Source organism: Colias croceus, chromosome 7 (assembly GCF_905220415.1).
Source record: "Colias croceus chromosome 7, ilColCroc2.1".
NCBI lineage: Eukaryota > Metazoa > Arthropoda > Insecta > Lepidoptera > Pieridae > Colias > Colias croceus.
In genome coordinates this window covers 5,402,455-5,539,033 of record NC_059543.1, presented here as the reverse complement: position 1 = coordinate 5,539,033, position 136,579 = coordinate 5,402,455, and the positions used below count along the sequence as shown (strand labels likewise).

General features: G+C 33.2%; 6 protein-coding genes across 8 annotated transcripts; 2 read left to right on the top strand and 4 right to left on the bottom strand.

The window, feature by feature from the left end:
* Positions 1 to 29,587: 29,587 nt before the first annotated feature.
* On the top strand, positions 29,588 to 37,242 carry LOC123693317 (ATP-dependent RNA helicase DDX54). The gene is made up of 13 exons (XM_045638357.1): positions 29,588 to 29,866; positions 30,039 to 30,218; positions 30,470 to 30,653; positions 30,906 to 31,252; positions 31,393 to 31,603; positions 32,001 to 32,119; positions 32,608 to 32,721; positions 33,020 to 33,211; positions 33,578 to 33,691; positions 33,996 to 34,123; positions 34,761 to 34,896; positions 35,433 to 35,559; positions 37,032 to 37,242. Exons 1-13 carry the CDS (start codon positions 29,672 to 29,674, stop codon positions 37,214 to 37,216), a joined length of 2,232 nt encoding a protein of 743 aa, XP_045494313.1. The 5' UTR covers positions 29,588 to 29,671; the 3' UTR covers positions 37,217 to 37,242.
* Positions 37,243 to 42,218: 4,976 nt separating this feature from the next.
* LOC123692972 (phosphatidylinositol 4-kinase beta) lies at positions 42,219 to 96,885 on the bottom strand. 3 transcript variants are annotated; one of them, XM_045637829.1, is made up of 11 exons: positions 96,695 to 96,885; positions 59,278 to 60,181; positions 55,363 to 55,563; positions 52,617 to 52,889; positions 48,128 to 48,307; positions 47,528 to 47,761; positions 46,111 to 46,289; positions 45,177 to 45,288; positions 44,766 to 44,907; positions 44,091 to 44,299; positions 42,219 to 44,034 (listed from the first exon to the last, which is right to left on the bottom strand). In XM_045637829.1, the coding sequence occupies exons 1-10, from the start codon at positions 96,781 to 96,783 to the stop codon at positions 44,118 to 44,120; spliced, it is 2,496 nt and encodes an 831-aa protein (XP_045493785.1). In that variant the 5' UTR covers positions 96,784 to 96,885; the 3' UTR covers positions 42,219 to 44,034; positions 44,091 to 44,117. The 3 variants fall into 3 exon arrangements, with proteins under 3 accessions (XP_045493785.1, XP_045493784.1, XP_045493786.1); XM_045637828.1 differs by having other exon boundaries at positions 42,219 to 44,299; XM_045637830.1 differs by lacking the exon at positions 96,695 to 96,885 and adding an exon at positions 60,264 to 60,514 and having other exon boundaries at positions 42,219 to 44,299.
* A 1,780-nt stretch (positions 96,886 to 98,665) lies between these two features.
* LOC123693135 (dynactin subunit 6) lies at positions 98,666 to 100,247 on the bottom strand. The gene is made up of 4 exons (XM_045638098.1): positions 100,087 to 100,247; positions 99,826 to 99,996; positions 99,394 to 99,566; positions 98,666 to 99,077 (listed from the first exon to the last, which is right to left on the bottom strand). The coding sequence occupies exons 1-4, from the start codon at positions 100,095 to 100,097 to the stop codon at positions 98,860 to 98,862; spliced, it is 573 nt and encodes a 190-aa protein (XP_045494054.1). The 5' UTR covers positions 100,098 to 100,247; the 3' UTR covers positions 98,666 to 98,859.
* A 4,540-nt stretch (positions 100,248 to 104,787) lies between these two features.
* LOC123693355 (ATP-dependent DNA helicase DDX11) lies at positions 104,788 to 115,450 on the top strand. Its single transcript, XM_045638413.1, has 14 exons — positions 104,788 to 104,986; positions 105,069 to 105,189; positions 105,319 to 105,635; positions 105,850 to 106,016; positions 106,190 to 106,430; positions 106,814 to 107,081; positions 107,209 to 107,516; positions 107,796 to 107,981; positions 108,975 to 109,169; positions 109,343 to 109,531; positions 110,155 to 110,261; positions 110,485 to 110,645; positions 114,976 to 115,076; positions 115,360 to 115,450. Exons 1-14 carry the CDS (start codon positions 104,867 to 104,869, stop codon positions 115,444 to 115,446), a joined length of 2,568 nt encoding a protein of 855 aa, XP_045494369.1. The 5' UTR covers positions 104,788 to 104,866; the 3' UTR covers positions 115,447 to 115,450.
* Positions 115,451 to 115,988: 538 nt separating this feature from the next.
* On the bottom strand, positions 115,989 to 122,035 carry LOC123693047 (cytochrome P450 6k1-like). The gene is made up of 10 exons (XM_045637954.1): positions 121,961 to 122,035; positions 119,348 to 119,507; positions 118,827 to 119,027; positions 118,512 to 118,661; positions 118,141 to 118,325; positions 117,602 to 117,759; positions 117,368 to 117,486; positions 117,123 to 117,231; positions 116,731 to 116,979; positions 115,989 to 116,198 (listed from the first exon to the last, which is right to left on the bottom strand). Coding segments are annotated over exons 1-10 (1,506 nt in total). The 5' UTR covers positions 121,963 to 122,035; the 3' UTR covers positions 115,989 to 116,025.
* Positions 122,036 to 126,928: 4,893 nt separating this feature from the next.
* Positions 126,929 to 131,559, bottom strand: LOC123693048 (cytochrome P450 6k1-like). The gene is made up of 9 exons (XM_045637956.1): positions 131,401 to 131,559; positions 131,081 to 131,281; positions 130,625 to 130,774; positions 130,276 to 130,460; positions 129,882 to 130,039; positions 129,275 to 129,393; positions 128,644 to 128,749; positions 127,925 to 128,173; positions 126,929 to 127,608 (listed from the first exon to the last, which is right to left on the bottom strand). Exons 1-9 carry the CDS (start codon positions 131,557 to 131,559, stop codon positions 127,436 to 127,438), a joined length of 1,500 nt encoding a protein of 499 aa, XP_045493912.1. The 3' UTR covers positions 126,929 to 127,435.
* Between the last annotated feature and the right edge of the window lie 5,020 nt (positions 131,560 to 136,579).

Sequence of the window (136,579 nt, the reverse complement as noted above, 5' to 3'; positions counted from 1 at the left end):
ATATAAAGGTACGCGTTAGCTGTATGACGTCAAAGAAAGTTCAATGCACTGCAAACTTGTAAATTTTTGGAGATAATTCAGTTGGTCTCAATAAATTCAGTAGGTATGTAATTTTCCATACAAATAGGACCATTATTCATTTTGATAATAACTGTTCGTGAAAGTTAGCCTTAATAATTTAAAACAAACTTCGATGCTCTTTGTTATTTAAAATGTCTTCTAAGTAATATATTCTTAGTTTAGATAAACAATACTTTCTAGACGTGTAAACAAATATTTTTTCACAGCAGAGTTGACTTCTTTCTTGGCGTAGAATATAATATAAACTCACACGATTTGCTGGTCCCGTAGGGGAATGTTCATAAACATAAACCATGTTCTTATACAAAAGAACCATCAATATTCTATTCAGAAATATTTGATATTCCTTAGGTAATATCATTTGATATCAAGGAGATATGAGTAATTTAAAAAATTCTTCCGATATAAGAAATGCGAAATTTTGAATGGATCCTTTGCAATTGCGACAAAACGACTGAATAAACCTAGAAAAAGTTTGACGAATAAATATTTCATAGTATATGCTCTAGATCGAACTAAACACAATGAGGCTGCGGACCTGCACCCAAACCGGATCTTTCCATGCTAAAGATAACAAGACTTTGTTTGTAAATGTTTATCTTCTTTATGGTAAATAAAAGCAATAAGCATTCGATAAGGTATTGTCTAATGAAGTTTTAATCACTAAAATCTCTTAACAGTACGATTTGTTGACGTTATAATATCTAATGGATACAGCAATTTGCGTATGGAAAATTTTATACATTAAACTAAAATGTTAGTGACACGGTTTTTCGTCTATCTTATTAATTCCAATTAATGCTTCGTGGAAATTCACTCTCTTTAATCTGAACAGGATGAATTTACCCGTGGACTAATTAATTCGAACGAAAGAAGAGAACTTTTATTATTATGTACTTTTGATTAAAAGAAATTCCGTTATATTTATGTAATGTATGTATTATGTAATATTTTAAAATGTAATTAATTTTGTTCAAATTAGTGACATTAGGCAACACGTTTTTCTTAACGAGGTAATCGAAGTCACGTTGTTTAGAACAATTGAAAAGACGTCCTACAAAAAAGGAATGTTATTTTCCATTAGGTTAATAAAGGTGAAATTAGAAGATCTAGGTTCGATTTCCGATGGAAACTAATGAGGTTTCGATAAAAGTGCAGGAAATAATGAAATGATAAATGTGGAGGATTATAGTTAAAATGACCAGGAAAACAAGTAAAATATAATTGAAATGGCTGGACAGGACAGGGAACTGTACTTGCATGTGTTTGAATGTTTTAAAACAATATGCCCCAATACCTTTAAACTGCGTCACTGACCTCTAATATTTAACGAAAACGTTCAACTAAGAACTACTAGAACCTGAGGTAAGACTAACTCATGTCGCAGGTAACTAACTAACAGATGTATCTACAATACGTAAATTATTCGCCTATAAAATATCTATGAGTTAAATGTAAAATGCCCCGTACCGATAGAACTACCCTCGCAAACCCATTCAGGTGAAAAGGAAATAGTATGACATATACACTTCTGGGGGAAAATGAGAAAGGAAAACAGAAATATTTCTAACGTGACAGTATAATGGGTTCCTTTGAAACGAAACAGCAAACTTTTCAACTATCATCTCGTAAGTAACAAAAACATGGAATATTTAAAAATTTCAACTAAAGTTAGAGAAGACGTTTTTTTCTTGAAAATTGATTACGAAGGAAATTATTTCTTTGACAGACTGCTATTTTTATATAACAACCAAAATTTTAGGTTGATAAGACAATACTTACTATATTTTTTAAAACTTAATTACGAATGTTGACAGTCGTTCAAATAAAATAAAAGCTAATTTAAGAAAGCCAAAGATAAAGTAACGACGTTTTATTAATTCTGTAATTTGGAATAAAGAACATTCTTATAATAGAAATTGCTGTACAACCTCATTTTGTTTACTTAATCAACATTTAACGAGAGAATATTTATAGAATTACAATTTAGACTTGATAAATTGTATATAAATATATTAAGTATCTTTTTATTATAATTTTATTGTATTAATTCTTTTCTTATAAATATAAATTTTAATCTATTATTATTTAATATACCTACTCCAGTTACATAAGTAATTGGATAGAACCTAATACACCTCTTGAGTCCTATAAAATACAATATTACGTACTATCTATTTTCAGAAACAAGATGCTTTTATCATAGTCCTTTAAATAAAAGTAAATTAATAAAGCCAGCTCAATGCGTAATAAACTGATAGACGTCTGTAGTGATAACGTTATGAATATGTAGGTAATTCTATGAAGTAATAATATATTTTCAAATAAATTGTTTCCAAAAACAAGCCTTCGGGACTATTAGGGCTTGTCCACACAGCGGCACTTCAACGAACGGATTTTATTTTCGCAATTTTGAACACATTGAATCTAAAGGATGTATCCGCACTGGCGATATAAATTCTGTTATTTTATGCAAGTTGAACAGAAAACAGATTATTTTCGCGCGAATATTCCGCGCAGTCTAAAGCAACTAACAAAAATCGCGCGAAATTTTTATCGCTAGGCGCAGAAAACCGCGCGGGCGGCTCCTAACTAAGCTTTTTCTATGAATTCTTAATATAGCTATGTGATACCTCATTGAATCGCAAAGGAAAAGCATGACAAAACTTTGATATTGCGTTAGGTACCTTTAATATCTACAGAGCAAGAAGAAAAGTGCCATAAAGTGCCTTATATTTTTTAGACCTACTTGCATCCTATTCTACATGTAACACTGTAACCCATGTAATGACAGATTCAATATATTTCCGGTAACATACCTAAGCAACTTTATAATTCCTTAGTTGCGTGGTTCCCAGCATTACCTCGCAATGAATCAAACTGAACGAACTTTTTCAATTATTATTGTATTCAAACACTTGGCTTAGGCTTAAATAAATAAAAATTGACATAATATTTATTTATAATAATTTTATTAATATAATTTTGCAATGTACCTATTGAGATCTAGTGTTGTGTGATATTGTATAATGTAATTGATAATTTAAGATATTTGATTTTGTAATATTATTTTATGTAATTTATAATTTAAATAATTTGCACGCTCAACTACGAGCAGAATGTCTAAGCACCTATACAATTTGTACCTCAGCTATATGTAACTACATTCAGCAAATAAAGACAATTTGAATTTGAATTTGAAACAACTAAACCAGCATTTCTTTCAGTAACAATTTGCATTATTAGAAAAGATTCAATTTAATCATCTTTTGACTTTTACGACTTAACCAGTGTTATTTAAAACAATCAACAATGAATACCTACTTAATAATTGTTTTTCATCTCAATAGTAAATTATTATAGCTTTATAAGATGTTTTTGTTCTTTAAAAAACTTTTTTGGTTAAGGAGTTCTTTATTATGTAATATGTATAGAGTGCTTCTCCTATATATTAAATGTAATGAAATAAAATTTGTAATTGTTTTTACGTACTTTACGAAGCATTACAAAGTTAAACAAAACACTTATTCTATCATATTTAATTTTAAATAGGAGTATCACATAGGATTACAAAACATGTTTGGAGACGGGCGCCAGTTGTTTTCATCTTCAATTGATAATTAAAAGTTTACAGTGTGATAATGACACTCATAATATTGATAACAATGCTTATCAAATGATAAACTCCCTATGTTATAGGTTGTACTTAATATATCTACAGTCTACACTCTACAGCAGGGATGCACAGACTTATTAAGACTAGGGGCCACTCGGGCAAATTATGAACTGATGGCGGGCCGCCGGAAATATAGGTAATTAAAGACAATAAAGAATTGATAATAATGTATTAAAATTGAAAAAGAATTTATTAATTTGAAGCGTGGCACAGGCACTGCATAGTGCTTACAATCTTTTTTATATTTGGCTCAAATTTACTTGTAGCAACACGTAAAACTGCTTCCAAACTTTCGTTTGCAAGGCGGTTTCGATTTTTTGTTTTATTATTATTTAATATCGAAAAGGTTTGTTCACACATATAGGTAGAACCAAATAAGCTGGCACATTTCAGTGCGTTTATGCGCAACTTTTTATACATATTTTTATCAATGCAGCGGTAAAAGTTCAGCAAGTCTCCTTCGATGAATTTGTTGCGTAGATAAATCTTCGTCGTTTTGAATGTCAATAATTTCTAACTGCATTGACTGTGGTGCATTTTCAACTGAAATCGTGAAAGGATTGCTGAATATGTCAAACAGAGGTTTCACTTTTTTAAACTCCGAAAATCTGTCTTGAAAAGATTGAATCAAAATATCCAGCTTTTCTACGTAACTGTAATTAATCGCAGTTTTGTTGAATTTTTCAGCCATTTTCTTATAATTCTGAAAATGGTTGTAATTTCCAGAATTCAATTGCGATCTGAAAAGTGTCAGTTTGCATTGAAAGGATGATACATGAGCGTAGAGCTGGGATATCATTTGATTTTTGCCTTGAAGCCGTGTGTTCAAGACATTTAAATGATTTGGTTAGCGTGACATTTATGCCACCCGTATAGAGTCGAAAACTGTCTGGAGAAATCTCGACGCGTGCCGGCCGCGGCGCTTCCTCAAGAAAACGAATTTAACCGAGTTCGGCACGAACATAACCGACCGCTGTTACCGACACAAGCAAGGTGCACTTGAGAGCGCGCACGCGAGATTCAAATTACTTTTCGAACATATTTTTTTTGGTTTTATTCTGGAATAATTCGAGAGTATTATATTTTATGCTGTCGGCGGGCCACCAGAATTCGACCGGCGGGCCGCATGCGGCCCGCGGGCCGCGGTCTGTGCATCACTGCTCTACAGGCATCCTTCCTTTTTTTATATTATAAATGCGAAAGATTGTGAGGATGTGTATGTTGTTTGACTCTTTCACGCAAATACTACCGATTATAATGAAATTAAGCACACATATAGAGGGTAACTTGGATTAATACAAAAGATAGGTTTCATCCCGGAAATCCCACGGGAGCGGGAACTAAGTGGCTTTTTCTTTAAAAACGCGGGAGAAGCCGCTGGCGGAAAGCTAGTATATTATATAGAATACTAGAGAGAACTAAGAAAACTTAATTTATTTTGCAAGTAATTATCAACCCAGTCTACAAATTATGCGTAGCAAGGAAGCTATTTTTCTCTCTCGTGAACTTTCCGTGAATTTACACGATTCCGTAATATGTATAAAAATATAAATGTTAGTTGATTTAATTAAATTGAAGAGCAATTTCTGATACAATATCAGAATTCTAATTAATAGGATGAAATCCCGGGCAAAGCTATTACTATTTATAAAGTAACAATCAACAAGTATAGGCACTTTTAATAGCTCCCTAAATTTATTGATGCCTGGAATTATTAAGTATGTTTAATAAAAGTTAAAGTTTAAACAGATATTATATTAACTTCTAGTTTTCCGCCCACGGCTTCGCTCGCATTTTAAAAGAAAAACCCGCATAGTTCCCGTTCCCTTGCTATTTCCGGGATAAAACCTATCCTATGTGTGCTAAATTTCTGTAATATGTTCAGTAGTATTTGCGTGAAAGAGTAACAAACATACATACATAAACATACATATCCATGCTCACAATACTTTCGCAATTTACAATATTGAGTAGGATAGGATTGTAAGTTATTATATATACCTAACTATGGTATACTTAGTATAACGGTCTACAAACTGTTTTTTATTGACATCAAAAGGACCGCAAATCCATTAACATTGCTCAAAAATTAAATAAAGGTTCACCAAGGTTATCTGTTGTATTTCAAAGTTGTCAAAAGCCACGTATCGAAATTTATTTCATTTTGCCTATCGAAATATATCTTCAATATATCAATGATTCTGTATTATATATAATGAACTAATATGTATGTTATGTGTGTAATATAAATTATAAGTAATAAATTAATATGAATCGATAGGGTCATAAGGACTTTTTAGACTTCGATAATCGATTATGACAAACAATTGCTATATTTTCACTATAGCAATTTATCTAACCTTGACTGTTTATATTAACTGAATTATAGCTGCAAATAAATTTTTAAATTGTAAAAATGTACGTAAGAATATTATGAAGCTGATTATAAGCTTTTCCGTAAAGAAAATCAATCAGTGAAACAGATGTAGGTAAAGTCAAATATTTGGCATAAATCGGCAAAATAACCTTCATTATATTGCGAAATTTATCTTAATTTCCGTAATTTAAATGCTTTTTACATTATTTTCTCGGTAACGGTTTTAAATGTGCATAAGGCACGAGTATGTAATTGTGTTTATAATCAAAGTGGTAAATGGTTTGGTAATGTTTATGAGCGAACTAATGCGATTAAATAATGATATTAAAATGTATTTATGTAGAATCACTTTGCAATTGACAGATACATCTGATGACAGAGCTTACATTATTTCTACTTTTGACCACCATGAGCGCTGCGATATATTATGTTACCCCCACCTAATACTTCGCATCCAGCGAATAGATTATGCGTAAGTGCTGATTTACACAGGGTCAGTAACTGACTACAAATTCGAGGCAAATCAGTGCTGACCCGAAAAAAACCCTGTGTAAACAGATTTGAAGTCAGTACAGAGGCTTGAACTCAGCGCTGAGTTGAATATTCGGACACGAATATTTTAAAGTCAGTTGGCGCCCCCCGCCACCCGCGCATCCATGCGTCAGCCAAATAAACCCCGTGTAAACAGACAAGTCAGTGCGTGGTTAGTCACTGCCGCTGCGTTGTAGAGTGACCACGTTTTTTTCGCTTGCGATAAAAATGACCCGTAAGCGAAGACGAAACCTTAAAATTGGTGCAATTATATGGCAAAAACGAGTGCCTTTGGGATATTAAATCCCTAAATCCATTTTCTTACCCATTGTCGTTTATTTTTAGTTATCTCATTTTCTACAATTTCTATTAACTTAGAGCCAGCGCGCACGAGCAACTTTGTCTCCGCAACTATTTTGTCTCTCCCATCAATTGTATGGGGAGTTGCGTCGCTACATGCGCGCACTTTCATACTAGCCCATGGGTGGGAGAGACAAAATAGTTGCGGGGACAAAATAGTTGCGGAGACAAAGTTGCTCGTGCGCGCTGGCTCTTATTCAACAGCAAAATTGAAAAATTTTTAATTAAAAAAAAACAAATAATGAAATCGTCGTTTCAGTTGTTTTCGTGAATTCATTTTTCCCACTGACTTCACAAACGTGTGGTCACCGTGAGAAACGCACCACTACTACTTACTTCATGTAAACAGTTAAGGTCTGTCGCGGCGCCGAAATTGGCGCTGCGACTGACTTGTCTACTGACCCTGTGTAAATCAGCACTAACTGTTCGTGAGGGACGAAATATTTTGTTTATTTATTTATAGCCTTTATTGCCAATATTACAGGTTACATTTTTACTTAAAACTAAAATTAAATTTATTTGTGGGTGTTGGCGTGTCCTTGTAACACAAAGGCCTCTTCCAACTTCTTCCAGAGGGACGAAATATATTCAACAATAAATTATTGAGGTTATTTTGATAGGTCTTGAAAACTAACAAAGAGGTTTCTAGATATACTTCTTTTGAAAGACTATTGTGCACCAAGAAATGTTTAAAATGTTTTACAAGTAGTTATACAATCTATTTGCTTTTTAAAAGAAATTTTGGTCTGAATACTCTGGTGGTTGCCTAAATAAAAACCTTTAGAGCATGCATGCAATCATACAAACATGCTGTTTATTAATGCATGCACAGCATGTTTGTATGATTATTCTTTAACACTAAGAAGACGTTCGAACAGGCAATGGACGAATTAGATATGGCTAAAAGTATAATATGTTATTTGAAAATAATAATATGCGATCTATAAAATTAAATCTAAAAATATTATGTAAATTAAAAATTGAGCTATAAGTACCATACTTACTTGATTTTCGAATAATTCATATACTTACCTAAATAACTAATGTAGGTATTTGAAAGCCCACTTTTACATTAGTTTAGATTAGAAAATACCTAGATTAGAAAATTTGCTTTTCTTCTCCATAGTGCTTTCCGAATCGGTGATAAATGTTAAAAATATGTATTGACGTTTCGAAAGTGCTTCTCGAAGAAGACTAATCTTTACATAATAAAAGTATAATAAATCTGTAGTAGGTACTTAGAAGGGTCAATTCTGTACATTGAAAATATGAAAAAAATAAATAGCAGGGGGTGTTACTGGATCGATACCAAACCCGATTATGTGATTAAAAAAAATTTTTGTCTGTCTGTCTTTCAGTCTGTCTGTCAGTCTGTATATGCAGACATCACGTGAAAACTAACGGTTCTATTTTGATGAATATATTATATAATTATACCTTATTATCTTGGGCGTAAAATAGGATACTTTTTATCCTGAAAAAATACGTAGAAAAAAAAATCTTAATTTTTCTTAATTTTCCGCGCGGAAGGAGTCGCGGGCGGAAGCTAGTTGAATAAATAAATGTTTGAGTTTGAGTTTGCTTAGAAGAAATATTATTCTAAGATTTTTACTTTCCTTCAGCTACGCCAAATAAAATAATATTTTCCTTATTATCTTACCTGGAACTTTCAAAGATGTTCATATTGTTAGTTAAGTAGATTGTAGCTTCTACAGAATCTGTTTCGAAATTATAATATTTTTAAAGGCTAAAGAGTTAACAAAACAAACTCACAAAGTATGCAAATGAAGAATAAATCGTATTTCTATAGAAAAAGGTTTTAAAGATTATTTATAAATCACTTCAAAAATAAGAGATCTTGACACATCATAATGTTAGGCGATTGTTAATAAAGTATCTAATATTGGTCAACTTTTTCTATTTATCTAACATACCTATACCTATTTCTCTAAAATATGTTATAATATTATTATATTGTTATATGAATCTACATATCATTACCATAGCGGGCATACCCTAGAGGGCTCTTCTATTATCAATTTTCCACTAGCCAATATAACCTTGTCAAAATAAGAATAACATAAATCACTTTTAGTACGAATTGACCTAAGTAGGTCGAAGAGCAAAAAAACTAATTATCTCATTCATATACTTCTTTAACATTGTTTTAAAATTTATAAATTGTAAATGCCTTTTATTTCTCCTTGCTCTGTCCCTTGGCACACATACTTATTTTCCATATGAGTGCCTGGATTCTAATATTCTGAGATGTGTGATGTTATTAAAGTTTTATAATAAACGAATGTATTAATGAGCTAATCTTAAAAAAATGAATTGTCTTAAAATAAGCTAATAACCTAACCATTATCATTACAACAGCATAAAATGTTCCAAATGCAAATTGTATGTTTCATGTTTCACAATTTGGAGTGAAATATTTATTATATCTCTATTTAATATTTTAGACACTTTAAAAATTCACGCACATAAAAAACTCTACCAATTAAGTATCTAGTCAGTAAATCAAATTACATATATATCGATACGCCAGAGGAAAATTACGAAACTACAAGTCTTCCGTTTGCAAGTAATTACCCATGCTGGTCCACACTCCACAGTTCATATTTCACAAATCCGAGATTATGACACCGATACCTACCAAAGCCGCGTCCCTTACAAAACGTAGTTATTTTTAGAATATTGACCATGCCCAGTATAACGATCAGCTGTGTTATGTCACATTTTCATCATAATATAATCAAAAATCGTCCACTTGAACTTGACCTCAGTTGCTCAATAACTTTGAAAGGTACGAGTTGCAGCGTATGCGCATTCTCGCAAGGTACGCTCGAACGCGCACTCGTATCGCGCCACTATGTTTCCTAATCCGTTCGATAGAAAACATTCGACGATACGACAAGTTATCGATCGGTTATTGGATTCGAGATCTCGAAAGAATGGATTGTCTCGACAGGCCAGCAAGCGCAGCAACTCCTCGTCGCTGTCGAGTTCTTCGATGACAAGTAGAAAGATATTCGCTTTCTCGACGCGTTCGTGAATGGGACTCGTGTTATGTGCTATTTATTTACCACTGTTTGTGTAACGCTACTTCACAATTTGGTGAGTGTGTTTAGAGATTATATTATTATCAGAGTAAACTTTGGATTTTCACATAGGCTTAGTTTATCAAAGTATTCCTATTTACAAAAGAAATACTTTTGTAAACAGTTGTCAATGTCACAAACATATTATAATATTTATATATTTAGGAATCCTCGTATAAACAAATTTTACAAAATGTTATACTTACCGGAATTTCGTAGTTCAGGAAATAAACAGATTAATAACCTACAAAGGAAATAAAAACAGGTTGTAAATATTCGTCTTCCTATGGTTTTTTCCAATCGTTGCATCTTCTATAAATATAATAAAATTCATGTTTTAACACTTAATTTATTCGTTATGTATATTTTATGATACTTAATACATTTATATGGTTAAACGTGACAATTAAAAAAACTGAATTATGATTGCTGCAAAAACGTGATGGAATGAACGATAAAAGTTTAAACGTTAGTTGATAATAAATGATGTTAAAGAATTTTCTATTTGAAAGAAAACAATTTTAATGATATTACTAGAAACAAGGAATTGATGAAACGATAAAAATTCAATCCGTAAGAACTTACTAATTTAAAATATTTAACGATTGACTTTGAAAGAGGTTTGTTTTCATGAAGTTTCCATTTTTAATATGCATGCTAACGCAATAAAGATCAATCTAACAAAATCGTCCGAAGATAGCATAATGCACTTGTTATTGTTACGCGATCTTATATAGGTAACCAAATATATTATTATATAACTAGCTGCTCCGCGGTTTCACCCCCGTGGCTCCACTCCTGTTGGTCGTAGCGTGATGATATATACCCTATAGCCTTCCTCGATAAATGAGCTATCTAACACCGAAAGAATTTTTCAAATCGGACCAGTAGTTCCCGAGATAAGCGCGTTCAAACAAACAAACAAACAAACTCTTCAGCTTTATAATATTAGTATAGATATATACTATAAACAGGGCAAGCCGTAATACAGTCAAAGCACTACTAAGAATTAACTTATAAGCACCTAATTGCAATTTGCAAAATGCTTGGTCTATACCTTGTTCATGAGGAACTCGGTACATGCTAACATGACTGATGTTAGCATCCACAAATCCAGAATTACAATACTATGTTCCCACATCGTCTGAAGCTATTCGAGGACACTTCACTTAGCTTTAGAATATGTTCATGACTAAACTCCCATTTCAATTAATCTAATTGGCTCTACATATCTAAATAAGTATATGTTATCAAACGAGAGCAGATGCCACAAATAGCTTCACATAAGAGTCGCTAATAAGTAATATAGGTATTATATATTATGTGGTAATGAAGTTTTTTTGCTATTTTGCCTTCGAATTAAGGAGAAACAAGATGAAGAAGGTTAAAGCACTCTATATAGGTCATAATATGTTTTTAGTTGTAGAAACAGTTTGATAAAAAAGCCACCAGACAGTAATGAGCTTCGTCTGTCTTGAAATGAAAAGACTTAACATCTCAAATAGAAATCATGGTCCGAATAAATGTAAAAAGAAAGTAATCAAATATAGAATATAAAAAGAATGCTGAGGAAAATAAAACATCCTCTTATTATCAAAACCTACACTAATACCCAATATAAATGTCTATTTGTAGAAATTAATCTTTGTTACTAATCAAGTTCGATTATTTAGACCATGTATAATGGTATTTGATAAATAACATTTTATTGTGTAATAAAGATGGCACGGGTAGTATGTATTTACTAAAGACAATATCTTTTCTCTCTTTTAAGTTCTTCAAATAAAGATGGCAAAGAAATAAGCAAAATTAATCAGAAATTTCTATTTAAAAACTATTAAACGACTTCGTTGTATAAAAGTCTGCGAAGGAAAAAAGAAAAGTGTGTGCTACAAACTTTATCTTGGACTATTCACAGATATATTTCTTTACCAGCCTGTTATTTGTCGCTCGCTCTTTCGTTTTCTCGCTTATTTCTTGTCATCATAGTTATCTTGTCATCATAGTTAGAAATAGGGTTAGAAGTCCATATGCAAAGTTTTTTATAACGTGGATGAGATGCCAAACTTTATGTTGCAGTCTAACGCTTTCTAATAACCAGAGAAATTGCTTTACTTTGGTTAGCACATTTCGAACAACCTCTTCCATATCTCAATTCGACAATTAAAACAAAACGTAACCTCCTATCTTAGATTGTTACTCTTATCGATTACTATATCAGCATTATTGTACTTGATATCAGAAAAAGAATATGCGTTTGTCACAAGCTTAATATTTTGAAAACCTCAACAATATACGGTTTAGGAATATAAATGTAGACAAGTTTCAGTTTTATAATATAACACACAATTAATAAATACTCATGAACATCTGTGAAGTTATTAACGTTCACGATATTCCAGAGATTAAGTGCATCAATTTTGATTTCACATGGCCCTGATATGATTCCGGTATCTGCTCTATGAAGAGTATGAATTGCTTGTATGAATGGCACGTATTAGATGCAGTTGTGTGTGCACGAATGTGTTTGTGTGTGTGTTTGTATGAGAGATGTACAGAGAAACCGAGAGAGACAGGGTGAAATAAACATTTTTTTACTGTGACAATCACTCATCTACACTAATATTATAAAGTGAAGAGTTTGTTTGTTTGTTTAAACGAGCTAATCTCAGGGACTACTGGTCCGATTTGAAAATTTTTTTTCGTGTAAGATAGCCCATTTATCGAGGAAGGCTAAATGCTATATATCATCACGCTAAGACCAACAGGAGCGAAGCAATGCGAGTGAAACCGCGGGGAACAGCTAGTTCAATATAATTATAGTCAATCATTTAATATTATCTATATTTATATACTTGATTGTAACGATATTAGTTTTTTTATCAGGATTGCATTTTCAATTTTCATTGAAAGATTTCAATGTTTTCATTTTTCAATGCAGAATATTTACATTCCTAGGTAGGTACTTGTTCGCACCTGCAGCGTTCGTATAAATTTCGAACTTAAATAAACTTATGCGTTTTATATTTTATATTCAATTTAAAAGTTTTGTTGGCAAATAAATAATAAGTATACAACTTATTTTCTACCAGTTCTTTTAAACGAGAGTATATTTTTCATTGTATTTTAGATGTTGATTTATTTTCTAACAAACGCTTTTTATTGCTTCATTTGCTTCTTTTATATAGCCTTTATTATGTAGCTAAGAAATATAATCTAAAATATAGTATTCATACTGAACAAAAACTTTTAGATTCGTTACTAACATCGTTGATTTTGTATGTATTCATTCGTAATCACAATTTAAACGTTTCGAAGTGGATTTGTGCATGTACGATGTAAAATAGGGTTGGCAATCATAAGTCTATAAACTTTAATTCTGCCGTCGTATCAGAGAAGGGCACATCTAGCATTTTGGTGGAACTTAGATAATAGGGAATATGCATAAAATTTTAAATGGCCTAAAATATTTTTTTCTCGAATACTTATTATCGTAATATTATAATGAAAAGGATTTTTTTTTTATTTACTTATTATTTAAACCCCTAAAATAATATTCAAAAAATGCAAAATAAGGGAGCGAAATTCAAACTTCCAAAACGCGCCACCACAGCTCGAACGAAATGTGACGTCATCTGATACGACATTGTATTCATCACTCCATAGTAAACACTAAGGTAAACACCCACTGGACGTGTCATGTGACGTCACGCAAAGCGCGCGCACAATGGCGGCGTTTGAACTGCTTAAATTTTTTAAAAGTTTTGAATTTCATTTTTAAAAATATCTAGAGTATTTTGAAGCCCATTTATATTTTTTTCTACGTTATAAAATAGTAAACTATTAATTTAAGACAAAAAAGACAAGTGATAACTGCGTTAAAAACAACCGACTTCAAACTTGCACTTGCAAAATTTACAAATACCTACAGACAAAAATGCTCATAAAATAAAAACTACTGGGCCTATTCGAATAAAATTTTTATGGGACCAATTCGACACCATCCCGCATCGAACAAAAAAAGAATCACGTAAATCGGTTCAGAAACCTCGGAGTAATCGGTGTACATACATAAAAAAAAAAAAAAAAAAAAAAACATATACCGGCCGAATTGATAACCTCCTCCTTTTTTTTGAAGTCGGTTAAAAAACATGAATATTCCCCATTGGGTTTAAAGTTTTTACCATATTCTGCTTCATAGCGTAGAAACCGCGTTAATACCACTTACTACAAAGAAAAGGCATAATTGACTGTGGGCACAACTAGCACATTTCGACCGAACCCTGCTCTCCTTTCCTCACCCCTAATCGCAAATAGTTAGAAGAAAAGGCACAACTCGTTATTTGTGCCTTTTATACGTCAATAATTAATTGAAAAAATGGACAACAAGGATTTTTTATTAATTAAACAGGGCACATATGGCTATACATCTGGCATTTGAGCCTTTACTTTGTGTTATGTTGTAGACTGTGGTTGTAGATGTGCCTTTTGAAGTAGTTTTTAGTAAAAATCTGTATGAAGTAAAGTCACATCTACGTGACATCACATGGTAAGTAAATGTGCCTTTTAACAACATTTAATTACATAAAACTAAAATATTTGTGTCATTTATGCCTTTTTATCTCCGGATTCCTTGGAGATAAAATTCTACAAAAAACTGAGCAGATGCGCCTTTTTTCCTGATTCCAAATACCTATGTACCATAACTCAATTTTTCAAAAAATGTTAGTTGTGCCCTTTTTTCTTTCGACGGCAGAATTAATACATGGGTTTTCTTTATAAAAAAAACACACTTATATACAATACTCTTACAATAATAAATGAGTCCTTAACTATCTATCTCTCTATTTCTTACTTCAAAAAGCCATTAAACTTGACATTTTTTCGCGATTAAACTGTAATAATTGGAAGCATACAATTTCGGTTAATGTCAAATGTGATCTCAATAAAAATCTATCTTATATTTCTATTTATATTATATTATATTATTATCTATCTTTGCGATAGCCTTTATTTCAGTGCAGTAATAAAATATATGTAATGTATTTTTGGATTTTGTTACTTATTTCGTTTTATAAAAGCAGTTGAGAAACTTCCTTGTGATAACATAAGGAATGAAGGTCAGTTATGACTTTATGTTTTACAGTGCGAATACGCAGACATTTTTCATAACACTGTATAATTCTAAATCAAAGACTACTATGTATTTGAAATGACATTATTCCATCAAATGTGCGCCTTCGTGCTAATTAAATATTTAGTTGTAACATTTCACAATTCTTAATTATTCGTATATGATTATTAACTTGGTGTTGCAACTGTCGCAAACTAAATTGTATTTAGAAGTTTCTAGACAATTTTTAGTAAATGCGTACTAACAAAATGTTTATTTACAATGATTTATCATGTATTTTTCCCAGTTAATCCTGCATTGTTTATTTAAAGTAAAAAATTGTTATGATTGGTGGTCGTAAGTGCAGTAAAGTGTGACGATAACATCGCCTTAAACAACATGACTAATATGAATTAAACCTCGTGAAGAAGTACATAATTAAAATAAAAACCTAACGGCTAACTGCAAATGCAAAAATTACGCAGAAGCTATAAAAAATATACAACTTTAACAAAATAAATTCGAACGTTCTTGTGAGAAAATCTAGAAAATTAGGATTGAGTGGTGCTCTTTACATAACATTACATAATAAAATTATAATATTATTAAATAATATAACTAAACATAGGTATTTTATGTAATTTTTATCTATAAGTTCCCACACATTTTAACAGTTGCATTCAATTGTTATTTTCAAGGTTGTTTCAAAGCCACTCGTAACGTTGAACTCCTGAGATCCATTGCAATAGTAACATTAATTATCTATTAACTACTCAAAATTATACGGGAATTAAAAAATTATTAAATAATATATAAAATTATAATGCACACGTGTTGGCAACCCTATTTTTTGGACAATGTTTTCGCTACACGAGTCCGCTAAGGGAACATTGAACTGAATTCGTGCAATGTGCAATATATTGACTGTCGAATTCTTTGCGAATGTGAAATCATCTGTAATTGCTGCATAACGCGCAGCACGGACAATATCTGCCTTTTATTCACGCTAAAGAATTGAGATACAAATATAATAAAAATGTTAAAAGGGAAATGTGAAGTCTACAATTTAAGCTATGAGCAGATGGACATAATGAATGAAGCCAACCAATTAATATTCTTCAAGGACATTCTCATCACTTAAGTTAATAAAAATAAAAGGCAAATATCTTTGAAATCGGTCAAATGATTTTGTTTACAAACTCTTTGAAGAGAATTTAATAAACAATACACAATAATATAGTACGGAGCCTCAAAAATGCGTTTTGCTTGAAAAATTGTATCGACCACATAGTATCTAGACCACATACGAGTAGTGCACAAATACACAACAGTTCAGAAAGGAGCCTTAAAAATTCGTTTTGCTAGAAAAATCGACCAGAGTACATGCTACACACTACACACGTCGAGTAGTGCAACGCAAGCTGATCTAGTAAATTCGCTGCAATACCTCTAGTGTCGAAACGTGACTTTCACGCAACCCGCCCGGAAGATACGCCCTTGGCCGGTCGTTCGTTTTGACCAGTTCGACTTGTTTCACCTAAAACTGCTCGCAGTTTATCAATGTTTCGTTAATTTAACGAATATAACTTACGAAGAGAAAGTTTATTTGCAAATTGAGTTTTTTTGAAAAATAAAAAAATATTTTTCCAGCTCTTTCGTCTCGAATTGACCCAATTTATATACGGACAGATTTAATTCAAGTACAAGCGTATAACGATCGGTGACAATACAATAATGAGTTTTAAGCGAGTTGTTTTTCTATACTATATTTTATGTAGGTACCTAAAGTGTGTTTTGTTAGTTTTTCTAAACTAAATATATTCCTGAATGGTTCAAATGAGTACTTACTGCTTACTTATCCTATCATTAGGATTAGAAACACGTTTGCCAATTATTTTTATATCCAAAACCGCACTTGTTTACAAGCTAACAAGGTCAAAACGCAACTAGTTTTGCATTATTCCTATGTAGTAACAGATACGTTGTACTTCCGGACTTATATTAGATCCTATCAAAAGATATCGCGGATATAATTTGACTTCCATTTTTGACCCTGACATTTTGTTTACAATTTTCTACAAATAACTATTAATAGGTTTCAATACATGATATATAGAGATTTCATAATAACTTCAAAAAAACTTGATTTTTTTTATAAAATTGTTCAATTTAAGAATTCTTTAATCTTGTAATATAATAACCACTTCAAAATCATGCAAAGACGACTGTTGCAGTGTTAATGAGATTAAATGTCCACATATTTAATTACTTAGAAGACATCATAGTACAGCATATAATCTAGAGTTAAGCCTGTAATCTAGTATATTATCTTCCAGCTTCCTCTATGGTTAGTTATTATGTACCAGAGATAATATAACGTAATTAATTAATTATGATTACCATCACCTACTAACTGGATGACCCGGTTGTGCCTTTGCCCTTATCTAATATCTAAATAATGGTTACACTATTTTGTTTGAAATAATTCTAAAAATTTGTTTACATTTGTATAACTGAAAACGAATAATCCGCGTATTTAATTTATTTAATCGTAGTAGGTACGATTTAAATATGAAAGAATTTTTTTTAATTTTGAGAATTAAAATTCTTTATAAATGAAAAACTTAAGGTATATAAAAAAATTTAAATACACGAAAACAGAATTTATATCACATACCCACAGTTTTTTAAATACTTACGATATTTTCGTTTTTATTTGTTATTAAGTATATCTGTTTGTTTACTTTTCATGTGATCGTGCTTGAAGCAATCATGAAACTATAAAATGTAAAATCATTAGTCTATCGTTAAACTTATACAATATACATATAATTTAACTATAATATTACTATCAAACGTTTCAACTTTCAATATCTCCTATTTTCATTACAGGTATGCGTAAATTGTTCACAATGGAAAATGGCGGCAAGATGACAAGAGCAAGGGAGAAAAGAAACGGTGTGCAGCAAAAATATACCTTCAAATGATAAATAATAGAAACTCAAAAGAGTAAAAAGTCAAGAAAGATAGTCAGAAAAGTAACAAAAGGGCAAGCTAAATGTTAAAACTTGTTTTTGGGTAATTTGTAATACTTAATTTAGACACGCACGTAAGCGTAGGTATTGTTTAATTGTATAAGTACGTAGTTTTGTTTGAAAGCACTTAAATTTAATAAGGTAGAAAGAAAGAAAATTATTCAGTGTAGCCTTTACAAACATTAATCGGATCTGATACAAATATAATTCTATGTTAAACCACAGTTATAAGTACTTTACTTTATGGATTCAAAAATTATTAATCTCTACGAAAATCAATTTTAAAAATTATCATCAAACAAACGTTGTTTGTAGAAAACAGTATCATCACATTTTTTTTTTGTTTCTACCTTGCAATATATATTTCTACTTTGTAATTAATCCCTATATAAAATCGATGTAAAATTAACGTAAAGGAAAACCTGATTTATTCTAAAGATTAATAATATATTTGCAAGTAGTTACTATACCTACCTATATTTGCAAGCTATATGTCATGAAAATTAAGAACAAAATATTCATAAAGTTTTTTTATCTCCACCAACGAAAATTCAAAATATCATTATGAAAATTATACCATTGTTTAGTTTTTTGTTTAAAGTCAAACAAAACATTATTTAAGATATTCTTGTATGTAAAGATGTGTTATAGTTCATATTCATAAAGGGCATTTTAATTATTTACAATCGATAACAAAATTAATTTTTATTTTAAATCCTTTAATATTTATAATAAGATTTTTTTGATAACTCTCTTCCTGATGGAGCTAACAAATTATGAGATTGCTCCTCAGAGACCATGTCTTTAAAATATTGTGTTTAACAATTTTATTATTGATCGTAGGTATGTTAAAATTGCAAATAAGCCGAACTTACCCAGCTTTTGCCAGGATATAGTCCATATGAAATAAATATTTTCTGAGAACATGAAAATCGTTCACATACTCTCCACATTTCAAATTTTCCATTAGAAAAATATCTTAAAGAAAAGGCAATAACGGAAAAATGAATGAATTTCTGAATTGTGTAAATTACTTATTTGAACAAAAGTTGACATGAATGAAATGAAATAATACTGTTGATTTATAATACAATACTTTTTTACATTTACTTAACACGCTGATAATAAAACACGTTATCACTAAAGGATGGATGGATGTAGAAATATTGATGTGATAATCCTAGAATTTGTAAACCACCTGAGCTTGCAAAAACTCGAGGACGTATTCGTTGAGGCGTTCTAACATAATTTTATCTCATGAAATATGAGGGTACTGTCAATATATTGCGGAAAAATCTGTAAATCCGATCTTAAATAATATATTGCAGATTCTAGTATATGAGTAAGCGTTTTCTAAATTTACTTTTCTGACTGTCTTGAATGCTCTGTGCAATTACTATCTAGTAAATATTTATAGAATTAGAAATACACTTTTTACCTTTACGTGTACAAGAATAATATATATGTGTATGAATGTATTTAACAATCTATTCTTATTTGTATGAAATATAATCACGAGTAAATTGCTAGAATTACATTAAGAATTATATTTTCTGTAAATAGCCCTTTATCATACATTCAAGATAGGTTGTTATATCTAATAATTGTAAGATTATGCCATTGAAAGCTTTAATTCTTTATATTTTTATATAAGTTGCTATGATAAGATTATTGTTATATAATATTAGTAATATATTTCAGATAGATCTTACTATTTAATAAATATTGCAACGAATAGTTGTTGTTTTTATTTCAGTACAATTTTTAAAGTAAGCACCTATGTTTCTCATTTGTGAGGCGGTACATTTTTGACTATCCTAATATTTATTATTTAATGTTATTAAAAACCAAAAATCGCATGATTAAATCACGAGTACCTTGCTCTGTCTCTTTTACCTTCTTATGTCCACAAATAATAACAACTTAAACAGAATTAGTATCATAATCGGATTCTATTTACCTAGTGTTAAAAATTCAACTTCCAGGAATTACATTTAATAATAATAATGGTTCATAGTTTTCCTCATTTAAAAAATGCACATTATAATTTAAAAAATGCGCTTTTTATAAGTCAAGATAATAATTAAAATATAATATGTGGGTATTTATTTATCACAGGTCATAATAGAGCAATCAAGCTAGAATATTTTTCAAGGTACTCAACTCCAAACATCATTTTATTATGCCATATTGCTTAGAAATAGTAAAGGATAAAAGATCGTAATTAAAAATAATGATTTATATTGCCTTAGGTATAAATAAGTTATTTAAATACGGAAGTTATGTTGTTATTATCAATATTTTTTCAGGGAAATAATAAATTGATTTGTTAACTTCTTCAGATAATTGTTGGTATTTAAGTCAGTATAGTTCATTTATTAATTACAGTTAGCTACTAATTTTATCAATTTAAAACACAATCACAAAAAATTTACAACAATAATTAATAAAATGAATAAGATTAATTAGTATGCAGCGACGGCATAATATTATCATCATAATTCAGGAGTAGAGCAAAAGTGTCGGTTCGCTTTTAAAGCCACACCAAAACTATGTATCCAAACAAAAATGTATTAGAAGATCTATGACAAAACCGTTTAATTTATAACATTAGATTTAATTTAAATATAACAGTATTTTATTTGACTGAATTGAGAGAGCATTTTCAATACTTTTAATCAAAATCCCTTTTTTACGGGCCGATTAAGGAAAGCTGGCATCTTCACAGTACTCACACTTATGCAATCTTACTATACACTATACAGTATGTTAAAAAATAAATGCGACTCTAGTTTAATTGTAGACTTGAATTGTAAAATGGGTACATTGTAGATAAATATAATTATGAAAGCTTTCATAATGTATAATGTATATGTAAAATTAGTTACAATTTAAAAGTAACTGAATCGATGAACTTAATTATTTATTCTCATAATCAATTGTAATATATTATGTAGTATTGATAATCATTCAATTATCACATAATAATTAAATTTCATGTCATATTCAAAATAACGATAAAACAATACAAATAACACGTGGGCTCACTCCCAAGAAACAATACAAGCGAAACCCTAGCACGGAGATAATGCTACATTACAATAAAAGCTGTATTGTTCATGAAAATTTTTACTTACGGCGTGTACATTTTGTTTACAAAACTTATTATAATGATTACATAATTTAACCTAGGTAAAGTAAAAAAAATATTCTAATCCGCGTGCCGCGAAGTATCTCATCGAATATAGTTAGTAGTAGATATACCTAACGTCTTTGTTTAAATCACATCACCCTGTATCTATAAAAAATTGCAAAATAAAATCAAATATTGTCCCCTTCACCCTCATAAGCTAGTCTGCGCGCGAGAGAGACGGGCAGACTTTTCATGATGCGTATGTAGTATGACGTCACGCCAAGCGCATCTTCACATTCACTACACATGTGCAATGTGTTGACGTTCCAGCTCTTCTTAATCGGCCTGTACACAGCGTTTATAAGCGTACCTAAAAGGTACATAATATAATATATACTAGTCTTAATATAGGCGATTAGGCTAAACTATCAAGAAGAATAATTGACATCCATTTATTAGTTTAAAATCTATTTTAAGTTATGAACAGTTAGTAATAGGGTAGATTATAGGTTGGCGATAACTTTTTTATTTAGCTAAGGTAGTTATTTGTATTTAATTTTTTGTACTTATCTTGAATTAAAATCACAATTTTCAAACTATAGAGTAAATAAAGTCTTGCATACGTCATGTAACATTCAAACGTTTTGAGTTACCTATGAAATTTTCATGAAGTTGAAAATTTGATACCTATCACTTAAAATAAAATCTTAATCAGATATACCTAAATTCGGAGTAAATTATTATGAACCTATGTACAGAACAAACCACTCTATTTTCTTAAAATATCTTTTGGGAGAGGGATTAGGCGCGTAACACACTTAAGTCCTATAAAGATCCGTACCTCCATCGAATTTCTTAAGACATTTCAACATAATAATATACCTATATTTATAAAAACTATTGATAGGTACCTAGTTCGAGTAGCTATCTGAGTATGTATAAGTACTTTTGATATATAATTTAGTAGGTATGTTTGTCCAAGTAACAATCATATGCTTCGTTTCTTTACAATGAAAAGTGTGAGCCTATGCGTATAAGTATGTGTACATTTTAATGACCAGTCGTGTAATAGTGAGCAGGTTATAACAGGACCGTTGCGCATGCGTGAAGAAACAGCTAACTCGGTCGCGACTCGCGAGTCGAGCGGCCTTGGTATCGATGTTCACTTTAAATGCATGCGTTTTCGTCTTCAGTTCGTTGGACTTGGGGTATGATACAGAATATATATTGAATATAATTAAATGTTTATTAAAGGTATATTATAATATATTAAACTAGCAAACCGGGCGAACTCCGTTTCGCCACCAGAGACACCTTTTCTTTGCTATAAACCTCACGGAGCCCGAGACCTATCCAACGGATGCAAAACCGTGGAAATCGGTTCGTGCATTCTGGAGTTATAGCGTCAGGAAGGAAAACCCGACTTATTTTTATATATTAAGAAGACTACATAAAACACACAACCAACAGCCGACATGTGCTAGCTGTCAAAATTCGTGTTTTAGGTGCATAGATAAACAGGCAACGGCAACTAGTCCATCGAAAAGTTACATTTGGGGTTGCGTTTTTTAGAGGACGCAATTTTATTTTTTTTTTATGTGTAGTGTAGGTCAGTGAGAAGCTAAAACCAAGTTTGTGGGGTCGCCACCCTTGTCCCACGGCCGCCATCTTGAAAATAGCGGTTGATATTATGGTTTTTATGATATATCTCTTAAACTATTTATCTGATAAAAAAAATTGTTAACATTATTTGTTGCAAATTAAATTCTCTACAACTTTGGTCCAGTAACTTTTTGTCGTAGAACTATGAATAAAAAATGTAACATTTCAATGGACTAAACAGGCCCATGTACGTTCCTATTAAAATTAAATGCGCCCACTTCATTCGAGATAGAATTTGCATACTGCTTCATTTGAGAATTATTGATAGAGTTCGTACAAACGTCCGGTGAGGAGAGTCGTATAAACATCAAATAAAATTGTTTTTGATAAAATTCGATAACTTTGATGAACTTAAATAATTACAACTTACTTTTCAAGTTTACTCAGGTAGAAAATTTATATTTAATCTGCTCTATGGCCTTTATAAATTTAAAAGTCAGCTATTCTATAAAAATTAATGTTTACAAACATTTCATAATGAACAAAAAGTACAATACGAACTCGAATTTATCATCACAATTTGCAAATTACACGAAAGCGCAGTAAAATTATTAAGACAATTACATTGAGATAATATTAATATGGAGTCGATACCGCCTACATCACTTATGTTCCACTCAACATACGTCATGTGGCGTAACTGCACTCAGTCGCTTGCTCGCTCTTTGGCGCGAACGTCACGCTCATTTTTTATTTGTTTTAAAGTGAAACGCATCAAATATGCCTACGTGTGTGTTACGATATTGCACAAATAATACAAAGAATACGGAAAAGTGCAAAGGAATAACTTTTCATCAGTAAGTAACTAGATAATAATTTTTAAAACTTAGTTAGAGCAAAATTTTTGGCGGGCGACATTTTGTCATAGATTAAAAATTTAAGATATGACATTGGGCATGAAATAAGTGTTGTTAGTAATATTTGCTGGCGTATATTTTTATAGTATAAAATAATAATTTTACATATTTAGAAAAGCATAGACTGGTTGTTAATTGAAAAAAGGTGAAATCATGAAATATGAAAATCAATTACTCAATCACCAATTTTTTTTTGTTAATTGATTTTAATCAAGTTTTTAATTGATATTGTATAAGCTACTGACTTGAACGTATAATTGAATTATTATTTATTTATCTGCACTAATATTATAAATAGGAAAACTTTGTTTGTTTGTTTGCTTGTAATTGGCTCATAAACTACTGGACCGATTTTGATGAAAGGAGAATGCCCATTTTTGGTACTGGTTTTTCTCATGCATCAAGACAACAATACTATTAAAAAAAATCTCGGCAATTTAGAGGCCTTCTTACCATCGGAAAATATATTTTGAACAGGGAATGTTTTGTAAAATCTAATAAGACATGTAATTGTTTAGATCCGTTATTATAACATTTAGTGTCCATTACCGGTTACCACGGTAACCAAGCGGTAACTTATTACATTTACTATGGTAAATAGCTAAATGTATTAATATCGATTATTGTTTTCATTGAATTACAAAAAAAATCAATTAACATAAAATCACTCTATAGGGTATTGTTTATACACTATAGGTTTTTTTAACAAAGATAGTGAAGTAAAATAATATAAATATGTATATATATATAAAAAAAAAATATTATTATGACATAGCTTGGTAGGTAACCAGTTATTTCTTATTTGTTTCTTTCTTCGAATATGTAGTGAAAAAATGATTCAAACAACAACAACAACAACATGTAAACCGAATAAAAACTCAATTGGCATTTTTTAAGTATATATTTAGGTTTTCTTGAAATCCGTCCCGGAAGATTTCTGGTGCCTACCTACACTAGCCGATGAACAGATAGACTTTGTCTGAAAGCATAAGCTCTACGCATAGATTAAATATGTAAATCGAAAAATAACCTTTGGACGATAAAATGTTACCTAAATCACACATAAACCTAACTAAATAGGGGTTATTTAAGTTTTGAGGTTATTTCCCATTTTTCTCAATATCTTGAAAACCCCTGTTTTTATCACACAAAAATCAATTGGTAAAAATCTTTGGAATATCGAAGAACCCTCCAAAACCACTCTGGCATTGACGCAACACTGTACTGTGGTCCATACTTTCATGGGCATTCTCCTTTGGCACAGACAATCTTAAGACCCTGAGAAAGAACATAGGCTACTTTTTATTGCGAAATATTGTGCCATGGGCGAAGCCGGGGCGGACCGCTAGTTCAGAGATAAGTAATTAATATTTTTTCTATTCAAGGTTTCCATGTCTGGGCCGTGAAGAAAGGGAAAAATTATTTTTTTTTTTTCTAAAAAAGGCTCAATTTGTAAGGAATAAAACTTCCCATAGCCCTGACTGAACCTAAAACACGAAAAAATTAAATTATTCCATATGACGTCACTATTTACATCATCCTATATTATATGCCAGATATTGTTAGCCCCGCGTAGTAAAGTCAGTTTATACCTAAAATAAATATTAAGTAAGTACAAAGAAAATTTCAAGTCAACGTGCATGTAAGGAGTGGCACCCAATAAAATAGACAGAATGAAACAAAGTGTCGCCTCTATAGCGGTGAGTCAGTGACATCGCATAATCTATGACTGTCTAGCCGTCATTCGCGCGCGCCGCGCCGCCGCGCTTGGCGCACAGATTTTGTTCGTGGTGTCTGCTCCATATTAATATTATCTCAATGGACAATTAATTATGTTTACCGAGCCTAATCGCGGCCAGTTCGCAGCAAATGCATAATTAGAATAATCACCCAATCCTATTTATCTCATTGGCTGTGTATAAAATTACACAGTGCAATAACAAATTTTAATTATTTTAATGAATATCTATGATCTATATACCTAAACAATTTTCTTATGTTTTGACTTTGAGCGAGGTTAGGTTGAGGTATTTTTATTTGTTTTTACTCTGCTTGAAAATCAACAACAAAGGGATACGCCAAATGGCTATTTATTATACCTTATACACATTTCTTAGGTTCCATAAAACAGCTGTATAACATGAAAAATAATGCATTTCGGAATAAGGAATAATACGAGATATTATATGCCATAATAAATAATTATATAATATAATTTATATTACTAACAGCTATCGTGATTACTGCAGTGGGCACGTCTACTAAAATTTAACAATTTTATATATAAGATATGTATAAACTTTCTGAAATAATATACCTAAGTAATATAAAGTAGAAGTACTAACCGTCCTAAATACAAACGTTTTACGAGTAGGTATTGTAGCAAGATTGACTCTCCTTTCAGTAACCTCAAGTAGGTATTCTAGAATTTAATGATTTTCCAGATTACAATTTATTTCTTTGAGGAAAAAAGAAAATATATATCTAAGTTTCCACTATCTAATTGTAAAAAAATTCGAGCCAAATGGTAGTTAGTTACGCAGTATAATTTTGCATCTATAATCCAATTAATGTATTTTGAATAATGATAATTTTATTTTCAACACAAATGTCCAAATTAATTCCGATTTTAAATCAAACCAACTGGCACCTTGACCCTTCGAATGACTACCTACGCCATTGCATTACAATTCGAAATAAATCATCATTTATATCATAAACAATCTTAATCAGTGGACAAGAAATATTTTTAATTCCCCTTAGTATATTTATTGCTGTACTACAACATAATAAAATTCGGTCGGTAATGATCGGTCAATGCTGTCTTCATTTTTTTGTTCCTCCTTATAATATTACCTATTTTAATGCTACCGACCAGAAAAATTTAATTGAATACTTTTAAAGAAATTTCAAAACCTAAAATTGTAATTGAACATCCCAAGTTATAAAAATACCTATACAATTTCTATCTACAAATGGATCCAACCGGCAGTAATCGTCAAAATCCGTTCACCCAGGTTCAGTCAATTCGAACAAATCCAATAAGACATTCAGTCGTCTTGAGAATCCCTTTCTTTTGAAGTCGGTATTGTATACAATAGACATTATAACTGAGAAAATTATTAGCATATTAAAATGCCTAGTCAGGTTAAAGTAACCTTCAAAACATTACCGGAGTCCTGAAAAAATCGGGTCAGACTACAATGTACGGTCTACAATTAATATGCGACTTATTTATGTTAATTTCAATGTTACCGAAGCAATTATTTAGTAGGTACTGTGTCCGAGGAATTACTTATACAATAATGTATCGAAAATAACATGACGACTGATCAGGTCAACTGATGCACGCAAGGTCAATTCGTAACTTAAGTCATTCAACTTAAACTTTTTTAATCTTACATAAAAAGCTCTACCTATATTATTTTAATTTCCAGCTTCGCTCTTGTAATACTTATTATAAAAAATAGCCATAGACTTTATTATAATAAAGCAACAGTATCTATATTTTAAGTTAAATTAAAGTTTATGTAGCACTTATACCTAAATATACAAAAATAAAATATATCCCAAAGTGTGGTATCGATAACATGCCGAAAGCAGTCTAGATTTTAGTTTTATATGGAGATTTAAACATTCAGAAGTTTGACATAGTTATCAGAATATTGGGAAATGCAATTAGCTTTGGCCGTAAGGAAGATGTATGAACCAGTCCTACTAATATTATAAACTAGCTTACCGCCCGAGGCTTCGCCCGCTTTGTCTAAAACCTAATAAATTATATGCTAAAACCTTCCTCTTAAATCACTCTATCTATAAAAAACCGCATCAAAACCTGTTGCGTAGTTTTAAAGATTAGAGCATACAAAGAGACAGAGAAAGCGACTTTGTTTTATACTAGGTATGCACTTATGCAGTGATGATGCGAAAGTTTGTGAGGATATTGTGTGTGTTTGTTACTCTTTCCCACAAATACTACTAAACCGATTACAATGAAATTTAGCACACATATAGAGGATAACTTGGATTAACACAGGCTTGGTTTTATCCCGGAAATCCCACGGAAACGGGAACTATGCGGGTTTTCCTTTGAAAACGCGGGCGAAGCCGCGGGCGGTAATCTAGTAATTTATATATGAGAATAGTGTACCTATACCTCGTGAGATTGTGTGACAGTGTGTGTTTGAATAACCGAAGCCGTAATAATAAGTTTTTCTAATATTATTGTCGATGGATTATTGTGGTTGACGATATTTCAGCGAAACAACAAACAAAAAGTAAGTTTTACGACGATCTGATTTTGTGTGCCGATAAAGGGCTGTAAAACCCTTCAAGACATACCACTGACTAATATTGAATACCTATATATTTGATATTATGTGTATAAAGTCTTGGTACCTAGGTATAAAGTTTGGGTTCTCTTTGTTTGTTTCATAGACTTTGGTACATTGTTTATAGAGTCACGTGACGGAAGTTCAACATAATATTATTATTGTAGTTCGATCACATATTTCGATTACTACGGTCTACCTATATTATACCCGGCGCGGCCTAAGATGATCCCTATGACAGTTCGTCTTAGTGATTGCTCGTATGATGGATCTTGTCGATACTTTACTATTTTATAGGCAAAGGCGTGGTTTGCATTCAGCCACCTCGGTAAACATGTTTTTACAAATATTATAAAATGAATTTTTAACGTCTATTATGTAAACGAAACGGTAAGTAAAACGAAAGTTTTCAAAAACATAAAAATACACCTTATCATTTTCTCGTAATTTTTAACCCGTTTAACACAGTGTATATTAATTTATCATGAAAATGGAATCCCCCATTTAATTTTTCTAAAAAACTTATATTATCATAGGTAAGTAAATTAACGCGAACGGTAATTATTAATTAAGTATGCTGCGATCTTCTGTTCCATTCAATAGTGAATGAACTATAGCTTAAGCATGGAAAGAATGTGAACTCGTTTCCATTATCGAAATTTGTTTATCGATACTTTCCGCACTAGTCGATAAATGCCAACGATGTAAGTTTTGAAGGACGTAAACGTAAAGTCAGATTGATATAATTTCTCGTAAATGATAAGAATTGTTATAATTCCAACGGAATATCATTATAATAGGATAAAGCTACGTAAAAATTAATAAATGCCATTTTTAGACGCCTCCAATACGTTTCTAATTTAATGGTGACGCCATTACAAGTTTGTCTCTTGAGAATAACTGTCAGTGTCATAGGGATCATCTTAGGCCGCGCCGGGTATAATTGCTCAAGCCATTTGGAAGGTTTATTGTGAAGTAGAGTGAATTATTGACATTGTGATTAACAAATATATAAAGCGAGAGACCCCGTTAGTAATGAAAATGTTCACGTTCGTTGACTAGAATACATATTATTATAAAGATCAACTAAAAATACCTTATTATTTATTTCGGGGATGGTTTTTTTTTATATTGTTAGATCTTGGTTAGAATTTAGAATTCATCCCCGTATAGTGCCCGTATATATGTATTCACCTTAGGTATTCACATATTTAATAGAATCTGTGATTATGAAGGAAGTTGTTTAATCTGTCTTTGTCTGACAAATGACATCTGACAATGACATTTAAAACGTTTATTGAATATTGTCACTTGTCAGCTGTCACAACACAACCTAAGTATTTGCACGTGTTGAAAAGCAAAAGAAAATTTATTAAAAACTTAAGTAATGTGTAGTTAAATAATTAACATAATGTTGCCGCCAAAAGACGTTGGCAATGAATTGCCAGGTTTCGAAGCCCCTCATGAAGATATAACAAAAAAAGATGGACCAAGTAACAAAAAGAAGAAAAATTCAGGAGGCTTTCAATCTATGGGCTTTAGCTTTCCAGTTCTAAAAGGAATAACCAAGAGAGGCTATAAACAGCCCACACCAATTCAAAGAAAAGTATGTTGTGTATTGTTGATTTTATTTCAGAAGACATTTATATTTTGTAGATGAAGGTTTTCCTGCATGGTCAATTACTAGTTATATGATGTTGAATGTTATACTAATTGTATATAAAAATAAGTGATAAAAACACTGGACAAAACACTAAACTATATTAATATCTTTACAGACAATACCAATAGCACTTGAGAACAAAGATGTTGTGGCCATGGCTCGCACGGGGTCTGGAAAAACAGCCTGTTTCGTACTACCCATACTTGAGAAGCTCACCTCGCAAGCACATAAAGCCATGCCTGGCAAAAACATGAGAGCTCTTATTCTATCTCCAACTAGGGAATTGGCTTTACAGGTAATGAGTTTAAATACATACTTAGGAAATTAGTCACAATGTAGAACAGATAAGTTTAACATTTATATTAAAAGTAATAACACATATTATGTAGAAAGTAAATTAGTTCTTAAGATAAAAATTATCAATGTTATTTAATAATTTCTTAATTTAAAATATATTTCAATATTTAAATGTTACCTGTATATCAAACATGTATTTATGAAACAAACTCAGACAGCACATGAAAAGATTTATGTTTTTTTTTGTAGACTATTCGTTTTGTCCGAGAACTAGGCAAGTTTACTGGACTAACATCAGCAGCTATATTGGGAGGAGAATCAATTGACAGTCAGTTTGCCATAATGTCTGGCAATGTACCTGATATTGTAGTGGCTACTCCGGGACGTTTCCTGCACATATGTATTGAGATGAACCTCAAATTAGACAATATCAGTATGTATTCTTACTTCATGGCATTGAATGTTTCAATTTTGATGTTTAAAACTTTTCATAATTTGATTTTTTTTTTTTCATATTGTTGCATGATGCAGCTCTACTCGAGACATCAACAAAATAAGTAAAATAGATTTAACGTCCGAAATAATTAGAATAATTAATACTTATAAAGAATGATATGCCAGCACAATAAACTGTAAATAAATAAATGATAATAACAAATCACAGCCATACTTTTTTAACTTCCAGAGGTTGTAGTATTCGACGAAGCGGACAGGCTATTTGAGCTTGGTTTCGGAGAGCAACTACAAGAGATAGTCGCAAGATTGCCCACAAGTCGTCAAACATTGTTGTTTTCTGCGACGCTACCTAAAATGCTTGTTGAGTTCGCTAGAGCTGGTCTAACAGATCCAGTGTTAATACGATTGGACGTTGATTGGAAACTGCCTTCAACATTATGGCTGGGTTGGATTTATGTGAGGGCTGAGTTGAAAACGGCAGCGCTCTTGCTTTTACTAGACAGAGTGTTGACTCCCACCACTCCGCAGGCAGTTGTTTTTGCTGCTACTAAACATCATGTGGAATATTTACATTTAGTAAGTATTATGTCAGTCAGGGTAATACAGTCACGTTATGGAGCAAGACGACGATTATGATATCTTTGAATCTTGCAAAAGAAGTTTCACTTCTGACACGTGAGCTCGGCTTTATTAAATAAACCCAAACCTATTTCCAGATACTAAAACAAGCAGGCATAACCTCCACCTATGCTTACTCGGGTCTCGATCCATCTGCCAGGAAGATAGCTCTCGGCAAGTTCACAAATAAGAAATGTTCAGTTCTTATTGTTACTGATGTAGCGGCCAGAGGGTTGGACTTGCCGTCACTGGACACTGTCATCAATTATAACTTCCCCGCTAAGCCGAAACTGTTTGTGCATCGAGTTGGTAAGATTTTAAAATTACAAACATATTATTTTAGTACTTATAGTTGTTTGATAATCATGTCTAGTAAAAATGGCAAGCAAATTTTTCCAGCATTTTCGTATAGAAACATGAATAATTATATTTATAATAGATATTTAATTTTAAATACGTAGAATAACTATTACGTTATATGAATAGTTTGAAAATAATGCTATCTCGAATCTCTACTTAATATATAAAAATTTTGTGTTAGTTACAACACTTATATCTTAAGAATGACTAAATTGATGATTTTTATTTGTTTTAAAGGCGAGATGCAAGTTTTAAAGAAAATATAAAACTAAATTTTCATTAATAAATAGACGCATACATCAGGAACTACAAAATTTGTCTCATCTATAAACTTCGTAATGGTCAGGTCGTAGTGCTCGTGCCGGGCGGGCGGGACGTGCGTTGTCCTTAGTGGCTGCTGAAGAACTAGCACATCTATTGGACTTGCAACTTTTCCTTGGAACCGATTTGATACCGCCAAATCAGGTAGTTTATTTTTTTATTTGCCCTCGCTTTTTCATCTAGTTTAATTCATATGTTATACGCTCAGTCTGGCGTCAGTTCAGTCCATCAGTTTAATCCGGCTTAGACTGATGCCAGATCATGGATGAAAAACACGGTATATTTTGAATCATCAGTCCGTCAGTCAACCGGTTAGACGATAATTCTCTCGTCATTCTGAGCAGACTGATGGACTGAACTGACGCCAGACTGAGCGTGTAACCTATGTCTAAGTGGTATATTATGTGAATTTGTATTTGTTTGGAATGTAATCCAATGAATACGTGATTATTTTTAATGTATCATTTGTTGAAATGGTTCTTAAATGTTTTGTGAAACCTTTATTTTTTCATTTTTGTCAGACTACTGCCTTAAAAATTTCGTGACAATTACTGTCTAATTGCAATAGTATCTACAAATATGAATTAAATTGAATTTAGTTTTCGTTTTAAATATTGTATATACTTTAATAGATTGAAGAGACTGGCACAGACTGTCCCAGTGGAGTCTGGGGTTCGATGCCGATTAGTTTATTAGAGCTCAGACACCAGGATGTTATGGCGTGGGAGAAGAATTACTCGGAAATAGTGAGTATAACAAAATAAAATACTTGATATACTAATACGTTTTTGAAACTTGATATCCATTTACTTTTTTGAGTATATTAAACTATAATTAGAAGTCAGCAAAGTCATTTACAAGATATTTTTGGTCAAGTAGCATTAGTAAAAGTAGGTTAACCGTTAAATAATATAAGGATGGAGATTTTTGTGTTTACTGATCTTTTACATAAATGTTAATACATTTTTACTACAATAACAAGGACAAATTATAGAAAATAATGGCATTTGTAAAGCTGAAATTAATCATTATTTTCTCATATAGGAAGACGCCAGTCGAGTATGCGGCCGTGGTTGGCAACAATATATAAAATGGCGGGAACCAGCTTCAGCAGATGCAAACAAACGTGCGAAACAGTTGACCCCGCCCACCGCGCCACACCCCTTTGTGATTGACCAATCAGAGCGCGCTGCTGACGAGCTTGTGGAGCAGATAAAGAACTTTCGACCTAAAGGCGTAAGTGTTAAGAGCCAATTTCTTTTGTTAATCAGTATTAAGTCGAAATTTTAGACGAATGACTTGGCTATTTGAAATGTAATTAAATAAGTTAAAATCTTGGTAAAAAAACATGAATATTATTTACCTTACCTTATTAGTAACTAGCTTTCCACCCACGGCGTTTCCTGCTGTGTCTAAAGTCTACTTAATTAAAATTATATGAAACCTTTCTCTTGAATCATTCTATCTATTGAAAAGAACACATAACTATCAGTTGCGTAGTTTTAAAAATTTAAGCATAAATAGGGATATAGGGACAGAGACAGCGACTTCGTTTTATACAACGTAGTAATATGTTATTACATATTTTTTTATTCATTTCAGACGATATTAGAGCTAACAGGACGAAACGATTCTCCAATGTACCTAGCAATGAAAGCCAAGAGGCGTGTTCACGGCAAAACCGTACAAAAGACTAGAAGCAATAAGGATGGACAGGTACAAAATGCTTTACAAGTATTATACTTATTTTTTTTTTTCAAATATTACGTATAATAATTTAATTATCAGAAAATTAAAAACTTAGTAATTTTATATTCTTGTTAAAAATTATGATATCCAAAAAAATATATACCGGCCGAATTGATAACCTCCTCCTTTTTTTGAAGTCGGTTAAAAATTAAGCATATTAAGAAGAAAGCATAAGGATATATTTCTAATAGAATGAGTCGTAGAGTCATATTGTGATATTGAAATAATTTAGTCAGTGAAAATAAATCTAGCTGCTAATTATAAATTTCAGGGTGAACTAGAAATCTTGAATCAAAATGGATCAGAAAGTTCAGAAAAGAATAAAAAGAAGAGGAAAGCAGTGGTTCGCGATGAAAACTATATACCACACTTTGCAAGTGATCAACACACTGAATCTGGGTAAGTAAATTGATTTGAATCAATTTAATTTCTAATTTTACACTTATCGCTATAAATATAAATGATATAAGTAGATATGAAGGAACAAAAACTGTTACAAGTGCTATCTGGTATATAAATTTTTATGTTAAATTAATATTAAAAATATGCATTTTTCTATATCGAGAAAAAGAAATAATATTCAGATGCATTTCCAATTTCATATGGTACATTTCCAAGAATCAGTAAAATTCGTACCTACAACTACATATTTTGTCGTCAAAATTTTGTATATATATATATATATCTGTCCTAATTTCACATGCTATTCTTGCATTTAATATTTCTTTCGCATGTGTACAAGCATAATTCGTTGTTTAAATTATTATGTACTAGCTGCTCCGCGCGGTTTCATCCCCGTGGCTTTACTCCTGTTGGTCGTAGCGTGATGTTCTATAGCCTATAGCCTTCCTCGATAAATGAGCTTATCCAACACTGAAAGAATTTTTCAAATCGGACCAGTAGTTCCCGAGATTAGCGCGTTCAAACAATTAAACAAACAAACTCTTTATAATATTAGTATAGATGTGTTGATTGTTCATTTGTGATGAGAAAATAAATAAAGTTATTAAATAATTAATTAATTATCTATCTCCAGTATGTCAGTGAACTTCGCGAGTAACGCTGCGCAGGCGCAACTGGACGTGGTTGCGGACTGTGGGGACGGGGCGAGGGCCAACCGCGCGCAACTGCGCTGGGACAGGAAGAGGAAGAAGATGGTGCACGTTGATCCGGTACGTGGATCAAACTAAATAAAAACTCTAACATTTACTTATTCTATAAGACTTCTTCTAAAAGCACTTTTTAATCGTCAAAAATAATGATAGTTTTGATGCCATTTCTTACAAGTAGTTGACCGATTTTGATGGCCCGGATCGAGGTGCCTGATGTGGGGTCATTTTCTATCTTACTGGAATGTACAATGTAAGGTCCAGTCAGTTACAGTGTATAATCACACACACTATCCTCACACACACATACACAACAAGTGTCATCAATCATAAATGCATATTGATGACACTTGTTGTGTATTATCGGCAATAATTCGACTCAACCTTAATTTTTTTTATTCATTTCAACTTTTAGCAGTGTTTATGAATTGACCCACTTTAAACGATAGATTTAATTCCAACTTTGCATTATCAAGAATCAGTTATAATGCAATAATTTTTTGAGTTACCTAATGTTATTGATTTTTTTTTTTGACTGTTTTATTTTAAGTACTTGCCTGTTTCCATTATAAATGTATAACAATATTAATTCGCAACAGGACGGCGGTCGCAAAATGATCCGCACGGAGAGCGGCGGGCGCGTGCCCGCGTCCTACCGCAGCGGGAAGTACGACGAGTGGAAACGACGCAACCATGCGGACGGGGATGTGACGGGGCAGAAGCTGCGTGAGTACACTATATTGTCGCATTTATTCACAGTATCTGTTCACTAGACCGTTATACTCATGTCATAATGTAGCGAGGAAAAGTAAAGACGTAGTTACAAAAGCCGAGTAAGTTTATTATATCATTGTATTTACTCATGTTATATCTGGCTAAACTACCACCAATCTAATAATCAATATGTACTGTATTATCACTGATTTTGTCTAAAAATCTTATTTTAAGAAAGTGCAATTAGCTTTTTCCACCCTATCCTTATTTCTGTTGCGTTATAAGTAAAAACTATTTGATTGATAATAATTATTCTTGATGTACAAGTTTATGGTTTTTCTTGTAGTTATGTAAAAAAGTTGTTTATTCATTTTCTGTTGCATCAACTAATACAATGTTATAGTCGAGCCAATTTAATAGGCAACATTTGACGTCTATCAATTTTATCTACGAAGAGAGGTAACCTGCTTAAAAACATCGATTAAAGTGAATTAGTCGATACGGATTTGAAACATTTGTCAATCGAATTTATTAATTTATGATGATTTTTATTCACAAGTAATCAATGCATTCGATTCTAGATGTCAGATTTCGATTTTTAGAGTAACGTCTCTAGTATTTAAAAAGAAAAAAGGTTTATTGACACAAAATTGTAGCGACGTCAGTTCTTCAATTCAGAAATTGTTTATTATGTTTAGTATGGTTTATCAGTAAAATGAAATCTTAAAATTACTTGTATCGGTCATCATTATTATAAATATGTAATCGTAATTGAAAAAAGTTAAGCAAATGTGCAGTTCTAACAAAACGAAATATCATGTTATTCTATGTCGTCGTTACTAGGTTACGTTGTTGAATTTTGTTGAACTGTCAAATGTTGCCTATTAAAATGGCTCTACTATAATCTATAGAATCGTTAATTAATTTTCACTTACGCCCTTAGTACACCGACGCATTCGTGTGCGGCAGCGAAACAACGAAAAATCTTTCAGTAGTATGGCAGGTTTTCGCATATGATATGTCTCACTCTAGCACATAGATAGATGAAATAGTTGCGTCCTTGTCAGTATTGTTTCGCAAGGAACTGCGAAATGGCCAAACACAGACGCTTAAGTTTCGCTAGTGATGTTTCGCCTCGCAAAGCGTGATCGCGTTCTGTCGGTGAGGACAGATATTCGCGCCATGGATGCCGAAAATACTGAATTATTTTTGCATTCTATTCGAGATTATCCCGTATTATACGCAATTGGACACGCAGAGGTAGAATGGAGAAAACTTCAAACATGGAGAAAATTACAATGGCATATCATTGCGAAAAAGTTGCGAAAACATTGCTGTGTACTAAGTACTAACGTTCCGCAGATATTTCGTTACGCAGTAGTTTCGCAGAGATTCGCTGCCGCATACGAATGCGTAGGTGTACTAAAGGCGAAAACGTGTGTAAAAAATAATTTATAAACGTATAATTTGTTATTATTCCACAGCATCAGAGTTCCGTCCCCGCTGGGTGAAACACAACGAGCGTGTATCAAAGAAAATGCACGGAACTAACGAAATGAGAGATTCGCAGCAAATCGTCAAGGAGAGGATACGAAAGGACAAGATCAAACAGAAACTGAAACACAAGGGAAAGGGAAAAGGCAAAGGGAAAGGCAAAAAGAGAAAGTGATGTGTATAATAAATGTGAGATTTGAATTTGTGTTTTATTTACCACCAAAGACATATTTTTCTTTAGCTGTCTTCGATTCTTAGTTCTACTTATGTGCGTATGGAGCAATTAATTAGAACAGTCATTAAGCATAGCACTCATAGCACTAATATAAGATACCTTCTCCATAGATACTGCTTTCCGAATCGGTGGTAAATGTTAAAAACACAGGTTAAAAATATGTATTGACGTTTCAAAAATGCTCCTCGAAGAAGTCTAAATAAATGTTTGAGTTTGAGTTTATGTTTTTTACAAAAGTAGTGAACCGATTTTAATTATTATTTCACTAATTAATAGCTTTATTATAATAGGCTATGTTTTATTTCGTTGTGCTGGGTCTACCTGGGCAGAGCCAATGAGCGGCTAGTATACATATAGCCTATTTCCCTCGGTTAAACGGCTTGACCAATTTCGATAATTCTTATTATGATATGTTCGTTAGAAGGATCTCATGAAAGAAAATCTCAAGATATTTGAAAATTAATAAAATGTGAAAACTTAATGGCCATTTACACTTGACGTTTTTGAAAATTTTGAATTTTCGGGTAGACAACAACGTCTGTCGGGTCAGCTAGTATTTGATAAAAATAACCGGCATCTTTAAAGAAGGTAACTACTTCTCTTCAATAATTCAAACTACGTATACAATAATTATTATTTACTTCAGCTTTCCTGCTATTTTTTATTTAACCTTGGAAATCAATATGTCAACAGCCACAATCAATAGAACATTTTTGGCAATATCTTTCCTTATTAACGAAATACTCATTTATTTTTTTCAATAAAATATGTAGACACATAATGCACATTTTGATATTGATGTAAAAAAATAAATTTCAAAATAAAAGACGCCAATTTGGTTCATGGTTTAATAGGTAAGCAATAAAAATCCTCAAAAATCATAGTATAGTTATATTTAAAAAAAGATAGACATTAGTTATTTACCTAAAATTATCTGTACACGTCGATAAATAACAAGCAATAATCGATTTGGAGGAGAAACATTGAATTTGGACTGAATCATATTCTGGTATGTAGAGAAAACATATTTACAATTTTAAGAGAATCTATCAAACATACGATTATAGAATACCATATATGTATAATATAAAATAAGGTACATTATATACTTATAAGCTATCAACACGTCAGTCGACACACCACAATAATATATCAGCGAATACAGTTCGAGCACGCATTACAAAAATTTTGTTCGAAAATTATATTCACGTCTTTCAAGCACATACACCGACACACATACAACAGCCTTAATATATTTAAAATATTTTTCTTCAAGCAGACAATTCTCTCGATTTATACACAAATCGATAAAATACATAAGATTTACTAAACATTGCTTCAATGTTTTCCGAATTACAAACACCGCTTGTTTTGGTATCTAACTTAAATTTACTTTTCGATAACTATCAGAGTTCCCCGTTCAGAATTGAAAAGTCAGAACATACAATGTCGTCACGATAAAGTTTACTTATCGTGACGATATTGTATTGTCGTGACACTCGTAAATGACCAACTCTCGTATTTTTACCAATATAAAAATGGAATGCCTTTTGATATGGTGTTTAATACTATGTTTGCAAATACCGTTTCCACGTGCATCACTTCAACAAAATAATCCACAAGAAACATTCAAAATTCATCATCTGAATTATTAACATACAATAATAAAATATTGACATACAATTAATTATTTATTGCATTCTGTAGACTTATTTATATTGAGTAGATGGAAAAATATAAGCGAATTTCTTTAGGATAAAGCTTAAAATTTGGCAACAATCTTATTCACGTTTATGGATTGAAAAAATAGCGCATATATTTTTCGTAATGTCTTAACAAATTATAATTCTATTACAGATCCACTCGACAAATACAGTAATCGTAAATAAAGGTACACATTATTATAAATATCTAACTAAAAGACTTGACAAAATATCTTAACAAATTGGTATTTTTTTTTTTGTATTGACTCAACTTTCCGTTCAATTCACAATCAGCGACAATGTAAACGACGCTACGATTTAAATATTATCAAAAAAGTGTATAATAAGTAACTAATGAAAGTATTCTTTCACAGCTCGCGTCACTATAATTTTATCTAGATAGTATCATAGTAGTAGGGGAGCCCAAGAGGGGATTTTGGGATTTACTCGAGCGCGTCAGATTACTATAAGGGACGGTACCTTAGCTATTCATTAGTACCTCTAGTCAATATGAGCAGTTATGGTTGGTGGGTGCGCTCAGGGGCCCCGCTGGAAAATTTGAATAATCCATAATTCCCTAAGGTTGAGCTCGAATCGTCAGATTAGCGAAATGGGGACTTCTTATATTGTAATTAACCCCCCCATATATTAATCTGACGCGCTCGAATAATATTACTTTAATTTTTTACCCTTTCTTCATAGCGATTAAATCGCCACTTAAATCGTCAGATTAACGTATACTATTTCTGTGCCTCCAGTGAATAAGGGAGTAAGACGAGTTATTCCCTTTGGTTTTTATTGCACCATTGGATTCAGCTCGTCAAAATACACAACATATCAAAAGGTCATATCTCTAGCTGCATCCTAACCCAGTTTTTCGAATGACCCAAACGGTATAAGTAGGGTGTGATAAACGGTATAAGTTACCTTATCCATCATTTTAGGCAATCGCAAAGGAACTATTCGTCTCGAGTCAAAATAACCCACGAACACAAAGACATATGTGTAGTTATACTTTTTGAATAAAGACTTAATTCATTTTGTTCCATCCGTGCTAACACTATTTTAGTATAAACGCAGTTGTGTCATTTTTCTAACATGAGCATAAAGTAACAACTCTTAGTGTCATTGGTTCAAGTGACGACATGAGACAGTTTTGCATTAATGCCGTGTTACTATTGGTCTATTTGAATACTGCACGGAAACAACGGACACTATTCCTTTTTGCTTAATAATATTTTTCAATCTTTTTTTATTTATCAGTTAACTTGGGATACTGATAATATTTCTATGGAAATTAACTATTTTTTGCAATAGATATTAAAAATACAGTTTTAATTAACACATTAAGTCCTAATATTATACTCCTTGTTTATATAAATACGGAACGATAATTGAATCATCTAAAAAAAGCCAACAAAAATGTTAAACTTATAATATTTTCTTCTTATATTTGGATAAGTTTTATAAAAAATAACTGGTTTTTAATCTTTTTTTTTATTTAATCTAACTACAATAATACTATAATAATTATAGACGCATAGAAAAAAAAAATTATAACCAGTCTTGACAATTATGAATATTGTGTTCTCTCTCATATAGCGTTTTAGCCACTGTAATTTGCCTTTTTATAGGAAAAAAATCCGCAATATCGAAACTATTTTGGTCCTGCATTATCGTAAACATATTATGGATACTCTGGTACCATATATTTTGAAAAAATTTGGATATTGTCACGTAGAGTCTCTTCAAGTCGTATTTGCATCCAAGGCACCTTCAAATCTGTGCTTAATTTTTTCATAAAATCTTTGCGGCTCATTGTTTTTTCTTTATTTATCTATATTATTTTGATATTATAAGATATAGAAATTGTTAAAATTCCATATCATGCCGTAAAATATTGCCACTGACCACCTATAACTTTCCCTGTAAGGTAACTGAACATACCTACAGGAATATGGTTTTCGAGCTTCTCTTATCTCTTAATAGTGCTTGTATCCTCAATGTATAACCACCATGACATATTCGGTTTTTCTCCAGACAACATCTTCAGCCACCCAATCCTCTTGCTTGGAGTCCAAATCCAGCGGAGGACAATAATCGTCATTTACTAAAATTGAAGGGTTTTCGTCCTAGTGTTAAAGTTTTCTGGATCCTATTTTATACTCAATATATAGTATATAATACTATATCATGTAAAACGTGACTTGGAAAAAAAATATTCAAATAAATCAACACAAAATATTTTTTTTTAAACAATCGTAAAAGTTACGAAAAGCCCAATTATACGTCAAAATGACGTACAACATCCTCTTTACTACAAAATGGCGGAATTTACCGGGATGAGCCAACTATGTACTGCTAGGTCTCGACGGCTAATGAGTTGTTTCTGGATTTCGAAGCGATTCGATGGTAAATATAGAAAAGACAAAGTTATTTCGCCGCGGTGTACATTAAATTTACGTAGATTGGACTTCTAGGGTTAAATGCATAAACACCTACATGTTGTTTTGTTTTTATTATATTTAATAACGATAAAAAATCCGTTGATTTTATTCGTTTTTCAAACTACATGCATGGTTGTTCCACTAAAAGGCCTCAATTGAGTCATAAAGTACACAAATTTCAAGCATAATAAGTCGCATCATTTCTATAAAACCAAAACTGGCAATAATTTAAGTTGTGTTATGCGACTATGAACATAGTGCATTAGGGCATAAGTCGTTATATTGCAAAGAGCAAAAAAAAAATTATGTGAATACATTGAGTTATTCCATGAAGTACTCGTTCATAAGGGCACAACTACAAAAAAACACGAAAAAAGTATATTTATGGGGTTGTTACAATATCTGTTTATATGTAAAACTAAAGTCTAACATCATATCTTACCCATACAAGCTTAAAAATTTGAAGTTATAAAGATTTAGTGTTGATATATAGTTTTTTGTCTCTCCTGAAAAGTGCTGTTTTTGAGTTATTCCCTTATTCACTGGAGGCACAGATTTTTCAGTGACGTCCTGGAGCATGCAAAATATCAATATCTAACGCGCTTGAGTATTTCCAAGCCAATTTTTTTCTTTTTTAAATTAAAAAAAAATCAAAAAACCCTTCCCCACCGCTAAAAGTGAAAACATTATAGGACCTTTTTTTCTCGCTATGGTCTAATCTACCAATTCTAATAGGTTCCCGTGACGCTCGAGTAAATCCACATTTAGCATCCTGGGCTCCCCTACTATAGTTGGTGTCTTGGACATGTCTATCTAACATTGTCTAAATCATAACTATACAAATTACAATAATTTCCAAGTCTAACTAAATCGTTTACACGCCTAGCTTCCACAGATCCACACAGACAATTTACATTAAAACTTATTCGGATAATAAACCTAAATCTAAACCATTTCACGCCTGAAACAATCAGTCTTCTCTTTGCGAAAATTATTTTTATATATTTACATTTCCTGACTTACATCTGCATGTTCATTTACAAGGGAACCAGTAGGCGCTACTAAACCAAACATATTATACTAAGGCTTTGATTATTATTTAGTATTATTATTAGATTAAATTTATTTTTTGATGATAAGGCGTTGTCTTTGATGGATAGAGAAAACGTAGCGAGGGGAAATATTTTGAAATAATTTTTTTATGGCTGAAATTTCTAAAATAATACCCAATTCAGGAAAATATAGTATTTCACATCGATACGCTTTCACATTGTAATCTTTTGAAAAAAAATCTCAAGTGAACCAAACTAAAACATAGCCAACCAAGATCTTACATTACCGATGCTCAAAATAATCATTATTTTGGCATCTTTACTTATGCGTAAGTAAATGAGACAAAACATATAATGTTTATCATAATGAAACATTTATAAAATACGATGGAATAAAATAAATAAACGAATTGCCGTCACGACGAAGTGTGAACGAACTTTTGATGTACTAAACACATTCTACAGAAAACTACAATGGACGGGTCAAACAAATGTTCAACAGAACAATACTATGATATTGATTGGTTCATATATTTAATGTATACATGACGTGTGTGTATGGCACAAATATTAAAAAAAACTTCTCGGTTGAACATTTAATGCGCAAAAAAACTATTTTTCTCGAAACTACTGCGTCTTTATATAAAGACAGTGTGACGATGAAAATATAAAATGTTATGTTTTGAATATAATTTCAGATCATATGACGTTGTGGTGAGTTCAAGTATGTAATTTTATGCCATGTCATAATTCATTTGGATATTATATCAAATGTAATCGCACAATCGATGGATAAAGATATTCCTTTAATATTACGGATAATACATAAGTATTATTACACGATAAATCGTATTGATGTTATTTCGAATAATATTGATTTCGAGATTTTTGTTGCATTTTACCAAATTATACATTTTAGTCTTGGTAAAAAGTTCGTGATATTTTCACTTCAGTGATGTGTCTAAATCTTCTTCTATTGCTTGATTTGTATATAACCAAAAAACCTTCATTTGTAATTGGTATGAATTCCTTTCTGTGAAAACTTTGTTTCAATATGTATGTTCAGAAAGTTATTGTTTTTAACCTGAGAAAGTAATGAGGGTTTCTACCCTCATTTCATATTCTTTTCAATAATGTACTGTCACTATGTACCTTTAAGTGTTTTATTTCTAGACCCAGAATTAACACCGCTTATGCGTGCTGTTATAGCCACAGTGTTAATAGTCGCTTTATAGTATCTCGTATGTTAAGATAGAAGATGTACTAGAAGCGACTATTAAAACGTGACTCTATTTAGAGCAGTAGACAGAGTTTTTATGTAGAGCTGGCTGGCGCGATAACACAATTCCTTTGTTATATTACTGTCATTGGTAGTAACAAATATCTATGTATAGTGCCACAAACTTATCTGACCCGGTGACAAAAACTGGAACTACGTGCCACCATTTTGAAATGTCACATTTTCACAGACTTTTCATACGGAATATTTTGTTTAAATAAAAAGAAAGCGACATCAGTGACACTGTCACCGGGTCAGATAAGTTTGTGGCACTATAGAGCGGGCGAACGCGGCTAGAGAACATTTTTCATATGTCAATCATGGTTGCTATAATATGTCTCTATGTAGAGCGGGCAATCGCTACAGTATACCATTAGTATAGTACTGGTAGTTATCGTAGAGTCGGGTGGAGAGCGAATGTAGAGCGTCACTGACGAGTCTATCCACGAGCTGACGCAGTTGGGGTTCCGTACGACCGATGTGGAAACGAGCTCGGAATGAAGATACGGAACTACTGCTTCGGAGACACGCCAGTTGACCACCTGTGAATAGAATAGTCGCTGTTAGCACTCGAAAATGTTATTTGTTAATACTAATATACAGGATGTTCATATTTAATGAAAATCAATAGCCATTGGATGTCATATGATACAGATTGTTCATGTATAATAGAAAGTAGCTGTAAATATAGTATATTAGGTAACCATTTTACAGAGGTAAGCATTTGCTGTACTAATGGAATTTTTCAAACCAATTTCATTGAAATTTATTTTTGTTAGTTACATTAGTCTCTATCACAGATCGACTCACAATCCTTTCGTTGTAATATGCGAAAAACACGATCAAAGAAACCATGATAATGATGAAATGAGCTAGTAAATAAATGTTTGTAAATAAATGTGTCTATGTCTAGTAACTTAGAAGACAACAAAATAAAATACATTAAAACTATCGATAAAATGAAATTCAAAATACTTCAATATGAATATAAATACACAAACTCCATACCCATTCGCATAGTATCGACGAGATGCAGTATCTGGTCGCAGTGTTTGCGCGCGGCGATCAGACCGCGCAGTATGAGTATCTTGAAGTACGCGAACATGTCTGAATTCTCGCCGTCCATCACTTCGACGAATTCGTTTGTTAACTGTGAGGTTTAATATTTATTAATATTTGGGCAAAAATATAAAAGTATTAAATAAACCATACATATACATTAGAATTTACAATCATATTTTTCATTTTTCATGTTTGATGTGGTATCCAGTTAAAATATAATCTATAGTTTAAAAATGGATAGGGTTCACTATACATGACGTCAATCGAATATAAAAAATTAAGGACTCAAAACAGCAAAATTGAATAATAGATGTACATTTATGTACGTTGAATATCGCAAATATAAATCGTTTTTACCTTAAATGGTGAACTCTCGAATCCCAAGTTCTTCGGTGATATCGAAAATATAAATCCAAAATCGATGTGGATGATGTGTCCCGCGCTGTCTAATAAAATGTTGCCATTATGCCTGTAATTAAGAAATTTATATTATAGTACGTTAAATATTTCAACTAGTTCTCATTTTTTCTCATAGTGTATTAGGTATTGGCTCGATTGTCACAGCAGAAATTAAGTTAGGCAGCAAGGCACGTACATGTTAAGCCGTTAGCCGTTTGCTATAAGTGTTCGATATGATCTGTAAGGTTAAGTTCGGTTTATTTAAAAACTACACAGACAAAGGAACGCCGCGAGCAAGCGGGGTTCTGTCGACAGACGTTTGGGGAATGTAAATTGTCGACATAATGAGTAACTATGATATATTCGCGTTATACTTGTTATAGGCGTGTAATTGCAAGCAAAAGTTACGGATCAAAATTTTTCAATATCTCGCGAGTCAACTTATAATCTGACAGTTTTTCAACTTAACGGCGACATAAACATAATGTAATCTGTCCTTCACAGTTGGTGAGCGGCCCGCACGCATCTGTCCTTCAGCTGCAGCAGGTAGCTGGTGAGCGCGTAGGCGCGTGGACCGTGCTCCAGTTCTATCCACCTATGGAGCGACTTGCCCTCTCCCTTCCCCTCCCACAACTGCGCGTGCAGCGCCCCTCCCTCGCGTTATATAGCCACACCCTCCCCCCGCCCCCCGCTCCCCGCCCCGCACGCACCTGTCCTTCAGCTGCAGCAGGTAGCTGGTGAGCGCGTAGGCGGCGGCCCGTGCTAGCCACCTATGGAGCGACTTGCCCTCTCCCTTCCCCTCCCACAACTGCGCGTGCAGCGCCCCTCCCTCGCGTTATATAGCCACACCCTCCCCCCGCGCCCCGCGCCCCGCCCCCCGGCCCGCACGCACCTGTCCTTCAGCTGCAGCAGGTAGCTGGTGAGCGCGTAGGCGGCGGCCGAGTGCACGAAGTTGCGCTGCGCGCGCAGGAAGCCCTCGCTCGTCGCCGGCCCGTGCTCCAGCTCCAGCCAAGCACGGAGCGACTTGCCCGATTGCTTCTTGATTTGATGTAGCGACACTGAGTTCAGCACCTGTGTGGATATTCAGTTATGTTTAAGAAATTTATTGTTAAAAAGGGTAAATTTAAATCTGTAATAGATAAGAAGAACTGTTCTGATTCGATTCGATCGTATGGTAATATGGGAACCATGTCATTTATTTTAATGACAAAAAAAGTGCATTCAATATAACTGCGTTAAAAACAACCGACTTCAAACTTGCACTTGCAACATTTACAAATACAGACAAAAATGTTCATAAAATAAAAACTACTGGGCCTATCCGAATAAAATTTTTATGGGACCAATTCGACACCATCCCGTATCGAACAAAAAAAGAATCACGTAAATCGGTTCAGAAACCTCGGAGTAATCGGTGTACATACATAAAAAAAACATACCAGCCGAATTGATAACCTCCTACTTTTTTTGAAGTCGGTTAATAAAAAAAGAAAGTTTAAAAACTAAAACTACTATAACACGATCTAAAAGCAACGAAAAAAAGTAAATGACGTAAATAATCGCCGCTAAACAAGAGCGGCACACTAACACCAAATTAATTCTTCTTTGTAAATTATTAAGAACCTTCACATGACCCTCAAAGTAAAACATGTATTACTTATAAATAAACCTGTTTTAAAACAATAAAAGCACATTGGTTACATAACGATAGACAGCCCCATTTGAATATCAATTTAACTCACACGGGACCAAAGCTAACAACTTTCTACGCATTAAAATAATCAACAATATTGCTCATATTATGACCTCATAAGGGCGGAGAGCTAACAACCTTCAAAGACTTTGTAATATACAATAGTATACTAGGTCACCAATTGTATAAGCTCCCTGCTATGCAGCTATAAGAAATAACAAAGGACTATTATCAGATATGATCTTGTGGGAATTAAGTGAGTAGATTAAGTAGATATATTAACTTACTATGCATACTAAAAATATTATTTAATTTCATGTTTTTTTTTTTTATTTGCTTTACTTTTTATAGTAGACAAAATATTCTGAAACACAGTCATGTTAAATCAATAAATATGAGGTACGAGCGTGAAGCAAGAGACTGTCGGCAACTTACTAATAGTAAGGGCTGCCGGCAGCTACACATCGAGAAACCGAGGGATGATATTACCAACTGTATGAGCCCGACTCTCGATCGAACATCTCCTGCCGGGAATTTGTAAAACTATACGTGTTGCCCCTAGCAACGCAAGCTACGTGCCCCTTCCAATATCTTTAGCAGTAAAAAAAGAACTCACCGGTTGTATAAGCCCGGACTCCTTATCCAGGCATATAATCTCGTACGGTCTCAGCGCTAACGGCACGCGTTCCAGCTCCCACACGGCTTGCAGTCGCCGTAGTAACTGCGCAGCCAGCATCTCTTGGCGAAGATCATCTCCGACTTTCACTATGCAGCCGAGTAATCGCCATCCGGCTAGGCAGCCGTATGGGGATGTTGCGCGCATGCGTGATAACTTGGTCTCCCACGATTCCTGTGGTGGTAATATAAATATATATTATAACGGTTTGGTATATATATTGCAAGTAGTCAGGGCTATGATATTACATTTTCACAAGTTATATAATTTATATTAATAATATTTGTTTAATTATTTGGTTCGCTAATTGGATGAATTAGATTTAACGGCGTGATTTCAGTGTCTAATCAACATTTCAATGGCTAAAGGTTTATTTGTTATATTTATAGACATGGACACAAATATTACCGTTTAAAGTTCGAGGATATGACCACTGCACGCAAAGTTTGTGGAAGGGGAAAACTTACATTTTTGTAACTTATTAATATTGTGAGGACAAAATAAAGATGATTTTATAATTCCATCGCAATCCGTGTGTACCTTGAGCGCGACCGCGGACGGGTCGTGCGGGTCGTGTCGGAACGCGTTGGCGGGCGGCGCGGCGGTCGCGTCCACCAGCCGCCGCCGCACCTCGCCCGCGCCCACCGCCAGCGACTCGCGCGACCCGCACGACGACGCCGACTGCACCGACTGTACGGACTGCACGGATTGTACCGACAGCTGGACAAAAAATAATAATAATAAAAAAGCTATTAAAGTAAAGCTATTGCATGCCACACCTCCGCCCGTCGGAGTGGGGAGCGTAAGGTTTTTCGTTACGCAATTTCTCAATTCGGTCCTCGCCAGCGATAGAAGCTATGCAATAACTTAAAAATAAGAACAATTGATAATCACGTCCTTTTTTTATTTGGTTAAACAAAATGAGTGGTAGGAATACTGTTTGTACAGACTACCGATTGCATCGATTGTACGGTGAGCTGGAGAACGAAAAAAACATTTTAATACACGCGGAAAGCTGGAGAAAGCAAGAATATCATTAATGAAAAAGACAACTAAAACAAAATTTACAGGTATATTTATAGTAGTCCTTGATAAAAAGTGTTTATTGTTGATTGCACAGATAGCGATAAAAACGAAGTGTGTTTATATTAGAAATTTGAAAACAAAAACGTTACCTACCTAGAGATACATACTTGTATACAGATAATTATATAAATACCAACTTGGGCACTAAGTTGATCCAGCCCGACTGCCGTGCATTCCTGACTCCACCTTTTCCCCGATATTACTCGACTCCGGTTGCATAGATCTTGCCCAGAGTGGCAACGGCGCAAAGTTTTGGGCGATGTTGCCAATCGTATTCATGGAGAAATTGATATACTCAACATTTTTATTGCTAAGATCTTGAACTGAATCGACTCCGTAACGGCCAAAATTCAGAAACCCATAAACACTTGTTGGCTCCGTTTTATATACCAAATCCAAAGTCGTATGTTGATCAGATCCATTTATATTATCAAAATTACAGCTTTATTTGATCCGACAAAACGAAACTGTATATTAAGTAACATAGATTATTTTTCGTAAACCCTACAGTATTTGTTGGCTCCGTACACAAACATATTATAGTTAGGTAATGTTCCATACATTGCTAAATCCGCCTAGACTAGACGAACTCGACTCCGTAACGGTTCAAATTTTGAAATGCTCAAACACTTCTTGACTCCTTTTTATATACCAAATCATAAATCGTATGTTGATCTGTTCCATTTATATGCACTTGCATGACATTGACATGGGGATATGAAATTAGGGCTAGCAAAAAATCTCCTGAGTTTTATGGAAGTTGAAGAAGTCGACCGTAATTCAATTGAAACAAAAATTCGGAACCCTAAAAAGATAGATATTTGGACGAACCTTTCGTCATACAGTGACGGTGATAATTCTCAAGTAGTATGAATCCTACAAATAACAACCTACCTCTTGAATCATCAGTAAATATCAAGATAATTATCATAATATTTTTTGACCTGTAGCGTTCGCCTATGCCCTGATTCTGATATCAATCTGATAAAATAATTAAAATGTTAGATTTAGGTCAAACAAATGACGACTCATATTCCTGCACAAATTATCCATTACGGAGTAAATATGAGTGTACGCAGATCGCCAACACGTTTAACCAGCAGTGGTGCAGTGGGTACTGCCGGTGGATCGCATCCCGATCTATCGAAACTAAGTTCGTTTTCTACGAGTTCTACGCCAACTGATACTCAAATTACTTACGGAAAACGGAAACAACCGCTAGAACAAGATTGCAGATTTAGTGATGATATGAAGGATATTCGGTCGGAGTTGAGCCGTATTAGTACATTACTTGAAAAATATGTATGCTCAAATGAACAAATAGTAAACAAAATTCATGAAAACATTTCTGAGGTAAAAACACAAATTACCGAAATTAAATCGTCCAACGAACAATCATTGAATTTAATTCGCCAAAATACGAATCAAATCAATGAAATTAAGTCATCAGCATGTATGATAATTACTGAACAAAACATATTGAAGAGTACTATTTCTCAATTAGAATCCCAGATAAACTAGGGTGAGAGTAAAATAAAATCACTGGAATTAAATCTTTAATCATAATAAACTTCATATAATTTAAAACTTAATCAAGGAAATACGGGACAGAAAGAGCCGCGAAAAAAACCTCGGAGTAATCGGTGTACATACATAAAAAAAAACATACCGGCCGAATTGATAACCTCCTCCTTTTTTTTGAAGTCGGTTAAAAATTAAATCATACATATTAAGCGACTGATTTAACCAAGCCATAAGTCAAAGACGTTTTCCGGACTCGTTAAAAATAGCGAAGGTAACTCCTATCTATAAGAGTGGCTCAAAATTTGAACCTGGTAACTATAGGCCAATTTCGGTTTTGCCAGTATTGTCAAAAATATTGGAGAAGATTTTACACACGAGATTAGAAAAATATTTAGACTCATTTAATTTTATTTCAGTGCGTCAATACGGATTTAAGCCAAAAAATAACACTCTGTCAGCGACTATGGACCTAACTATTAAAATAAAACAGAACATTGACGCAAACAATATAGTTTTGGGAGTGTTTATTGACCTACAAAAGGCCTTTGATACCGTTTCTCACGAACTTTTAATAAATAAATTAGCATTCATTAACATTAATGGTAAAGCACTAGATATTATGCTGAAATCATATTTAAAAAATCGATCACGAATAGTTAAAATAGATAACCATGATAGCATTCCCTTACCAATTACATGTGGCATACCACAAGGTTCGATTCTAGGCCCATTGCTTTTTTTAATTTATATTAATAATTACCAAGATTTAAAGCTAAATGGTCACCTAACACTTTATGCGGATGACACCTGTCTGTTTTATTTTGGTCCCTCTATACATGACATGATAGCGCAAGCACAAAATGATTTAAATAAATTAAATAAATAAATTCAATCTACTAAAAATAAATATATCTAAATTCAAAGCTCATAACAAAATTATTCCACCACACGCTCCACTTAAAATTAACGGTGTTGTATTAGAACATAAAACCCACGAGAAATGCCTAGGTTTGCGAATCGACAGCTCTATGAAATGGAATTATCACGTCGACCACCTAAAAAATAAATTATCAGCACTTCCTAGATCTCTGCATGATATTACTTCTTGCATTCCTCATAAATTACCACCACACCATCTAAAACACGTTAGTAACCTAATGTATTTAATAGAAGTATCGGGGAGTGCTTACAAAAATAAATTAGCGCCACCCCAAATTTTACAAAATAAAATCATTAAAACTATCTTTAACTATCCTTTTTTAACTTCTACAAATCTACGACGACACTAAAATAATGAATTTAAAACAATTATACTTTTATAATACGTGTATGTTCATCCGCAAAGCGCTAAATAAAAACATAAATACAAATATTATAATCTCAACATCAAATCGCCACTATCCTAATAGACGAGCTAGCTATCTTGCCCTCCCGAAGATCCGAACAAATTATGGAAGGCGAACGGCAACATACGTTTCTATAACGGGAATAAATGTCTTTAAACCTTCAAATGGCCAAGGCCGCAAGCGACCAATGGCTGAGCTCGGTGGGCTCTGATTGGCTCATTTGAATCGGATCAACAAGAGCTAAAACGCAAAAAAGGTGGATTTGTATAAAAAGCACGTAATTATTATTATTACTGATGGTGACACTTGTGGCTCCGTTCGGATCCACATACGGACGGTGGTGTTGCAATGGATCCACAAATACCAACCGGATCAACAAGTGAAAACGGATCAAATAATTACTAACTATATGGCACGTTTGATCAACATAGTGCCCATGGAGATATCTATAATGTCATATTGAGATATGAGTACTATACATACATGATTTAAAATACTATGAAAACTATACGTGATTTAAAATACTATGAAAACACGCAATAAGAGTTAATCACAAATCTTTGTTTAACATTGGTTTGTTTACACTTTCGTGTAAGAAAGTAATATTGTAAACAAGAGAGAGAATATTCGTGAAATAAAAGTAATTATACAATAATGATAATGACGATAAGATGAATGAGAATTTAACATACATTATAAAATAAAGAAAAAATCATTATTATTCTATGAAAATTTATCACGTAAATGTAAATTACATGTACAATTATATAAATAAATAATACACTATGTCATGGTGACGTCGCGTCGCCAAGCAGTTCAACATAGAAATGTCAAAATTGGCGACGTTGCCAAACCGTCGCAAAGGTACCATACGTTTCAATCCCCCTTTTTTACACGCATATATGAGCTTCACCTGTATGTTTGTATGCAACCGACGTCTTTAGACTCGATTATGACCCACTTTAAACGGACAGATTTTATTCAAACTTTGTACTTGTCAAGGATCGGTGACAATACAATCATTTCATGAGATTAAGCGAATTTTTTAACTATATTAATTATAACACGCTTACCTGCGACACGCAATCCGGAGCCGGGCACGCCCTGGGCGGGCACGCTTGGAAGCAGGCGTCTTCATCATCATGGCTCCAACAGTCGCTATTATCCACATCATCCATAGCCGAATACATTGAGAGACTTGGCCATTCTGGTACTAGGTTCTCTTCACTTTTTGTATGGCGAATGGGGGGTGAGTGCGGGGCGGGAGGCGCGGGGGGTAACAGGCGAGGGGGGAGCGGCTCGTGGCCTTCCGTTTCGAGCACTTCCACGTAGATAATGTAGGGCGCCTGCAATATAAAGGAAGATGTTAAAAGTGTTGCGTTTTGTGAAGTGTGTTGTAAAAGAGTATAGTTTTATATCGATAAAGTGGATATCCAGCAAGTATCCGGTATCCGATATGTCCGGCGGCCTTAACACTATCCTACTGAATTAACAATTCTTAGGCCAGATAACTATCTGGTACATGTCTAGTTTTGCATAACAGACACTTATATATATGTGAAAAAGTTTTACAATATACAATAAACAGATAGTGCATTAATAAAACAATTAAAAAAAATATTGTAATTAACATTTGGTAGATATAAACGACATACAAACATGTTCATCATCGGAGGAAACAACAGGATACATTATTTTTATAGTAGCAACCGTGAGAGCGTTCATCTCAGATTGACTAAAATAATATAAGGTCGTTAAATTTGGCCTTCCAACGTAATTTTATTGAACACAAGCATTGGACCTTACTATCCATGCATGTGTTTATTACTATAAAATATTAATCTTCTGATTGATTTCCTAGACCATAAACAACCCATTATTTGAATATTATTTCATTTTATTTTTGCTAATTACAACAACATTGGAGTGATACAGTTATAACATATTTCCTGAACTTAATGTCAAGTTAATTTCAATTTAATGGTCTTGACTTTCTGGTTCAATTAAGTAACACATGGTAACACTTAACCTTGCACTTTGTTTATTCTTACGAATTTACGTTTGCAATATTTATATATAAAAAAACTATGTACTTTAATTTTATTTTATCTCCTACTAAAACTTTGGCTATATTTTTTTTGTAGACAAGCTACGCTTCAGTGTTCGTGGTCTAGATTTCCGCAACATAATTACTATGTACTTTTACAAAAGAGGATTATAGATCATTTTAATTTTAAAAAGGCTTTGTCTGCTCATAGCAAAAAAGAAAAACCTAATTCATATTTAGATAACGAACTAAAAACGATTTCAAATGATAAACATACGTTGTTTACTTATTGTACAACAAACGCAAAAATTTCCGATCTATTTCTATAGTGTTTAAATTTATCATTAAAAATTTAATTATCTCTATATAGGCACAGTTGACAGATATATACTACGTACATACAGTTAGGAAACTAAGCCCCTGCGATGAAATTATGACGTATAGCTATAGGGCTGTTACTTTTTGGTATTTAACCGACTTCAAAAATAAAGGAGGAGGTTATCAATTCGGCCTGTATATTTCTGTTTGCTTTTTTTCACAGTTAATTTAGTGATAATTTTGAGATTAAAACCTGTTAAAATACAAAAATGGTGTAGCCTAAATATGAATATACAAGAAGAAACAATCCGAATTAATACACCTTGTAAAAGTAAATACGTTTTTATCAGTGCTATATTTCGAAATCTTGTTTTGTTATGGACGCCGAAGGCTATTTAATGTACCTAAATTATTTATAATGCTTGATATTTGTATTATACATATTCAATAATTATTTTAAACCAGAATTTACAATACTTGTATGTAGGTATACCTACTAAATTATTTTAAAAAGATAAATTAAATTAAATTAAAAAACACAAAATATGCAAAAATAAATTAAAATTATTATTATACGAGCATAGAACCTCCAACTTTTTGTTTTAGGATGAAAAAGAAAATAGTTTGACAAGCTTAGTGCTTGACAAAGTGGTAAAGTCACGTATCGATAAAAATACAATAATTATAATATCTATCTTTTTCTTCCCTAATATTTACGTAATTATGCACATAAATTTAAACAAGATTTTTTTAATGTTTCCATTTTTTTAGATTTTCGTGCTCTTCTAGATTGCGTAAAAAATAGATGCAATCTTTAAACTGACTGGACTCCTAATAGGTACTATTTGTAGCTATCATTTTGATAGAAAATATTTCAACATAATTTAAAACTCATACTGCCATATCTATAGAAATTAAAAATATTCTCTTTTTAACTTGTAGTCAGATACGGTATTTACAAATATATTTATTGAAAGGGCTACAAACTGAAACAATCGATATTTATTTAATGTGAATTGACATCACTTTAAACTTTTTTCCATACTATATTCAAAATCTGTGGATGTGTCACCCGCTACTATCGATCCCCCTCAATACCCTCGGAAACACGCTTGATGGGGGGGGAGCCATTTCGAACATTTTGTATGAAGTTTCCTTACTGTATGTATCTGTATATTGTGATATAGATGACTCACAAACGCTCAAAAATTGTCCGACGCAAAACACTGCGTACGCGTGTACTCGGCAGAGTTTTTTTAATGAGTGATACAATAGGCTTTAAACATAACCACCACGCAATAAGATTCTAATTTCAATGAATATCTTGTATCGTTCGTACAGAATGAGTCTCTAGTTGTGTTGTAGTACATACGTTAATGCCAGTGTTACATTTGAAACCCTTTTGTAGTTAGCACGCGTTTTCCCTAATTAGTGAAACCGATAAGATTCCTTACCTTATCCTTGCTGTTGAGCACCGCAGCCGCATGCGGGGGTATCCTGAGCACATAGTGAGGCTTCTTGTGCAGCGGGAGCCAGACCCTCGCGGGCAAGTTCAGGTCGAGGGTCACCAACTCGGCTCGCAGCCGCCCGTTGCGTCTCTCCTTGTCGGACACGCTGGCTAGCCGGCGTCCGATGTTCGTGAGCGCTGTTAAGAACTGAAATAGGGAGATATTTAAGTATTAATTTTGGATTTTTTTTATAGGTTTATTAATGTTACTTCATAAGAAAGGATTCAGTTTATTACAGGGACAGCTGCACTGTACATTAAAGATTTTTAAAAGTTTATCTATTATGCTTTTGCAATATCAATTGATGAAATTATCTCATGAATACATGCATAGTGAGCTAAAATCCTACTAATATTACAAATGCGAAAGTTTTTGAGGATGTGTGTGTGTGAACTGCTGAACTACTGAACCGATTACAATGAAATTTTAGCACACATATAGAGGGTAACTTGGATTAACACATAGAATAGGTTTTATCCCGGAAATCCAACGAGAACGGGAACTATGCGAGTTTTCCTAAGAAAACGCGGGCGAAGCCGCAGGCGGAAATCTAGTGTTTATATAATAAAACAGTCTAATATAAACAGTACAGATCTACATCTCTTTGGTGTTAATTACGAAATATGAATAATGAGTTATCTAATCATTTTGCAAGTAAAATCACGGTTACCACAAACGTTTATTTTTAATTCGATGAATAATAAATTAATAAGCTAATGCTGTAGCAGAACTGATTGCACCTAAATAAAAACCGCTCAGACACTTAGGAAAATCCCAAAAATAAACAACACCATTCGGATATTCTTCACAATAACAGCATCAAAGAGAAATGAACGCTCGTATGACGTAACGTTACGATTTGAGGTATGATTCTGTCGAATGACCTCAACAATCGAGAAAAGTATCGCTTTCGTGGGAAAATGGAAAGCGTGGGCTTAGCTCTTAGCTGATACATTTAAAAAGTTGCTGAAACTAATTTTATTGGAGCTATATATAAATTGTTTGTCATTGCGTTCCTTGGTTATACACGTAATACGATGAAAAGTCGATGATTCTGCATCTCTTTGAGTCCAAGCATAAAATGAATCACTTTCAGGAAAAAACATTTATATTTACAGATGATTTAATTTTGATATAAGCTCTTTTGTATGATTCTGATCCTCTTCAGTACAGTGTCATACCTACTTCTAAATTATTTAGAGTTACGAATACCTATTTACGTATAATTTGTAACATAATATGTAATCCTCTTATCTTATAAAACTTATTTAAACAATCCTATTTCCGTCAATTTTGAATTGAGGTTACTTTTCAATTAATGCTATAAACTATTTACCAACTTTACAATGCATCTTATTGAAATAACGATTATGAGGAATAAGTAATAACAATATATTTTATACAGTAGCTAGCCCCCGCGACAACAATATTTTTTCCAAAATAACATAGCCGACTGAAACTCCTACCAAAATCGTTTCCCATAACAAACAGAAACAGAGACTTCAATTCAATTTTGTATACACAAATCAATCTACAATCAATAACAATTCGTGCTCATAAATTACGTCACAGACTTGAACTATCTGATATGATAAGCAAGCCTCAAGGTAAACACTACCAGTTGTTACGTAGGACTAGGATGGATACTGCTAGTTAGATTTTTTTTCTTTTTGCTGCTTACAATTAGTAAACACGACGAAGCCATTAAATACCACATCAAACATTTCATATTGAATCTTGACAGTTATTAATTAACGTCTAAAATCGCATAACGTGACATTGGATGTGCTTCGAACCTTATCATGAGGCCGAGACGAGGCAATATGGTGTAGTTTGCAATGGCATACTCATTCTATTGTGATTTCTGTATTGAGTTATAATCGCGCAATTGTTATATTATATTTTATTTATTCCTTATTTTCAATTCATTTCAAAAATGCCTATAAAGGTTCTTCTAAATGAAGTAATCTGTTTAATAAATAAATAAAAATATAATGGTCCAGTAAATGATTTTATACATAAAAGAAATTCAATCACTTTACTTATACGTAGAGCATAATAAGGGTCGCTTTAAGTAAACATCAAACAATTCTATTACCAAAGGTCTTATCAAAGGGGGCTATTTATATGTACACAAACAAACTAAACGCCGACCTTTCAATAGTACGTACATTTTCGATTATCCTCAGACCGAAACACGATTCACTTGAGAAAGAATCATCATACAATGTTGTCTTCAAGGCGATGACTGAGCCAAGTTTACATTGCATACATTTTTTGTTGACTCGTCTGTTTGTAAGTGCTATAGAGTTATAAACGGAAAAGGTCCGCTATTCGTCATCGGAGCGGAAGTGCAAAATACGCAAAACGTCATAAAATGATAAACGTATCTATGTAGACATAGTTTGTTTGTTTGGTTTATTTATTTGTACTTAGATGAGGCTTACTATAAATATCGAAGAAGATTTCAGAAATAACTAGACAGAGGCCCATTATTAAAATAACGAATATTGAAATAAAACATGTATTAATATCAAAAATAAATCAAAAACTTTCGAAACTAGTGTATGGGGCAAATAGGAAGGCGAAGGACTCTCTTAGTTCGCACTACGCACTAAATATGCGGAATAATTAATATACTAAGTTTATTTATTTATTTTAAGTTAAAATTATTTTTACGCAAACTTATCAATTCATTAAAATATGTTGTAGATTATTATCTATTCTTATCCTTTAACCGATAACAATCGTAAAAGTTCTCAATTTAAATAATATGTGCGACCTTTTGATATAGATATAATCTAATAAAACAAACTAAAACCTGCAATCATCATTATGATTATTTTACTCATTATAAACAAAACCCGAAATGTAATTAAGCGTCTATCATAAAACACCAAAAACAAAATCTAAACCAATCGATCCTCCCTGAACAAAAGAAAATTCACATTTTCAGGGTTTACCCAGACAAAGTAAAAGGGAAATTACAATATTGATTTATTCGTCCTACGCAAAGTGACCTCAATTTGCGTTATACCTACGTAGTTTTTGGCTGATAACGAATGATACAATTAACTGTATTAAATATTTTTTAAACTATAATCCAATGCCATCAAGAACGTATTCCGTTTTATCTATACTAATATTATAAAGCTGAAGAGTTGTTTGTTTGAACGCGCTAATCTCGGGAACTAGGTACTTGTCCGATCTGAAAAATGCTTTCGGTGTTAGATAGTCCATTTACCGATCAAGGCTATAGGCTTTAATCTATATTATATTAACATCTCGCTAAGACCAACAGAAGCGGAGCACTGCGGGTAAAACCGCGGAGCACAGCTAGTAATCGTTAAATATGACCTAAATTATTTAAAGATTTATTTCATTCATACATATTTATTATCTCAAGGTTTATCTGGTTGGTACCTATTTAATATTTTTATTAATTAATGGAGTAAATAGAAGTTATTCAACAGTGAACCCTTTCTTGTAAGATACGGTAATTATTAGTTTCCAACATTATCATTATCAGGACAAAATGTACGTGATATAATCTTATTATAACAGATAAAGACATTACATTTATATGATAATTCTCCGATTTCGAATAGCTCTTCGCATCATATTGAATAATTTAAACTTATTCTCGTGTAAATTTGAGCGTAATGAATTTTATTTAATTAGCTTACGTAACAAGGTTTAAGAGTAAAAAATGTATTTCAAGCGTAGAGTGAACAGGTACCTTCTAGGGAAGCGCGTTCCATCTTAGACCACATCTCAGCTTAACATCAGGCGAGTTTGTGGTCAAGCGCTTCCCTATTACCAATAAAAAAAAAAAAAAAAATGTAGAATGTGAATGCTTACCTGTGTTTGTGGAGCTAGCCTTGGCGCACCGCACGAGCACTGTTCACCGCACAGACATCCGCTATCGAATGCTCTTCCAGAAGCCAGGTCCCCTAAATGTCTTCCCGATGGAGTTGCGAGCCTCAACGCGGAGGCATCAGAATGCGCTCTATGGTGCCCTCTTCTCGCCGCAGGCCTTATCTCTTCAGCGAGTATTGAATCCCTCAACTTCGTCGCTCTAGACCTTTTGGCGTCTCCGCCGAAAGCCGTCAGTAGCCACGCGAGTCGCAACGAAAAGTCAGCACTTTGTTTACACCTATGCACTAAATATGGCCGTAAAACTTCAGCAACGTCACCCATCTCTATATACATCGTCGCTAATTGCGGAAGGTAAAAATCGACGTCTTCATGTGGGAATGAGAACAGTTTGTTGGCCAGGTACGTTTGTACACCTGGCTCTTTTGAATTGAAGAGGTATGAGATCGCCATACTCATATCAAAGAGTTTACTTTCGAACAATCTCAAGAGAAAGTCTTTGTGGTTTGCAGTGTCCGTTGCAGTAATTGTTTTAGTTGTCGTATATGGGACGCACTGTGTGGTGGCTATATCCGGTGGATCCGGGGGTTTATCTGTGTCTTCTGGATTGCCAGAATCGAGGCTCTCACGCGACCTTGCTGCGGCGGGTGTAGGTCTTTCTTCATCGTGACTGTCTGGTGGCGTGTGTATCCCGGAGTCGTCAGAGCCGGCGGGAACTTCTGGCGGGAGGGCGAGCCGTGGGGCGGGCACATCGCCCGGTATGCGGAGCGGCGCACCCTCCGGCGACGTCGGCGTCATGTCCTCTGGTATCCTTTGGAGGACAGAATCCAGGGATCGGTTCCTCTGGTGGCCGCATCCCGCTGGCGGCCCGTTCGCACCCGTCACATGTCTACGAACAAAAAATATACATATGAGTAAACTACCTTTATTTTACCTTACTATATAGAGTCAGAGAGCTAGCTTTATTATACCTATATTTGTCGTCGAACGACTTATAGAAAGGGTCCTCGTAATGACGTATTCCGACAACAATAATCTTTTTAACCATTTGTAATTATTTTATTATCATTCGTGAAACAGCACTGTTATCATTTATCACATTCAAATCACGCACAATACTATAAGTTGAATAAGGACGCACTTTTGACACTAACGCGCGCCATATGTTTATAGCGTAACCGTGTAAATAAAACTGACGAACATAACAAGTAACAACAAAGACGCGTCCACTTCGAACGCGAGCGCACAGCAAACTGTTTTACGCAACAAAACAGGCACGCCGCGCCGCATACCGAAGAAGAAGGATCACCTCGATTACACTACATGTACATGACCGCGTCTAAACAATTTCTGTAGCCAAACTGAAGCAGTAAACAAAGATTTCCCCAACACACTTCACGGCACTGAGCACATATATTTCCACAGCTGAAGAAACTGACGTACGCCTTTTAAAATGAGACATTTGTGCAAATAGACGAAATAGCCTTGGCCAGGCTTGCTCAATTCGAGCGCGCGTTAATTTGTTAACCATATCACGTAGAGCTGTGTATTTTATCTCAGCTGACACCGTTAGTATGCATGCACGGGTTAGGATTTCATACCAAAAACTTATAAGGGCAACACGAGGTGTAGTTATTACTAATTAGTATTCATTGACTGATTTTGCAAATCGATCCATAGATGGTTCGTGGTACATTTTTTTGTTGGGGAATATTTAAATGTAAGTACTGTTAATCGTGCTTATAAATCCACCAGGGCTCTCAAGTTGTGTCTGATGCCAGACATTGTTTACGGCTACCAACGGAGACGTCGTCATGACATAAGATTAAAGAAAGCATACAAACACGTCGGAGAAAGCGGCCAACGACCTCAAATAATTTTAACACCACTCGAGTGCGCAATCAAAAGATCAATCTGTATGTATATGTTTTAAGCCGCGATAGATTATAAACATAAATTATATCTAGGGGAAGTATTTAGGGACGATTGACGAATGAACATTCCTCAGAAACCGAAGTGGTTATATATTTGGTTCATTTATTTTTAGAGTTTTATCGAGACTGGAGCACATGTTCCCCCTCGAACAGATGTGCTGATGACGAACTAACGATAATCAACAGAGCAATTTCAATAGGAGGGAAGTATAATGCTTAAGTGAATTAAACCAATAAGTACGTCAATTTGTTTTACCCAATATTTACAGAATAATACGTAGCAAAGAATATTTTTGAAAACGATACAGTGTACCTTATCAATATTATGTACTTAACCAATTTTAATGCCTCGTATTTACTTCCACATATAAGCGGATATTTTCGCAACTATATTTATAAGTTTCGCAAGTCTTGTTTCGCATGACATCCTGTTTTAGCAAAGTAATGGTAAACTCATTAAAACAACCGAATGACTAAATATAACCTGCAATGCGCAAATTATCGCCGTCTTAATTATTACCACTCCTATCGCGCTTTTCGTGATAACTGCAAATTATTTCAAATCTCTGAGAAATAGCAACAATTAAATCCATGAAATGCTGTGGCCAAAAGGCAAATGAATATTATGTTGTTCCATAAAACAATTATTGTGTTTATTATATCCGGAATCAAGACAATGTAGTTGTTATTATGAACACATGACTAGAACATGTGCTATTATTAGAAAAGTTAACAATATCAACATGCAGTGCACAACTGGGCAACTGCACACTCGGCAATATGACCTGTGTGGATATTAAACTATAATAGTCAGTATACATACACCGGGCACCTACTGAGAATGAACGATTCGAACCAAACAATAAACCTCGCGTGTCCGACTGTAATTCATTTACCAAACTCCAATTACACATAAACAAGTGACTAGTTCCAGCGAGCCGGTCGTCTGGAAAAGCGAGGACGCAACGAAAAATATTTACAATTCCAAATGTTTTGACGGCCCAATTTGAACGTGATTAAATAATAAGTCAAAAACTACAGACACGCTTAATAGATTCCGCCATGGTTATCAGTTCTTCGTTAAAAGGTAAAATTAGTAAGGCCGTTAAATTAGTAATAAGTAAAATGACGGTTCAGATTTCTCTTCCTTATCTCGCTCTGATTAAATTATTGGACATTATAAAACATAAAAAAAAACTTGTTCAATCATCAAGTATTGAAACTATGGAATGTCTTTCGCCAAAAGTATATGTAGGTATATAGCCTTTCAGCATACACAAACACCAATTCAGCACGTCAGATGTTATTCAGAGAATTAGCACTTAACCCCAACGGGCGGTATATTGATTTCAATTTGTTTGTTTACACACGTTCAACACAACAACTTCGAATGCGGGTTAATAATGGTTAATTGATCTGTTTCAATGATAGAAATATGAGAATACATGTCGTGTCACGTGTGTACTTAGCAGTTTATCAATCAGACCTATGTTCAATAAAGAACATAGGTATCGTTCACAAAAAAGCAATATGTGTATTATAATTCGTATATTGTTCTATTTTATAGCACTGCTTAGTGCAAGGTACATTATGTATTTATCAATGTTTGTATACATGAGGCATGCATAAGCAATTAATTTTCGTCAAAGCAGCTGATTATGTTGAATAAACCGGTCTGAAATAACCACGCACCGAGTGCGTGCTCATAATGTTAATGTAAATCTCCGCCCATAAGTGAAATACATCAAGTTTAAGGCAAAAAATTGTCTCATTAGAGCTATAAACTGCCAGCAGCAGAAGGCTTTTTATGGATAATTTAAAATTAGTGCCGCAGCAAAAATCCAAAGTCACAGACGGATTTTCTTGATAAAAAACCTAACAAGTTCGAGAAACGAGTGTCCAATTTACGAAAACGTTTTCGTAATTTATGTCAAAACCTTAATAAGATCTCATGAGATCAGCGCTAGTCACTACGATACTTTATGTTTCCGTCCATATTTCGGAGGTACGTTTGAATAAAAATTTCGAAGTAGGCATACATTTCAATAAATATTTAACAATGCTGGTAGAAGTATACTCACATATCCAATTCAGCGTATGAACAACGACAATAATTAAAACAATGGATGTTTTATTGAATTGAACATTGTTGTTATAGCTTTCCACGTGTCGAAGAAAAACATAGGCCGGTTGTTTCTCATACATTAGAAATGTATTTTAAGGTGAAAGTGGAGCATGTTTTCAGGTCTTAGAAAAGTCACAATAACTTAAAATATGCTAAGAAACAAACAGTAAAGTTTGGAATGTATTGTTTCTACACTAAAAACTTAAAAGCCAAATCTTTGGAAAACATTCTAATATAGAGGAGTGACTCCATATATTTATATGTAGTAGACAAACTTTTCTCGATATTTTTATCTTTCTAAAGTAAGAAAAGCATTCAGAAAGTATTGACCTTACGACGTTTATATGTCGTGTCTCTAGGATCATGTCATACAAACTGTAAGTAGCGAAAGTCAATCGAGAGTACTTACTACTTACTGAGTACAGAGACCCTGCCACTTACACCGTGTATGGCGATGATATGGTAGTTTCTTGTATCGTGCAATTTCTCTTTAGCAATACACTTGATATGTTTATTACTTTTACTCGTGAATCAAATTTACTTACTTAAATCCATTTAACTACCTGAAAATCGTTTTTAGGGCCAATTCCGACAATGAACAGCACAATTTTGGAAAATAAAATTCGGTATAATTTAGAACATAGGTTCTTAAAAATAAAGTATTAAGTTAATCACTGAGGTAGCTGATACTATAGAACACAACATTGATTTTCAATACAATATTCACGAAGTTTCATATCTCCACGTTAACGTCAGTCTGCTATGTCAAGACCAAGTTTGATGAACCAAGCTAAAGGAATTGGGATGGAATCGTGAATATTTAACTAATATATTCAGAATATAATTATAACCTTATAAAACATAATCGTGCTTGTTAAATTATATCCAATCTATACAGCTGAAGAGTTTGTTTGTTTGAACGCGCTAATCTCAGGAACTACTGGTCCGATTTGAAAAATTCTTTTAGTGTTAGATAGCCCATTTATCGGGGTAGGCTATAGGCTATATAATATATCATCAAGCTACGGCCAACAGGAGTGGAGCCACGGGGGTGAAACCGCGCGGAGCAGCTAGTGTTCAATATATAGGTAGCGTTCGTCTCTTATAGCCAAATAAAAATGTAAATACATATTTTACAGATAGACAACTCGCACAGAAATGCGTGGTTTCTATTATTTCAAAAACATTTAGTAACATCGCTACAAAGCATTCTTCAAACATTAGACTATTCAAAATAAGTAAAAACCCACAATGCAATCATAGATTCATCATAAATATTGCTACCAATTCGCTATACATCGGGATAACAGTGCATACTACCTACGCTCAAAACACGAACTTACGAAGTGACCCTGCCTAATTTTAGCAGCACCGAGCAGTTAAACCATGAAAGCGGAACAAACTGGCTTTCACGTCAACATTTCGGGGTACGAACAACTCCCACGTACCTTAGCATTATTTCTAGGCATTAAAATGGTCAATAACGTATGAAAAAACTTCTATTCCCACTGGAACATTAAGTTTCGCCTTTCCCAGCCGTGTCAAAGGAGTCCGTAACAGTCCATACAGGAAGTTGTTATGAACGTCGAGTAAAAAGCCTTTAAACCTCTTCCGCGATAGGCTTCACGTACTTATACATTCGTGCTTTGCTTTTAAATTATTTTCCTCCACTTGATAACAATAATTACACGTATAATTAATAATTATACATTTGGATGGACGTACGTACATAATGGAACGTGATTTTTATTTTTCGAAAATTACTCTTTTTATGTGAATTTAAAAATACCACATGACGTCACAAATAACAATTTAAAGATTGATAAGATTGTTTTATAATTTTAATTAATTCGTATAATATAACAAATAATAATTAATGGTTAAACTGACAACACGCCCATGAGCCAACAGTTGGATTATGTTTAATAGATTATTATGTTCTATTTTGATTCCTAGAGTACATATTAAAAATTTGTTTACTACAATAAATTGTTTACATTTTAGACGAACCTTGAAATAGAACAATTTATAAACTATACAAGAAGGTATACAACTGGTTATACTAGTAACAGGTTATTAACCTGATAATAATATATTTGATGGTTTTATTCATATTTTGAAACATTTTATGCCTAAACCCGAAAGCTTCAATTATCGTCTTTGAATATGTACTTTGTAAACAAATAACTTTTACATAGCCTTTTTAACCTTCATATATACTCATACTTACTCACACACCTACCAGAATTTTTTGATTTTATGTAAGTACTCCTTATACATATCCTCAAATTGAAAAGCATCCCGAACATCATTAATTTTATCACGGGTAGTTTTATATGATGGATACCTATATAAATCTAAATTACCTAGGTAAGTATATGATTATTTTTCACCAGGAATAAGGTTAAGTTTCCTTCGATGTGAATGATTCACAAAGCAAAAAATCCAGTAACTGATCTCATTTTATTCAAATTACGGATATTAAAACACTACTGTAATGTATAAGGTGACCAGTATATAATTGGCATCACACCAACAAAAACATTTAGAAATACAATATTACACTAAGAAGTTTAATTTATATTTCATTTGTTATTTACTAACATAATCCGCCCATAAATTACTATAGAATGTAAATAAGTACTTAGTTTAGTACTCAAGTATAAGGTTATAATTAGGTATCAAAAGGAAAATGTAAGTCATTTGCATGTTTTTTCCTAAATTTCTCCTTTATCCCCTAGTTAGCTTAATTTTGAAATCGATTGCGTTGTGCTCCTCTTTAAATATTTATTTTTCATGAACCTATATGAACTTGTTACTAAAAGTAAGTAAGGCATTATTTCATAGATCATGCTAAATTTAAAAACCTTGATATACTATGGTTATATTTTCATTAGGAAAGCAAAAGCAAGAATGTAAATCAATGTTTAATTTAAAGTTGAAAATTTGCGAACTTTATCTATTTCACTTCTTAGCTACCAGGTAGCCATGAAATGGTGTTAAGAGGGCTTATTCAATTTAACGCAAGTCAAAATCTCCGCGATCTATTACGATAGATCGCGGCTTGCGCTATCCTTTTACTATGAACAGCATAAGTCCACAGGAGAGCGCCGAGCAACATGTCCTCTCTCTGGAAAGGCTCGCTGCCGACTGATTTTAATCGGGTCGCGCGCAGTGTTTTATAGTACTTTAAAAAACATTGTAGAAAAATAATAGAGGTACCTTAGTTGATTTTTTAAATTTTATCTTATAAGTAAGACGTTCTTTTATTGCAATATGTAAAAATTATATTAAACTAAGTCAAACTCAAACTCAAACTCAAACATTCATTTATTCAATTAGACTACTATTTAGTAGCACTTTCGAATCGTCATTACATAAGTATTTTTAACATTTACCACCGATTCGGAAAGCAGTATCTATGGAGAAGAATCGGCAAGAAACTCCATAGTTGCTCTTTTAAAATCATGTCAATATTACATAATATGTAACTTATATCTAACTTATACATAATATATCTTAATATGCCAAAGAACTGTCCTGTGGTTTTTACGCGACAACCCTCCATGGGTCTTTATCGTCCATATATTCCTGAATACTGTAGTACGCTCTCTGAACTAGTACATTTTTTATATAAGTTTTAAATTTAGAACTACTAAACTCTTTAATATTGAGAGGAATTCTATTGTATAAGCGTATACCTTGACCCATAAATGAATTTTTAACTTTAGCTAATCGGAAAAATGGCATTTCAATTCTATTCCTGTTCCTTGTGCCATAATCGTGTCTATCTCCTACCCTTGTGTGTAAGTCGGCGTTTTTGTGAACATGCAAAATATTATTAAATATATACTGTGATGGTACAGTAAGGATACCAGTATTCTTAAAATGATCTCTTAGTGAGTCCCGAGCACGTAAATTATATATAGAGCGAATGGCTCTTTTCTGTAAGATAAATATAGTTTCTATATCTGCAGCCTTGCCCCACAGTAGAATTCCATAGGACATAATGCTATGAAAGTAGCTGAAATAAACCAATCTAGCCGTATCTTCATCGGTGAGATGCCTTATTTTTCGGACTGCATATGCAGCTGAACTGAGCTTACCTGCAGCGGTGTTGACATGGGCTCCCCACTGTAGTTTCTCATCCAATGTTAACCCTAGAAATACAGTAGACTCAGTAGGATGCAATACCTCCCCGTTCAAGGTAATATCTCTGTTCAACTTTTTTACATTAGGAAGTAAAAATTCAACACAAGTGGTTTTTTTGGCATTTAATAATAAATTATTGGCAGTAAACCATTCAGATATGTGTAAAAGAGCACTGTTCACTTCGTCAACATTTGGGTCATGCCTATCCACATTAAAAATTAATGAGGTATCATCTGCAAACAGAACTATTTCACACCTATCCTGCAAATAATAGGGAAGATCATTGATATATACCAAGAACAAGAAGGGACCTAAAATGGACCCCTGTGGAACACCAATGTTAATTGACGCACCGCTAGAACGTTCTCCATTAACAACTACAGTCTGTATCCTATCATGCAGGTATGACGCTATGAGGTTCCGGGCTTTTCCTGTAATTCCATAGTGATTAAGTTTACGTAACAAAGTACAATGTTCAACGCAGTCAAATGCCTTGGAGAGGTCACAAAATATCCCCAGAGCATTTTTTGAGTTTTCCCATGCTTTATAAATATGTGTTAGAAGTGCAACTCCAGCATCTGTGGTTGAGCGCCCCTTTGTGAAACCAAACTGTTTGGTGTGCAGTAAATTATTAGATGCAAAATGACTACTCAATTGGTTTAATATTAACTTCTCGAATACCTTACTTAATGTTGGTAAAATAGAGATAGGTCTATAATTGTTACAGTCTTCTTGATCGCCCTTCTTAAATAGAGGTATAACTTTACTAAGCTTTAGTAAATTAGGAAATGTACCATAGTCACAACACTTATTAAATATGAAAGCTAAATTTTTCGCAATATTTTCTATTATATTATTAACTAAATTTACGGACATTCCCCAAAGATCACAAGTATTTTTTAGATTAAGCGTCTTAAAGGCAGTAACAATATCACTAGCAGTTACGTGTCGTAATTCAAATAATGTACTGCACCCCGCAACATGGTCCCTCAAAAAGGTTTCTGCAAGTGCTGAAGACGAATTTAAACTATTAGTAATAGTAGCAGGGACACTACTGAAGAATTCTTCAAAAGCAAGCGCAACATCAGCACTTTTGTCAATAACCCTGTCATTATTTACAAGTTTTATGGTATTACTTGTTTTTTTTTTACCCATTTCACCATTAATAATAGACCAGACTGTTTTAACTTTATTATCAGAGTCGCGTATTTTTTCTTTGATATACAAACGCTTTGCAGTAAAACAAACTTTTTTAAAAATTTTTGAGTAATTTCTAACATAACTAAGAAAAGATGGGTCTTTATTATAATGCTTCATACCATATAATTCATAAAGAATGTTCCTGCACCTATGTATACTAGCTGTCGCCCATTTACTAAATGGTAAATCCTTGGTAATATTTAAAGATTTAACTTTAAATATTTTTTCAAATTCATTATGTACTAAATTAAAAAGATTTTTAAACATTTCACAAGGACTATTAGGAAAGGATTGATCATTTAGTACGGGCAGGTTTTTATTAATATTATTCCTAAATTTATTAATGCCTTTTTTAGTTATAGGCCTAACATTAATCCTTTTAAATGTAGGTATGCAATCCCATTCAAAAACTACTTTCTGGCCACAGTGATCCGAAGTCAATGTATTGAGAATATTTTTCTCTAAACAGATGCAGTCACAGTATATATTATCAATACAGGAATATCTTGGTGAAAATAATCATTTTGTCGACTATAATTTCAAAAAAAATTCACATTGTTCGGATTTTAATTTCGTAAGTTAGGAGTCCAAAATAAAAAAATCTTTTAACTAACTATTTTAATAAGGATTTTTGCAGTTAGTTAAAAAAAATTGTGTGTTAGATCTGTCAGCGATTTCAGATATTTTTAGCTTCGAAATTGACACTAAAAGCGAAATCAAGTAATCATCGGCTCAGTTATCTTGATGGTATTCACAAATACTGTATTAATTGAAAAAAACTCTTAACTAACTATATAGACAATAAAATTTCCTAAAATTATTAGTAATTCATATGTTTGTAAGATTAGTGGTTGATGGACAATCTGGTTTGAAAAATCACATATTTGAGCCAAACAGCGCACGGACCGCGTACACGGCCTTAATATCATGCAAATAAAACAAATACCCTCGCAATATAAATAGCGTTCGAATAAATTAATATGTACTTCGCTACGCTAATGTAAAGAAGATTGGCAAAGAGAATTCTAGAAGGCTTCTGGACCGTGACGTATTTTGTTATGTAATGTTGTTGTTACAATATATTTATATTCATCAATATTAAGCAATCAGCACGTGAACGTTGGCTCAAGCATCAAACAGTTATATAAATTTACCAAATTATACAAATAGCGACCCAATGAATATGGAGGTACCCATTTGTCCAATTATGTCCGCGTTCAAAATTACGTAAATCGATTAAAAATGAATACTTATAAAACATTCAACTGTTATGATAAAAATTATGGCATAAACTCTGTGTCGAAATTTGCGAGAGATTATAATTACCAAGATTGGTGTCATTTGCGTAAAACATCATCTCCACTTTTGTAATTTTGTTGTACAGTATTACCCAATTTAATCACGTCTAAGCTCATATAAATTATCCTAGACATTTCGGGTTCTGACCATTCGGGTGCATAAGCATTATAGAGCTAGTCTGTCTGCAGTGACTAGCATATGACCAGTTAGTTAGATTTAATGACTTCTTTTTGGACAATTAGGTGTCCACAACACCATTAGCAACAAAATAAAAGCACCCGTCCTCAGATAATGTATGAGAATTTAATAGAACTTTCCAGACCACTCACAACATGCATCAGACGACATCCAATGTCATCACGCTAATCCAATAACAGCGGTAGACTGCTGTCTTGCGTATGGCTTTAATGCTGTAGACTTTACCTTTAGATATTGTCACAAGGCAAATATATGTCACGTTGAATCCATATACATACATATTCAAGAACTTTAATGACACTTAAATTCAGGAGCCAGAACTACCGCTACCCAAGCTATACCGTATTTTCTTAAAAGTATTATACTATATTTGAAAAGACATTCAGAGACATGTGAATTGCATGCCATAATCGGACACCGGCCCTCATTTGTTATTGCACGTCAATAATGCTTTAAATTAAAAGCCAATAAATAGTTGAACACTATAAGAAGTTGTCCAGGTGCTTGGTCGTCCTGATCGGAACAAATAAGCACTCCTGAATAGTCAATGTCATTTTCATTCGGGTACAGCGCAGCTGGTAATTCCCAATCTTCACCATAAGTGGAAGACACTATAAACACTTAAATAATTCAACTTCACACTAGACTTTCCTTATTTTATCCCAATTCACATTTTAACTAGTACAATAAGAAACATTTGGGAAAAATTAATCTTAACAGACCCTACAATTTATATTCCGTGGCTATTAAACTAATGAAATCCATTTAGAATAAAAACCGGCCAAGTGCGAGTCGGGCTCGCGCACAAAGGGTTCCGTAGCAGCAAATATAATAAATTACAGTTAAATCAACCTATCTCAAAAACTATAAGAGATACTTTGATCAAACCAAAAATCGTTGAAAGAGTTAATTAGCATGCATCACCTCTATTTTTTTTAGAATTTTATACCCCGTAGTTATAAAAATAGAGGGGGGGGGACATACTTTTTACGACTTTGAGAGCTGATATCTCAAAAACCGTTCACTTTAAGAAAAATGTTTTTTAGAAAACTTTATATCATTTTAAAAGACCTTTCCATTGATACCCCACACGGGTATGTACATCGAAAAAAAAAATTTCATCCCTCAGTTACATGTATGGGGGGCCCCACCCCCAATTCTTTTTTTTACTATTTAGTGTCATATTTTTGTAGCGGTTCATACAACACATATTCCCATCAAATTTCATCACTGTAGTACTTATAGTTTCCGAGTAAATCGGCTGTGACAGACGGACAGACGGACAGACGGACAGACGGACATGACGAAACTATAAGGGTTCCGTTTTTGCCATTTTGGCTACGGAACCCTAAAAATGAGGTCGTGTTTAATCTTAATCATTTTCGGTGTTAAATTATATTGTAACTGTCAAGCTATCATTAAGGTTCACTTGTGTAGACGAGAAATCGGAAAGTTAATCATTTCTTTCAAAATTCACATTTTTTCGATTTATACACAAACAACACTACTCGTTTTATTTAATACAAAAACTGTATAACATATGAGCACCATTAGAGACACACATCTCAATATTTTTGCAAATATAATTTCTGAAGGCCCTCAAAATATGTTTTGTGTGAAATTTTATGAAAATCATTCCACTTTAGTTGAACTGAGGTATAGCGAAGAACAAGATCATGTCATGCACATTATAAGAGATTTTTACATAATTGAATCAAATCCGATTATCAATCAAGGCAAGGAAACAAAGATCACGACCCAAGAGCATGACATATCCTAGACCTGGCCAGCTGCTGCCTAGTAACAACAAGTTATCCGATACATAGAGCACGATTTAGACTCAACGTAAATCAAACTACGCATTATAGTAAACATAATTGCAATGATAACTAGCGAGTCATTGTTACTTTAGTTACTTCGATTTAACGTTGAAATCAGAATGTATCAACACGAGCAAATGAAACAAATAAAAACTCAATAGCAAACATCCCACTAGATTCAATATGAAATTAGCACACGATTCCTTTATAGTCTGTATTAAATATATTCGATATTTTTATCCTAGTACCTCCCGGAGCGGGCAATTAATTCAACACGTTCAATTTTAAGCACTTCGTAACTAGAATTTTACCAAAATATTATCGAATTTTACCACAATGAACGTAAATTCGTAGCTATAATTCATTTGGGTAAACATAAATATAATTTTTATATAACTTTATCATAAGTATCCATGAGTATTTTCCAATTATTAAAATACTTTATGGATAAAAATATTTATATTGTCCACAGTAAGGATCGTGAATGGATAAATGTTTGCTAATCAGTCACGCAAAAAACAGTACCGCAATTCTTGACATAGAAACAATATCCATTCTAAGAAATTTAAAAGCAATTGTATAATATAAAACCGGTATCCATATTTTATAATAAGTCACAGGTAGTCGTTTGTACTATTAGTAGGAACATAGTTAAATGAACTTTAATTTCTATTCCGACATAATTTAGGAAATTGAACTGGAAAGAAAACTCTCTTTAAATTTACCTTCATTCTGTCCACAGAAGAGGTAGGAAAACTGACTCTGGAGACCTTATAGAAATAACAGTGTCTAAAAGGTCAACTTTTGGATACTAAAAGAACAAACATTAGAGCGCTGAAACAGGCTCGGCTTTACACACCGCCTTGTCAGGCAAGCAGACAAAAGATAAAAGAGGTTACTGGGCTTGCCAATGTTATAGAATATAGAGCATCAGCAATGCGACAACCAAACCCACCTATAGGTACCAAGACTACATCACTTTATATAATTTTAGCGTTTTGTCGACTGAATATTCGGTACTTCTTGTAAATGAATCTTAAACTCTGATTTACAGTTTATTATTCCAACAAAACAACTATAAATACAATGGCTAATATCATTAAAAGCATAACGTCAAGGCGTTAAACTGGATAATAATGAAACAACTTTTTAACTGGCTGCGATTTAGACCACTTCCTATCATAGGTTTGTAAACGACCTTGTTCTAATTGCTGTTCTTACGCACTCACATCAGTTTCAATGATAAATTATTACCAACGAAAAAACATGAAAATGTATTTAGTGATTTATATCGATACACGTTTAAATTATTATTTTAGAATTAAATGTATTTCCTACCGTATAAATAGCTATGAATAATATATTTTTATTAAAAGAAGTTTACCATATTCATTTCTATTTTGTGAAATCCTACACATAAACTAGAGAACTTATTAAATTTCAAAGTTTGTTTAGCTTATAAATATATTTAAAGGTCAAGTCGTGGGCATTCAATATTATCAATGCAACGAGAACCATAATTAGATTTGCTCGCTAGTCAGATTAGATAGATTTTCGTTAAAGACCAATACGCTTAGAAACACTTTTTTCTCGTGTCCTTTATGACATAAATGCTCTTCTTACCTAATGCATCTTATTCACCAGTGAACTACTTCTTTCTTTACGAGTAAGTAGGTGAAGAGATTCTCATTTTTGTTAGTCTCCATCGGACAAAGAACCTATTTTCTCTGTTATAACATTCTCGCTTTAACTTGCACGAAAAAAATTAAATTACATCAGATATTTACACACTTGAAAAACATGTAAAGCAAGAATCACGAGTTGTCTAATTATATAAGACAGTGGTAGAATATTTCTCATAAGATGCGTGGAAATAGAATGAGCATAATTAGAACAGAATTAGAAACCATATTATGTTCACACATTGTTTTTTATGATATGATCCGATAAACTTTGTATTGTATTCACCTATCGGAGAACAGCCTCGTTGGCAAGTTATGATAAATCAATGGAGATTCTCAGTTTTGCAAAACTAAGGCACTATATTTTTGGTTAACATAATATTGAGAACGATTAAAGAATAATTTAAACAATATTAACAGATTACTAATACAGTTTAAATAGCTGCTCATGATATGGTCGACAAATGTCGACATTTAAGGAAATGTCGAGACTGCTTCTAAAAGTCACCTGCACCGCCTCTATATGAACATATACCGACTTTTCAAATGAGTCACTACTACTATATTCATTTAGAACTAATGTTAAAGCATACAAATTAATTTATAAAGAACCAGCCCCTCTGAGTGTGCTCGTACATCGCTGGGAATTAACTCAACATAATTATGATGTACCCTGTGTCGAAATAAATTTTTCACTCGTACATGTTTCAATTATTTTTATTAAAGAAAGTCCGTGATTAGCGTTAGCTACTATTAAGTATTCTGTGCCGAGATCATGTATTATAAAAGTTTCCATTCCTCGCATTTAATGGGAAATAGCAAAATTAACGTTGAGTGGTCGTAAAAATGGTATATGAACGTTAAAAATTTCCGCCGACTGCTGCGTGATGATAAGAAAAGTTGTATTTGAATTGGAATAAACTTTGTATTTAAGTTAACACTATTTTCGATAGATCTTGGGGTCAAATAAAAGTAAAACATAATTTGTATTAGAGTGAAAAATTACTTTTCGCCTATAGGTAAGTACCCTGTATTGTTCAGTGTACTAACAATATTATAATTTACCTTTTCATAAATTACAATTCAATGACCTGTGACCGGTCTTATCGAAAATTAATCCAGCATTCACTAGAAATGCGGGTGTAATATAAATCAAATTTAAACGTGAGGGCTCCGCTATTGATAACAATCATGAGGTTAATAAACTGATTGGGGATGACCTTTTTAATTTCCAAATATTAGCGGCTATAGCTGTCGTGTCACTAGAAACTAGATTAAGGCAGTTAACCTTATGTCCCACATTTCTTCAGCATTTTGTACGCTTCATTAAACTCCGTCAACTTAAGCATAATATGTAGATACAGAGAGAAAATTTGAATTCTCGGTTACTTCTAAATTTGGAGTGACATAATGTAAAAGATTTTATGGAGGGATAAATGCTTTGACATAAATTGGATCATGTTTGACCCGGGAGGTTACAACCAAAATAACCATCGAGTTCTCGCGCGTTATTGCCAAATATAAATGGAAATTGAAATTTCCCAGTACGTGTTATAGAAATGTATTTGCATATTATATAAAAACCTAATTTGCGCTAAATTGAAATCCAAATCGTTTTGATGTTTTTGATATTGTCTCAGGTAAAATAGGACCTACTTACCTATAATCGCTTTTAGATTTAATTTAAAGTAGGTATACCGTACTCACTCAATCATCTATGTACTCAACTTTATATTCCGTTAAATATCCACAGTTCTAACAGCTAGGTATCAAATGGATGTGGATGGAATGTGTGGGCAGGCTTAAGCTGCTTTGATAAAGTTTCATTATTTTTATAACTTGTGTCAAATGCCACATTGTTATTCGCTCATGATACTTTATCTAAACATTTTTTAGCAGATCTCAGAGTAAGGTGTGGGTGTAGGTGTAGTTGTATCGATTTAAACAGGCCTATCCTTCGCCTACATAAAAGCATAACATGACGGCACGCTACCGGACAGACGGTTAATACCGAATCAGTGGGGTCATCTATATGAATAAAACAGAAGAATTTATCCTTGCATTACCATTCAGAATTAAAAATTGATTCGGTCAATTCGGTTGAATAAAAATTACTTACATACGCAAACGGCTACGCGATGTAGTGGAAACGAGATGGTGATGGTGTGTTTGTATAAATATAAGCAATTATTTTACAATAAATGAGATTGAACTTGATCGTGCCTTTCATTTCTAATCACACATCGTAGGAACACCCCCGGCAATTTTAATAAAGACAAAAGTTTCCCCTCGCGTCTGATCAATGCAATCTCAATTTATAAGTAAGAAGTGGAAAATGTAAAATGTAAGATTTGAAAATACATAAAATTAGATAACTATTTAAACCTTACCATCCAACATTATATTTTAAGTTGACATCAAATTCAAAATCAGTGATAAGAAATGCTACTGAGAGGCATATCTTGCTGACCATCAGACGTGTCAGCTTCTAGATTGCCTTCTAGCACCATAAAACAATGACCGGTTGGTATAATATCGATCTAGCCCTGAGGCACCTATTCGTATTTAAATCAAGAAATTGCTATCAAAAATAAACCTTGTACATAATTAAATAATACGAACTTAAACTAACCCAAGGGGCATATGACTCAGCATTCAGCAATGACATCGTTTCTCACTAATTAACTAATCGAATTATTGTTTGTCCCTACTTGTGTCCAATTCAAAACATGCTACAATACTCTGCAACGATGTCGTGGATTAATCTTAATATATATAAATCTCGTGTCACAATGTTTGTCCTCAATGGACTCCTAAACCACTTAACCGATTATAATAAAATTCGCACATCATGTGCAGTTCGTTTCAACTTGAGAGATAGGATAGATTTTATCCCGGAAATCCATCGGGAACGGGAACTATGCGGGTTTTTCTTTGAAAACGCGGGCGAAGCCGCGGGCGGAAAGCTCGTGCTACTATAAGTTAAATGTAATTGTTCTGACATCCAATGTTCTATAAACCATTTTATACACAATAGCACAACATAACCTTCAGTATAATATAAATTAGATAAATATAAATATAAATTAGATAAATATAATATAAATTAGATAAATATAAATTAATATATATAAATCTCGTGTCACAATGTTTGTCCTCAATGGACTCCTAAACCACTTAACCGATTATAATAAAATTCGCACATCATGTGCAGTTCGTTTCAACTTGAGAGATAGGATAGATTTTATCCCGGAAATCCATCGGGAACGGGAACTATGCGGGTTTTTCTTTGAAAACGCGGGCGAAGCCGCGGGCGGAAAGCTCGTGCTACTATAAGTTAAATGTAATTGTTCTGACATCCAATGTTCTATAAACCATTTTATACACAATAGCACAACATAACCTTCAGTATAATATAAATTAGATAAATATAAATATAAATTAGATAAATATAATATAAATTAGATAAATATAAATTATATAATATAAATTAGATAAATAAATAATAAATAAATAAATAAATAAATATTATAGGACATTATTACACAAATCGACCTAGTCCCACAGTAAGCTCAATTAAGGCTTGTGTTGTGAGTACTAGACGACGATAAATATAATATTTAATAAATACATATATAGATAATAACACCCAGACCCAAGAACAAATAATTGAGTTCATCACACAAATATTTGCCCTGACCGGGGATCGAACCCGGGACCGTCGGCGCAGTAGGCAGTTACTTTACCACTGCGCCAACCGCGTCGTCAAAATAGAAAAGTTCTGGTCAGATGAAGAGTCCATTGAACGTGAAGTAGTAAATTCTAACCCCAACTTTAAGAAGCAATAAAATCGCTATCACGGAAACAGAAAAAAGATAACAGATGGTGAGCGGGGGAGTACGAGCAATTAGTCATCTTTGTCGCCTATTCGATGACTCAATATTTATTTACATTTTGTCTACTACATTAATCATTTTTCGATGATGTTTTAGTACCTTACGTCTCTAATTGTTTACACAAAACTGTTAAATCAACTATAAATGGATGAGGCATTTTGAACTGGTTAAAATGTGTTGCATCACAGTAGGTACGTACTGTATGTAGGTTTGTAAATGCAATCGCGTCTAAGCTTTATTAATGCGAACCAGTAACAACATTATCGTCACGCGTGTTTGTTATTGCAATCGTTTCGACATTATATTTTATAATCGCTTTGTTTCTGCCTTGCGCCTCGAGTCACTGGTACGCTGTTACCAGTATCCATTGTCGTATTCAAGGAAATACTTGGGCCCATTCAGGCGTACGTTATCTGATTTTATTGTTTTGTGCGATAACTCGGCTCTAACGAGCTCAATGTCAGTTGATATCATAGCCATAGTGTTCGCAAAAACCATTCACGAGCGTGAGGCACTTACTGAGAATGAATAAAGGCAAGATTTAAACTGGGTGCAAATCGTGATGTCATCTGCATTTAATTTTATCTTTCTAGGCCTTTTGTATTTCAAAGACTGAAACCAAGTTTCATATAAAAATCTGTTCCTTAGCTGTGAAAGCGTGATACGCACAGTTACTTTAGGAGTTAAAATATTATTATGGATTTCACACGGACGCGGTTGTTTGTCTGTTATAAATGTAAGAAAGAGAAATAAAATGTTCCTACTCAGACAGATTTGTCATGGATTATTTCGTTGGAAATCTACTGAATTCTATAAAACCTAAAAATGATGTCATTGACATGATTTGAAGTCATTAGATGGCTAATCTCTATAAAACCACAGTCTATAAAATACCCCAAACGACATTCAGCTGTAAACGAAAATAAAACGTGCATTAGTCAATGAAATCAGTAATAAAGAACATCAACAATCGACTTCAGGCAGCGATAGCATCAAGCCGCAATACATTTTCGAACGCAAACAATGCGATTTCCTAATCGGCCCAAAAAATGGTTTCCTTTTATTGCGTTAGAAGGCAATTAGGCGACTTCCTCTTCAAACAATGGAATGTAAAAAGCAGCTGGCGCGCATGACGACTCAATAATCGTGAATGAGTGGGGCGTCACGAGTGAGGAATCCAGTGACAAGTGCCGTGGACGTAAGTACCGTCTGAATTAGCTGGGTGGACCGACAATGATTCCATAATCTGTACCTACTGCCTACATTGAACAATCTCAATTAGCTACTAGTTATTATTCTGTGATTTAACACAAATTAAGGTTAATGTGGGTATACATATATTTTAAGCATCTGCATTTAACTACAATGCTAAATATCTACCTGTGTACACTCCAGTTACTCTAATTGAAAAAGTTGTAGCACTTCGAGTAAATAGTAGATCGTATATCATGAAGACGTTTGAGTATGGAAAAATCTAATTCTAACAACGTTATTGCGAACTTCGTATAGATTAGGTTCATTAAATCCGTAAGACATAAAAATAGATTTAATATAAGATTAATACGAATGAATAAATGTTTTAAATACAACAATTCTATTATGTTTGGGTAGGTACTTAAGATTGTGTGCACTGAAGCAATCTTTGTTTAGTAAACTCTTGGCTTATTTTAATTAAGCCAGCACCAATTAAATTGAGCAAGATTTAAATAAAAAAAACTTCTGATCTATGATGTCAGTGATATAAAATTTAATTAATATGAGAATTCCGCCTGTGGCATTATTTTGTCGCCTCGTGGATGAAGCAAATTTAATGAATGATAAACTGATGACGAAATATTTTCATTCTGACATAACGTAATTTCGTCAGTGTGTGAGAATTTCCAAAATCACACATAAGGTGAAGAAATGTCATTTTCATAATTTGCCCTAGTGTATTTAAGCAACAGTAGATGATTAAAAGATTTTAATTTGCACTACAATCAACTCTGTATCATGACCGATCTTTTTCTTTACTTTTTTAAATTGTTTGCATATCAATGAGTGACTACGTGATCCTATACTAATTCAAACATGCAACGAGTTTAAAAAGAAAAATATCGGAAAAAAAGAAAAGCATAGTAATGGGTTGCAAAATGTACATGCATATTGGAAAGGGGTAAACCACGCATTAGTCAAATTGGAGGCGTGGCGACGGGATTCCGTGGTTCTCCTGTGACGTCATCACTAATGAAAACAGTCTTAATCAATGTTAGAACAAATACTGTACAATTTTTAAAATGCAACGTAAGAGATACAAACACATAATCCAGAAAGTATTAAAGATCCCTGAATAATTAATTAACCTGACTTCCTTTGCTCTTTATCTGCTCTCTTGGTATTCAACGTTACAGCCCATCATTAATTTATGGACCTGAAGACTCTACTGGAACATATTATAAGGCTCTTCTAAGAAACTGAACTCGGAAGTTAAGTGAGCGTTCATAGAATTAACATTAAAGACCATACGGGAAAAAAGTATAAACGAAGCTGACTGTACTGCCGATTTTTTCATAGTTATATTTGCAAAAAAATAGAAGCTGATGATGATAAACAGAAGCATAAAAGTTGTGAATAAATTGTTTCGTATGCATTAGAAGCAAAAACTTCAAACCCCGCTTTATTGGCTCCCATCAGTCCAATCTATTGCAATCAGATGACAATGTTATTGATTATTTTTCACGCTAAAGATTTGTTCGCAATTTATTATCTTCGTCTCATACCTACATTGTTAACTTGGCTCGTTCTCAGAAACCGTTTGTGACACGCAAACAATAAGACAAACCAAGAGATATCGAAGTTTAACGTCAGAGGTTCCATTAAACTTTACCACTTCGATATTGTACGTACCCTTAAAATAATCTACATATTTAAGGCAAAAATATTCATTTCACCGGAAAATCTGATTACCGCCTTTGAAATTTCGCTTGATTTTCGCTAAAAAGATTAGGAACGAAAAAAATGTATAGCAAAAATGTTTCTCTTATTACGTAACTCATTATCACAAATACTGAGGCTCATCTCACAACTGTATGAAACATAAATAGAACACAAGGGACTAGACTGTTGACCCGACTCAATGTCAGTGATTTAGTTGAAAGCCTGCATGTTTAACTTCCTTTCTGGAATAACGTTATCTAGGTTAGGAAGGCTGTGGATATGTTCACTATGCTTATAATGAGCAATTTTCAATTTTAAGATCCGCATCCTACTGATTTCGATTTCGACTCTCAAATAGTTAGTTGATCATAAAAACTTTTGTTAGGCACTCCTTTTGCCGTCTAAATATATTGAGTTAAAGAAGCCTTGTAGTTATTAGTATATCTTTAGTTTTGATGCCAACACATATTGAAATTATCAAGATCGTGTTCTCTTTCACTAGTTTCTTAATAATTTTCAATAACTGGAATGAAGTTAATTATGACATGACGCTTACCATTCGCATGTGGGCTACACGACCTTGCTTGGTTGCTATATACAAGGCGAAATAAAATTCAATAGGCACTTCCGAAAGTAGCCGAGGTCATACAATCGTAGTGTATGTATGTACATGTATATAATACGAACACAATATCGAACATCATAACATTACTTTCCAAATGATTACCATTCATTTGAATAGAGATAACTGGAGCATGCGAGATTCGACTCCTTATAGAATATGTATAAAGATCGGTTGATTTAACCCGTTCAATACATAAAATGTATGGACCTTCTCAAAATATGTATTTCAGGTCAGCTTTGTAGTCTCAGGATTTACAGATTTCCTTTTTGTGATTATACAGTTTTAGCTTTGTCTTAATAACGTAAAGTAAAGCTTCCTTTTTTTCAAATTCATATACATTCACTGCTCTCAATAAGAGATCTATTACAGTTTCTATATGAAGCGTCACTCGCCGGTACTACTCCAACACTTTCATAGATAACTGTTAGATAATTCGAATCATCATCGAAAGTAGTTTTTATACGTAATCTCGCACCCGTTTCTTTCTTGTACTTCTCCAATAAAATTACATCATTAGACGTGCTACAATCATTATCGGATCGGTACATTTATAATGAACGATGAATATCGGGTCTCTTCCTATTAAAATATGTGCAGTGTGCACAATTACGATTACCTTTATAAAACGTTACGTTACTATACGTATAGTATACGTTTTATTAAACGAATAAACGTGTTAACATTATTACCACCTAGGATCTATAATTTGTTTTGAGTTTCTACATAACATATATATTGGACTATATATTCTATTCTAGAATCTAGGTCATCATCTACCTGAAACAGCATATCAAGTTTAAACAAAATATACGCAGTACTTGGAGCATGTTTTAGCAGAAATCAGAACACAGCAAAAACAAAAACTACTGGGATAAATTACTTCCTAAACATTCTTTAATACTCTTCACAAATCACAATTTCCTAGAATTTCTACCATCAAACAAATTTATATTATTTACATAACATTACTACTTTTCACAAATTCCTAGTATTTCTAGCATCACACAAATTTGTATTTATCCGTGTAGCGTTCACTTTTATCGATATAGTCTAAGATCCGGCTGCAGGATTAGTGCGTTCATCGGTTTTTTGCTGAAAACCGAATTTTTATGTATATTTATAATTAGGAGAATATATATCGACTAGGTTGCCAGTCAAAATTTGGCCGCAAGCATGTTTAATTAAAATTTTTCTAATCGATTTTTGGGAAAAAAATTCGTTCACTTGTTTTTTTGAATAAAATTAAGTCTACATCACGGCAAATGATATAAAGATTCAAAAAAATCACGGTTGCCGCTTTTCACCTGGCCGCAACATCTTGGCAGCCTGGTGCAAACAGGTATGATTTCGATTCATTTTTACGTTCATAACGTACATTTATGAATCATATATCAAATTAAAGCTAATTTGTTTCTATTTATTATCATATATGGTTGCCTAATTAAATCCGGCCGCAAATAAGGGTTGCCGGCTGTTAAAAATTATAAATACTTACGCCTATTAGTACACCGACGCATTCTTTTTATGTATATTTATAATTAGGAGAATATATATCGACTAGGCTGCCAGTCAAAATTTGGCCGCAAGCATGTTTAATTAAAATTTTTCTAATCGATTTTTGGGAAAAAAATTCGTTCACTTGTTTTTTGAATAAAATGTAGTCTACATCACGGCAAATGATATAAAGATTCAAAAAAATCACGGTTGCCGCTTTTAACCTGGCCGCAACATCTTGGCAGCCTGGTGCAAACAGGTATGATTTCGATTCATTTTTACGTTCATAACGTACATTTATGAATCATATATAAAATTAAAGCTAATTTTTTTCTATTTATTATCATATATGGTTGCCTAATTAAATCCGGCCGCAAATAAGGGTTGCCGGCTGTTAAAGATGTTGAATATTTAAGGTTGAGTGAAAGAAAATATGTCGTCCTTTTCAAAATGACAAATTTAAAAAGTAATATTGATTTAATATAATTAACAGCCGATCCTCTCTTTTTCTCGTTGTTTCGCTGCCGCACGCGAATGCGTCGGTGTACTAATAGGCGTAAGTATTTATAATTTTTAACAGCCGGCAACCCTTATTTGCGGCCGGATTTAATTAGGCAACCATATATGATAATAAATAGAAACAAATTAGCTTTAATTTGATATATGATTCATAAATGTACGTTATGAACGTAAAAATGAATCGAAATCATACCTGTTTGCACCAGGCTGCCAAGATGTTGCGGCCAGGTGAAAAGCGGCAACCGTGATTTTTTAGAATCTTTATATCATTTGCCGTGATGTAGACTACATTTTATACAAAAAACAAGTGAACGAATTTTTTTCCCAAAAATCGATTAGAAAAATTTTAATTAAACATGCTTGCGGCCAAATTTTGACTGGCAACCTAGTCGATATATATTCTCCTAATTATAAATATACATAAAAATTCGGTTTTCAGCAAAAAACCGATGAACGCACTAATCCTGCAGCCGGATCTCGTACTAATAGAAGGTGGTCCACTATTTGTAGTTCCTATATCGATACGAGCCGTGCCCTATAAAGTAAGAGCATAGTATAAAGAGGTATAAGCGTAGTTCTTGTCTAGGTAGGAGCCGTAGCGTCACGTTCACGGCACCATCCCGCAATCCCGGCAGATGTTTTTGTCACGCGCTCGTTAAATCTCAGGCAGGTGCGGAATGCTGTTTATTTTTTGTGATCTTTGCGATTTTTATTCGACCATCTGCCGTGCACATATCGCTTGAACCTGGCGCAATGTGGTGCCTTCTGATATGCATCTCACGTCTCTGTTGTTTTTGGCTTTTATGATATGATTAAGTTGATTAAATTTCCTGTCATGAGTGGCTGGCTTTTACTATTACGTAAATCGGCTTTGGTTGTTGTCACAGTTGAAAGAATAATTGAGAAATTATCAAACTATTATCGAGATTGATGAATCATTTGGAATTTATTATTATTAATGGACATTATTAATGGAATCAAAAAATTAATCAACTTATCCAAATCCGTTCTGACGTAAAATCATGATAAATACACGCCCAAACTTTGGCCTTTATAAAGTGTCCGATACTCTAAAAACAATTACGCACTTTTGCAAGTTACTTACGTTAGATAGGTATATTAATTGTTGTGCATATAACATATGCGAAAATCGCAGAAATCAGAATATCCATTCAATCATAACTATTATTATGTAATAACATCAACTTTTATGCGACATGAGGACATTATCTACTAAAGCCACAGACAATTTACTTCACCTTAAATGGTAAAAACCACACCCAAATCTACGCCTGTAATAATTGAAATGTCCGTGTGAACGTCCCTTGACCTTTGGCATGGTTTTCCTTAAAATCTTTATTTTTCTTTAGTATTTAAGTACCTACACTAAAATCTTTCGTAACATTATTTGCATGAAATTATTTAGTGAAAATTGTGACCTTAGATAAGATTCATTTCTAACGAGCACAAGGATATTATTGTATACGTAAAATAAGGTTCCCATCCTATAAATACGACGAGCTTTCCTTACAGACGGTTGAGTTTTGACACAAAACTTCTTCGACAGAAACATTAAAATCTAACGATGCGTAATCAAATGGTTCACACACTAACGGGAATTTCTAAACTATAATTTGACTTAACATCGCCGCATTAAATAGTAAAATCTCAGACTATACATTGGTGGGGTCCGTCATTGCTTATTACGGACCAACGTGGTCTCCCCTAGCGTGGGTTCCTACTGATTGATCGCTTCCGTCCATTGTGTCCTCTCCCTTTCAAATGTGAAGAGTAGTGACCTACGATTGCTGGCTACATTAATATCAAAGAGACCACATGTTATTATAGTACAAACAGGAAAAGCACACAATCTTCTCGAGTACATTAGTTTTGAAATCGATTAATGCCCCCTTATAGATGATATAGCTTTCTCTGGGCAGCTGCATCTTTTCAAAGTAAATCTTCAAACGAACCTATGAGGGGACGCTTATGAAATATTCGCTTCAAATATAGTACGTTAAATAAATATCCTAATATAAACACGTACTATATTTAACATTACGCGAATATATGTTGCAAAAAGCGGCCAGATTTAATAGGCTCGCATATCCACTCCAAAGCGCGGAATAATTTATGGCATAACATTTTTAGCTTTCATACACAGTTACCCACGGCACTTAGCCCCAAAGTTCAGTAGTTCGCCAACTGCAAACCGCGGAACGCAATTTAAAACGCCTCATTAAACCCATTATTCTTAGCGAAATTGTTCACAACAGTGCGAAAAGAGGTGAAGTGATGTACAACTGTCGATTGTGTATGAATTATTCAAACTTTGGCCGGGCTCTGTGGGAGAGCTCGTCTGGATTGGGGCCGCTTCTTTCTTTATTATTCTAATTTCTGCTCCATTTTCGAAATGAATCTGCTTTTTTCTATTAATAGTATCGAACTAAACAAGACTACTCTATTTTTATACATAATACAACAAATATTACATTTCTTTTTATTTAACTACACTCTCCAAACATATTATCATGACAAAAAATATATTCATATTGTGCATAAATAATGGAAAACAAGTCAAAGAATAAAAGATAAGATGATTTGGATCATTTATTATCTTAGGATTTGGCTAAATAAGAATTTAATGGAATTATCTATTGTCAAGGCTCTCGTGTTATAGAGGGTCAATGACCTGGTATTCCAAGAAGTCTACATGTCTATCAAATATAAGTGTATTGATTTTCTCACCCCCAATCCGTCTAGAAAATATGGGAATCCCAAGTGTAGCCTATAGGGAAATACGTCATACGTTTATGGTAGGTGTTACTGCAAATATCGCGTATGATGATTATTTTTTTCTTTTGCTCAGTGCATTTACTTGTATTGGTAAAGATTTAATATTTTAATTTTTTCACAAAAGTGCTGTTCAAACTTATTTTATGAGTACAATTAAAATGTGTTTCATTTTTTTTTTTAATTTACTTAAATGTACCTACAATAAAATGATAAATGTAAAAATAAAATTGAAGTAAGTAGAACAACTTGTTTACTATACGGAGAGAATTAAAATGAACTTGCAGCTAATAATAATTGACTACATTGACGTCAATTCAGTTACCTTCAAGAAAAAAGTACTTAAATGTTATTTTTACTATAATTTAGCATACCTATTATTATTAACGGTTTATTTTTAAGTACCTTTAAGATTTCTGAGTTAATGTATTTTCATCTAGTAGAGGTATTTAAAATATATCAATGAAGTTGATAACTTTAACAAAATTAAATAAAATAGTGATGGGCTGTATTTCAAATCTTTTGTAAACATGATGGATTTACGTTTCCTTATACTTTTCGTAATGATAAGCAATCCTATATCAATATCAATACCGTAACTAATTAAACAATAGTATACTATGTATTATAGAACTTCACTTTACTAGGTGAGAGACATACGGACATGTACAAATATAGATAATAACATTAGCCGTTGCAACGTAGCTCGTAGGCGTATTATGTTGTTACATCATGAGTTTTGTAACATTTTCTTATTTTGTAGTACTTTAAGGCTATTTAGTTTATCCTGTATTCCTATCCACGGTTTAATGTTTCACTTTGTTTCAGGTAAGAATAATACGTAGGTATACTTGGAACGAGGAACTTCTCGAGCTGCTGTCCACGGCTTAAATAAAAAGTTCACACAATTTAAATAAAAATTACTTTATAATAATTAATAAGACCGATTATTTAACTCATAGCATTAGTATTTTAGTAGGAACTATTTACTAGACACTTCATTTTAAACAACTTTATCCATCAGATAAAATCCTCACATTTATAACATATCTGGCTTGATTTAAAAGATCCCCCGGTAAGTAATATTTTCCTCGTTGCAGTAAATCCAGACAATAAAAATACATTATGAGAGAATATGATAACAGGAAAATGCGTCCTGTGCACTGTTTGTATAACTTTATCATTTGTGGATTGATGGTTACTAACATTCGTAGGAAGTTGTAGGCGGTAATAGTTTTATAATAAATAGTAGAGTTATCATGTAGGTAAGAAGAGAATGGTATAGTTAGTTAATGGTTAGTTTATTTACTTTAATGTTTTTTATTTGATTGAGCGATAGGTATTTTTAGCAGATTTTTTTTAGCTTCACTTATCGACGCTTGACATGAGAACTGAGAAGGTAAAAGTTTGTATGAATTTATTTTCTTCTATTGATTTTATAAATTACAAGATCGATAATTCAATACAAGACCGTTTCGCAACATATCAAAAACATACATTAAACTAGTGCGGCTGCAAGTGTATTCAAACAATTCGGTCATCTAAACACAGACCGCGGTATTGTGCCATGAATATAATTTTATAATTCTCCTCTATTACAACAGTTACTCGTATCTAGGTAAAAGGAAAATGTACCTTATACAGCTTTAATCAACGTATAAAATCAATTTTACACATATTTCACTTTACACTTCAACACGTATGACTCTTCGACATATGAATCACTCCTGTGTTATCACGCGTTAGACCTTCCCCATCTGAATTTCCATCCCCTTTCAGTTCGATATTCAAGTCTCGTCCCTCAAGTTCCGAGTTCTGTATCTTTGTATAAGAAAATGTATACGAATCTTTCAAGTGCGAAACAGAAAGTTGAACAATGTACCTACTTAATGTACGGAGGTATGGATGTCTAGTAATTCATTTTATTTTACTCTTGAAACTTTTCAATTTTTTTTCTATATGTACATAATATTATTACATATTACCACATATTACCACGGCTAAATATGGATGATGTATATTTTAATTTTTTAGTACCTATGAGTGTTATAAAAATGTTCAGATTAGGTAGCTGGATGTTTTTTTACATTCCACTAATTCATTATTCATAAAGCGTTAATCGTTAGAATAGTATTAAAATCTGCAGGATTCAGAAAACCATATTCCTTATAACTATAGGGTGTCCCAATAAGAACGCAAGATTTAAATTTGACATAAAACGCAGATATTAAAAAAAAAATTGTGAAAACTATATTATATCGTAAAGTAGACAAGATGAGGTTATGTTTGGAACAATACATCAGGGAGATGGCCGCCGCGGCTTTGCTGGCACATACGCGATCTTTTAATGAAATTTTCAATGACCGTTTTACATAAATGCTGTGGTATTTCATTAATACAGCGTCCAATTTCGTCTTTTAAGGCTTGAGTCGTCGTCGGCTTAATTGCATAAACCATCGAATTCAAAAAAACCCCTAAATCGCATGATCTAGGTGGCCAATTATGGTCCCCAAAGCGTGAAAATACACGACCGAGAAATGACTGATGCAGCAATTGTATTGTTTCTCTGGCTGTATGACATGTGGCACCGTCTTGTTGAAACCACATCCCCTCCAGCATGCAAGACGCAAATCTTTCGTCAAAATTCGCTGCATAGTGGATTCGGAAGCACCAATTTTTGGAGCTCGGTGTTGAATTGAGATGGATGGAGTTTGAGCGATATCATCACGTACTGCTGCGATATTTTCGGTTGATCGACCTGGTCGAAGGCGCGTTGTTGTCTTTACATCACTAACAGACCCAGTTTCAGCAAATTTTTCCATTAATCTCTTTTTACTGATCGCAATTTCTTTGATCGCAATTTTCGTACTGTAGCCGCAAAACTTTCACTATTTTGGTAAAACAAATTTTGCAATGAGAATGTGTTGATCCTTCGTTTAGCGTTCCATTTTTACTAACCTTATACCTTCTACTAAAAAAAAATTACACTTGTTGATATGTCAAACAATGACACTTCGAATGGCGCCAAATTTAAATCTTGCGTTCTTGTTGGGACACCCTATATAAGCAAGATAAGTCGTTCCGAACGTAAATGGAATGCAAAACTTTAAATGGATTAAAAAAAGTAGCTCTCAATCTTAGCCTTCATATTTTTTTTCATCAGCCTAGATGCCCTAACTTAGCATTTATAGTGACACTTGACGGAACCCAAATTCTAAATGCATATTAATATATCTTTTATTCATTAGTTTTATATGGTTTTATCTCTCAAACATTTAAGAGGTAGGTACCTTCTTGTGTACATATTGCGGCAATTTTTTGATTAATTACCAAATATTTTCTATGGTATCTCTACATTTTACGGAAATACCGAAACACATTTAAATTATCCTTTCTCTGATATGATAGTAGTTATTTATTATGGTAAAAATAAAAGAGTGAAATTGACTAAATGAGAACAGTAGGTATGTAAAATGTTTTATAATTTTACTAGCTTTCCGCCCGCGGCTTCGCCCGCTTTGTGCTTTAAACTGTCCTATCTCTCAAGTTGGATCGAACTGCACATGGTGTGCGAATTTTATTATAATCGGTTAAGTGGTTTAGGAGTCCATTGAGGACAAACATTGTGACACGAGATTTATATATATTAAGAAGATTAAATACGTCATTCATTTTTGAACTACATGTGACACATACAATTATGATATAAAATTAGCCACAATACGAGACCACAGATTATAAACGAGTTCTCAGACACATTTATCAACAGTCGCAAACTGCGGCGTCTAACCTCCGCTGATCTCTCTGACGCTGTGTGAACCAAAAATATCCGGCCTATTCACATCTCATTATATATATGTATATAATTATAATGTGCTAGCCTTATACAGACTTGGTCGCCACCGCGATTCTTTGATTCATACACGAATTTTATTTCATTTTGATATCTCAGAGATGTATCGACTGAATTTCGATATTCGGACGCACCTTTATTGTGACGCTGTTTTTATGTTTATCATTGGTTGTATGCTGGTATTAGCTTTTTAACTTATTAATAAAATATCCTGGGAGAATAAAATAAAATTGAGTAGGTATATAATATACATACTAGCTTTCCGCCGGCGGCTCCGCCCGCGGTTTCAAAGAAAAACTCGCATAGGTAGTTCCCATTCCCGTGGAATTTCCGGGAAACCTATCCTATATATTACTCATGGATAATGTAGCTTTCGAATGGCGAAAGAATTTTTAAAATCGGTCCAGTAGTTTATGAGCCTATTCATTAGAATCAAACAAACAAAGTTTTCCTCTTTATAATATTAGTGTAGAAAAGCTTGTGAGCCACAATTTATAACAAATTTAAAATTTTTGGATTAACTTCTATGTATTACAACAGCACCGTTATATTGTAGTCTTAGTAACAAAACGTAGATGAAAGGTTGGCTTTGTAATACAAATAGTCTACATTTTCATATTAGCTTAAAAACGCGCGCCTACAGAAAAGCTTGAAATTCAAGTAATATTTTGGCTACATTTGGAAAACGAAATGCTCAGCATTTTGTTCTGTGTAGTGGGACTGTACTCAACTGTTTAACATGCGTTCTTTGATAATGAAATTAAAGCTAATTGAAGGAATTAGATCACCATCCTCTCCGTTGAGCATTCTCCGCATTCCGATGACGTACAACTGATTGATAAAGGGTCATAAACCACAATAGGTACATATGTACGCACACGCTTCGACCACGCATGCTGCACTTGATATATCTAATTAACATGAATCATTAACTGTTTACGCAAATAGCAATACTAATAAACGCCATGTTGATTGAAAATTAATATTAGTAGTTATGTGGACCGGCAAATCTCCTATTAACGGTTTTGATAATTTTTATGTGATTTATTAAAATTACTACCTATTCAAAGTATTTTTTATTAAACTAACTTAGTTATTTGTCGAATTGTTTCATGAAAAATTAAATATAAGAATGAGGTTTTAAAATAGGGAACATTATATCTGAAAATGATTGATATGCCTCTTTTACTAACTACTACTACTGTAATAAATACTGGTCTGAAAGAGGGAAATAAAAATAAACATACCAAAAAATACATAAAAATATGACCTATGAACACATAATTTATTGAATTAATTATTATTCGTAAAACACAAAGGCGTTATCAGCTTATCACTTATTTATGACAGTAGTATCAAAACACTATCTTTAATATGATAAAACATATTATGTTATTGCTATGTGGTACTTGTTAAATAATAGATAAATTCCTATTATACATAAATTCCTCATAACCAAATCCAAAAACTAAAACATTTTGGAAAGGAAATTTAATTTGAAGTACACACATCACAGATCACAGGAAACTTAATTATCCCGTCTATACAGGCTGGCTTGTATTAAATAAATCCGTATTACATACATCTCATACTCAAGTCTTTGACGCTACTGTACACAGTTTAGCTTATACATAGACAAATCAGTATTTGCTTGAAAAGCCACTGGATATTTCGTTTATTGCTCTAATAAAGGAGGGCCTTGGGTAAGCGTTCGTTCGCGTAATGAACGTCAGACATTCCACTCTTAAAGTCAATTGTTTTATTGATGGATAGCATAGAAATAGTCGAGAATTGCGTAACTCCTATACTGTACATGTCTTATCAACATCACAGTATACTTGAAATGGTTGTGTTAATCATAAAAAAAAAAAATATTTTAATTATTGCAAGAAAATCACTGCCGACTACAAGGTCTTCAATATAAACAAAACATTAAACATTCTGGGGCCTTTGGATACTAATAAGTGCATGTTATAACCTGGTAATCGAGGATTGGGCATGGAGGATAGAAAATTCGGAAATTGTTTACACACACACACACGCAGATGAATGGCTAGACGTCTATGCTTGGAATGAAAATCCATTCTTACGATTGTAGTTATTGACTGTAAGGTTTGTTAAGTATGAAAAGAAGTTGGTAAGAATACAATACAAGAAAGGAGAAAGACATTGCAACCTAACAACACACTCAAAACTAGCCAATCAAATCAAGCAACCTGATAAATTAGCACACACTTAACTAATCTCAAACGCCAATAGTTATTAATTAATTATTATCATAGCAATAAGGATGGCAAAGCAGTTAAAAGCAGGAATCTCCGATCGGCCTCCCGCCGCCATCCGTCGGCTGCACTTTTACTTTCGCCCAGTACATTCACCTGCAAAGCCTGTCCCAGTTACGGGTTACTAGAACCGTGTACTTACGCGAACCCCAATATTGAGTTCTCAATAGTATTCACTATTAGTAGTGATGCCCTAGATAGTAAATCTTAATCAGAGTACAAAAGTGAGGTTGAATACCTAGTTATCTTTTGATTGTTTAATTTAACATCACTTTCTAAGATTTTGCTTTGAAGATGTTTCTTTTATTAATGTTGGAATTATTTTTGTACAATTAGGGCAGTGTAGCATAATCTTTTAAGACGGTATTTATCAAAGTAAATTTATTTTATAAAAATAAGACTTCAATAATTACTTCAAGAGTTTGGGTAAAGCTAGAGGCTAAAATAGGATTTTTTAAGACTCAATGTGGTCATTTAACAAAGTTTATGTGTAATTAAAAAGTCATTTTAAATAATAGTTAATTAAATGTATTTCTAAGCATTTCCAATGCATTTTGCTGGAAATAATCACCCTAATAAAATAACATGTCAATAACATATTGTGTCTAAATTATTCAGGAAAATCAATGTCATGCCGAAAACATTCAAGTTGTTGTTAGTTATCCTCAAATTAGTAATTTAAATTATACAGATTTATTGAGAATTTATGGTTTACTCCTCATTTTCATGAACTAACTAACTAGTTGATTCTCATATATGTATCTACTCCTATTAAAGAATTGATTGATATAATCATTTAACCATATTGGCTCAAAGCACTAAATAGAAAACTTTCTCACATATACCTAGACATGTACTTTCAAATTTATAATACTAACTATAGCAATTAAAATAATTACATAATATAAAAGTAATGTGTTTAACCTTCCAAGTCTTTGTAATTGAGTTTAAATTCCATAAACCACTAAAGAGATTATGGTGATGGACAAATGAGGATTATAAATTATGTTATAACAATAGTAAATGGTAATTCAACTGAAAATACCACAATGTAATTTAATTTTATACAAATAACCTATTTTATACTGTATTTATATTACGCGATTTTACCCACATTGTTCGCACCTGATGGTCTTATCGTCATGATAGGTATATAGCCTTCCTCGATAAAAGGGATATCTAACACGGAAATATTTTTTCAAATCGGACCAGTAGCTCCTGAGATTAGTGCATGCAAACAAACTTCAGCTTTATAATATTAGTAAAGGTATTATTTAGTTTTAAAATTCAGTTCGTGAATATCAAAAGTATTGAATTAAAATCTACCATAATTCTTAAAAATAAACATGAAGATATGTATTTAAATAATTATGAAAGTAAATACATAATAACACTGTTATTTTAATAAAACATTCTAATGTGAAAGTATAGTCACTAATTTATTTATACTGTAATGTAATTACAATGCATTGTATCTACTCTCATTTATAATTAGTTAGACATTGTTTAAATACTACAATTAGTAGGTATATAGGTATTTGGCTGTTATATGAAACCTGAAGTTAAAAATACAATAGTTATAATAGGTACATACAGGGAGATGTTTGTAACCTTCCTTGGAACCAATTTTGTTAAAATTTCATACATGAATAACTACAGTCAAAATCTGTTATAACGACATCGAAGGGACTACTCATATTGAGTCGTAAAAACCGATAGTTGTAACAACCGGATTTGAATTTTGATACACCATTTTCTTTTGCCAGGTTTTTGTTTGGAATTCCTTTCTCTAGCTTTGAAATAATACGCGATTTTTCTTCGATATTGATTTGTTGTCTTTTTTGCGACATGTTACAATTTTCACAGTTAACTCAACAATATGTTTTGGTGCGCCTTGTGTAACGATAAGTAACAAACTGACTTAAGAGATATGACGAAGCGGGCTTTGAGGCTACGGCCAAGCTACGGCATGCATGTGCTTTGTTTCTAAGAATGATAAAAGACCCTAAACTTTGATTACTTTTAAGATAATAGCCATTGACTATTAAACCGTGCCAGATGTGGATACAGTTACCTATTCAATAATTGTTTACAATATTAAACAATGTCGTAAAAACCAATGTTTTCGATAAGGCGGTCATATAACATTCAGCCAGGACCTTTGATTTTGGTCAATTTAACCGGTATGTTGTTCTAAACGATGTCGCCATAAACGGTTTTGACTGTAGTTTCAAACCTATGATAGGACATAGGGTATGTTTTATCGCAGATATCTCACGGGAATGGAAACTGTGGGTTTTTCTTTGATTACATGGACAAAGATGCAGGCGCGAATTTAGTATTGTATAAATTAAAAATATCCCATATGTGTATTTGCATTATTCTTTTACATGATCTGAGTTAATAATATATTTTAAAATTTGTAGAAAAAAAATGTAATTTACACATGGTAAGGCTATTGAATGAACTATTTTTGCAATGGATTACCTATAGTTAGATATAAAATTGTTTTTTACTTACAGCAGTTTGTAAGACTGTTTAATTATTTAATTAAAATAATTAGGCAGTCTTCTAAAAATCATTGAGTCAGTTTAGTCTGTAAAGCACCCTTTAATAAATACTAAATAGGCTTCTTTAAATTGAACAGCTTTTAACTATTAACTTTTGACATATTATATCACTGTTCGATTATGAATGTTTGTATGGATGTCTATCAATCATTTCAGCTCTCTTTAACGCATAACTGGCTTGTTGCCAAGGTCGTCTGATTTAAGTAATTAAGGACACATAATAAAATGTGTTCATACTGATATCACATTACAATGTAGACATAGTTAAAGAAATAAGAATACTTTGAAATTATATGCAGACAATAACATATTTAGATAATCTGTAAATGAAACAAATATAAAGAAATAAATACTTACAATCGCATAATAACACACCAAACAAAATAAAATATATGTTTTTCTAATTTATTTAAAATTGGAGATATTTAATATTTTATTTTTTTGCTTATATTTTTTTTTTTGTGTACGTGTAGTAATTGTGTACTAATTTGAATAAATTTCCAAAAAACAATCAATCAATAAATATTTTATTGTCTACAAGATTGTAAGGGTTGGCTTTAGAAACTTGCGGCACGAATTTCGGCGTGATTTTAATTTTTTTTGATCGATAATAATGCCCCGGAACATACATTAGCGGCTTTTCGTGCGGAAACTTGTAATTACAGAGAAATCTTAATTTTAATTTTTGAGGTTATGTTCAAAATTGTTTGAGTTGCATTGACAAAACTACCTACAAGAATTGTGTTTGAAAGAGATAACAAATGTCAAAATGTACATTAAAAACCATAGTTCCTTCATAGTTCATTCAAAAGCATGTTGCTGAGGGACAACAATTCATACGGATTATTGGCGAGTAGTATATGATTGGGGCAACATGGGTATGTTTTTAAAAAAGTTAATCACTCAGACCCGGACAACCCATTTGCATTTGTTGCCCCTGATGGGACTCATACTCAAAGAATTGAGTCCCAGTGGCGTGTTGTATAGAGATTTTTTAAACTATAACCACCCAAACTTTGATGATATTATTAAAGAATATACATAATATGTGGAGACGCTGATTTGAAAAAAATAAAATTGATCCATTCATTGCCCTTGTAAATTGTATCAAACATGTATAATTAAAAAAAATGTTTTTTTTATTGTATGTACATTGCACACAAATGGTTAGTAACAGAACCGAATCTGTCCACCCCGACTCCACGTGGTACTTGTCTGTCATACACTAGAGTGTATTAAAAAAGTCGGAGGCGCGGAGGAGCGTGGCGCCCGCGGGTGCTGAGGAGCAGACAGAGTCAAGCGAGCCGGAGTGGCTGAGGCTGGTCGCCAAAGGCGACCAAAAAGCCGAAGCTACAAAGGCGAGTGAAGACTCCTGCCTGCAACGAGGTACACGGGGGCAAGCGCCACGTTCTGCAGCGCCGGAGCAGTCAAGAAAGCCCATAATCTTCAGTATATTTCTAACTACATTTCACTACATAGTACAAAACAAAGTCGCTTTTTCTGTCCCTATTTGCCTATGTCCCTTTGTATGCTTAAATCTTTAAAACTATGCAACGGATTATGATGCGGTTTTTTTTAATAGATAGAGTGATTTAAGAGGAAGGTTTTAGTATATAATTTATTAGGTTTTAGACAAAGCGGGCAAAGCCGCGGGCGGTAAGCTAGTATAAATATAAATAAAAAAAAAAAAATATAAGGGGGGGTTTCCGCACCCCCCCACTTCACAGGGGGTCTCCCCTTACCTCCCCCCTCCCTTTCCCTCCCCTACCCCCCCTTAATTCGTGCCGCAAATTTCTAAAGAAATACCGATTGTAAAAATGGTTTGTTAAGAATTAAGATTAATATTTGTTATTTACATAGCAATTTAAATACTTACTAATCGACCTATTATCGCAAGAAACTGACTAGATAAGAGTTATAGTCGGCGATAAATTTTCTAAAATAAATACATAATAATGAACAGTTGTTTTACAAAAATAGCCCGTACTGCAACGAAATAAGAGCGCATTGATAGTACCTACCTATTGAAAGTTAAGTGACTCACCTGAAATCCAGGCTAAGATTCCTTTGATGCGTAGGGGGTTTGCTCCTGACATCGAGGCGGCTACCGTGAATCGGGACATCTTCCAACATGCTCACGCACTGATGTTTTCACCACACAAAACCATAACAAAAAAGCGTAAAATCAAAGAGTAAATAACAACATGGCGTCGTCGATAGTCCGTACACAATCGTCTACCGACAGTCCGAACGTGGTCCGAACACAGAACTTGAGGAGGAGAAGACAGTCCGAATTTGAGGATAAGCAATTCTTTGAATAAATGATTTAATTAAATTAACAATGTATCGACATGATCCACTTTTGTTAAAAACTGACTCGACAGTCAACTTTAAAACTGGTTTGTCTCGAATTGTACACGGGCCACAGATGTAGAAATTCAAAAACAAAATCGTACTAAGCTATAAAAAATAATATTTACTGCGAAAAATACTACGAAAAGCTTGTAAACGTAACCAAACGAAACTATATTAAATTAAAGAAATCGATGACTCTTCCATCGAGACAACATCACATTTAATTTTTATTTTGTTGGTTGTTGCTCCTGACAAATAATACGATGTGACATTACGATTCTGCCAATGTCACAAAATGACAGTGATGTGTTTTATGTGCATTCAGTTCACAGAGTATAGATACACAAAATTAAAGATTTGGTACACACAACACACAAGGTACACACCCAACATTAAAATAATAGATTATTTCGACCTTGATTTCGACGAATACCTACATACTATAATGAAATAAATAAAACAATTCAGGAGCATTAATCAAAAATTTACCTATGTAGATACGTTCATTGATTTATTATTATTGTTAAATCGTAATTCATTGATCATATATGATCATATTATGTTAATTCTATAGAAATAATGATGAACAAAATATATCAGAATTCAGATGGCCTACCATTTATTTGCTAAAAGTCAACCAAAATATATGAGAGGAATATCTGAATAAGTACAGGAAATTCATAAATATGCAATGGATTTAATACTTATAGTCGAGCCAATTTAGGGTCTCAGCACACATATGGGATCGGAAAGGGATCGTAACCGTATCGCCTCGAGCCGTTCAGAATGGTTTGTATTAAACTCCCTACTGCAACGCACACTTATCGGAATAGTAACGTAATCGCCTCCCCTCGGAACAGGCTCCGAACTTGCAACGGCTCATCGTCCCCGCGCTTACGTCTCTCCGTCCCCGCGCTTACGTCTCTCCGTCCCCGCGCTTACGTCTCTGCCTGCTACGACTTGCCGTACTTACCGTTTTTAGGCGTAACGCCGGTGTCGCCTAGCCGTAGCCGAGTTGACGTACAGGCGCTGCTGATACGCTTTCGTCACGTGCATACGGTAGGTTGACGCCTGGTTGACAGCGAGGCGAAAGGCGTTACGGTTACGATCCCATATGTGTGCTGAGACCTTTAATAGGCAACATTTGACGTCTATCAATTTTATCTTCGAAGAGATGTAACTTGCATAAAAACATCGATTAAAGTGAATTAATCGATACGGATTTGAAACATTTGTGAATCGAATTTATTAATTTATGATGATTTTTATTCACAAGTAATCAATGCATTCGATTCTAGATGTCAGATTTCGATTTTTAGAGTAACATCTCTGGTATTTAAAAAGAAAAAAGCTTTATTGACACAAAATTGTAGCGACGTCAGTTCTTCAATTCAGAAATTGTTTATTATGTTTAGAATGGTTTATCAGTAAAATGAAATCTTAAAATTACTTGTATTGGTCATTATTATTATAAATATGTAATCGTAATTTAAAAAAGTTAAGCAAATGTGCAGTTCTAACAAAACGAAATATCATGTTATTCTATGTCGTCGTTACTAGGTTACGTTGTTGAATTTTGTTGAACTGTCAAATGTTGCCTATTAAAATGGCTCTACTATAAGTATATAATATTATGTAGAGTATAAATAAAAATCTCAAATTTATTTCATTTATGCTTTATTTTATGATAAAATAAATCTGCAGTCTTAACATAAAAACATAAGTTTGCAATAAGAGTGTTTAATAATGCTTCTGTTAAATAAACAAGTGAACTTATTATTATTGTTTCACCAAGCAATTATTATAAGCTTTTGATTATTTTTAGAATATATTTATTTTTAACTTAAAAACATCTCATTTAACAGGTTCCTGTGACTGTCTTGAAGAAGATTGCCTTTTGTGAACATTAGGTTTTCTTAATCTGTGATAATTGGGCATCACTTTACTAAGGAAGTCAAGCTGTAAGAGCTGTGATGGTTGTTTCTCTAAAGCTTCCCGGATGTGGTGTTCTGAACCCCATATAACTGTATTGTCAACTAATGTTTGAGGTGCTATGAGTTGACATGATGCACCTGAAAATTAAAAAAAAAATCAAATCAAACTATTGTTTTATAAGAGGTTTCATTTACATTTTTGTTTGTTACTTTTATACCAAATTATTCAAGTTGTGTTAATAACAAACAAATATTCTTTTTAATAAAAGTATAATTATATTCCTCTCTGATATTAGGCAATAATGATTCATTCAGATTTTGTATTGTCTCCCTTGTAGACTTGAAAAATGGGATGATGAACGACTATGCTCTAACATAATGTCCTTTTCTATCATATTGTATTAGCTGTCAGCACAGAAACAATTTAACTTTTACAGTTTCATTAGATACATACCAACAACACATCCGCTTCCAATCCTGACATCAACACCAACAAATGATCTACATTCAAAGACATTGCTTTCTCCAATGTGGCCAAAAATTGATTCTAACTTGCAACCAACTTCAAAAACATTATGAGCACCAATGAAGAGTGGTTTTGGTGGCGCTTCTTGTTTATCACTTTTTCTGCAAAAATAATTAATAAACTATTAAAACTAAAAGGATTGTCTGCTCAAAATTGTTTTGAATACATTAAATGCAACAATTACATATTGGTCCAGATTAGAAGTGGACAAACTCTTACAAAGGAAAGTATGTAGTCACCAATTCCCTAATTAGTAAAGTTCCTATTACATATTTTTAAAATATATTATAAAACTAACTAATGTTTCTTGTTCGTGAATTTTATAAAACTTATTGAGCCTCTATTGTATAAATAACTTACTTATGTATAATGGTCGAGTATTCTTCAATAATGCAGTACTCTGCTATGATAATAGGGCCTCCTTCAGCTTTAATTGTCACCCTCGGATGTATAACAGTGCCACCACCAATGGTGATATCACCTTCTAGAGTACAATCTTCGCAAACTGTTGCACCGGGCAAAATCTTTATGCTAGAATAATGCATTTTATTTAAATATACTCACAGTTATTTTAATATATTTAATTAACACAATTACAGTTGCAAATAAAACTTAACTTACTTGTGAGACATTTTTATACAGAGGAAAGTTTATTTAACAAAAGAACCGTTTAACTTAAAAAACTATATTATTCCCTATATATAAAACTGTTTATAAATAATTCCTGAATTTATATTAATTTATTTTAAGTATTTTCAAAATAATCACAAATCACAATTCATAAATTATGACGAATGTTGTCAAAAATGAACTGTCACTTGTCAGCCAACAGATGATTTCTAATTCTTTTTTTTTTTGACACAGATTATGTTATTTAAGGTAAAGGTATGTACATACATCTGTGGTCTTTACCAACTTAACGAAAAAGCAAAGCTAAAAAAACAAAAAAACTATAATATATATACTGGATGGCCCAAACCTTGAAGTCTTTATTTTTTTTAGATTCCTACCATCGTGGGCTATCAGAATAAAAGTTCCCAAATTACTGTTTTGTTGTTCTTATCGAAAGAAACTAAAAGGGCTGATAGACGTACGAACTTTAAAATCGCGGTTTTAAAGTTCGCGTACTTACTCGGCTCGACGTCGGTGACACACGTAAAGTTTGGTCAGTAGCTTCTCGCGTGTCACCGATATCGAATGTCTCTATGTCATCAACAGAGAGAATTTTATGTTATTCAGGAATTAAATATAGACATTTTTAATTTAATAACTAGCACTTATTTTTAAGTAAATAGCATTCTAACAAAATAAATGTTCAAAAATTGAAGAGCAAGAATGATAGAGCCCACGCGTCAGGAGTGAAACTTTCTTGGCGTGATTCAAAGATACCTTCGCCATTTTAGGAAAAAAACACGTAATATCAACAGAATTAAAATTATGACATGTGATTAAATGACCCGTGACATTCTCTCTTCTTCTTGTCTTGCGCCAGTAAAAGTGCAATAGCAAAATAAAAGTGTCTCTATTCGAACTGACTGTGTAAATTCCTAATACATGCGTTTGTGGCCCCCCTTAGTGTATACCATAGACACACTTGTGCGTAGCCTAAAAGGCCCTACTCACGGTTCAACACAACCAACAATCTGCTGAAACAATTTGTTGCAGTCGCGATTGAGCGTTCTCTACTCACGATTCATCCAACCCTCAATCTGATGACACAATTTCATTCCGCGATTGCTTGCCACAACGTGTGCACGTCGCGTTGATGCCTGGCCTGATGCTAAACCTCAACGCAATAATACGCATTATTAATGGATATACTAATTTATGAAATATAAGATAATTATCTTTGTAAAGCTTGTATTTTTTCCAATTTTATTGATAGATTTCAAGGGCTATAAAGTATAAACGGCTATAAAATATAAACATCTTCCTCAAATATATAATTTTTTATAAAAATGTCTTTCCCGCGTTTATCTCAAAACAGCCATTTTGCGATTACTGCGCAGCGCGATTGAGCCGAGATTGGAGCAATCACAATACTCACGTTTCAACACGCACACAATCTGCTGAGACAATTTGTCGGGTTGCTTCATAGAGGAAGGATGTATAACTGAGATAGAGTGGCTACTCTGTGGTAATAAGTGCATGTATGGAACGTGCTGCCATCTGCAACTTTGTAGGATAACTAATGCTTTAAAGGGGTATATATATATATATAGCTATGCAGTATGCATATCGACATTTAGCACCAGATATGGAGCGAAAGTATATTTACAAAAATATTACTAACACCAAGAAAAGCGTCGTTTTCGTGACAACACTCTTTTTGTGGCGTTAGTAATATTTTTGTAAATATACTCTCACTCCATATTAGTTGCCTTGTAAGTTGAGTAAATAATAAATAAGTAATGAGGGCAACCAGGGGTGAGAATAAAAAACAATTTCTTTAGCGGTATTCACGTTTATTAAATTGAAATTGAGATTTATATACTATACACTTGCTAAAACCTCTAAAATCTGCTAAAACCAAAAGCTTTAGTTATTTCAGTGCAGTCACTGAAATAACTAAAGCTTTTGTTCTAAATAAATAAATCATTTATTGCATAAAAACATGGTACATACAAAGATATTAAGATCAGAATTAAGGAACATTCATGTTTTTACTATAACTACATAGCATACAATAATTATTATTAATTGACATAATGAATGAAAATGATTAGATATTTATAGTAAAAATACGAGTCAGGAGTATTGTCACTTAAAATTAGGTTATACATAAATCATTAGTCATACAGTCAATCAATTAATATCAATATCATTATTTTATATTAGGTACATATTTAGACACTTTTCATATCATACAGAAATTCATGTAGGTTGTAAAAACAATTCTCTAATAAGTATTTATTTAATTTATTTTTAAATCCTGGAAGAGGAACCCCTTGCAAGTCTTTTGGGATTTTATTAAATATCTGAATACCTATATAAGGAACATTTTTTTTGTACAAAGTTAATAATTTAGGCCTCGGTAAAAACAAATTGTTTGGATATCTTGTTAATTTTCCAATTTCTTTATTAGTTTTAAAATATTGAGGATGTTTTTTTATGAAAATACAAATTTCTTTGATATAAATACAAGCAAGAGGCAGGATTCTCAAGTTTTTAAAAAGTTCTAAGCTTCTAGCGTGTTTTCTCCTCCGCTGAAAACTCATGATCACAACGTTCACAACAGTTAACAACAATAAAACAAGTAACAAAATAACAAAACAAAACTTAACCAAAACAAAAACTTAAAAGATAACCAGATATATTTAACAAAAACAATTAATGAGATAACCTCGAAATCGCATCAACGTCAACGTTGAACGTCCATCCGAAAAAGTACTCTGTGATCCGAAAGTTGAAAACTATGGTTGACAATGACAGTCGCACATCATTACAAGATGGCGGCTTTTTTTTTAATTTTAGTTATACCACTCACCGCCCGCGTCGCTGTCGTCTATGCGTTTACATGACAGTTTTGAGTGTGCCCCCCCTGGGTTGCTTCCGCGCCGATCCAATTCGCAACATGTTGGGTTATGCCCCCAACGTGCCCTCAACCACAGAACTATATCGAGATAGAAGGAAAGAGTGTATGTACCTCGCGTGGCGAAAAGACGATTAATCATCGTCTTTGCTCGCCACGATGCTCAGTCCGCTCTCGACCGCTCTCAATGTGTGACGTACTAATGCAAACAGAAAATGACCCCATGCTCGATAATTAACAGTGCAATCACCACCAAAAAAGTTAAAGGTGTCAATAAAAATATTTCCTTTCACCTGTAAGTACTTTTTGCCCTAAAATATCTGTTATTACTTATAAAACAATTTATTTTTGTGCTCCGTATTAATTTAATGTAAATGGTTACGGAATGATGCAACTTTTCCATTACGGTTTTAATTTTACACGCCAGACTGGACATGCATTGAAAACCAGCAATGAAAATAAAACATTCCAAACTGTCGAAACGCGGTAAAGGTTGATTTCTCATTTTTCTGTCAAAAATAAGCTTATAGAGTTGTACTCCACGATTTTCAATGCCGATTTCTTAGTCGATTCAAATCGATACCTATTGAAAACAGAAAAATGATAATTATTTTTTAATCCTATAATATTATTGTTAGGTATATCGATGGTTTAAAATATATTTACTATATTATACTTAGTACAAATTTCTTTCAGTTTTCCGAAATATTCTCTTGTGAAAAAATAAATGGATTGAAGCAACGGGTCGTAAAAACTGGTTTCCTACGAAACACAGGCTGATTTGTTCCATACATTTTCACGAAGATTCGTTTACTGGCCCATCAAAGTTTCGGCGAATAATGTTAAGTCGTTGAGGAGTTCCTTCCGTCTCCATCATTAGCTCAGCACCATGATACTAGAATTTTATATTGTCACCTGACTTGCACATGTATGCAAACTTTCAGCTCAATAAGTTGATTAAAACTTCTTTAATATTCAATTACAAGATTTGATACATACATACATTCATATACACATGCATACTAATGAAGTTTAAGTTAATAAAAAGCTTGTAAAAATTAGCATACATTTTTATTCTTATTCATTATGTTTTAACTGCCTACTTAGTTTCTATTTAATTATTTTGACGTTGTGAACATCACTAAAAGACTCGCGTGACGTCAAAATACCTACGCAAAATGTTACACGGTCGGTTCTCATATAAATCGACGAACTATTTCTTTCTATCTCGATAAAGTTCTGTGCCCTCAACTATACTATTCACGACACAATCTGTCAGCTCACTGCAGATTGTGTCAACAGATTGTAATGCCTCCTCCACACTACTCGCGAAGTTGAACGAGGTTAGACGAATAGAATAATGTAGAGAGGCACTTCGGCTTACTTCGTCCAACTTTACCTCGCCTCGGCCGACTTCCGTTTGTTGTCGGTTTTTGCGCCCGAGTCAAAGGGCACGAAGTTACCTGAAGTTCGTTCTGAATATGAACGTATGCGTTCCTCGCGAAGTTGAACGAGTGTGTAGTGTAGCACCGCGGACTTCAGTCAACTTCGGCCGAGTACTTCGCCGAGGAACTTCGCGAGTAGTGTGGAGGAGGCATTACTGAAATTGAATCGTGAGTAGGCTACTTTAGTGCGTAGCGCAGTGGCGTAGCGTCAATCTCCTGTGAATAAATCAAGATTATAGGAATATATATTCTGTGACGACAATTGTCATTATATTTGTCAAATTTTGACAATCGCATTGGCGGCAATTTTTGTAACCAATCATCAATGACCAATGTCGTTCAAAATAGTCGTAAGTTATTTATTATTATTATTATCATCATTTTTTATTATCTTTTTGAGTTAGTAAATTGTAAAAAAAGTAAGATGGAACCTCAATTTCAATTTCCGTTCGAACCTTATGATATTCAAAAGAAATTCATGAGAGAGCTGTACGATACAATTAATAACCATGAACTTGGTATTTTTGAAAGTCCCACTGGAACTGTGAGTAAACGAGATTGCATTTTTGTACCTTTAAATTATTATTGTCCTTATTAAACTATAACATATTATTGTTCTTTTCAAGGGTAAGTCGTTGAGTATTTGCTGCGGTGCATTACAATGGCTCAAAGACAACAATAAAAAAGTTGTAGAAGATTTAGAAAAGGAAATAGCAATATTAAAAGAAAAAAATTCTGAAGTTTCAGGTAAACGTTTATAATATTACCTATTACTAATATGAAAGTAAAATCGTTTAACAACATTTACTTCTTTACAGAACAAGATAAATTATTATTAATTGCAATTACTTACGTGATATAATATTGAAATTACAGTTTCCGATGACTGGCTCCAGGAAGAATATCATAAAATTCAAAATAATCAAACAATTGCCAGTTTGCAATTAAAATTGGATAAGTTGAAAAAGAGAGAGGAATATTTTAATGAACTTAAGAAGAGAGTAGCATCATGTAAGTCAAATATTAATAAAATAGATCACTATTTTAAAAAACCTACAGAAGTTTCTGAAGATAAGGAAAATAAAGTAGAAAAAGATTTGGATGATGATTTAATGATTGAAGAGATAGATGACCAAGAAGATGACTCTGAGCATGAAGAATTAGAAGAATATGAAAGTGATCCTATAACAAAGGTAATTATTTGCAAATAGTACATTGAAAATTTTAAATGGCTTGTTAGAGTGCAGGAAAGGGTGTTACAGGTAATAGTACTGTGATACATGCAAGAGTTTACCAACAACTCTCAAATAGTTCAAAATATGTTCAATGTTACATTATTTATTAAAATTTATACTACTATTACAAATATATATCTATGTTAATAATGATTTTATTTAAATTTTCTAGATATACATTAGTAGTAGAACACACAGTCAGCTATCTCAGTTTGTTGGTGAAATTAAGCGTACAGTGTTTAATAACAACATTAGAGTAGTAACATTGGCTTCGAGACAACATTACTGTATAAACTCAGATGTTAATAAATTGAAGAATGTCAACTTGATTAATGAGAGGTATGATTTGAGGAAATTATTTTTTTTGTGGGTAGGTGAAAAAAAAAAGTTCTATGAATGTTTTTGTAAATGTATTTTTATTTATAATTGTTGCAGAGATATATTTATTTTTTTAACTAGTACACTGAATATTATTACTATTAAATTAAATATATTTTTTATAAACTTTTCAGGTGTTTAGACTTGCAAAAGTCCAAAACAAAATCAACCTTAACTGATGAAGATGGAAACACCTTAAAGAAAACCAAAACAAAATCATGTACAGGATGCCCTTTTTATAATCAGAGTAATATTACAAAACTTAAGGAGAGATTACTGGTTGATATTATGGATATGGAAGATCTAGTAAAGTGTGGCAAAGTGCTAAAGGCATGTCCATATTATGCTTCTCGAATGGCGTTAGATGAATCTGAGGTTTGTTGATAATGTACTCTAGTTATAGTTACTAAGCATAAAAAAATATTGATCATTCATAGTCTAACACTGATTAACATTAAGTTTGAAAACAGATATTATGTTTTGCAAGAATAAATATATAGTGAGTTGAAGAAATGGATTTAATTTCCCAGCTAATGAACTAAATGTCTTTCTTTATAAATTAATTAAATATTAATAATTTATGAAATTAAATAATTATCCATTAATCTAATGAATATCTAATATTATGATGGATCATAGAAAAAAAAAAAAAACAAAAAGATGCATTCAAAAGCCTCATGTGAGTGATTTTAAATTATGGTATGGTTAATGCTGTCTGAAAATATGTATTTAATTTACTTCTCAAAAACAAATTTCAGGTTGTCCTTATAAGCCATGCTGGCATACTGAGTAGTGGAGCTAGATCGGGAATATCACTAAAACTAAAAGATAATATTGTTATATTAGATGAAGCACATGGCCTTACAGCTGCCTTAGAAAATGCATATTCCGCCCCAGTTTCTGGCAAACAACTGAAGTGCCTAAAAACATTCCTACAGTTTTATATAAATAAGTATAGATCTAGGTTAAGTAGTAAGAATCTGTTGCTGCTCAATCAAATGAATTTTGTTGTTGGAAGATTATTGAGTAAGTACTATTATTACATTTTGCATAAGAATTTTTTATTTTCTTTATTGTCAGGAACATTTTATGCCTGTACTTTCTTTGTTCTCAAATTTTTTGATTTACGAAGTGTTAAAAATTTGTATTTTAGACCTTTTAAACACAAAAGATGGTGAAACGAATGAAGCGAACATTTACACACTTGAAGATTTCGTCATAAAAGCTGAAATAGACCACATGAATTTACGTCCTTTAGTCGAATTTTGTAGACAAACACGTTTGGCGCCTAAATTACATGGTTTCTCTATGAGATACAGTCAGCAAGAGTTAGAGGAGAGTGAGAAAGTAAAGCAAGTGGACAAGAAGAGATCTTTTAAAGACTTTCTCAGCAATATATCTAAGAAGACGGATAAGGAAAAGGTTGTTGAGGAGAAACAAGTTGAGAAACCCATGATTCAGGTATAGGTCTTTTTATTTTATTGAAACTTTATTTTCAAATGACTCCTGATATTTTTTTCATTATTATGAAATTATATAATAGTATTCTGATTATCCCCAATAGCATTTTTAGTAGATCTATAATACCGCATTTACATTGCGCATTGCATTTTTTTTCGATATTCGTTCGACTTTTCGCACAAATGTTGAGAATGTTGAAAGACATTTGGATGAAATTTTGAAGCATGCAAAAAAAAGTTGTAAGTAACATCTATTTCATTCTTAAATATACATTTTCAGCAATCAGAAAACAGAACATCAGCCGGCAGCGCGCTATACGCAGTGTTAGATCTAATAGAGATGTTATGTGCACGCAGCGCCGCGGGGCGAGTGCTAGTGCAGCGGGATACAAGTGACGCCGCGTTGCGTTACTTGCTGCTGGATACTGTGGACCGCTTTGCGGACATTGTGCAACAGTGTCGATCGGTGAGTTTCTCGTTTCATTACTTACAAGGTTAGTTCGTTTTTTTAGGATAATATTGTTTTTTGTTCATATATAATTGTATTTGTTAATTTTTGACCGCGCCAGATTAAGGCTTCGGAAGCCTATGTGTTCAAAAAGTATGGCTTGGAAGTTCTATGCAATGAAAGTCCGGCCAAACGCCTGTTGAGCTGGTTTCGTCAGGGCATGTGCTTGCAATGTGTGTGGAGTGTATCTAGTCGACCCGCTTACTGTATACACTCACACTACAGGCACTCTATACAAAATTATCGTTTTGACAGTACTACTAATGCAATTAGCATTCACTTGCGTGTTCATGTCACATTGGTCGATCAAAAATATTCATTGCCCTGCACCAAATTTCCAACATATGTACATCCATTTCAAACAAAAACACAACATGTCCGCGACTCGTGAGTTTTGCACGCGATACAGTACATATTTAGAAACTACGTTTAGAACTAGACTAGAGGTTTAGATACCCATATCACTAACACATTCATCACAAATCTAATTAATACATTTCATAAATTATCGACTTTGTAAACATTATATGTTGTCAAGCGTAATCTTCGCTCCGTATCGTCCCTGCGGTGAGCGCCAGCCATATTACTCGTGTTCGTGCGGGGTGACGTGTTTACTTTTGGCGGGAGGCGGAGTGTCTGTTCTGTAGCGTTAGGGCGTATTCAGAAAGAAAGCTGGAAACTTAGAAGCGCTTACCGACGCTTGTCAGCGCTGGTAACCCGCGCAGGAAAATTTATGAACACGCGCCGATAAGCGCTGATGGGCGCCCTCAAGTTCCGACAAGCTTCAACAAGCGCTGGTCAGCGCTGGGCGCTGCCATATAAAATTTGTTTTGGTCTGCTTCAACCTGCTTCCTTTGTGTAGAACAAAACAGCGCTGACAAGCGCCGATAAGCGCTTATAACTTTCTTTGTGAATACGGCCTTAGCTACCATTAAGTATTCTGTGGTACAGGTGATAGTGGCCGGCGGGACTATGGAGCCGGTGGGCGAGTTCCGCGCGCTGCTGCACAAGGGGCCCACACGCGTGCGCGAGCTGCAGTGCGAGCACGTGGTGGCGCCGGACCACGTGCTCGCACTGTGTATGTCGAAAGGACCCTCTAATTGTGCGCTTAACTTCTCGTATGAACAACGAATGGGGAAGGAGTTGGTGAGTGAAAAAACCGTCACTTTTTATTTCAATTTTTTTTAGAAGTAATGTGGTTTTTTATATATAATTGACTAAACCAATCTTAATTTTCATAATTTTCTCAAAAATAAAAACTAGTAATACTCTACAGCATACATTGATTTCAACAAAAAAATATTTGTTATTATTTGCAGCTCGATGAAGTAGGACGCATTCTGCGTAACATATGTTCCATAGTGCCCGGTGGGGTTGTATGTTTCCTACCATCATATTCGTATGAACAGGTGGTCTATGAACATATGAAAAATACCAACGTTATAGATGCTATATCGAAGAAGAAAACTGTGTTCCGTGAACCGAAGTCAGCAGCTGATGTTGATCAAGTAAGCATTACGATTTTCTTCATCCACACGCTGACTGTTTGTCACAAACACTGCAAACAGCAAACGAAGTCCCAAACACCAACCACAATCAACCAACACAAACAGCCATCCACATGCTTGGCGAACGTTCATAACATTCTGAATCGGCAAACATGCATCCTTTGGTCTGGCAAGAAAACCGACACCGATGCCGAACACTGCCCAACACAAACACAAACAGGCAAACAACGACAAACACCCATCCACACGTCCGTTTTTGCTGTTTGCTGTTGGCTGTTTGCCATTGTTTGTCAAGCGTGTGGATGGGGCTATTATGAACGTTTGCCAAGCATGTGGATGGCTGTTTGTGTTGGGTGATTGTGGTTGGTGTTTGGGACTTTGTTTGCTGTTTGCGGCGTTTGAGACAAACAGCCAGCGTGTGGATGTAGCATTAGAATGGTAGGCTTGATGGCGGAAGGAAATCTTCAAATGCATTTAAAAATTAATTACATTAGAAATTATTTTCTAATCCATTTGAATTAAAAATAACTACAATCATTATATTGACATCTTTTATTTTATAATAACGAGTGGTTCAGTGGTATAATAATAATAATTATTACTTAACATTTACATATTTATAGGTACTACAAAAATATGCAGCAGCGATTAACAATAAAGATTCCGAAAAAACGGGAGCGTTATTACTTAGCGTGGTTGGTGGCAAACTCAGCGAGGGACTTAATTTTAGGTACTTTTTTCGACATAAGAAGTCGTCATAGGGACATTTTTGTGTACGATTTTTTATATGATCTATTTTCTTATTTACTCTTAACCTTCTTATTTTAACCTTACCTCCCTCATTTTTTTGGAAATTTCGGTTACAACTTGAATCCCTTTAATTTATTCATAGTATTGCATATAATAATTGTTACTTTTTAAAATATTTCATTTTTTTTAATATGCTTTTTCAGTGATGATTTAGGACGGTGCGTGTTAGTGCTCGGCCTGCCTTACCCCAACGTGAAATCTCCAGAATTGAAAGAAAAAATGAATTATTTAAATCAAGCAACGCCGGGCGCCGGATCCCAGTATTACGAAAATTTATGCATGAAAGCTGTAAACCAATGTATTGGTAAGTGTACTGTGTATTTCTGATATTTGCATTTGAACATAAAGTTGAAAAATGACTGCGAAGAATAAAATATCTATAAATTTATGAAGAACTAGCTGTGCCCGCGACTTCGTCCGCGTGGAATAGTGACTGCATAGTAGTTACTAATTAACTTAATTATTGAGTAAACACGTACTACCATAAATAATTAAAAGAACTGATAGTAAAATTTATTACCGAACTGTGCTAAAAAAAAAAAAAAAATAAATGCCTTATTAATTTTCTATGTATTTCTTTTACGATTTCGATCAGCTTAATCGATACTCAGTTCTTATCAAATCCAGCACGAAATCCAAATCAGATCTTTCCTGTCTCACGCCTGTAGTAACTAAACCGTTTAGACCGTGCGATAAAAATTAAATAAAAAAAAACCCAACGCAACGAAGAAAAGTGCATAGAAAAAGGAATAAATAATTTCACAAACTTCCCGACGATCTTTAAAAATAAATACCATTTTAAATATTTATAAAAAAAAACAAAGTCGTCGGGGCTGCCATGCCAACATTATCATAATATAATATCATATATACCTCTATAAATATTTTTTTTTAGAATGGTACTTAATTTTTAAGATCGTCGGGAAGTTTGAAAAATGATTTATTCCTTTATCTTCGTTGCTTTGGGATTTTTTTTTAATTTTTAAATTTTTAAACTTCTGTTTCTTATTTTCATGTAATATTTTCAAGTGAGCGAGACCGAACTATCAAATGTACCTCCATATTACATTCCTACATCATATTGATTTGGGCCGTAACCGTGCCCAAATTGTAATGGACCACAGTGGCAAAAGAAGTGGTATATTTAGGAAAAAAAAATTCCAAGGGCCAGGCCTATGTGGCTTTGAGTAGAGTTCAAAATTTCCAGGGTGTGGCTATCCTCTCGCTCCCATATCTCCTCTTCTTTCACAGATTTTTAACCCTTTCCTTTCCACCCCTAGTAAATGGCAGAACCGATTTTGATGTAAACCATATCTATACGTAATTGTACCTATATGTACATTGTACACGTCATATCCTGTCGTTTGATGCTCCATTTGGTTTATTTATACCCACTGTCGCCCCTAAAGTGCCCTAAATGTAATAAACGGATGAACCGATTTCGATAAAATATGACTAATTGTAATTCACACTTTGCCCTTTCATATGCCCCGCTTGAGTATATTATTTGACCACATTCGATTATTGTTCATTTCCACTTTTACCGCTGTAATCTAATAAATGGATTAACCGAATTGGATAAAAATATAACTAACTGTACTTCACCCGTTATGCACTTTCATATTTGACAATATTCGTTTTTTTCATTCCCACTTTTACCCATATATAGGTATAATAAATGGATGAACCGATTTTGATTAAATATGTCTAATTATACTTTACACGTCATGCCCTTTCATTTGATATGTCACTTGAGTATATTTGACAAAATTCATTTTTTTATTACCACTTTTATACCTATATCAAATAAATGGATGAACCGATTTTGATAAAATTTGACTTATTGTTACTTTCATTTGGTCGTTCACTTTCATTTCACTTTTACCCCTATATACCTAGATATAATAAATGGATGAACCTATTTTGATAAGTACACTTTATCTAAGAACCAGCGTCTGAAAATATGCTGCCTAACAAAAAAAACCGCATCAAATTCGGATTACCTGTTAGCGAGCTACGGTAGCACAAACATGTATTATACACATATAGTTGTCAAACACTCATCACCCATCTTTTTGCGTCGGGAGTTAAAAATATAATACGACAATCGACATAATTTAAAGGACATTTTATGTATAAAATTTACCTAGAAAAAACATAATTCTAATTTGACCCCTTCCCCCCTACTACTTCAGCTTACCCCTCTCCCCCCCACCCTTGGGGACTTTCGATATGATCACCTGGACATTTATAGGAATAACTGTAACAGATAACTTATATCGTACACTGTACAGTGTACAATAAAATATATAATGCCTTAGCAAATGTTCGCCGTGAATACTTAAATGGTTATAACTTTTTTGTTTACGAACCGATTGACATGAAATAAACACTAAATGTTAAATAAAAATAACTGCGTTAAAAACAACCGACTTCAAAAACGGAAAAGTAAGAAATAAAAAAGATTTGATATTATTAATTACTACATATTATTTTTATGTGCTATTTACTAAAAAGGTTTGATGTCGGTGCATGGGCTTAATACTAAAGTGCTTAGTGTTTGGCACCGACTTCAAACCTATTTAATAAATAGCACATAAAAATAATATGTAGTAATTAATAATATCAAATCTTTTTTATTTCTTACTTTTCCGTTTTTGAAGTCGGTTGTTTTTAACGCAGTTATTTTTATTTAATACTTTTTAGTGTATTTTTCAACACGAATCAAACGAGCCCAAACTCGATAAAGTTGAGTCAATATATTACTGAGTTCCTATGGCCACCTTCCGATTCCATCATCAGATCAGCTCCATGTCATGATAATGTTTCATCGCTATCCAATTTACATTCGTATACAAAATTTCAGCTCAATCGGTTACCGGGAAGTGAATCAAAGTTACTTGCTACATTGAAATTAAGTCATCGAGTACAGACAAAAATGCTCATAAAATAAAAACTACTAGGCCTAGCCGAATAAAATTTTTATGGGACCAATTCGACACCATCCCGCATCGAACAAAAAAAGAATCACGTAAATCGGTTCAGAAACCTCGGAGTAATCGGTGTACATACATAAAAAAAAAAAAAAAAAAAAAATATACCGGCCGAATTGATAACCTCCTCCTTTTTTTTGAAGTCGGTTAATGAAGATTACTCCAATATATTAGTGAAAACCGCATCTAAATCGGATAAGCCGTTTCTGAGATTAGCGTGCACGAACATACAGACAAACAGACAAACAGACAAACAGACAAAAATTTTTTTAACTACAGTTTTGGGTTTGGGATCGATTTAGTAATAACACCTGCTAATTTTTTTTTCCATATTTTCATTGTACAGACACCGCTTTTCTAGAATTTTATTATATGTATTGATGATAAGAAAATCATCGATCATGAGGCGGGATTCGGACCCGCATCCTTTCACGCTAATTCTTCTATCTGTAAATCGTATAGGTGGTAGCAACGTTGACAAGAGAGAATTTTAGAATACTTGGTTCTTTGATATACTGTTTCTCTTCCTAATTTGGTAAGAGTCCGTGCTGTCTGGCTGGCCGCAGTGGTTGCGTTTTTGTATGTACGGTTTTCATGCATAAACTACTGGACCGATTTTGATGAAATTTGGCACAGACAATCTTTAGACCCTGAGAAAGAACATAGGCTACCTTTTATTGCGAAATATGTACAACAGGCGAATCCGGGACGGACCGACCGGAAACTAGTGTTTATTATTTATGTTTCGCGTCTCCGTCACACTGTGTAGCGTGAATCATGTTTTATACCGACAAAAATTTTTGGATAACTTAGTGATTGATTAATTGATTAAAAGTGTTTTACGATAAGGTTCGACATTATCATTGTTGATTGTTTACATAAATCAATTTTCAAAATATATTATTATCAATTTAGTAGCTTTTATCTTTACCCCTGCATCACTAAATAGTATAAAACAAAGTCACTTTCTCTGTCCCTATGTCCCTTTGTATGCTTAAATCTTTCAAACCATGCAACGGATTTTGATGCGGTTTTTTTTTAAATAGATAGAGTGATTCAAGAGGAAGGTTAGTATATAATTTATTAGGTGTAAGTCAAAGCGGGCGAAGCCGCGGGCGGTAAGCTAGTTTATTTATATAATGTACCTCTATACCACTTCCATATTTTCTCTTTTAATATTTTAGTAGGCTGTTCCATGCTTATCCTTATCAGCTCTCAAAAATATTCTCTTCTTTACGTTATAGCTTCATGATAAGCCTATAATATAATGTCTCGGTAAATAGACAAAGCAAAATCTTAACGCATTTAAGAGATAGCAATCATCAAACATACAATACCAGTAGGGATAATGAAATTACGTAATTGAACAATCAATCAATCAAATATCAGTAGAGATAATCTATACTTAATATTATAAAGCTGAAGAGTTTGTGTTTTTGTTTGTTTGAACGCGCTAATCTCGGGAACTACTGGTCCGATTTAAAAAATTCTTTCGGTGTTAGATGGCCCGTTTATCGAGGAATTCTATTATAGGCTATATATCATCACGCTAAGACCAACAGGAGTGGAGCACTGTGGGTAAAACCGCAGGGCACAGCTAGTTAAATAAAAAAAAATGAAATAAAAACTTTTGTTTTTCAGGCAGAGCAGTGCGTCACATAAACGATTATGCAACTGTGTTGTTGGTCGATGAAAGATATTCACGACCAAGTACTATCGCAGCTCTACCCTCTTTTGTTCAGGTATTTTTTCCTATTAATATAATAAACGGACATTTTTGTATGGATTTATGGATGCTTATTACGCAATAACAAACTACGTCAGTGCGTCCCAGCATAGAACGGGACTAGAAATCTAGAAACTAGCAATGAAAAAATCCCTTTATAACATTAAATAAATAAATAAATCATTTATTTCACTTAAAACATTATATCATATATTGCAACTTCACTCTCACTACTTTGAGAATAATAGCATAATTTTAGCGTCTATCATTCTTTGTAATACTTTTCTTTTTCCTTGCAGAAATCGTTGACACCAAATTGTACTTTCGGTCAGACGGTCAGCAGTATCGCAAGGTTCTTTTCGAAGCACAAAAATAAAACACAATAAACAATTTTAAATAATTTTATTTAATATAAATATAAATACATAATTAATATATATAAAATAAATATAAATACATATAAATATAATATAAATATAAATACATAATTAATATATAATATAATACATCTTTTTGTAATCCCGGTGTATTATTTAGAACGGTTACTGTTTCAAATACAAATTTTTTCACGTAACAAATTCAGTATTTAAACAATAATTAAATATTCATACGTCGCTGCGCTATCTAATCAATGACTAAAACAACTAGTTTTTAAAAGTAAATAAGTCAAAGTAAACAAGTCTGGCAAATATCTGACATTCTTATTGCCATTCTTTTAAAATATCTTAGCCTAATTTGATTTTGAAATTCTTTAGGGAGCGTAGAAGTGATAGGTATTGCTTCGGAGTACTGACATCTTCGAGTTTCGGATTTTGTAACATCAATAATAATTTTTATTACTCCAATGACGGATCATCCGAATGATGACGCCCTAAACCAATCCTAAACTTGTCTTCTTTATATAGATAAATATAAAAATTAAACAATATTTTTTCAAAATAAATGTTTCTTTATTTCGTTCAAAATTAATTTCTAGGAATAAAGTCAACGAAGAGATCTTGACCTGGTACCAAGAAGAGTCCATGTTTCTCAAATTCTATGTCATTTGGTTTGGGTTGGTTTGCTACGGGTGCTACTTTATAATTCAATATTACATGTGACAAAGCGTTTCGAACCGAAATCTGACCAAAGCGTTTACCTGAAAGAAAAATTATGTATAAAAATAAATATCGAAATAATATATCGAATAATTTGTGTAACCGAACTTATAATTTATAAGATGCCTGTTTTCATTAAAAATAAAATTATCATGAAAGGCATTTTTTGATATCTTAATCAAGTAGTATACTACTATTAAAAAACTGAAGGGTTGTTTGTTTGTTTCAACGCGCTAATCTCAGGAATTACTGGTCCGATTTGAAAAATTATTTAGTGTTAGCCCTTTTATCGAGGAACGCTATATTATATCATCACGCTAATACCAATAGGAGCGGTGCACTGGGGGTAAAACCGCGGAGCACAGCAAGTAAATAATAAAGAAGGATCATGAAAGTTAGACTACCTCATACATATCCTCTGCGCATTAATGATACTTAAAATCACCCTTAAAACGAACCCATAAAGGAAATATACTGTGTACTACTGCTATATTATGCTGGTTAAATTCTGAATCTTTGCGCAGTAAACCTCAACAAAACCATAAACTACCAGATAGTATGCTCCAATCTTACCTATACAGTTTCTCGGGCCTTCTCCGAATGGTAAATATGTGAACGGCTTGATGTTTTTCTCATTTTCTGGCATAAATCGTTCTGGATCGAAATCCAAGGGATTTGGGAAGTAATTTTCATCATATTGCATGCCGATAGCGTTGACATAAATCGGTGTTCCCGCTTCGATGGTGAGATTATCGTCTATTTTATAGTCATTTACGGCTATTCTGTCTAGCCAGCCCATTGGAGAATATTTCCGAAGTGCTTCTGCAATATAAATCAATTTTCTGTTAATTGAGTAGGTGATTGACTAAAAATATTTTTAATGATATTTCATATGTGACTGCAAGATAGAAAAATATTATGTTCTGTGGTCGTCCACTTCGTATTAATAATTTTACTATACCCACCTTTGATAACACTATTAACGTAAGGCGCTTCTGCAAGCTTTGAAATATCCAAGCGCGAGCAATTTTCATCTTGCTCTTTTATTTGTATTAACTCATTGTACATTTTTTCCTGAAATGTAAAACGAGTTCAAGTTAATTATAATATACAAGTTATAATATCAATTGAATTTGATTAGCAGGAGACGAGTTGCCATCTAAATTATTCTTTAAAAACCCTATGTTAAGTTTTTGAAAAGTCATCTTACTTGTATCTCTGGCTTGAATGCTAATTCATATAATGCGAAACTCAGAGCAGAGCCTGATGTTTCAAAGCCTCCCAACAAGAATATTGCCGCTTGTGCCACTATTATGTCCTCCGTTAGACCTAAAAAATATGTATAATAAAAAAATTGATTCAATTTGGTGCATACTTCATAGTTATAACTTTTAAATTATAACGATTGTTTGAAAGTGAAGTGGGTAATTTGGAGATTACCTACCTTCATTTTTTTCGTCTGATTCTTGTTTTAATTTAATTAAAGCGTCAACTAAATCCTTGGGTTCAACGATACGATTTTGTTCGTCCTTTCTCTGTTTAGATACCACGCGGAACACTTTAGTGAAGTAATCCGTAGCCCATTTGGGGAAAAACGTAAACCTGCAAATGGAAAAATATATTACTCCTACATCTTCAACAATCAAAATCATAACCTAAAATATTAATAAAAAAAAAACGACGTGTGGCACTCGGGGACTGCCGCGGTAAAGCTATTGCATGCTATATGCCTTCAAGCCACACCTCCGCCCGTCGGAGTGGGAAGCGTGAGGAATTTTCGTTACGGAATTTCTCGATTCGGTCCCCGCGCTCAAGGCCCGTGATAGAAGCTATGCAATAGCTTAATAATAAAGCAATGCGAGTTTAAACATAAATCATGCTGTCGTCGATAATCAAGTATTAAATATGTGGAAAGGCTCTCGAAGAACAGCTTGTAAAATATATTTAACAACGACAAACATAAAGAATTAAGATTTTCAATACCTGAATACATTAACAAGCTCTGGGAAAAAGAAGATGCTACTCCAGCAAATGCCCCGGTAAAGGTCGAAAGTCATGAAAGCCTTAGTGACTTTGCGCATCGGGCAATCGCCGCCAATAATGGCTTTAGTCTCTACTCCAAAAGCGGCCGTGCCTATAACGTCCGATGTGTAGTCCGTGAATAGTATCTGGCAATTGTATACAAAAATATGTTGGTATTTTTGTTTGGTATTGGCAAAATAATAACAAGAATACATACAACTCCATTACGTAGTTGTTATTTTCAGACCTAAATTCGTTTCTTTAAATAGTGTCTTCATATAAATTGTCGTATTTGTAAGTGCATAAAAAAAAGTTTGAGTGTGGATACTCACCCTTAGGCTAATGGCAGATTTGTTCTCTGTACTTTTAATACGTTCTATCAACTGATTCGCTTTTGTGTCAAGCAGATTCTGTAGAGCTCTCAGTTTGCAGGCTGTAAATAGGCTTGTTAAACGACGTCTGATTGAAGACCATAGCGGTTCCTTAAATAATAAAAGTGATTCGGTGAGTGATTGCAAATAAAACAAATAATAGTTTTTTATGGATACAGTTTAGAGCATTTCTCGTTTCAATATCTTACTTTCCATTTTCCAACGGTAGTTTAGGTAAGATATTGAAACGGTAAAGGCAATAGATGAGGTACATACATTAACTGTGAAAATATTGAGATGCCCAATAGGATCCGATGAGCCAGAACCCAGCAACCTATCCCTGAAGTTGGCAAAGTCCTTCACGAGAACATTTCTGGCGATCTCAGGGGAGTTGATAATGAGCGTCGGTCTCCAGAACCACCACGCGCCTACATATGGTGTCTTGAAATGTTGGTATGTGTTTATCATCCATCTTCCCTGTAAAATTTGTTTTAATGTATTTAGTCGAGTAGCCATTAGGTATAGAGTTTCCACAGATCGAACGGTCTCGCGAGGTAATTGCTTCGGGGAACAGCTCGGACAGAGTGATTGTGCCTTGGCAGAGGAAAATGACGTTTACAGCTCACGTTAAGTTATAATTATAAATTATGCACGGCAATAGGAAGTATGTAGTTTACAAAATTATTTAATGTACAGTTATCGAGGTATAATTGTATAGGCTAGGTTATAGATGTTGTAGAGTAACAAGCAAGCTTAATAGGGCTGGATTAATTTTTTCGGCACTGGCAAAACCTTACGGGGTTCTGTCGCTGCAAGAAGGTAAGACTCCCCATGACGGGGTGCGGCGGCAGGTGCGGCACCCCGCGCTTCGCCCAGTACTGCCGCACGCGGGTCCAGCGCACGTACACCCAGGCCAACACACATAGTGCTGCCGCAATTAGGAGACTTACGAACATCCTGTATTGGATAAACATTTGCAAATGAGATGACTTTGGGTTTGATAAAATATTAGTAAAAATTGAATTGATATCTGTCTAACTATATTTATTTATATTTGGTATTTTATTACTATTCTTACAAAGATAATAATTGATTAAATGTTATAAACCAAGTCCTAACTAGTGCCAATACACGGTTGAATAGATAATAGTTGGTAATTGGTGTTAGTTCAATGTATGTATTGAAAAATAATAACAGTACAGTAGGTTCTTTATACATTTATTATTTACTAGCTGTCCCAGTAGACGTTGGTCTGCCCTATTGCCTTGTCTCCATAAGAACCTTCCTTTTACCTTCACAAAAACGTTAAAAATATTATTATAATAATATAAAATATTATTTATAAGCATTTAAATGCCATAAAACCAAAAATATCAATTAATCATGTATTTTTATTACAAACCTAATATATTAATAATAGACAACAAGTGTCTTCTTCTCACTCGGTTGAATAGATACCTAATACTTTTACTAAAAAATCTAAATTATATTAGGGTGCCTTTCCACCAAAGGTTTGCTATGTGGCTATGCTGCGAAAATGTAATAGCTATGCTCTGAAAGTTACGAAACTATGTGACCGTTTTTCCCAATGCTACGCTATAAAGCAGTGCGAGTAAAATGTGCCATGAAAATGCGCCGCGTATGATGCGCAGGAAGATGCGCAGCTCGAGCTATGTAATGCTCTGCACATAGCTACACCACTCGCGACCATCCATCGTTCCATATAAAAAACGAATCTTAGTTGAAACCAAGGTTGAAACCAATGAATACATCTATGAATCTGATTGGTGGATATCAAACGCATCTACAGCAACGAAGCATAGCAACGTAGCATCTCTGGTGGAAAATAACCCTAAATTAGTTAGTAGTCCCGATAAAACACAGTGAGACACGTGACTTCACTTTAAGTATTCTTAAATATTTACACATTCAGATTAAAATAACATTAAACTAGATATCCTTTGACCTTAGAAAAAAAATGATATCAAAGTATTGAGAAAACATTTGGTATGTCTATAACAAGAGGAGACTCAAGTATAAAATTATATATTATGTAGGCTAGGTACATAAGTTATTGGAAGACGTTATGCTTAAATGCAAATAAAAAATTAACACATTGATATGATTTTGTAAAGATAACCTTCAAAATTCGATAAATTATGTTCAGATAATCTAACTTTGAATGCATTTTTTATAAGCTAATCATGGACGAAGCTAATATTGATTTGTAAGTTGATTATAATTCATATCCAATAAAAATAATCTTTACCGCTACTAGGAACGTCTTCAAATATGCTATCTTCTTCTATCTATTTTGATATTTGATTAGTTTTATGCAATCACATTATATTAGTTACTAACTTACTAGCTACCGTCCGCGTTGTCTAAAACCTATTAAATTATATATTAAAACTTTCCTCTTGAATCTATCTATAAGAAAACCGCGTCAAAATCCGTTGCATAGTTTTAAAGATTTAAGCATACAAAGGGACATAGAGACAGAGAAAGCGACTTGGTTTTATACTATGTATTTAGTGATAATTAGCATGATTTTAATTCTATATTTTTGTTAATATTATACATATACTATTATTATATACATTTTTTCAAGATATAATTTGTTTTAAACGTATAGGTATATTATTATTTATTTTCATACTATTAAAATGTAAAAAGGAATACGTTTATACGAAAAAGATCCCTGACATTTCTATCGCACGTTAACTTCAAAATATGTATGTAACTACTTTATACATGAAAAAAAAAAAACATTCATAACATAAAAAAATGACATTGAATATTAAATAGTGTCTGATCCTCCTCAGTGTATATTGATGTAAATTCTAAAGTAAACTACAGAGATTTTCCAAATGTATATCTTTGTATATCGATTACCTTAGTGGTTCTAGTATTCATTGAAATTGGTTTACGGTTTACATAAAGTCATTTCAAATGCATATTAGGTAATACATAATAAGTACATAGTTATACATAGTAAAAATAGCTGTTCCGGCAAACGTTGTTATAGTATTTTATATTATGTATTTACATTTATAATCATACCTACCTAGTACCTATACATATAAATAGGTATTTAAGAAATTGAACAGAATTTTTAACGCTAAGTAACTGCATAGGTAGTACTGAATAAGAATAAAAGACTTAAGTTTTAACCAGTACATCAATAAAGTATAAAGTACCCAATAAGCCCGCTCCATAACACATTTTTTCTGTATGAGTAACTACCTATTAAAATAATAAATTTAAAAAAAAATATAGAAAAATAAATATATTTTTTATACTTAGTGACTAAAGGTATAAAAAAATTAAATAAACTTAATTATTTACTTTTTAATTCGAAATTTAGTATGGCTCCTGGTAATTTAACTGTATTACGATTCAATACTTACATATTAAATAATGAATCTTATCACTTGTCCGCGCTCCCATTCGTACTGACTTTACGTACACAAAACATCAATAAATATATTCGTACGTCTAGTTTATCTTCGTCAAGCAACGACGTCTGGTATAATCTTGCTATCAATATTTGCATTGCATTACGAGATTTTTAGTAAAAATAGCCGATTTTGAATATTATGTCTACTTACAGTAATAATATTGTATTTTTCTGTTTAAGTATACTAATATCTTTTGTTATTTTATGTTCGGTACCATATAATATTATCCACTTATAATAATTTTAAACTTATGTTCATATAAAAATAACTATCTACTTACGATAAAAAGCCGCCTTCAAAAACGAAAAGTAAAAAATAAAAAAGATTTGATATTACATATTAATTACTACTTACATATTATTTAGTTGTGCTATTTTTATTAAATACTAGCTTTCCACCTGCGGCTTCGCCCGCGTTTTCAAAGAAAAACCCGCATAGTTCCTGTTCCCGTGGGATTTCCGGGATAAAACCTAGCCTATATTACTCGTGGATAATGTAGCTTTCGAATGGTGAAAGAATTTTTAAAATCGGTCCAGTAGTTTATGAGCCTATTCATTACAATCAAACAAACAAAGTTTTCCTCTTTACAATATTAGTGTAGACTAGCTAACCGCCCGCTTTGTCTAAAACCTAATAAATTATATACTAAAACCTTACTCTTGAATCAATCTATCAATTAAAAAATCCGCATCAAAATCCGTTGCGTAGTTTTAAAGAATTAAGCATACAAAGGGACATAGGGACAAAGAAAGCGACTTTGTTTTATTATATGTAGTTATAGTGTATGCTCATAAAATATATAAAAACTAGTGGGCCTATCCGAATCAAATTTTAGGGGACAAATTCGAAACTATTCCGCATCAATCAAAATGAGAATCACGTAAATCGGTTCAGAAACATCGGTTTAATCGGTGTACATACATAAAAAAATATATACCGGCCGAACCTCCTCCTTTTTTTTAAGTCGGCTAAAACGTCAGAAAGTTTCCAATCGTAGTATGTATCTCCGTGGTTTTCAACAAAAAAAAATATCATTTTATTACACAGATAGTAGTTACTAGATAGTATTATCGTTAGAGTATAATAATATATTCTATGGTAATATAAAGCAATTGTTATCATTTGCATTTATGTATTTATTTGAGTGTGTAGTTCACGCGTCGGCTTCTTTCAAAGTTTAGAGTTTATTCCTAATAAGATTAAGAAATTATTATAGATACATATTTTATAACTACATACATACCTATGTTAACGGAAATGTATGTAATCCGTCATTGTATAAAATTCCTAGGAAATGTATGTAATTCCTAAAATCGCACGGAAATGTGTGAAATAAATTATTTTATACACATCGCCTAGGAAATCTATACATTTCCTAAATAGCAATCAGAAATGTAAAACATCTAGGATATTGGAAGGTACGCGGGACGAGGGGGGGAGGGCCGAAAATTCATAATCAGAAATTTTTGGTGTGGATAAGGGGGTGGGTTAGGTTAGGTTTGTGTTTTTTAAAACTACACAGAAATAGGAGCCCCACGAAGTGGGGCTCCGTCGGCTCGCGACAGTCTTTTTGTAGAATTTTGGAAAAAGACGAATTTCGTCATATTACAAAATGCCAGCCGTTTCTAATACGGTGGATTATACAATCCGACTGGGACGTGTACACGGGGCAGTGGGACGAGGGGACTGATTTCTTACCAAATGAAAATTTGATTTGATTGAATATAAGTTGATTTAAGAAATGTTAATTAGTAAGATAATATGGACATATTATTATTATTTTACGATAAGACTGTTACCCGATACAGTGTTTTATTACAGAAATCATTTACTTTATACATTTCCTAGGATTAGTTTATTAAACAATATTTTATACATTTCCTAAATGGTATCGGAATTGTACAAATTTCCTAGGATTTGTATACAATACCTTGATTTCATATATTTCCGGTAACACATTTATAGGTATACATAGATTGGGAAAATACGGTCTTCTTCAGAACGTCTTGTCTTTTACAGAACTATTATAATAATAGTTCAGGATACATCGCCCATTTTTGCAAGTGACTACTATCAAGCTGATTTTCCGTTTATAGCTTTATTTTGATGAGACACTGAATAATTTCGTGTACGAAACTCTCGATTGTGGTAGCTAACAGAGATAACAAGGATAAAATTTTTTGATTTGATGGTTCTCAAATATTTATTACGCAATTTATAGGACAATATGTCTATTGAATTATATAAACATTAACTAACTAAGTGAAAACAAAAAAATCAGCTTGTTAGTAATCATTTATGATGACCTCGTTATCGATACACTTTGGAAAGGGGGAATCTTTGAACAAACCATAGATTTTGTAGGACAAATATTTTTTCGAATAATTTAGGTAATTATCTTGAGATTGAACAAAAAAAAAATTCAGTTAGTAATAAATATTTGAGAACCATCAAATCAAAAATTTTTATCCTTGTTATCTCTGTTAGCTACCACAATCGAGACTTTCGTACACGAAATTATTGGGCGTCTCATCAAAATAAAGCTACAAACGGAAAATTAGCTCGATAGTAGTCACTTGCAAAAATGGGCGATGTATCCTGAACTATAATATTTCATATATACATATAAGTATAACATATAATAAATCTGTAGAAGGGTCGATTCTGTGCATTGAAAATATTGTAAAAATAAATAGCAGGGGGTGTTACTGGATCGTTACCAAACCCAAATATGTGATTTAAAAAAATTTTGTCTGTCTGTATGTGCAGGCATCACGTGAAAAGTAACGGTTCGATTTCGATGAAACTTGGTATAATTATAACTTATTATAGTGGGCATAAAATGGGATACTTTTTATCCTGAAAAAATACGTAGAAAATAAATAAATCTTAATTTTTAAATTTTATCGATAGACGTTATTCTTTAAAACATACGTTGCGTTACCCGCAGTGGATTCAGCGCCGTAACCTGTTGCGCCGAAAGTCGGATTTGGCTTGAACCGTTTTCAGCACACGCCACGCCTCCCCGGCTCCTATAAAAAGACGGCGTTCCAGGCCGCGCGATGCCCCGTCCGACTAGGGCCCTTCCGGCCTCCTCCACTAAAGCGACAGCCCAAGCCGAGTTTCGAGATACCCGTCAAGGGGGAACGCCCTTACGCATGTCGCCAGGGTGAACCTTCAGTTCACCCACGCGTCCGCGTTAAAATGTAGAAGCCCTTCTGCCTAACATTGAATGGTGTCTACCATATTATTCCGGACGAGCTCACTAACAATGTTGTGCATGCTGAAGCTCTCAATTAACTTTCTGTCGCATTGTCACGATCACTTTTTTATTTTTGTAAAGTTTTCGTCACTGTCAGTAATTTACTGCTACATGCTACTTATCAAGGACGGAATTACTATGAAAAAAAAAATACTTAGGTACCTACTACAGAACGCGAACTCAACAGTAGTAGCTCAATAGAGGGATCTCCTTAATTATTATAGGCCTAGTAGTTCAGGATACATCGCCCATTTTTGCAAGTGACTACTATCAAGCTGATTTTCCGTTTGTAGCTTTATTTTGATGAGACACCGAATAATTTCGTGTACGAAACTCTCGATTGTGGTAGCTAACAGTGATAACAAGGATACAAATTTTTGATTTGATGGTTCTCAAATATTTATTACGCAATTTGTAGGACAATATGTCTGTTGAATTATATAAACATTAACTAAGTGAAAACAAAAAAATCAGCTTGTTAGTAATCATTTATGATGACCTCGTTATCGATACACTTTGGAAAGGGGGACTCTTTGAACCAACCATAGAATTTAGGTAATTATCTTGAGATTGAACAAAAAAAAAATTTAGTTAGTAATAAATATTTGAGAACCATCAAATCAAAAATTTTTATCCTTGTTATCTCTGTTAGCTACCACAATCGAGACTTTCGTACACGAAATTATGGGGCGTCTCATCAAAATAAAGCTACAAACGGAAAATTAGCTTGATAGTAGTCACTTACAAAAATGGGCGATGTATCCTGAACTATAGTCGTATTTGGGTCCAATAGATATTTATAAGATGTCATAGTCAGAGTTAGTCAAAATGGAGAAATAAACAATCCACGAGAAGACCGACATCAGCGCGGACGGAGTTGCGGGCGGAAGCTAGTGTAGTCATAATTTTTTTCTGATATTTTTAAGATATAAATAGTTGCATAATGGTTGCATAGTTATTATATGTATAGGTGTCTCTTCCAAGGTTCTTCATCCAATCTTAATTTTTTGTTGCATGAATAGGTATCAAGGTTATTTTCGAAAAGCAAAATTAAAACACAGTTAGTGATTTTAAATATTTTTTATTTAATATAACGATATAAAAGACATTTAAAAAAATATAAATAATTAAATAATCTTTATTCGGTCCTCACAAGATTGGTAGGTCACTAAAACTTGTAACTCTATAGTTAACTATATAGCTCTCTCTATAATAGAAGGCTGATGTAAAAGTGACAGATATCTTATAAAAGATGTTAACCCAAATTATATAAAAAGAAAAAAATAATCTTATGCCGGCTACTCACGTACCTGCCGCAGGGGCGATATTGGTACAAGCTCGGTTGGTCGGCGGTCGGAGCAATTTCAGGTGTTCTCTAAATTGCCCCTGCTTGCCTTTACGCATCATAATTAAGGAGCCAATTAAGGGTCCAATTCTAATATTGCCCCTGCTGCAGATACTTGAGTAGCCGGTCTTATGATTACAGGAATATAAAACAGAAAAATTAACGAAATTATTTTTATTTAATACTTTTTAGTGTAAGTATTTTTCAACACGAATCAAACGAATCCAAACTCGATAAAGTTTAGTCAATATATTACTAAGTTCCTATGGCCAATTGGCCACCTTCCGATTCCATCATCAAATCAGCTCTATGTCATGATAATTTTTCATCGCTATCCAATTTACATACGTATGCAAAATTTCAGCTCAATCGGTTACCGGGAAGTGAATCAAAGTTACTACATTTCAATTAAGTCATCGAGATCAGACAAAAATCCGATTAAAATTTTTTGTGGGACCAATTTTATTCGACACCATTCTGCATCAAACAAAAAAATGTGTGGTTTTATGAAACCACGCTAAAAGTGAAATTGTAATTGTCATCACGCGACATGCGCTACACAGACCAAAAAGTTTGAGACGATGTAATAAAAGTTTCACTTTAAAAAGGATCACGTAAATAAGTTCAGAAATCTCGGAGTAATCGGTGTACATAGTTACATAAAAAATAAAAATATACCGGCCGAATTAATAACCTCCTCTTTTTTTTGAAGTTGGTTAATAAGTGCATATACTGAGGTACCTAATAAATCCTTAACAAAACCTAAAGGTGTTAATATATGTAGAAATATACAACCAACCCTATTTTTGTTTCAATACTAATTTCTAGGGATAAAATTAACATAAAGATCTTGGCCTGGAACGTAGAAGAGACTATGCTTCTCTAATTCTACTTCATTTGGCTTGGGTCCATTTGCTAAAGGCTCGACGATGTAATTAATGATCACATGTGCCAAAGCGTGTCGAACCGAAATCTGGCCGAACCGTTTACCTGAAAAAGAAAATACTCATAAAGTAAATTCGCAAAATTTACGGAATTAAGCAAGTAAAATACACCTTTATTCCCCATTTTTTAACTATGAACTTACCTTATGTTCATAATTAAAAAATAGGGACACGTATGGGATGTTTTCACTTTTATCATCTTAATATGTAACAAACAATGACTAGGGAAATTAGACTCTGGGTAAAATAATATTTTCTGCCTAAAATCGCTTTAAAAAAAAGTTATGGTGGTTAGGGTCTGAAATGTATGGGTAGTTAAATATAAATGAATAAATGAAATACAAAATCGATTCTACGCTTACCAATACAGTTTCTAGGGCCTTCTCCAAATGGCAAGTAAGTGAATGGTTTGATATTTTTCTCATTTTCAGGCAAAAATCGATCGGGATCGAACTCTAAGGGATTTGGGAAGTAATTTTCATCATAATGCATGCCAATAGCGTTGACACAAATCGGTGTTCCCGCTTCGATTGTGAGGTTATCATCTATTTTATAGTCTTTTACGGCTATTCTGTCGAGCCAGCCCATTGTAGAATATTTTCGAAGAACTTCTGTAATATAAATTAATATTTGGTTTCCTTAGCGATTATACGAAGAACATTAATTGTCTGTATGAAAATTTATTGTTTCGACGAAAGTTGAAGTCTTATACTTTAAAAGACTCTACCTTATTTACATCTAGAAGTAAGTAATTTGTAATGTTTTATGCTTGATGGTGCTTACACATTCGTGCGAATAGCAAGACGAATGAGGAAAACACTTAACACAGGCGAATAAGGAGATCACTCGCTATTCGCCGGAGTCAGGTTAAAATAAAAAACGTAATCATAGTAAAGACGAATGTGCAAACAGTGGTTCGCGACGACACTAGTATATTATTATGAATGTTTCCTCAATAATTGACGAGGCAAAATGCGAATCCAAATGTATGACTCATCAGTGAACAAACTAAACAGCAAAATATTTTCCTTATACGAATACCACTACGGACGACCACTATATTATATAAAAAATTATCCACCTTTGAGAACACAATTAAAATAAACCGCTTCTCCAAGTTTTGAAATCTCCAAGATGCCATTTTCATTTTGCTCCTGTATTTCCATTAACTCTCTGTAAATTTTTTCCTGAAACATAAAACGAGTTCAAGCTTATAGTTAAGTATGTTATTATCTAACAAATTATAATATTATAACAATGACCTTTAAATGAGGCTGATTAAGATTTTTCATAGTTACAGAATTTTTCGATTATCTTTTACTAGCTGTGTCGCGCGGTTTCACCCGCATTGCTCCGCTTCTGTTAATCCTAGCGCGATGATAATATATAGCCCATAGCCTTTCTCGATAAATGGGCTATCTCACACCGAAAGAATATTTCAAATCGGACCAGTAGTTGCTGAGATTATAGCGCGTTCAAACAAACAAACTCATCAGCTTTATAATATTAAGTATAGATTAAATTCTAAACAAGACATTTTGGAGGTAAGGTCTACTAACTTTAAAGATGTATGTAGGCATATTGTGACCTGCTTAAGTGTGTGAAGTTTCGTTAAAAGTGGTTCAGTCATGTCGAAAATTAAAAACTGCCCTACGGCGTAAACAAATTTCAGTGTGATCAATAATAATGAGAAAGCTAATGACAGATCTTACTTGTATATCTGGCTGGAACGCTAATTCATATAATGAGAACGTTAGAGCAGCGCCTGATGTATCAAACCCTCCCAGCAAGAATATTGCAGCTTGTGCCACTATTGTATCTTCAGTTAAACCTACAAATAAAAAATTAATATACATTTCAAGCTTATATAAATTTATAAAGAATAGAAAAAACTCTGGCGGGTAGCGCCGGTCGCGCCGGATTGGCGTGAAAGGATGCGGGTTCGAGTCCCGCCTCGTCATCGATTTTTTTATATTTTTTATAAATTTATATTTATAAAGCATGAGAATGCCAAAAAAAGAAACAAAAATATCAATTTCTACATTTCAATTAAATAATTATAATTTATGGTTCACGTTTTATAAGTTTTAACCTCAGTTATTCAACCTCATCATAAAACGTAATTCTCATGATCCTCGACTAAAGGTTGCCTGGAAGAGATCGCTGCTTTAGCGATAAGGCCGCCTTTTTGTACGTGTTTGTTTGCATGTGTTTTTTCTTATTGTCTCCTTGTGTTGGTGCAAATAAAGTATTTTCATTCATTCATTCATTCATTCATTTTAATTATAACGTTCGCTTGAATATAAGGTTAGTACATACCTTCATTGTTAAGGTCTGATTCTTGTTTTATTTTAATAAGAGCATCAACTAAATCCTTGGGTTCACCGATACGACTTTTCTGTGATTTTCTCTGATCCGATACCACGCGGAACACTTTCGTGAAGTAATCGGTAGCCGTTTTGGGGAGAAATGAGAACCTGAAAATTTTAAAATATGTAACTATTAGGTATCTCCAATCTCCATCATTTCACCTCAATTATTAATCATTTGTCGTCCGCTTGAAATGGAGACGTTATGTTACGTGTATATTATACATACGAGTACAAAATAATGTAATATCATAATTTATCTTTACTTATCAATACAATTCCGAAATGTACTTAGCCGCTCTGAAATTAGAAAACAATGACAAACGACTTAAAATTTTGAATACCTGAATATGTTAACAAGTTCTGGGAAAAAGAAGATGCTACTCCAGCTAAGGCCCCGCCAAAGGTTGAAAGTCATGAAACTCTTAGTAACTTTGCGCATCGGGCACTCGCCACCGGCAAGCGCTTTGGTCTCCACTCCGAAAGCGGCCGTGCCTATCACGTCTGAAGTGTAGTCCGTGAATAGCATCTGGAAATCATATATAATCAACAACTAGGTGGAGTTGTACCTACGTATTTTTCTTGTTTTGACCATTTACTATATTATTAATCCGATCAAACAATAATAATTATGCTTCTATAAAAGTCCAACATTCGTTTCTTGACAGAGACTCTATAGTTTTTTTAACTCACCCTTATGCGTATGCTGGTTTTGTCTTCGGTATTTTTAATACGTTGTACCATTTGATTCGCTTTAGTATCAAGCAGATTCTGTAGAGCTCTCAGTTTGGAGGCGGTAAAGATGCTTGTTAACCGACGTCTGATAGAAGACCATAGTGGCTCCTTAAAACATAAGAGTAAATCAATGAGTAATTTACATCTATCAAATTCTAGCTGTAAAGGGTATTGGTAGAATGCAAAATGCAAACTGCAAGGTCTACAAGATTTTCAAATTTTTAAGAGTATTTAGGCAGATGATTACGGAATAGGAATCCTTTCAGACGAAATTGAGTTATAACACGACTTTCTTTTATTATTTTCCCATAGTAAAATACAATCGCATCCATATGTGATCGCACTTGTTCTTTTAACTTTTTAACTTTTTAAAAAAGGATGACTGTAATATTATTAAATAAATAATTTACGTACATTAGCTGTAAAGATGTTGAGATGTCCGATAGGATCCGAAGAGCCGGAACTCAGGAATCTATCCTTGAAGTTGGGGAAGTCCTTGACTAGAACATTTCTGGCGATATCAGGGGAGTTGATAATGAGTGCCGGTCTCCAAAACCACCACACGCCTATATAAGGTGTCTTGAAATGTTGGTTCATGTTTATCAACCATTTTCCCTGTGAATTTTATTTAAATGTAGTATTGAAAATAATGTCTTATAATGAATATAATTATTAACGTGAGTGTACACTGTAGATACAAACTATAGGTGAATATTCAATTCGAAAAATCTTACGGTATTCTGTCGCTGCAGGAAAGTGAGACTCCCCAAGAGGGGGTTTGGTGGTAAGTGCGGCACTCCGCGCTTCGCCCAGTACTGCCGCACTCGCGACCAGCGCACGTACAGCCAGCCCAACACACATACTGCTGCTGCAATTAGAAGACTTCCGAACATCCTGTATGGAAAAATTCTCGAGTCAGTTGTGGTAGTTAATAAAGTCAGAAATTTATTAAAAAGGGCAAAATTCTTTGCGTGATCGAATCAACTAATGTCACCGATATAGCCCACCGGATTAAAAGCTGAATTGTCGTTTGGCTGGTAGAACCGATGGCCGTTGGGGCAGAAAGCAGGCGTTTTTGATACCTATGGGGGAGGACTATGCCCAACAATGGACATTTCAAAATATTGACACGACTAATAATACCTACATAAAACAATAATATAAATAAAAATACAAACACCCGAACATATTATTTAATACTAGCTTCCGCCCGCGACTCCGTCCGCGCGGATGTCAGTCTTCGCGTGGATGGTTTATTTCTCCATTTTGAGACCTCTGACAATAACATCTTATAAATATCTATTGGACCGAATTCCCAAATACAGTTAGGCCTATAATAATACGCAACGTGTGTTCGCGGTTCTACGGAACAACGTCTATGGATAAAACTGAAAAATTAAGATTAATTTTTTTCTACGTATTTTTCCAGGATAAAAAGTATCCTATTTTACGCCCAGGATAATAAGGTATAATTATACCAAGTTTCATCGAAATCGAACCGCTAGTTTTCACGTGATGCCTTCACATACAGACAGACAGACAGACAGACAGACAGACAGACAAAAATTTTTTTAATCACATATTTGGGTTTGGTATCGATCCAGTAACACCCCCTGGTATTTATTTTTTCAATATTTTCAATGTACAGAATTGACCCTTCTACAGATTTATTATAATATGTATAGACAACAATAATTGTTTATTCTTGCTTTACAAATTTAACTACGTTATTCAATACTTACATAATTTCAATTATTGAATCTATTTCTTGTGCGCGCCCCGAACTATACTTGATGACAATGATTCTTCGTAAACAAAACACCAATAAATATATTCGAACCAATGTTTATCAACGTCTTTAATCTCGCTATCAAAAATATAAGGATATTACATTATGAAAACGTCGAAATAGTCCATTTTAAAAATAATGCTTACTGTAAAATAGTTGTATTTTTCTGATTATCATTTAACAGTTGTTATTTTCTTATCATCTTAACCACTAGGAATTTCGATACATTAACTAATTTTTATCCGACGCGATGGTCCCAAAACGTCGGAAGGTTCTCGTAATTCGTAGCTTTATATTTTATTCCATTCTATTAATAAGGGCAATAATAGCTCTAGATTTGATCGACTGCATCTTACATCTTGTAAAATGAAACGTGTAGTACCCCAACTTATGAGATTTTGTTATATACCTAGGTATTTTAGATTTAGATTCAGTTTTTGAGCTCTCTCTATTCGTTTAGGGATTTAATCCTACTAATCCTATCCTACTAATATTATAAATGCGAAAGTTTGTGAGGATGTTTGGTTGTGTGTGTGTGTTTGTTACTCTTTCACGCAAATACTACTGAACCGATTTCAATGAAATTTAGCACACATATAGAGTTTAACTTGGATTACATAGGGTAGGTTTTATCCCGCAAATCCCGCGGGAACGGGAACTATGCGGGTTTTTCTTTAGAGACGCGGGCGAACCCGCGGGCGGAAAGCTAGTTATTTGGGAATATTTTCAAGATGTCTATAGCTTCAAATGAAAAATCATTCATAAACTTAAATTAGTTTCTGGAATTTATCTTAAGAACATTCAATCATTTTTATGTATTTAGTTCGATGTTTTCGTTCGACGAGAACACTTTAAGGTTACCTACCCATTAAGTGTTATTTAAGATTGTTGGACCAATTTATGTCATTGCAATTTTTAAGGAAAGAATAATTGTAAACCGGATGAAAATCATTCAAGCCCCAATTTTCGTCCGTTTCTCTTTACCTACATGACACAGCCTTTTTTATATCAAAAACACTGTTATATATTTCGACTAGCTTTTCGCCCGCGGCTTCGCCCGATTTATCTAAAACCTAATAAGTTATATACTAAAACCTTCTTCTTGAATCACTCTATCTATTAAAAAAAAACCGCATCAAAATCCGTTGCGTAGTTTTGAAGATTTAAGCATACAAAGGGACATAGGGACAGAGAAAGCGACTTTGTTTTATACTATGTAGTGTAGTGATGATGTCAAGTTTTTCTCAATCTATCAATTTTCCATAATTGATAGTTTTACGTAGTATATTATTATTAGTCTGTGGTTTTACTATGGAACCATCCTCTGTGTGGTTCAGCACGCACGCCCAGTTTTTTTTAACAATGAATCAACACAAATTTAGTAAAGTATTTTTCATATCATTGTTATTATATTAATTAATATTATATTCATTACGAGATTGTTTGAAATTACTACTCGCGACAAAACTAAGTAAGTGTGATAGACAGACGCGGAGGAGGCTGGAGGACTTTGTTCTATAAAATGTGCCTACCTAGTGAATATGAAGTGATGTGAACATAAATCCTTTTTTTTATTTAATTTTTTTTTGTGATAAAGGTGACTATTGAGTTGGAAACTGCAAATGACCGAAACGTTAATATGGGGCAGTTTGCATGAAAATACGGGTTAAGTTTATCCAACTTGTAACATGACTGGAAGCTCAAAATTATGGGTTTGGCAGAAAATAATAGGTAGTTATTTTGAAAATAGCATTTGTTAGATCTGTACTATACCTATGTGCCCACAACAACAAGTAATACCTATACTGCCTAGACCTAGAGGCAATTTGAGATAAGCTTGATATAGTTTCGACTCAGCTATTAATTCATAATTTTAATATTTTATATAGAGTAGGTAGGTATGTAGGTATAATTCTTAAACCGACAACGATTTCAAAATCTCTAAAGTCTAAACATATCGATGTCCTTTAAAATCGTGGAAAAAACATCCTATAATCTAATTATAATTTAGAAATAACTAAGTATGATCACAAGCACGCAATAAATTTTGAGTCTTTTATAATTTTACATAAAATATTACATATTTCATTAGGTAGGTATATTATTGTTCCGATCATTAATCACGTCTATTTTAGATTGTATATTATAAAAATATGATTTTTTGTGACCTTGCATGTCTCTATTTACCGCACTATTATTCTTCATTAGGTAGGTACACTCAATATGTACATTGGTCATTGTATAATGTACAGGTATAACTACAACAATTACTATATTTCTTCTTACATATACATGTTAAAACAAATACTTACATTATGTATACATATATTAAGAAACAAGTTTTGGATAATTGCAGCTTATCTAGGTAGGTACCTACTTTAGAGAAGTCAATTTTTTTAAATATGAGGTAGGTATATGTCTATTCTTTCATCAAGATATTTTAAGAGATCGATTCACAATTTTTTTATGGTAGGAGGTAAAAATTGAAATAAGTAAGGTGAGTCCGGGTAAGTCCGGACATGGGGTAAGAACGTAAACATCAAAAATTCGGCGAATACGAGCATATTTATTTACGAGGGCAAAATTCTGTACGACTTCATTTTGTTTTGCATCGACCTTCAGGTTCTGGGCGTCGCTCCGACGAGCCGCGCGCCTGTAAAGTGGATTTCAAAAAAAATCGTCAAAACATCATTTTAGACCGTAAAAGATCGGATATATTTTTTTGATCGACCTTATGCTATATTCAATAGAAGTGCATTTAAAAGCATGTCCGAACTTACCCCGAAGAGTAATTTTTACCATAGTCATAAAAAAAGTAAGTGTTGTTTTTAAACGCCTTAAAATCAGAAACTGTTGAGTTTATAAGAATAAACTTTTTGTAGAGCAAAGCGATGCTAAATGAATTGTCATTTACATCAGTTTTAAGTAGTAAATCTTGAACTAGTGCTGAGAAAATCGGGCTTTTGCTAGACTATTTCAATTCGTCTAAAATCCGTCCGGTCTTACCCCGACTCACTATAATTCTAATTACTAATTATTAAATCCATACAATGCGCAGATTTCTGGTCACAACTGATAGAAGTACCTGAACCCTGGGAAGTGTTAACTTTTGAAAGGTTTTGAAAAGGTCTGCAAACCAAAATATTATATTTTAATTAGGTATATTTACTTATAGAATTATTAATATAATATATCAAATCTCTAAACATATCGAAATCATGTATGACACATACCTATGTCTCGTGTATAATATTATATACATATATTCGAATAAAAAAATGTTATCTATTTTGTATTGATACATAATATGAGAATTAGGTCATTATCAAATGATGTGTTCACAAAAAGATACAACTTAATCTATTTAACGACTTGGGGAGTCTTTGTTTATTTAAATAAATTAAAAAATACTAAATTTATATAATTTATCAATACGGATTGCTTCTTATCAACGCAATTGAGAATCGTGACTATTCATTTTGTTCCTAGTGTGGCACTTATCAAAACAAGAATTTCATTCATAAACTGAAAATAAGGTAAGTATGAGACGCAAATAAAAAAACATTGTTTTCAAATTGTGACTCAGCTTTATTTTCAAACATAATATTATGTACGTGCATAATATCGTAAAATTCAAATTGTGACTAGCTTTATTAACAAACATAATAAGTAGGTGTATAATATCGTAAAATTCAAATTGTGACTCAGCTTTATTTACAAACATATTATGTAGGTGCATATCTAATATCGTAAAATTATCTTAATTACCAGTGGCGGCGTAGCATAGGTTGGCACCCGGGGCGACTTTCTATTGAGCACCCTCAAAATAAAACGATTAATATTAAACGTGTTTACGTGACTTTATTTTGCTAAAATACTCAATGACCATTATCAAAATTTACTTTTCTGTCCTTTTCAATGGACAATATGGATAGATAGACCAGGGCCAATATCTTCCAAAATGATAAAAACCTAAAAAAATCACAGTAGGATGAAACCCGTTAGAAAAGGAGGGGAATATGATAAAAATTAAAGGAAAAATAAATTAGTCAATCCGAGTTCGGGAAGTGGGAGGGGGGGGAGTTTTTAAGGCTAAAAAATGGTTTCTCTTGATTTCCGACAAA

Excerpts from the sequence above, each read along its gene's own strand:
- LOC123693317 (XM_045638357.1), top strand. The coding sequence starts at position 29,672 with ATGTTGCCGCCAAAAGACGTTGGCAATGAATTGCCAGGTTTCGAAGCC. Across the intron at positions 31,604-32,000 it reads ACTGTTTGTGCATCGAGTTG|GTCGTAGTGCTCGTGCCGGG; the intron begins GTAAGATTTTAA and ends CGTAATGGTCAG. Across the intron at positions 35,560-37,031 it reads TGTGACGGGGCAGAAGCTGC|CATCAGAGTTCCGTCCCCGC; the intron begins GTGAGTACACTA and ends ATTATTCCACAG.
- LOC123692972 (XM_045637828.1), bottom strand. The coding sequence starts at position 96,783 with ATGTTGGAAGATGTCCCGATTCACGGTAGCCGCCTCGATGTCAGGAGC. Across the intron at positions 52,890-55,362 it reads TGCTCAACAGCAAGGATAAG|GCGCCCTACATTATCTACGT; the intron begins GTAAGGAATCTT and ends TTTATATTGCAG. Across the intron at positions 44,908-45,176 it reads TCGAGAGTTCACCATTTAAG|TTAACAAACGAATTCGTCGA; the intron begins GTAAAAACGATT and ends TAAACCTCACAG.
- LOC123693048 (XM_045637956.1), bottom strand. The coding sequence starts at position 131,559 with ATGTTCGGAAGTCTTCTAATTGCAGCAGCAGTATGTGTGTTGGGCTGG. Across the intron at positions 131,282-131,400 it reads TCCTGCAGCGACAGAATACC|GGAAAATGGTTGATAAACAT; the intron begins GTAAGATTTTTC and ends TAAAATTCACAG. Across the intron at positions 130,040-130,275 it reads GAACTTGTTAACATATTCAG|GTTCTCATTTCTCCCCAAAA; the intron begins GTATTCAAAATT and ends TAAAATTTTCAG.
- LOC123693355 (XM_045638413.1), top strand. The coding sequence starts at position 104,867 with ATGGAACCTCAATTTCAATTTCCGTTCGAACCTTATGATATTCAAAAG. Across the intron at positions 104,987-105,068 it reads TTGAAAGTCCCACTGGAACT|GGTAAGTCGTTGAGTATTTG; the intron begins GTGAGTAAACGA and ends GTTCTTTTCAAG. Across the intron at positions 110,262-110,484 it reads AGCGAGGGACTTAATTTTAG|TGATGATTTAGGACGGTGCG; the intron begins GTACTTTTTTCG and ends ATGCTTTTTCAG.
- LOC123693047 (XM_045637954.1), bottom strand. Across the intron at positions 118,326-118,511 it reads AATCTGCCATTAGCCTAAGG|ATACTATTCACGGACTACAC; the intron begins GTGAGTATCCAC and ends TACAATTGCCAG. Across the intron at positions 117,487-117,601 it reads ATCAGACGAAAAAAATGAAG|GTCTAACGGAGGACATAATA; the intron begins GTAGGTAATCTC and ends CATATTTTTTAG.
- LOC123693135 (XM_045638098.1), bottom strand. Across the intron at positions 99,567-99,825 it reads TACTCGACCATTATACATAA|AAAAAGTGATAAACAAGAAG; the intron begins GTAAGTTATTTA and ends TTATTTTTGCAG. Across the intron at positions 99,078-99,393 it reads TGGAAGCGGATGTGTTGTTG|GTGCATCATGTCAACTCATA; the intron begins GTATGTATCTAA and ends TTTAATTTTCAG.